At 41.2% G+C, this 144,179-nt stretch overlaps 2 protein-coding genes and 1 long non-coding RNA gene across 5 annotated transcripts; 1 reads left to right on the top strand and 2 right to left on the bottom strand.

The window, feature by feature from the left end:
- Positions 1-2,765: 2,765 nt before the first annotated feature.
- On the bottom strand, positions 2,766-9,542 carry LOC148894838 (uncharacterized). Its single transcript, XR_016115811.1, has 4 exons — positions 8,469-9,542; positions 8,227-8,349; positions 6,583-6,763; positions 2,766-3,761 (listed from the first exon to the last, which is right to left on the bottom strand). It is a non-coding gene; the product is annotated as an uncharacterized LOC148894838 (long non-coding RNA).
- Positions 9,543-14,900: 5,358 nt separating this feature from the next.
- rpe (ribulose-5-phosphate-3-epimerase) lies at positions 14,901-16,526 on the top strand. 2 transcript variants are annotated; one of them, XM_089002572.1, is made up of 6 exons: positions 14,901-15,065; positions 15,378-15,457; positions 15,541-15,680; positions 15,837-15,971; positions 16,065-16,151; positions 16,231-16,526. In XM_089002572.1, the coding sequence occupies exons 1-6, from the start codon at positions 14,944-14,946 to the stop codon at positions 16,351-16,353; spliced, it is 687 nt and encodes a 228-aa protein (XP_088858698.1). In that variant the 5' UTR covers positions 14,901-14,943; the 3' UTR covers positions 16,354-16,526. The 2 variants fall into 2 exon arrangements, with proteins under 2 accessions (XP_088858698.1, XP_088858697.1); XM_089002571.1 differs by having other exon boundaries at positions 15,007-15,139.
- A 13,496-nt stretch (positions 16,527-30,022) lies between these two features.
- On the bottom strand, positions 30,023-138,800 carry igsf3 (immunoglobulin superfamily, member 3). 2 transcript variants are annotated; one of them, XM_089002995.1, is made up of 9 exons: positions 138,290-138,800; positions 109,642-110,022; positions 79,136-79,555; positions 71,992-72,378; positions 68,780-69,187; positions 60,645-61,064; positions 39,803-40,216; positions 36,029-36,469; positions 30,023-35,353 (listed from the first exon to the last, which is right to left on the bottom strand). In XM_089002995.1, exons 1-9 carry the CDS (start codon positions 138,327-138,329, stop codon positions 35,103-35,105), a joined length of 3,162 nt encoding a protein of 1,053 aa, XP_088859121.1. In that variant the 5' UTR covers positions 138,330-138,800; the 3' UTR covers positions 30,023-35,102. The 2 variants fall into 2 exon arrangements, with proteins under 2 accessions (XP_088859121.1, XP_088859122.1); XM_089002996.1 differs by having other exon boundaries at positions 109,642-110,019.
- Positions 138,801-144,179: the final 5,379 nt, after the last annotated feature.

Raw genomic sequence — 144,179 nt, 5'->3', positions numbered from 1 at the left:
CCGGCATTGACGACAGTGAAGTCATTGTTCCTTTCCAAGAAATGGTCTGGTATGTGAATTGTGGTGTTTTTGTACAGATTAAACAGGCCAGCTATAATCTTCTAATTAATGAGCTTTTCTTGTTCCAGTTGGCAAATGGTTTCACCGTTGGACGCTGGGGCGTCATTCACACACACACACCCCAACCCCTTGTTGCAGCATTTGTGGCCAAGCTCAGCTCGCGTCAAGCAGACATATGAGAATTTTATCTGTCGTCGGTCCATCAATTTAAAACTTGGCAGACGAATGAGAGCTATAAATCAAGATTTGTATATTTTTTTTTGGCACCGTACGTGCATCGAATCTCTTTTGAGTAATGAATGAGCAAACTTAGAAAAACGACACCCTGATGAACCACCTCCAACCATACAAAGAGGGAACACCCAGCCTCGGAATCAACGCATGCGGATTGCTCAAAAAGAGATTAGTTGGGTGTCGGTGAGGATTTTCTATTGTGATCCATATTTTTCTCCTCCCATGACCATCATCCGATACAGTGAGACCTCAACTTACAAACACCTTATCTTACGAACTTTTCGTCTTACAAACGTAAAATTTATGAAAATGAAACCTTATAATAAGCACTATTTTCATAATACACACCCACCACGGCTGGCGGAGTGATCTTTGGCGGAAGCACATGACCGAACAGCACCAGAGGTTAAGTGACCAACAGTCCTTATGGAAGGTGTCTCTCCTTCCATAAGCCATCAACGACCATCAAAAAGGTAAATACAACTTTATTTTACAGCACAGTTTATTTCTTTAATTACAGTCCTCATGTAATGCGCCTCTCTTTCCAAACAGCAATTGACCTTCCACCTCCAACGTCATTCCATCAAGCCATCAATGACCATCACAAATGTAAATAAAGTGACTTTATGATACAATGCAGTGTATTTCTTTTATTACAATACAATAGCACATTTATTATATATAAAATAAGGTATGTTGTGTGTAGTTTTAAGGCTTATTTAGTTGAAAAGTATATTTTATGGAAACCCGGGAACGGATTATTCCCATTTCAATGGTTCTCTATGGGATTTTTTTTTTTAGATACACACTTCGCCTTACACACACTGTCTGAGAACCAATTAAGTTCGTAAGTTGAGGTCTCACTGTATTTTCCTTACGTAGTTTCCACAGGCTGCAGAAAGAGGCCAAGTTAGAATCTGAATTAATCCTTGAGATCTCTTATTTGCCTTTCGCAGATAACACGATGGATGATATCGTAACTTCACAGGATTCGGTTATGCATGCACTTTGACCCCAAAAAATATGCTGCAATTGCCTCTGTGGGATAACCTTTTTCCACCCCGTACCACCTCCATGCGAGAAGCTCTATGTCCATTGACGCACCCTGGGCACTTTGCCAGGATCCACTGGTGGGGCACGAAAACATCAAGTGTTAACCCCCTACCCGCCTAAAAAACATCTGTAAAGTCAATATTAGCCTTTTTCGCTGCCAGTCGAAAGAAAAGAAGGAATAAAAGAGTTGGAAAATGCCTCAAAGGGCTACTAAAGGCTAAACGAAAACACTTAAAGCCCAGTGCCCCGCCATAAAACTTGGGAGTGGTGTATGTAAGGTCCACTCGTCTCAAGAGGACTGTAAGCCATCACTCCGCTGCTCTGACTTCCGCCCATTCTCTGTGGGAGGTTAATTGCTCGGAGGGTGACCCAAGGTCATGCTCTGCGTCTTTCAAAAATGTCGTTTAAGCATTGGACATTTTTCACTGATAACAGCAAGGGGCAGGGTCGCCCCAGTGGATGGAATGAATGTTTATTAGCGTTCAGGGGCTTATGTTTCAGGTTTAATTCAAGGGTCAACTGTACGATAAATTAACAGCTTGTTAAAATAGTTTTGATGAATTGGTCACTTTTTAAAATATTTTTTAAATTCTGTGATCGGTAATGTGTTCGAAAATCTTGATGTAATGCCGAGTTTGGCCATCCCAAGATTCAGACACCACATACACAAACATAAAACCACACACACACGCACGCACGCACACACACGCACACACACACACACACGGAACCAAAAGAGAAACACAAAGCAGTAGAAGAATGCTTGTCAAGTGAGGTCATGAAAGCCAGGTAGATTTGTTTTCTTCATGTTTGTTTGTCATACAGTGATACCTCAGTTGACGAACCCCTTGGCTTACGAACTTTTCGGTTCACGAACGTTACATTTATGAAAATTTTACCTTGGCATACGAACTTTACCTTGGAATACAAACCTTTTTTCGTACACGGAGTTGCCTCAATGAATGATGTGTCGTTCGTGAACGAGCCCGTTCTTCTAACGACAAAATGGCAGCCGACTGTTTTTGTCCTTTATTCCCCGCCCCCAGTCTTTCGTTAAAGCCACGTGATTGGTCAAGAATGCAGCAGTGAGGGGGGGTGATTTAAATATTAAAGAGACAGGCAGATGGCAGTGAGAGAGATTCCACTTTGATAGTTCAAAGGCAGAGTGTAGACTGCAAGGTTAAAATATCCCATCAATCACTCCACAAACAACCCGCACAAGCCATCTGTGCACTTGATGCAAAAAGCTATCAACCCAGCTAAACAGAACACAATTGATGAGGAACTAGATAAAATTATCGCAGAGAAAGCACCTACAAGGGATCATTCCTCAAGATTTGATTGGAATGCATTTGCCTTCATTAGTCTCGCAGAAAGAAGAAGGTCATCAAGTATTGAAAGCTGATGAAACCGGCATCTCCATTCCATCAAGCCATCAACGACCATCACAAAGGTAAATAAAACGACTTTATTATACAGTGCAGTTTATTTATTTAATTATAATACCATAGCACATTTATTATACATAACATAAGGAATATTTTGTGTAGTTTTAAGGCTTAGAAAATTATAAAGTAGAAAATTATGTTTTATGGGGACCTGGGAATGGATTATTCTCATTTTAATGGTTTCCTATGGGAAATTAATTCTTGGGATAAACGCTTTTCGCCTTACACACTCTGTCTGGGAACCAATTAAGTTTGTAAGGCAAGGTATCACTGTATTCCCAATATTGAAATCTAAATCCAATCCAAATCAACTCTAGCAGTTTATCGTCTCGTTTATTTAACACAACTAAATTAAGTTTCTTAAAATACACAATAAATCTTGCAATTTCTTTCAAAATAAAGTGGATGAGTGGTACACAGTCTCACAATTCAAGCTCAGGTTCCAGCTCATAACCACTTTCTTCATACTAATGTTTAACTATCCTACCGAGCCTTCGTCGGACATGCTGTTTTTCTAATGACTCGGAACACCAAGTGGAAGCCAAGACATGATTGATTTAGATATTTCCAACAGACTGGTACACTTACACGAGCATGAATAATTTTCATCGCTGTGCATCAGCGCTCTGACAAGTTTCTCTGTTGCCAGATAACATCAGTTTTTGCATCATTCACAGTACGGCAGTACGGATTCGCGTACTCCCTTTTCTTCCTGGAGAAGCGCTCTTGTCGACTCTCATCAAGAGGGCATTTAACTTCAAGGATGTAGAGAGTTACCGTGTAGTTTTTTTCCCTCAGTTTGGATATGACATTCATGGTTTACTGCATGAGAGTCAAAATCATATTTTGGGATGTGCACTTATGCCGGAAGCAAAATCCCGTATTGCTCTTCACTCCGGACGATGAGTTGAGGGAATTTGTTGATCCTTCTCTGTACTTTAACAGGCTCCACAGTGGGTCCGACAGCTGTTGGAAACACCAGACAGGGTCAAGAGGCAACCTTGGACCACATGCTCTGATGAAATATATGATTCCCTCTTTATTTCTTTTCGTGCCTAATAGATTTTACATGAATAATGAATGCCTGAGCATGCATGATAAATGGCTCCCAAAACCTCAACATTCAGAGTTTGAAAAATTCTGTCTCCAGCTCACCTGCTTAAATGATTAAAAAAAAAACATATCTGATGGTTTCTTTGCTGTTGTCTAAAACATGTCACTCGTACATATAATAGACAAAGAATGTGATAATTATGGTACACATATCTTGGGTACACTGAAATGCAGTCATTATTGAGATTATTGGGAGGAGCACTAAAAAAGATTTGATGAAACTATATTTTTAAAAATGGTCACCTTTTTTTTTTGAGAAAAATAAGCTGCATATTTTTCAAGCATAAAGTGATTTATGCCTTGTCAGAGAAAAAAAATGCACTGTGGTGTATGTTTGACACTAAAGTTGTAATCACGTGAGAATTACCAACTTTTCCGCTGTATAAGGCGCATCTAAAAGCCTTCATTTTCTTCCAAAGATGACCCTGCGCCAAATTTTTAAAAGCACTTTTGAAGGTGTGCCTTATAGTCCAGTGCGCCTTATATATGGAAAAAGTTTGAAAATACACCATTCCTTGAACGGGAAAACACTTTTAAAAAAAACTTTCTTTGATTGATTTTTTGAATGCATATTTGTTGCCACATACGCATACAGTGATACCTCAACCATAATTCCAGAAACCGGTTCGAAAACCGATTTTCTCGAAAACCGAAACAGCACTTTCCATTATAGTCAATGTAAATATTTTTAATCTGTTCGAACTCTAGACAACTTTTTAAAAGCACTTTCCATTATAGTCAATGTAAATATTTTTAATCCGTTCTAACTAGACACATTTTTAAAAGCACTTTTGAAGGTGTGCCTTATAGTCCAGTGCGCCTTATATATGGAAAAAGTTTGAAAATACGCCATTCCTTGAATGGGAAAACCCTTTTTAAAAAACTTTCTTCCATTTGATTGATTTTTTGAATGCATATTTGTTGGCACATACGAATACAGTGATACCTCGACCATAATTCCAGAAACCGGTTTGAAAACCGATTTGTCCAAAAACCGAAACAGCACTTTCCATTATAGTCAATGTAAATATTTTTAATCCATTCTAACTCTAGACAACTTTTTAAAAGCACTTTCCATTATAGTCAATGTAAATATTTTTAATCCGTTCTAACTAGACACATTTTTAAAAGCACTTTTGAAGGTGTGCCTTATAGTCCAGTGCACCTTATATATGGAAAAAGTTTGAAAATACGCCATTCCTTGAATGGGAAAACCCTTTTTAAAAAACTTTCGTCCATTTGATTGATTTTTTTGAATGCATATTTGTTGGCACATACGAATACAGTGATACCTCGACCATAATTCCAGAAACCGGTTTGAAAACCGATTTGTCCAAAAACCGAAACAGCACTTTCTATTATAGTTAATGTAAATATTTTTAATCCGTTCTAACTCTAGACAACTTTTTACTCTAACTCTAGACAACTTTTAAAAAGCACTTTTAAACTATTTTACTACATAAACTACATAAACATGTAATAATCAATAAGGTCATTTGTAAAATATTGTAAAAACAAACGAATATGTTTATTTTTAACTCAACATTAACATTGGAACATACAAACATCTGTCTCTCTCTGTCTGCCGCGGGGCGTGTTGGCACTAGCTGTCGCTACACAAGTATAACGTCCGATTTACGGAGAGCTCAGCCAAACACGTCTGCTTCTTTGTAAAACAAAAAAACTTTACTCAACAATACCAATATGTCGGAAGGCACGACACGAGGATGATGTATGAGGAAGTGACGTATAAGGAAGTGGAATGTAGTCGAGTGGCGCATTTCGGTGCACTCAACTTGTTGGAGAACCGAATTTTGGTTGTGTACTGCGGCATAAAAAATGAAGTTGTTCGTTGAAAACCGAATTAGATGAGAACCGCAATGTTCGAAAACCGATGTTTGACTGTACATGCCACCACCTGTCCCCACATCTGACAAAACAAGCTCCACCCCCATTAAGACGAGACGTCAGAAGCACATTGACTACCCTGAACCAACCCCCGCTGCATAAAACTAATGCCTGGATGTAATGCATCATATAATCAGTGATTTTCTGTCAATCATCCTCTCAAGTTCTTTCCTCACGAGAATCACAGGGTCCACCCTGACGCCATGAACATGCAAACTACACCCAGTATGCCAAGAGCCTGGATGCAAACCAACCCCCTCTGATGAAGCAATGATTTTATTTCAATGAATATCTCTTTTGATAGTATCTTGCAATCATTTGCCACTTTCTTGTTTTATTTCCAGCTAAAATATAAACAAACATTTCTTTTTTTAGCTTTATGTAATTTATTTATAGGACGTGCAATAGTTTGGTTGGGTGTAAAATACACCAAAACAAGTAGAAGGAGAGGCCATACGAGTTTAAATACATCAATATAAAGAGACGCTAAAAATAAAGTTGATGAAAACATGTCTTAGTCTGACCTGTAATAATAATTTCATAGAGCTGCGCTTGCTGTTTTCCTAAACCGAACCCCTGCAGTCTGTAAGAATGTGCACGTTGTGAGAAAATATTAAATCCGGCCTGGTTTTTCTTTTCATCCATCAATCCCCTTTGCATCAACAAAATATTAAAGGTCTAATCTGGCGGATTGAAATTTTGATGAAGTCAAGAAAAGTAGCTTTGTTCTGGGATGAAAACACCTGAAATGCTGGGCGCTGTGTACCTCTTGACCGTCAAACGCACTCCCGCACGGCTCGTTGGAAATATCAGTGGTTCCGTGCTCCCATGGTTCAGCCATCAAAAGTGAAGTAAAGTGTCCTCCTCCTGCTGAATTATGGCTGCGATGGTCTCCCTCCGGGGGGTTTCTCCGGAAATGGTTGTTGTGCGGTGGCCTCTGAAGTGAGCTGCGGTCATTGTCACGGCAGAGGAAAAGCACAAATGTAAGAAGAAAGCAAAAGCAGAAGCAATCTTTTGTCCCAGAAAATAAATGACTACTATGTAAAGTACACCAAGCGGCCACAAAATGAGGTGCAGTATGTTTGCGCAACAAGATCCAACAGAAGTAAATAATTACTTTTGATGGACACTGTCAGTCAGAGAATGGATTTCTTGATGATGTGATTAACTCATTCACTGCCAGACGTGCAAAAATGTGTCCACTCCAGTGCCAGGGTTTTTGTCACACTTACTCGAATTCCAGGACTGACAGAATATTGAGTTTTAGGACGACATAAACATTCAATGTAGAGTAATAAACCTAAGATTCTCTTCTTTCATCCGAAAAAAATAGTTACTTCCTAAGTTATATGGGTATGGAGTTATAAGAGCTTGAAATGAGGGTGGCTGCCCCAAAATACAATGCGATACATACATATTCGTTCAATATAACGCTTTAACAGCAGTTGAAGCTGGACCAAAGCGATAACATGGACAAAAGGCAAATGCTGCCCTCTCCTGGATGGGAAAAACATAGCAAGAGGTCTGGCCAGCGCTTTATCGGCACTCCAGCAAGAGAAACCAAAACCCGAACAAATTCAAGAAAAGCGCTCTGTCATATTTTCAATTCCCTAATAAATTTGTGAAGGGCAGTGAATGAGTTCAAAACAGTGTCGCACTCTTTGCCGTTTCCAATATTTTATAATACATTTAATTTATAAGCGCCTTTCAAAACTCTCAAGGACACTTTACAGTCACATGATATTTTTTCTGCAAGTCATAATATTGTTACTGTGTCGCATGACAAGCATGCTTTGAATCAAAGCCTTGCTCAAGGGCCAAGAGTCCCAGTTTCCATATTTGTGGCGCATAGCGGTGATTCATCCGTTTGTGGTTTTTTTCAATAAAGTTTTTTTTTTTTTTTTTTTTCAATAAATTCTTTGTGCATACGGCAGCCATATGCCATTTTTTATCCAGCAAGTAAAACCGGGGATTTGCATCAGAGTCGAGAGGTCCTGAGTTGGAATCTTGACTCAGATCTTCAACACTCGCTCAACGCTGAAAAATTCCCATTCTTTTTATGGGAGTTACTGTGAAAAAATACATATTTTTCTTACTTGGCAGAATTTGCATCTCATGCTTGATGTTCCATTTCCATAGCAAACGGTTGCAGAACATTTCCCTCCAAGTCCAAAGTCAAACTAGGGTGAAGGACACTGATTATTTTCCTTTTGTAGTCGCACCTGTCATTTCATCAAATATAATTGTCTTCAACATTTGCCGTGATTAAATACATCCCAATGGAGTACTACTCCAAATACATATTTTCCATTTCGGAAGATGACAGACATTCAAGGGCCAGGAAGAGGCAAGCTGCAAGGGCATACGTTCCAAAATATTCTCCTAGTGATCATCACATGCTAAAACCTACTGTTTGGCCTGAAGCTTTCACTCGGGAGGCTCTAATCAATTGCTGGCAGGAAGCAGGTGGAAGCGCTCAGTCAAGATAATGCATCCCAAGTTGGAACTGAACCAACTTTGTAATAATCAGCTGCTGCAGGAACAAGAAAACAACAGTGTCTCTTGTACCGGATCCTGCTCTTCTACTGCAAAGGTGACAGGTCAGATAAAGCAGGCCAGAGTCCACTTCTTGAGAAACATGCACAGACATACCTTACCAAGGAATTCTTTCCTCCGTGGGATCAACAGAGCCACAATGGATCGCTTGCCTTTTTGTAGACGGAAATGAGTTTGCTAACGGTTTAGCACACGTTCGGAAAAGCTCCACATGTAAAAGAAAAATGGGGTGAGGGGGGGATTGCAAATAACAGGGAAACTATTTACAGTGAGACCTCAACTTACAAACACCTCAACTTACAAACTTTTTGTCTTACAAACGTCAAATTTATGAAAATTAAACCTTATAATAAGCACTATTTTCATAATACACACCCACCATGGCTGGCGGAGTGATCTTCGGCGGAAGCACATGACCGAACAGCACCAGAGGTTAAGTTTCCAACAGTCCTTATGGAAGGTGACTCTCCTTCCATAAGCCATCAACGACCATCAAAAAGGTAAATACAACTTTATTTTACAGCACAGTTTATTTCTTTAATTACAGTCGTCATGTAATGGGCCTCTCTTTCCAAACAGCAATTTCCTTTGACCTTCGACCTTGAACGCCAAGTGACTTTATGATACAATGCAGCGTATTTCTTTCATTACAATACAATATCACATTTATTATACATAGAATAAGGTATGTTGTGTGTAGTTTTAAGGCTTATTTAGTTGAAAAGTATATTTTATGGAAACCCGGGAACGGATTATTCCCATTTTAATGGTTTCCTATGGGAATTATTTTTTTGCGATACACACTTTTCGCCTTACACACTCTGTCTGGGAACCAATTAAGTTCGTAAGTTGAGGTCTCACTGTACTTGCTTATACAGTGATACCTCGTTTCGTAAACCCCTCGGTTTACGAACCTTTCGGTTTACGAACGTTACATTTATGAAAATTTTACCTTGGCATACAAACTTTTTTCGTACACGTAGCTGCCTCAATGAGTGATGTGTCGTTCGCAAACGAGCCCGTTCTTCTAACAACAAAAACACCCGACTGTTTTTGTCCTCTATTCCCCGCCCCCAGTCTTCGGTTAAAGCCACGTGATTGGTCAAGAACGCAGCAGTGAGGGCGGGTGGTTTAAACATTGAAGAGACAGGCAGTTGACAGTGAGAGAGTTTCAACTTTGATAGTTCAAAGGCAGAGTGTAGACTGCAGGGTTAAAATATCCCATCAATCAGGCTCCACAAACAACCCGCACAAGCCAATAACAATAATAATAATAATAATAATAATAATAAAAACAAATTCAATAATAATAATAATAATAATAATAATAATAATAATAATAATAATAATAATAATAATAGATATCTCATCTCATAACATAAAATCAATAGTGCAACTTCTAAAATAAATTATATTTACAGTTGACTGAGGAGGAGGTTTAACGACAAATCTTTCAACCATCTGTTCATTCGGTCCCTTCGGAGAATATATATTTTGCGCAAAGCGTGAAAAGGACAATTTACACCCAACATTCAAAGTCCTGTGCTCCTTAATGAAGCAAATAAATCTAGCGCGTACATTCGTAGCGGGACTGCAAACTGAACATCTCATTTCACAACATCAACCTCATAAATCACACCAAAGGTGACTTGAATTATGTGTGAGTGCATATCGTTCACTTTAAATTTTATGACACGTGTTTAAACTTTCAAACACATTCGTATGTGTGCGTATGTGTTTTCTTTGAAATGTTGAACGTGTGCGCATATTAATCTCCTCCGGAAACACCAGCTAACAATGAGCAGAACAGGCTGTCGGCATCCTGAAAGCTGCACTCCTGCCTGTCCTGCTCTAACCTCCTTCCTTGTGATGATCATAATCATAATAATAATAATAATAATGATGAGAATCATAATAGTAGAAGAGGAAAAAATAATGAGAGATTAAAGGCATTGGAAAAATTGTGAATGACATTGTAGATGTTTACCATAAAGAGTGTCAGAATCTCATGATAAAAAGTTAGCGGACAACTGGGCAGACAACTCTGAAAAGTTGCCTGCTCGGCCATAACGTTGCCTGCCCTATTTTTCACAACTTGAAACACAATAAGATGAATCGAAAAAAAATAAAAATAAAACATTGTTGCGAAGTATGAAGGATTTTTTTTAATTAAAGGACAACCGACATCACTTTTTTGTTTCCTAAATCAGAAAAACGTTTTGTAGCATCTAAAATACCCAAAACACGCAGGCTGATATTTTTAGTCAAATACAAAACACCAATAAAAATGACTTAAAGTGTGCTGAAACTGCAACAAAAAATGAAACCGGAAGTGGCCAGTTTCAGAAGGTTCCACCCCCTTGTTCGTGGTGTCACGCCAAGACTTCTTGCCTTGCTGGAGAATCAAAACAATGGCTTCAGATTCGGAGAAGATGCTTTCTTGTTACTCATTCAGTTGTGAATATGATTGAAATAGTTCTGAAGAGGAAAGCATAAATGTTTGCATTCGATTAAAGAAGTCCTTCCATGTCATTTTGAGGCGTCTGGACTGCAATATGATTCAAATAGTTCTGAAGATGAAAGCATACATGTTTGCAATCGATTAAATAATTTATTCCGTGCCATTTTAAGGTATCTGGAGGCGTGGAAACGGGCTGATTAATTCCTTACACGGAGCTTTGTCGCCATCTTCTGCCGCTTTTTGGTGTAACACGAAGTTTTCAGACCAAACAAAGTACAGCAAAATGCATTGACGTGATGGAAGGACTGCTACAATGTGTCCTTTTTTCGGTCAGGGGCGTTCCTTCAGTGACGTAACGTGAGTACTCGTCACCAACTCAAAAACAAGACTTCCGGAATATTCAGCGCGAGTCTTAAAACGTAAAATATAGCTATATGCAGTGGAATCTTTGTAAAATACGCTCAGTAGAAGTCATTTGAAGCGATTTTACAAATTATGGACACAACTTGTCCGGAGACGTCGGTTGTCCTTTAAGGAAGTACCTACCACAAATGCTCCCTTGCTTAATTTATGGTAAATATCCCTTGCTGAAGATTTTGCCGAGTATGCAAATTGCCAAATGAACGTTCATTTGGCAATCGTGCTTCGGACTATACCGTGACTGTAATGTGTACTTGAGAGTTTTGAAATGCGCTTAGAAAGAGGAGTCCACCTGGCTCGTAGCAATTTGCTTGTAGCTTTTGCTTTATTGAATAAAACAAACGTTTGATTTGAAAAAAAAAAATCTTTGTTTTTTTTCTCTTGAGGAAGTTATCGACCACCCGGACCGAGATGTTTTGAAAGTTGTACGCCCCGGGCCTCCGGGCAGACGTTATTTCAAACACTGCAATAAAAGGTGAGGAATGTGTTCAGGTAAGATAAAAGACTTGCAGTGCATCAATCACCTTCACGTGCATTCAAATCTACTTTTTTTTGGACTACTGTACTCAGTTTCATTCTCGTAAGGGTCTCACCAATTATCATCAAATCAACCAAATGTCTTATTTTCATAATGTTATGAATATGCTTTTATTGTGTATTGGATTTCATTTTCAGTGTGATCATAAAGAGGATAAACATTGTAGAAAATGAACGTATGAACAAAAGTATTGGGCCACTAGCAGACATGGGCTTCTTTTCGTAACAAAAATATATGATGTGTATTGTAACTGGCGGGTATATTGTCATTGGTCGCCATGACAACAAAAATTACATTTATTCGGTCTTGTTATTCTGTAAAAGTGTTTAACGTGTCTATGCCAACCTTTATATGTGTGTTTTTCTTAAAACCGTCTTCAATACTTTATTTATAATGTTTGTCATTATCACTTCCGCTACCGTATCATGTGTTTCGATGAACGAGAGTAACTGCCAAAGAGACAGAACGAGAGTAACTGCTAGAGAGAGAGAACGACAGTCTCATGTCTACCTAAAAGTTCATCTACTTTCGGTTAATAAGGTGCACACGGTACGTTATTAATTTGCTTATTTACTGTATGTCGTGTCAAACTTATTGTAATGTTAATTGTGGTTTTTTTTAACTTTTTGCTTTCTTTGTACTGTTCTGAAGAGGCCCTCTAGAGTTTCACTTGCAGGTTATTTATGACCAACAAATTCTTCTGTGTCGCCATCCTATTCCGATTTTGCTCTGTCTGAGTTTCAAAGATCGTCTCTCACATGCCACCATGTGTTTCCATATCTGATGGTGTAATGTGAAAGGCGGGACAAACTCATTAATGTCAGATTGTACATTCCCATGAGCATGACAAGGCACACAAAGACTTTGAAAAAAAACATGAAACAAAAAAAAAAAAAGGCTCAGCGGCCTTCTGCCGAGTCAAAACAGACATGTGTTTTGTGGATGTGTTTAAAATTATTCAAAATAGAGTGACAGTAAAGTTCTGTGTGTGTGTGCGCGCGCATGCTTGTTTGTATGACAAGTCTTGTGAGGACCGCTCACATTTTATACCATACGTAGTGAGGACAATTTTGACAAATGAGGACCTTTTGGCGGTCCTCACAAGTATTTCATTCTAAAGGCTTCTAGATGTTCTATATATGCATCTGTTAAAGTTTCAGAAAGGTCCTCACAAATTCACCCAAAATGATTGTTTTGGTGTGTATTTTCATTTCACTTGGATACACACACTTTTTACTCACTGTGTGTGTTTATGTGTGTGTATGAGAGGAAAAAAATCATACCACAAACAAATTAAAAATATTTCAACCAAGTTCACATATAGAGGTGAGGACTTTGAATGTACCCCTTCAGAAACCTCCCTTCTGCTGTTATTTCAGTTTCAAGTCCACTTTTTATTGCTTTGTTTTTAAAAAAGTTGAAGTGGGAAATGGGGTGACATTTTTGTTCAAATGTACCACTAGTTCTTCTCTAAACTTCTCAGCATCGGTGGGCCTCACTCCTTATCAGGAGTTATCCGGACCTCACAAAAACTTTGAAACAGGAATATGTGTGTTTGTATTTGTATGACTAGCCTTGTGAGGACCACTCACATTTTGTACCATACACAGTGAGGAAATTTTCGGTAAGTGAGGACCTTTTGGCCGGACCTCACAAGTTCATTCTAAAGGCTTCTAGAGGGTCTATATATGCATCTGTTAAAGATTCACAAAGGTCCTCACAAATTCACCCAAAAAGATTTTTTTGTGTGTATTTTAATTTTACTTGAATACACACACTTTTTATTCACTGTGTGTGTTTATGTGTGTGTGTGTGCATGTTGAATGAGAGGAAAAAGTTCATACCACAAAACGTAAAACAATATTTTAACCAAATTCACACAGGGGTGAGGACTTTGAATGTACCCATTCAGAAACCTCACTCCTGCTGTTATTTCAGTTTCAGTTGCTGACGAAGTTTCTTAGATAAGAAGCGATACGTCCGACACCTTCAAAGAAGTGCAGATGACGACTGAAGAAGGGTCAGGGTTTTCACAAACTATGATTGGCGAGTCACTCGGCAATTATAGTATCACTAGACGCTGGTGATAACAGCATATTGGCCAGAGCTAGCATACTGGATCTATTACGAGCTGCATTCGCAAATATATTGTTGTGTCGATTTAATAGCGGTTTTGTCAACTCACACTGGCTGAAGGAGGAGAAGAAATGGACATAATATTGAAATTGTATGAAGTTATCATGAATCCACACGGTCATAGTAAAAATTAAAACAGTTTAATGACTGAACGACTTAAGTTTCTTCAAGTCACAGGTTATTTCCTGGCCACCGACACCCTCTAGTGGACGTGCAGTAAATCACACCACACTCCCAACTGTGGATTGATACACACATAGCACAACTGAAGGTTAGCCAGCAAAGCCTCACTAGATCAACTCAGGCTTCTCTGCTCAAATCAAGTGACTCAAAGTCATCAATGGCCACGCAGTAGATACATATATTATCTATATACTTAAAAAACAGCAACCACAATAAAACAACTACAAAACCGGCCAATTCGGAGGCAGAAATAGGGTGTGGAAGTATGCTATAATTCTAGATTGTTCTTGTATCGTGTTTTTATTCATCTATATTCTGAAAACATTTTTTTTACCTTAATGTATTAAAAATAAACAAGACAAGTAGAGGGACAAGATATTGAGTGACAGCGACAATGAATGCCTTGTACGTGTATAAGCTTTCTTAGGAGTAATGCGCCACCAAGTGTCGAGCAACTGCTAGTACTGTATCTTATTTTCAAGGCGGAAGTAAAGCGGTGGGCACTTTCTTTTTTTCCTTCCATTTGTCAAGTTACACGCTGACACTAAACTGTATTCCCCGTTCAAGGATCTTGTCCCTTTAAAGTAAAATTGTTTTAATCGCTGATGTACACATTCCTTTCGTTTTCGCACAATTAAAGAAAACTATTGCACTTATAAAATACACCACGAAAAATAAATATATGGGGTCATTCCATTAAAATAATAACATTTAAAAACAAATAAATTTTGACAGTCTGTACCAGAAGTTGCTCTTGGCTGACTGCTTGTAAACATTACCTCATCGCCAACTTATCGGCTTCTGCTAGTTGTAGTCAAGACTTTAGCGTGATCATGCCGTACAGTGCTAAAATTGGCCCGTCCATCCTGAGCAGCGACCTGTCATGTCTGGGCAGCGAATGTGTGCGGATGATGGAGTGCGGAGCAGACTATTTGCACCTCGATGTCATGGACGGGTCAGCTTTCTCTTCTGCTTTTTTGCCAGGTTAGCTGGTATGCTAACGGCTAGCATCAAGTCTCGTGCACGAGGGTATGCTGAAAAGTACACTAGCCTCTTCGTTTAAACAAAATTCACGAAACCTTAGGTGTTTAAGAAAGTGTTTTCATCATTTTGTTCTTCTCGCTATTCGTTTGGGTTTTATTTGCTCGTCACCTATATAAGAAAATGAAAACCTAGGTCTAACAATGGAGAAATTCCCTGTTATTATTTCGAATCGTTTACTATCTGTCTAACTCAAACTACAAACTTCTCTTGTTTTTTGTTGTAGCCATTTTGTTCCCAATATTACGTTTGGGCACCCCATGGTGGAATGCTTGCGAAAGTCAGTAGGCAAAGATCCTTTCTTTGGTGAGAATTTCTTCAGTCTCCCTATGTTCACGATCACATTCAAAACTCACAAGTATATCATTGTAATTATGTTGATTTTGCAGACATGCACATGATGGTATCCAAGCCTGAGCAGTGGGTGAAGCCCATGGCTGCAGCCGGAGCTAACCAGTACACGTTCCACCTCGAGGCGACCAGCAATCCTGGAAACCTCATCAAGGAGATCCGTGAGAGTGGCATGAAGGTGTTATACATGACATGGATGATGATAAAATGACAGATTGTTATTTTTCATCCAAATTTTATAATTATAAACGATTTCAGCATATACTGTAGCGGAAACTTTTACGACAAATCCTATCACAGATATAACCTACTCTGTGGCGGTGCTTGTTTGCAGGTGGGAGTGGCCATAAAGCCCGTGACTACTGTTGAAATGTTGGCACCATGGGCTAACCATATTGACATGGCCCTGGTCATGACAGTTGAACCTGGCTTCGGAGGACAGAAGTTCATGGAGGACATGATGCCTAAGGTAGTGTCAGCAACACAAGATGCCTCTCAAAACCTAATAATAGTCGACTGTTGTGTTAAGCCGCAAAAATGTACGTATTGTGTGTGTGTGTAGGTGAGCGCGCTGAGGCGACAGTTCCCTTCATTGGACATCGAGGTAGATGGTGGCGTGGGCCCAGACTCCATTTACAAGTGTGCTGAGGTGAACAATGATATATACCTCCCGCCCGAGAATCCCGCTGACCGCAGCATAACTCAGTAAATTCTCCCATCATGCACAGGCCGGTGCTAACATGATCGTTTCGGGCAGCGCCGTGATTGGCAGCGACGACCCTCGCTCCGTCATCGCCCTCCTACGTACTGCCGTGGTGGACGCTATCCACAAACGTTCGCTAGACCGTTGAGATGATTTCATGGGTGTGGCAGGTGAGGGTGGACCAGACCGACCATTAAACATTCCTGAAGTTTTATTTCTACGCAGAAGGGAAATGAATCCAAAAAGCTTTTTCTATATACTATGTATATACACACTTTTCTGTGGGAGTTCATTTTGTTAATTAAAAAAAACGTCAGTCAATTTTATGTGTGAATATGTCATTGTTTGCGAGGTGTTGTTGTTAGTGGATCACAAAAAGCAGGCAGTAGGGAGCAGCAGGTTGAGAAATAGTATTAAAATAAAGTTAGCAGGAACAAAATCTAAAACACCAAAGTCATCTGCACATAAAAGTACAAAGTATCAAAGAAAACCATGAGTAAAAATCTGCCAAGATGAAACAAACCTAACAGGGTGACACAAACACATTCAATGACCCGACACGGAATGGTTGTGCCGGGAGTCCTTTTAACTACCACTGATTGGAACGACCAACACCTGTGCAGCTGCCGACGGATATTCTGTCACGATCTGGTTGGTCGCCAACCAGATCGTGACAGAATATTTTTTGTTTCTTAATTCTGGTGAAATTTGACAGCTGCGTATTGAATCTGCAGCAAAGAAGCCAAACTAATTAAAAGACATTCGCATTTGTGGACAAGAGATGGCAAATTAGCGACAAATATGCATAAAAGTCAGAGGGGTTCCACAGAAATATAACTTTTGCTGTAACATTTCCGAATTGCCTGATTATTTTGAAAAGTGATTCTCAAAGTGCGATTCCAGAGAGAAGACTCATTTAAAACAGATTATTTTCTTACAGACAGTGGATTTTAGGTGTTCAATCACCTGACATTTGTCGGCGTATGCAGTGAGACCTCAACTTACAAACTTTGTGTCGTACAAACGTCAAATTTCTGAAAATTAAACCTTATAATAAGCACTATTTTCATAATACGCACTCACCACGGCTGGCGGAGTGATCTTCGGCGGAAGCACACGACCTAACAGCACCAGAGGTTAAGTTACCAACAGTCCTTATGGAAGGTACAGTCGTCATGTAATGCGCCTCTCTTTCCAAACAGCAATTCCCTTTGACCTTCGACCTCCAACGCCATTCCATCAAGCCATCAATGACCATCACAAATGTAAATAAAGTGACTTTATGATACAATGCAGTGTATTTCTTTCATTACAATACAATAGCACATTTATTATACATAGAATATGTTGTGTGTAGTTTTAAGGCTTATTTAGTTAAAGTATATTTTATGGAAACCCGGGAACGGATTATTCCTATTTTAATGGTTTCCTATGGGAATTTTTTTTTGGAGATACACACTTTTCACCTTACACACTCTGTCTGGGAACCAATTAAGTTCGTAAGTTGAGGTCTCACTGTACTTCCGCCTTCGCCAGAGAACAGAATCTGTTTTAAATGAGATATCAAGTAGACAGGATGAACTGTCAACAACTATTACAGAGAGAAGACTATTTCTGTATTCAAAATTGGAATGAAATTGTATGTTTTAAATCTCACACACACAATTTTAGCCAACAAATGGCATGAAAATGAAAAGGAATGCAAATGTGGACAAAGAAAACGCAAGTGGGCTATGAACCAGACAGAAGAGAAAGAATCAAGGTAAAAATAAGTTGTATATGACATTTGCGTGCAGCTTTTTTTCCATATTTGAGCACATTGTTGACGTCAAAATGTCATAATATGGCGGCTTGACATCATCACAAATCTGTTTTTCAGATACAAGTCAATTTTGATGAAAAATTGGGCCTGCTGCAACCCTCTGCTTTCATTTTGCTCACTTTTGGCGGAAAAATGCAGCAATTTGCTGAAAATCAATAATTTTACTCTCAACCGATATTTATTCGGGAATTGAAAATATGACGTGGAGCGCCATTCCCGAATTTGTTCGGGTTTTGGTGTTTTTTTTTATGCTTGTGTGCCGATAAAGCGGTTACCATGGCCTCTGGCAATTTCTTTTCCACAAGGGGCAGCATTTCCTTTTCTTCCATGTTAGCGTTTTGTTTCAGCTTCAGCTCTTGTTAAAGCGATATATAAACCAATATGGATGTGTTGCATTGGATTTTGGACAGCCACCCTCATTTCAAGCTCACATAACTCCAAACCCATATAACTTAGGAATTAACTTTTTTTTCTGATGAAAAAAGAGAGTCCAAGGTTTCTTATACTTCATTAATGGTTTATGTAGTCCTAAATCTCAATATTCTGTGGGTTCTGGAATTTGAGGGACAATTACAAAAAAACCTCGCCACTGGAGTGGACACATTTTTGCACGTCTGGCAGTGAATTGGTTAATAGAAATTTGCCTCATATTGCATTTTTAAAATTCTACAGTGAAAAAGTCCTTTTATATGAAGACAGCTACAACGTGTGGTCCCGCCCGGCTCACTGACATGCGCCCAGTGCCGTGTTCCCACAGATGCCATTCCTCTACTTAAGTCAATGTGGCATGAACATGAATTCAAATTAGCTGAAGGTCAAACAACTCCAATGCTGTATGGCTGTGTTGAGCTCATCACTCACCCTCTTGCTTGTTTTCACAAGTTGATTGAAGGTCAACCGTGATCGATATGTAATCTCGTACCTGACTGGAATGTGGGCGAAAATACTCGACGGTAAGAGTCCTCCATGTCTTGCGCAGAGGACGGGTGCCCGTCGTCCATCAGAATCACTGGCGACATTCTTCAAAAAGATGCTTAATAATGCAGCAATGTATCTGTATGGAAAATCACATAGCGTTCAATGTTTGATGCCATTTTTTTTTGAATGTCACATGACATTGGCTGAACACATGCGGCGTCTTTACATATTTGTATGTCACATTTGTCAATATTTAAACCGAAATCCCCTTGCGAACGATTGCTAAAAGCACATGCGAACCGGAAAGCGGCTTGTCAGCGCCTACGCAAACCCGTTCCATCATTTACATTCATGTACATCGTACTGCATGTCGACTATTTCCGCTTCGTTTCCTCGTCTCTGCAGCCGATTGCCGGTGACGTGCATGCAAATGTCAGCAACCGGAGCAAGTCGCAGGTACATGCAACTGACTTGTACCTTAGAGTCACAGGAGAGAGAGAACGATTAAAAAAAAAACTTCCTGTTCAGCTGCCATGGCAACATCATCCAGAGTTTCTGTCATTTTGCACTTACAAACAGCTCCTTTATTTCCCCCAATAGCTCAATATTGTGCAATCAAGACATCATTATACCAGAAACAAGTCGTATCATGAGAATAAAGTCAGAATAACAAGAAGAACGCTGCCGGTTTACCGGAACAAAGTTTACATGAAAACTGATGCAACTCAAAGGGAAAAACTTCACAAAAATAAGGAGTGAAGAGAATTAATGGAGTTTGCTTCATGGGCAAAATTAAATCAGAGCGAGAAAAAAAAAACCAAACACATGTATAAAGTCGCATGGTAGAAAATAACCAAGCAATTAAAAAAATCATAATTTACGTCCGAAAATCATTATCAACATTTAATTATTTGTGTTTCAGAAGCACAAAAATAATTGTAATCTTATACAAATACTGCTGCAATTTCATAAGCAGAGTCATTACAATAAGTAGAATAAATCGGTAATATCAGAATCAAGACTCAATTTTACCGGAATGATGAATGATGCCATAATGGTATTTTATGAGGATTCAAATAATTTTAGAAGAAACAAATTCTTTGACCAGAATACACACATTGATGAGCATCAAATTATAATTTTGGGGGAATAACTTTATGAGCATACTCACACAAATACATCACCAAACTAAATTAAAACTATTGTAGCTATTATATGCGAATGAATAATTATTTTTACAAGAATTCAAATCATTTTACACAAATAAGATAAAAGAAAGTTGATGCGTCATAATATCTGAGAATCATGTCAGAAGTTTACAACAATAAAATCTTAATTTCACATCTATGACAGTGTAATTTTAAAGGACTACCGACACCCAAGTTGTGTCCATAATTTGTAAAATTGCTGGCCACTCCCGGTGTCAAATTGACGACACCGGAAGTGGCCAGTTTCAGAAGGTCCCGCCCCCATGTTCGTGATGTCACCCCAAGACGTCTTGCCTTGCTTGAGAATCAAAACAATGGCTTCAGATTCGGAGAATATGCTTTCTTGTTACTCATCTGTTATGAATATGATTCAAATAGTTCTGAAGAAGAAAGCATACATGTTTGCAATCGATTAAAGAATGTATTCCGTGTCATTTTGAGGCATCAGGGGTGGGAAATGTCGCACCCAAAAAGGGCAGAACATGGCGACAAAGTCGTGTAAGGAATTAATCAGCCCGTTTCCACAGGCTGATTAATTCCTCATATGGAGCTTTGTCGCCCTCTTCTGCCTCTTTTTTGGTGCTACACCACGTTTTCAGACCAAAATACGGCAAAATGCATTGATGTGATGGAAGGACTGCTACAATGTGTCCTTATTTTCGGTCAGGGGCGTTCCTTCAGTGACGTACGGACTCGTCACCAACTCAAAAACAAGACTTCCGGAATATTCAACGCGAATCTTAAAACGTAAAATATAGCTATACACGGTGGAATCTTTGTGAAATACGCTCAGTAGAAATCATTTGAAGACATTTTACGAATTATGGACATAACTTGTCCAGCGACGTCGGTTGTCCTTTAAGTAGGTGCCTTCTTTCGTCACATGCGGCGTGACTAATGTCGCCGGATAGTTGGATGGATGAACAGACAGACACACGGATGTACCACGTCTCAGTGCGTGTCACTTAATGGAGTCTCTGAGTGATAAGTTTCACTTCAGAGAGTTCCCCCCCTTCATAGTCCCGCACACACAAAGAACCGCAAGTTTGACAAGAGACCCACAGTCAAAGTTTGCTAATGACGCTCTCTGCTCACTCAGCGCGATTATATTATGTATGATATTAGTCAAATGACTCTTCGAGTGCCTTTTACGAGAAAGAAATATCCCTCAAGCCAGAGACGGAAGTATTGATTCTTGCTGAGTCATTCCAGCACACATTTTAAATCTTTATAATTCGCATTTTATTGTAATGAATGAACTGCGCAACCATCTGTCACAGATCATGTGGATTTTCGAAAAGTCGTAGAAAACTCCCCTAAAAATAGGGATGTGTTCAACAAGGGAGTTTTCTATCAACCAGGTGTATTCAAAACTGGAATCCGTCACTTGGCTTATTTTAAAGGACAACCGACACCTCTGGACAAGTTGCGTCCCTATTTTGTAAAATCACTTCAAATGACTTCTACTGAGCGCATTTTACAAAGATTTCACCGCATATAGCTATATTTTATGTTTTAAGACTGGCGCTGAATATTCAGGAAGTCTTGTTTTTATGTTGATGCCGATGCCCTAAGTGACGTCACGGAGGGAACGCCCCTGACTGAGAAAGCGACACACAATGCATCTTGGGTACTTTTTTTTCCGGCTGAAAACACCGTGTTGATCGCGAAATTAGAAGAAAAACTACATAAACAACCCGATGGTGAATTGTTGTGTGTCGCACCAAGGCTACCAATGTCGGTAAAACGCATAACGAAGGTGTTAAGTTGACACAAATTCCCAGCAGACAAATCAGCCCATTTCCAACGGAGCTTGGGCGCCATCTTGTGCATTTTCTGGGACGCTTGTCGGTTGTCCTTCAAGGGTGACGAGTGGACAGTGTGCTCTTTGGTTCCATGGCGTGTATCACATTAACCCATTCACTGCATTTGCCTTTTGTACAGCCGCCGGCATTTCAAGCTCAGATAACTCCAAACCCATATAACTTAGGAATTAACACTTTTGTTTTCGGATGAAAGAAGCGAATCTAAGGTTTCTTATTCTGCATAGAATTTTTATGTAGTCTTAAAAGTCAATATTATGTGGGTTCCTTTCTGCAATTTGAGTGAAAATCCCCAAAAATCATGGCAGTAGAGTGGACACAGTTTTGCACATTGTCTGGCAGTGAATGAGTTAAACACGGACCAGAGGAAGTGAATCAAAACATTTTCTCAGGACATTTGGAATAAAATGATCAACTATCACCTGAAACGTTAAGACGATCAGACCAAGCAGCTTTGTGTTCCTGGAACAAAAACACAAAAAAAACGAATGGTTGACAAACTGTAGCGATGACCATAAATGGTAATTAAAAGACAATGATGACTTCAAAAGAAATTAAAGGGGAACTTTGAGCTCAGCACTGTATTTTTTTCCCTATTGTCGCAGTTGATGTATGGAGTAGCTACCTATTCGTATCTATTAGCTTTCTTCGCTAGGTATTAGCTATCTATTCTCTAGGTATTAGCTACCTATTCACTAGGTATTAGCTATTGATTCACTCGCTATTAGTATATCTATTCGCTATCTATTAGCTATCTATTCGCTAGCTATTAGCTATCAATTCACTAGCTATTAGCTATCTATTTGCTAGCTATTAGCTCTCTATTCACTAGGTATTAGCTATCTATTCGCTAGCTATTAGCTATCAATTCGCTATCTATTTGCTAGCTATTAGCCATCTATTCACTATCTAGCTAGCTTGCTATCTATTTGAGGTACTTCCGGGTTGATGAGCGTGGTTCCTGCTGCTCCCCACAGAAAAAAAAAACTTATCCTGTGACTGTAAAGTGACTTTGAGAGTTTTGAAAGGCGCTTAGAAATGAAATGTATTATTATTATTATTATTATTATAAATCTCCTCATGTGATCCTCGCAAAAAAGCAACATCCGGTTTGAACATCCTAATATTTTTTTACCGCGGGCTATATTGTAGTTACGATTTTCTCTCAAGGGCCGATATGAATTTGATGAAGCCATTAGAATGTTTAATCCCCTCCACATTACATATACAGAGCACAAGAAATTAATTAACAACTATTTTTCGAATCTGAAGTCAAGAATAATGACTGTTATTGTGGTTTATATACAACAAATTGAAATTCTGTTCGGTTCGGACTTCAGCTATCATCATGGCACTTGACATGCTTGATTTGCTGTCGCTGGCCGAATAAAATGATGCGTGGGCCAGATTTGGCCCCCGGGCCTTGACTTTGACACCTGTGCAAAGTTAACCTGAGCCATTAAACAAGACTGTGAGTTTCCCCATATTCACACGAGGATTGTGGCAAGTATGAGAAGTAGTCAAATATGCAGCCAACTAATGAAAATAGGCTGTTTGAATTAGCGGCGCATCCCAGGAGACGAGACTTCTTGCATCTTCTTTCCTCTCTTTGCTCTCTGCCGCTTTTTGCATCTATTCCCCCTTGCATTCATTCCCTCTCGCCCTTTTTCTTTTCCATTTGAGCATTGTATGAACTATCTTTCCATGGGCCTCCTCCGCTATTCTGCAGCGCTCAAAGGAACATTAGGCGAGTTTTTGCCTTGGCTTTCTCCGTCATAATTACTTGGCCCTCCCCAGAGATGATGAGCTCGCTGCCGCTGTTGTTGCTGCCACCTTCGCTTGTGATTGCATGAGCAGATTAACCTGTCAAAATGAGACATACTTAAAGGACAACCGACGTCACTTTTTTGTTTCTTAACTGACCTCAGAAAAACGTTTGATAGCATCTAAAATACCCAAAACACGCAGTATGATATTTTTATTCAAATGTAAAACACCAATAAAAATGATTTAAAGTGTCCAAAATCTGCAAAAAAAAAATGAAACCGGAAGTGACCAGTTTCAGAAGGTGCCGCCCCCTTGTTTGTGACGTCACACCAAGACATCTCACCTTTCTGGAGAATCAAAACAATGGCTTCAGATTCGGAGAATATGCTTTCTTGTTACTCGTCCAGTTATGAATATGATTCAAATAGTTCCGAAGAGGAAAGCATACATGTTTGCAATCAATTAAATAATTTATTCCATGCCATTTTGAGGTATCTGAGGGCGGGAAATGTAGCACCAAAAAAGAGGCAGAAAATAGCGACAAAGGAATTAATCAGCCTGTGGAAACGGGCTGATTAATTCCTGACGTGGAGCTTTGCCGCCCTCTTCTGCATCTTTTTTGGTGCTACACCAAGTTTTCAGACCAAAGTATAGCAAAATGCATTGACGTGATGGAAGGACTGCTACAATGTGTCCTTTTTTTCGGTCAGGGGCGTTCCTTCAGTGACGTAGGGTCAGGACTCGTCACCAACTCAAAAACAAGACCAACGGAGCTCGGGCGCCATCTTGTGCATTTTCTGGGCGTTCCATTGCAGTCCAGACGCCTCAAAATGACATGGAAGGACTTCTTTAATCGAATGCAAACATTTATGCTTTCATCTTCAGAACTATTTCAATCATATTCACAACTGGATGAGTAACAAGAAAGCATCTTCTCCGAATCTGAAGCCATTGTTTTGATTCTCGAGCAAGGCAAGACGTCTTTGCGTGACGTCACAATCAAGGGGGCGGGACCTTCTGAAACTGAAACTTTCTGAGTTCATTTTGAAGTAGTTTTGGGACACTTTAAGTCATTTTTATTGGTGTTTTGCATTTGACTAAACATATCATCCTGCGTGTTTTGGGTATTTTAGATGCTATAAAACGTTTTTCTGATGTCAGTTAGGAAACGGTGTCGGTTGTCCTGTAAGCAGCAATCGTATGAAGAGAAAAACTCACCACACAATCTTCTTCACCCTCGCTTCACTCGTTGTTTATCAAGCGATAACGCAAAGGGTAAAGAAAGCAACGAAAAGGCCTCGTCTAAATAAATTATGTACCTCTCTCTCAAGTAATTCCACCTATTAGCTGTGATGGACCCGTGTGTGTTCTCAAACCAAAGAGAACAATGAAAGCTTGAGAGTTAATTAGCTCTACCGCTCAAGAGCCGGACTTTGGGGAACCAGAAAAGGGGATGGAGTGTGTGTGTGGGGGGGGGGGGGGGGGTAAATGCCACAACCTTCGCAGGTTAATCCCTTTCTGACGCACACACACACATACTTGCTTGCATCTTTTATGAATGGGGAGAGAGTATTTCAGTTTGTTGGTAAAGTGTTGCATATTTGTGCATGTTTGCCAATGCATAATACATGCTGCGGGACCAATGATGTTTTTGTTGTTTGATTGTCAGATACGGCTGAAACGGAGAGGGGTGGGGGGGGGGGGGGTGAGGTTGTTTGTTAAAGCGAGAAGCGAAGATGTGGAGTAGTAGCTTGACCTGGTGAAAAATGAAAGTGACACTTTTGGCGGTCAAGATAGGGAACGGTTTTTGCAATACAACAGAGAGCCTGCGATGATATTGGGTCACACTAAAAATACGTTGAAAACTAGGACAAGAATGACCCTTGTACTTGTAAATGTGACAACATTGTACATTCAAATACAGTGAGACCTCAACTTACAAACACCTTGTCTTACAAACTTTTCGTCTTACAAACTTCAAATTTCTGAAAATTAAACCTTATAATAAGCACTATTTTCATAATACACACCCACCACGGCTGGCGGAGTGATCTTCGGCGGAAGCACATGACCGAACAGCACCAGAGGTTAAGTTACCAACAGTCCTTATGGAAGGTGACTCTCCTTCCATAAGCCATCAACGACCATCAAAAAGGTAAATAAAACTTTGTTTTACAGCACAGTTTATTTCTTTAATTACAGTCCTCATGTAATGTTCCTCTCTTTCCAAACAGAAATTCCCTTTGACCTTCGAGCTCCAACGCCATTCCATTAAGCCATCAATGACCATCACAAATGTTAATAAAGTGACTTTATGATACAATGCAGTATATTTCTTTCATTACAATACAATAGCACATATATTATACATAGAATAAGGTATGTTGTGTCTAGTTTTAAGTATTATTTAGTTGAAAAGTATATTTTATGGAAACCCGGGAACATTTTAATGGTTTCCTATGAGAAACCTATGGCATTTTTTTTAGATACACACTTTTCGCCTTACACACTGTCTGCGAACCAATTAAGTTCGTAAATTGAGGTCTCAATGTACGAATAAACGAACGTCCTGTCTCGCGTGCTAAGCGTTCTGCCCGATTTCTGTCATCCAAGGCCTTTAGGGGGCGCTTCAGACCCCAACTTTAACTCATTCACAGCCATTCACAAATTTATTCGGGAATTGAAAATATGACGTAGAGCGCCGTTCCCGATTTTTTTTTTTTTGTGGGGGGTGCTGATAAAGCGCTGGTCAGGCATCTGACAATTTTTATCCCTTCCGCAAGGGGGCAGCATTTCCCTTTTTTCCCATGTTAGCGCTTTATTCCAGCTTCAGCTGTTGTTAAAGCACTATATAAACCAATATGTATGTATTCCATTGTATTTTGGACAGCCGCCCTCATTTCAAGCTCATATAACTATAGACTCATATAATTTGGAATTAACTCATTTTAGGGTCTAAGGTTTCTAACGTTGCGTTGAATGTTTATGTAGTCTTAAAACTCAATATCCTCACACACTGTCCCATGCTAGCTGCTTTTCGTTAATCCAAATCAACAGAACTTTTTCAACTTCTATTATTGCCTAAGAGCGTTTTTTTTAGACCACACAGAAACACCCTTAGCCACACGTAGCAATGGTCGACTTAGCCTACTGGTACTGGAACGCTAAGTCACACAAACGGACACCTCGTTCGTCTTTTTTCGATGATCTCCTTCTTCTGCTTGACCGTCATTTTCTTTTGTGTCCTCTTCGGCTTAACACTAGCATGTGGTGGGGTATTTTTCAGTCCCATAATTGCAAAAGTACTCCACTCGATAGCAAACCACGTCTGCACTCAAAGGAGGTGTGGAAAACTAGTCCGCCAGAAGTTTCTTTACGACCTTTTGCTAGTTTTCAAATGCTCTTCATTTTCTAAGCAGAAGGCTTTTTGAACAACTGGTGCATAGTCGCTGGAAAAAAATAACAAAGGAAATTGAAAGGCATGTTTGTCTTTTGTGCAAATCGTTACATCTGCCTTTTGTTTCCAGCGTGTTCACGTGTAAACATATTCCCAGCGATGTTGCCATTGTGATTCGATTGATCGTCTTCGGGTGGCGGTGAGCATATGTTGCGTCAATAGCGCGTTTCTCCCAGTACCACTGGAGAATGCTGAACTCGGATTGAACAGAATTTCTTCTTTGTATTGACTCAGGCTTGCATCACGACGTGACTCATCGCTCACAAAGCGCTCTGCTTTCTTATAAAAAGAAAAGTATAACAGGGCGTCAAGCCTGCAGCTTGCAGAACACATTGAAAGGGCTTTCTGTAATGCTCTTCATGTTCGTTGCATCTTCATTGCGAAGTGATGCACTGGCACAAAATCTATCGCACGGAGAACAGATGGGAAGGTGTTACTCACTTCAACGCCAAGTGCAACTCTGAGTATTTACAGTGATACCTTGGCTTACGAAATTAATTGGTTCCCATACAGATTGTGTAAGGCGAAAAGTGTGTATCCCAATACATATTTTCCCATAGGAAACCATTAAAATGAGAATAATCCATTCCTAGGTCCCCATAAAACATATTTTTCTAATTTTCTAAGCCTTAAAACTACACAAAATCGACCTTATTTTGTGTATAATAAATGTGTTATGTTATAATAATTACAGAAATTAACTGTACTGTATAATAAAGTCATTTTATTTACTTTTGTGATGGTCGTTGATGGCTTCATGGAATGGAGTGTCCGGTTTCCTCAGCATTAAACAATTGATGAGGAACGTAACCTTCTTTCACCATCTTGAAGAATGATCCTTTGTAGCTGCTTTCTCTGTGATAATTTTATCTAGTTCTTCATCAATTGTGTTATGTTTAGCTGGGTTGATAGCTTTTTGCATCAAGTATACAGATGGCTAGTGCGGGTTGTTTGTGGAGCCTGATTGATGGGATATTTTAACCCTGCAGTCTACACTGCCTTTGAACTATCAAAGTAGAAACTCTCTCACTGTCGTCAGCTCGTCTCTTTAATGTTTAACCCCCCCCCCCTCACTCCTGCTTTCTTGACCAATTCTTGGCTTTAATCGAAGACTGGGCGCGGGGAATAGAGGACAAAAACAGTCGGCTGCCATTTTGTTGTTAGAACATTGAGGCAGTTCCGTGTACGAAAAAAGTTCGTATGTTCGTATATATAAGGTAAAGTTTGTATGCCAAGGTAAAATTGTCATGAATGTAAAGTTCGTAAACTGAAAAAGCCAAGGGGTTCGTTAACCGAGGTATCACTGTATTTGAGGTGCGCCATCTATATGTCAAAGGCGATGAAATGAGCCTTGGCATTTAAAAGTGCAGCAAAAGAGAGTGTTGGTTACGAAAGTGAAGTGCTCTCCACTTGTGTCCGCTGAAGACAACAGAGAAAGAGAAAAGTGGGATAAAAACACAATGAAACAGTGCTCAAAAGGACAATTCAGTTTTGTTTGGTTTTTGCATCCAAAAGTTGAGAGCTGGCGCTGGTTCGCAATAACACATGCATTAAATGTGCCTACTTGCTCTCAATTTGCAACTTCCTCTCAGTCCAGAGAGATTTTGAGCAGGAGCTCCTTCAAACCTCCAGCAGAGTCTCAATTCTACAACGGAACAAGCACGCTATGACTTATCCGAGTATGTACGTATGATTGATGTTTTGGTGTGTGCGACTTTCCCTTCCTGCCACCGTGATGTATGAGCAGATGGAGCACGTTTGCTCTGATTCAGTTATGAAGAAAGATATAAATACATATGCACTACATATATATATATATATATATATATATATATATATATATATATATATATATATATATATATATATATATATATATATATATATATATATGTATGTATGTATACGTATGTATATATGTATACTGTATACATGTATATATGTATACATATATATACATATGTATATATGTATACATATGTGTATATGTATACATATGTGTATATACATACGTATACATATATACATATATACATATATGTATATACAGTAAAGTCTCGTTATATCGATATCGGATATATCGGATACTATTTTTATGCACGCACGGAGAAAATTACATGCTAACAGGGTCGGATATATCGATAGTCTCGGTTATATCGATATTTTTTCGGACTCCCTTGAATATCGATATAACGAGACTTTACTGTATGTATACATATGTGTATATACATACGTATACATATATATATATATATATATGTGTATATACATACGTATACATACATATATATATATATATATATATATATATATATATATATATATATATATATATATATATATATATATATATATATATATATATATATATATATATATATGTGTATATACATGCGTATACATATATATATATATATATATATATATATATATATATATATATATATATATATATATGTATACGCATGTATATACACATATACACATTAGGTTAAATTATTGTACATCCATATAGAGATTCGTTTTATATATATATATATATATATATATATATATATATATATATATATATGTGTGTGTGTGTGTTTATGAGTGCATATATATATATATATATATATATATATATATATATATATATATACATATATATATATATACATATATATATATATGTACATATATATATATGTACACATATATATATATATATATATATATATATATATATAAAACGAATCTCTATATGGATGTACAATAATTTAACCTAACAGATGTGAAAATAGTAGTTTTTTTTTTGCATTTGGGAAAAAAAAAATCAGTAGTCTGTATGTATTTTTATTGCAATAAACCGACAATAGCAAAGTGCCTTTTTTCATGGTCACAATGGCAACTATAGGACAGAGGAGCAGAAGAAAAGGAAATAAAAACAAAGGATCGTGATATAAAAGTATTGTACATTACAGAGCATCACTGGCTAAACTGAAAACATTACCACAAACTATTTGGGAGCGCTAAATGTGGAGCCAGAAAACTGTCGACACATGCAGCCCCCACAAGGACAGCTACTACACCGTCTTAAAAGGACCCTCGGAGGCAGCTCGGGATGGAACTCATCCTTGTTCTTATTAATTAGATTACAAAAAAATAAACGTCAGAACACACGTCTGTACAGTTACAGTCATGGTGGCGGTTATTCACTTCCTGGCCACGGGGACAATGTGTGGGGTGGAGAGGGGGATGCAAATATGTATGAAATGTAGGTGGTTAGGGAGCAAAAATACATAAACAAATGTCATTGAAATTTCACGAGGCGATGTTCCAAAACAACGCCTCCACTTGGCAGCTTACACGCACGCAAAAAGCAAGTTGGATAGACAGTCATTAATACAGTAGATGGATGTTGTTGTATTGTGTTGTTATATTTGTTGAATGGGGACAATGTGTGAGCGTCTGCCAAAAAAAAAAGAAAAAACAGGCTTTGGTTTAAAAAAAAAAGTAATTAAATAGGAAACTGCCATTATGGAGGCTAGCGTGATGGTTTTTGAAACACGCTACCACGATCCCAAAGTCGATTGGATGATTGTGTACAGTGTATGCTACCTTTCGATTAAAGGACAACCGACACCATTTTTGTTTTCTAACTGACATCAGAAAAACATTTTATAGCATCGAAAATACCCAAAACTGGCTATTTTTAGTCAAAGGCAAAACACCAATAAAAATGACTTAAAGTGTCCAAAAACTACGTCAAATTGAACCCGAAAGTGGTGAGTTTCAGAAGGTCCCGCCCCCTTGTTCGTGATGTCACGCCAAGACGTCTTGCCTTGCTCGAGAATCAAAACAATGGCTTCAGAGTCGGAGAATATGCTTTCTTGTGACTCATCCAGTTATGAATATGATTCAAATAGTTCTGAAGAGGAAAGCAAAGGAGTCCTCCCATATCAATTCGAGTTGTCAATGGCATCTGGACTGAAATGTAGTGTCCCAGAAAATGCAAAAGATGGCGCCAAAGCTCAGTTGGAAATGGGCTGATTTGTCTGCTGGGAATTTGTGTCAGCGAATATCAAATAGTTGTCTTGGTGCAACACACAACGATTCATCATCGCGTTATTTATGTGTTTTCCTTTTAACACTGATCAACACGAAGTTTTCAGACCAAACAAAGTAGCGCAAAATGCATTGTGTGTCGCTTTCTCGGTCAGGGGCGTTCCCTCTGTGACGTCACATTCTTGACGTGATATCACGTCAGGATTCGTCACCAACTCAAAAACAAGACTTCCTGAATATTCAGCGCGAGTCTTAAAACGTAAAATCTAGCTATATGCGGTGGGATTTTATTAAAATACGCTCAGTAGAAGTCATTTGAAACCATTTGACAAATTATGGACACAACTTGATCGGAGACGTCGGTTGTCCTTTAAGTGTGCATTTTGGCCATATTTGTCTTTTTGGTCCTGGGTTAACATCATCAATTGTTAAAAAAAAAGATATCACAATTTAGTAGGATTTGATGGGAACATAAAAGCACTGTTGTTGCTCCCACAGCGCCGCTTGTGAAATCATTGGATGAAAAATGGCTATTCTAGCACCCCCCCCCCCAATTTTTATTGAGTCGGGCCGTGTCAACTGTTGTTCGGCATACCTCAACTTCAAGGCTGTACCCCTGCTTGTTGTTGAAAGTTGGACAGTATATCATTGATAGGATTATACTTGAGAGTTTATCCAGTTCTATACAAACATTGTATTATAACACAGCAGTAAAGTTGTAATTACAATATTTAATATTGTGGTATTTAAAAAAAAAAACTTTAGACCACTGACCACATTTTTATGATCTGTTTATATACTGACGACCCTCGTTTTTAGCAAACATCAGATGGTCATTTGTATTTGGGTGTGTTGTGTGGCGGGGGAGTTCGTAACTGGATTCAGGAAGTCCACCGGGAGTTTGGAGCGGCGTTCTGTCACACAAACACAACGTTCCAAGTTTACAAAACATCTAAAATGTCTCCCGCGGTTTTGTCATGCAATATACATGTTGACACGACTGAGACGACATAGTCGGGTTTAGGGGGATGGGGGGGGGAGGGGGCAACGTCTTTTTCAATCGCCTTCCTCTTCATTTTAGGTCCAGTCTGGCAGTGAAAGGGTTCAAGTTCTTTTTTTTCAAGTTGTCTCTTGCATTTTAGGGACGGAGATGCAAATTTTTCCTTTCTGCCTCAAGTGAACAGGCATACCTTTTGTGAGGGACTGGGGGGTATACACGCAATAAAAATAAAAATAAAATCCTTCTGAAACTAAGCGTCACAAAATAAACTCGGAAATGAGCAAGAAGCTTTTTTTTCTGTATATTGTACACTTAAAGGACAACCGACATCTTCGGACAAGTTGTGTCCATAATTTATAAAATGGCTTCAAATGACTTCTACTGAGCGTATTTGACAAAGATTCCACCGCATATAGCTAGATTTTACGTTTTAAGACAAAAACAAGACTTAAGTCTTGTTTTTGAATTGGTGACGAGTCCGTACGTGACGTCACTGAAGGAACGCCCCTGACCGAAAAAAAAAGGACACATCGTAGTAGTCCTTCCATCACGTCAATGCTTGTTTGGTCTTAAAACCTCGTGTTGCACCAGAAAGAGCCAGAAGAGGGCGTCCAAGTTCCATGTAAGGAATTTATCAGCGTGTGGAAACGGGCTGATTAATTCCTTACACGGAGCTTTGTCGCCATTGTCTGCCTCTTTTTGGTGCTACATTTCCGCCCCCAGATACCTCAAAATGGCACGGAATAAATTATTTAATCGATTGCAAACATGTACGCTGTCCTCTTCAGAACTATTTGAATCATACTCATAACTGGATGAGTAACAAGAAAGCATATTCTCCAAATCTGAAGCCATTGTTTTGATTCTCTAGCAAGGCAAGACGTCTTGGGGTGACACCACGAACAAGGGGGCGAGACCTTCTGAAACTGGTCACTTCCGGGTTCATTTTTTTTGCAAATTTTGGACACTTTAAGTCATTTTTATGGCTGATTCATTCCTCACGGTCATGGGTGTTCCAGACGTGACGTCACGTCTGGAATCGTCAGCAACTCGAAAACAAGACTTCCTGACTATTCAGCGCGAGCCTTAAAACGTAAAATCTAGCAATATGCGGTGGAATCTTTGTAAAATACACTTAGTAAAAGTCATTTGAAGTCATTTTACAAATTATGGACACAACTTGTCCGGAGGCGTCGGTTATCCTTTTAAGCCATGTACGTATGTTTTAACAGTGACTCACCCACAAGTCATTTGGTACAAAAGTGAGCATCGTTCAGCACATGGTCACCATCAAACACCCTTACTGGAATCATCTTCTTGGCACAGTTGCCAGGCAACGAAAGCAGCAGAGAAATTCAAAGCCAAAAAAAAAAAAAAAACAATTAGCGATGCAAACAAGTATAAAACAATAAATAGAAAACTATTTAAAACAAACATTGTCTACAATCCTCACATCACTTCCACTCAGACGAAAGTGAGTTTTTCCTTCCTCCTCTCCCTTGTAAAAAGTCATTTTCAACAGATCTCTTGCAGACAAAAACACAGAACAAACCCTCAAGGAAATGTGCTGGATCTTAATTTTCCGTCCCAACCCCGCTGTGTAATTTTCAATTGAAAAGAGAATCAAAACGTTCACAGCAGGAGGGAAGCGGATGCGTTTAGTTCGCCGCCTTAGGTCCAATCAGCTTTCTTACACCACAGAAGTGGGAATAAGGAGCTCTTGGCAAAGCGTGGAGTAGATCCTCAGCAGGTTGTTGAGTAGAAGAATTTTGCTTGTTTATTGTCTCACGGCCTGTGTGTGTGTGTTTGTATGATCAGTCTTGTGAGGACCACTAACATTCTATACCATACGTAGTGAGGACATTTTTGACAAGTGAGGACCTTTGGGCCGGTCCTCACCAGTTTTTCATTGTAAAGGCTTTTAGAGGGTCTATGTATGCATCTGTTAAAGTTTCGGAGGTCTTCACAAATTTACCCCAAATGATTTTTTGGGTGTGTATTTTCATTACACATAGATACACACACTTTTTACTCAATGTCTGTGTTTATGTGTATATGTGTGTGGTTAATGACAGGAAAAAGTTCATACCACAAAAAGCCAAACGAAATTTTAACCAAATTCACTACAGGGGTGAGGACTTTGAATGTACCCATTCAGAAACCTCAGTCCTGCTGTTATTTCAGTTTCAATTCTGCTTTTTATTTCTTTGTTTTTAAAGAAGTTGAAGTGGGAAATGGGCTGACATTTAAGTGTTCAAATGGAACACTAAACTTAGCAGCAACGGTGGTCCTCATCCGGACCTCACAAAATGATTGAAACAGGAATGTGTGTGTGTGTGTGTGTGTGTGTGTGTGTGTGTGTGTGTGTGTGTGTGTGTGTGTGTGTGTGTGTGTGTGTGTGTGTGTGTAAAGTAGGGCTCAAGGGCTTTAATCTGTGGGTAAAATTCTTTGCAGGTCCAGGTGGACCTTTACTTTGTCTCTCCGCAAGGCTGCCAAGTCACCTGCTATGGAGTCAGTAGGCATGGAGCATCGCCATGGCAACTAACTCACGTTGGCCAGGTTGCTCTTAGATGAAGACTTTTTTTTTCCTTTTTCGAGCCAGGGGCATCCAATAAATGCAGAGAGTTCCTTCTTTTTAGAAGTGTGCTGATTTCTTTTTGTTCTCCTTTTTTTTTAGGGTAATTGAATCAAATGTGGCAGTGACACACACCAAAAAAACGAGAAGGTCACACATTCACACAGAAAAAAATACAATAAACAGGCAGCCGATCTACTGATGGATGTCAACAACAGGGAACCCCAGAAGCGGCGTCCTGATCCGCTCTCCTGAAGTGACGGCCCACGCGGTCCGGGTTTTAGTCTACGGAGCCAGGGTGCAGGCTGAGGGCGGGCGGGTCCAGACAGGTGGGCGAGTAGCTGAGGTGCGGTTCTTTGATCCACAGGAGGGGGGCGCCGTTCTTGCCTTCTTGGCTCTTGTTGTTGTTGCGGTTTCTGAAGCGGAGCAGCAGCAGAGCGATGAGGAGGATGCCGAAGATGGGGAACGGGTAGAAAAAGACAAAGTAGAAGAGCGCCTCGTTGGAGCACACCACTGACTTGACGGTGGACTCTGTGGATGGACACACGCAGGGTGGTAGTGAGAGAGGTGAGACAGCCATCTTGAACAAATGACATTTTAACTTCGGAAAATGGAGTTGTAGCAGTCACATTAACTCATTCACTGCCAGACGTGCAAAAATGTGTCCACTCCAGTGCCAGGGCTTTTGTCATTTTCACTCAATTCGCACGACACACGGAATATCGAATTTCAAGACGACATAAACATTCAATTTGAGTTACTTCCGGGTTGAGTGAACGCTGATCCTGTGACTGTAAAGTGTAAAATTGCAAACATGTATGCTTTCCTCTTCAGAACTATTTGAATCATATTCATAACTGGATGAGTCACAAAAAAGCATCTTTCTCCGAATCTGAAGCCATTGTTTTGATTCTCGAGCAAGGCAAGACGTCCTGGCGTGACGTCACGAACAAGGGGGCGGGACCTTCTGAAACTTCCGGGTTCATTTTTTTTGGCAGATTTTGGACACTTTGTCATTTTTATTGGTGTTTTGCATTTGACTAAAAATATCAGCCTGCGTGTTTTGGGTATTTTAGATGCTATAAAACGATTTTTCTGGTGTCAGTTAGGAAACAAAAAAATGGTGTGGGTTGTCCTTTAAAGGTTTCTGATCTAGTAGACAAGAACCAGTGCGTGCACGCACAGGTAAAGACAGTAAGCGCTCACCTTGTTGCAGTACATTGACAGTAATAAAGCCAGAGTTGTTGGTGGCCAGGCGATACCAAGCATTGCGAGGGTTGAGCAGCCACTCCTCCACATGGCAGTAATAGCGCCCCCTATCGGTCGGCCGGGCTCCCTGAATCGTCAGGCTGTACTGGTCCGAGGCGCTCCTCTCGAACTGCAGGCGGGAGTTAGGCCCCGCCTCTTCTCTAGGGCTGCAGTTGCCGTTCCCGAAGATGGCGTCGTGGCCAATGGAGAACACGCACTCGCGCTCTTCTTCCGTCGGCAGCGGTTCGTCGTCTTCCACCTCGGCGCGGTCCACGTACCAGGACACGGAGAAGCGCGAATCTCTGGAGGACTGCGAGGGAATGCTGCAGCCCAGGCGGATTGGGCCGGACTCTGGGACAGTCACGTTTGACTCTGTCTCCTCGACCTGTAGTCGGGCCTCTGTAGAGAAACACAAGATCAGTCGTCATATGTCAACGGATACAGATTGTTTTTCAGCATTTTCGGCCACAAAATTCATCAAGGAGGAGACTGTGCACCTTTTCGGCAGCAAAAATATGCCAGCACCGTTTTTGATTGGGAGGAATGTCAGTGCCATTTGACTGTCATCGCTGGACAGCAGTGGTTGTGCTTTTTTGTGCCTGTATTGGGTAGCATTTCCACAGCCTTGCTTTGTTTCGCGGAAGGTTGGTGCTGTTGGACAGTTTGCGTCTGGATGGATGCATGGCTTGAGATGCCCCAGATGAGAAGAAAGGAGCGTCAGTGCAGAGCACCGATACGTATGTGGAACTGTCGCAGCTTGGAATTGAAGCGGATTCACGTGGGCTACCAAATGTGAAACAATCACTTTTCATCAATGGATGCTACAGCTTTGTACTTGCTTTCAACGTTTCGCTTGTAGCGGACGTGCATATTCCACCATGACGTCCCTGAGCCACTGGTGAAAAGGACACTTTGATCCTCTCCTCTTTCATCTAGAACTGCTTCATACAACAAAGAGGCTGCAGAAAGTGCTTAAAATTGAATGACTGTGTATCTTTTGTGTTGTGTCACATTATTTATTATTTTGGTTTTGTTTTGACTTCAAGATGGCGCCGCAAAAGTGGCTGTCTTTACGGCAGCTCCTGTATTTTGTTTTTCTACTTCTTCCCTTCCTATTCCTCTTCCTTTCATAACTACTGCTGTGAAATGTAAATTTCTCCACTGTGAGACTAATGAAGGCTAATCCAATCAAATTCAATATAGAGCACACACTTGAATACTGTAACTAGTTTTCAAATTTGAAGTAAAAAATAATGACCGTTACTGTGGTTTGCATATGACAATTTGGAAAATATTTAATAATAATAATAAGAATAATAATACATTTTATTTATAAGCGCCTTTCAAAACTGTCACGGACACTACAGTCACAGGATATTTTTTTCTGCGGGTGAGCAGCGGCAGCCACACGCGCCAGCGTTCAGCGGAATGAATAAAGTACTGTATATGCTATTTATTTATATATTTCATATAATAAATCTACTCATTAGTTCGTGATAAACCCACCAAGAAAAATAATCACGAGAATAGCACCAGATCAAAGCCGCTTTGACGTATCGTTGCCATTGATGTTTATCATATGTTTTACCTCATGTTGATTTATCATCTAATATTAATGGTTTAGCATTTTGTATAGATGACCGTCTACATGCGTGCACACGCTGGGCATTTACGATTAAATGTTTACTCATAAATGAATAAGAAGAACTCTATATTGATTGACAGATGAATTTAACACCCCCATAATGAAAGCAAACACATATTCAGCAAATACGGTATGTGGTTGCATATACTATAATGTATTCCCATCGGGTTAAATATGTGTAGCTGCTAGAGCCCAATTAGTTGCAGCGGTGTTGACTTCACATAAATTGCTTTTTTGTTGTTGTTTTGTTATTTTCCGCACCAAACCCTCCATTGCTGTCTTTGACTTTTTGGGAAATAATGCTGTGTTAATGACGGAAGCGCGTGTTATAAACAGGACACTTTGAAATAAAAGTTCTTCGAGGCCAAATAAAAATCGGTGGAATATATTCTTATAGGAAAGTGGGTTATTTGTATATTTGTTTGGAAGCAACAGGGGTCATTTGGAGGTTTTTGCATGTAATAAAAAAAACTTTTTATCTTAAAAAAAAAAACAATAATTCCCTACCACCCTTGCGGATTGCCCTGAAGGACGTCATCTTCCATTGGCGTTGACAACGCATGAATACATGATGTCTTTGAGTGCTTTTGGATGCTTCTCGGGAAGAAGTGACCTAATGAAAAAGCTTCCGTGTGGTGCCTTGACAGCTGTCGTGGCTTCAAACCACTCGGAGCTAGCTGATCTCACCCGCGGATTTGACTGCTGTCGGGATATTCGGATGCTAGTTCTCAGTGCTAGTGGCTGGCGGCGATTGGCAACCAGGGAAGATCACGAAATGAGATGAGGGTCTTTATACCGGGGCATGGCAAGAAGGTCCAAATTGGTGGCGTGCAAAAGTTGGGAGAGATTGATATTGTGATAGTGTGCTTTAGTTTAGCGTACACAATACTGTGTGTGACCGCGTCTAAAATCACTTCAAATGACTTCTACTGAGCGTATTTTAAAAGATTCCACCGCATATAGCTATATTTTACGTTTTAAGACTCGTGCTGAATATTCAGGAAGTCTTGTTTTCGAGTTGATGCCGATGCCTGACGTGACGTCACGTCTGGAACACCCCTGACAATGCATTTTGGGTACTTCGTTTGGTGTGAAAACTTCATGTTGATGGCGAAATTAGAAGGAAAACATAAATAACGCGATGGTGAATCGTCCACACACCAAGACTACTATTTGATACTAGTTGACACAAATTCCCAGCAGACAAATCAGCCCATTTCCAACAGAGCTTGGGCGCCATCTTGTGCATTTTCTGGGACGCTACATTGCAGTCTTGACGGCTCGAACTGATACGGAAGGACTTCTTTCATCGATTGCAAACATTTATGCTTTCCTCTTCAGAAATATGTGAATAATATTCATAACTGGATGAGAAAGCATGTCCTCCAAATCTGAAGCCATTGTTTTGATTCTACAGCAAGGCAATACGTTGTGGGGTGACGTCACAAATAAGGGGGCGGGACCTTCTGAAACTTTCCGGGGTCATTTTGAAGTAGTCTTGGGACACTAACTCATTTTTATTGGTGTTTTGCATTTGACCGAAAAAATCAGCCTGCGTGTTTTGGGTATTTTAGATGCTATAAAACGTTTTTCTGATGTCAGTTAGGAAACCAAAAAAATTGTGTCGGTTGTCCTTTAAACGATGAAGCAACACATCATTCAAAATATTCGGGATGCCCGCTATCTGACGCTAGCTCTGTTGTTTACCTCTCAGTGCCACAGATGGCAAATATATTGATCCACAGTGTCATATTAAAAAAAACGTGCCAAGGTCTGACTGCAGCATTCAGGCTAGTGGGATTACATTTCCCATGATTTTGACACATGGAAACAGGAAATATTTCTAGTTCTGGTGTGACAAAAATGTGTAACTCGAATGTTCGTAAATTGGGGAGTGTCTGTAATGCATTCAGTCAGCATAAATAATATCTGTCCAGACTGTATGATTGAAATTGAGACATATCTCCCATAGAATGGAAAAAAAGAATAATAAGACAAACATGGGCTGTCATGTGAGGCCAGCATGACAGCTGGTTCCTCATTGCACCGGGAGGAAGAAAATCAAGCACCTTGTTGAAGACACTGACCTGGCTGTGTAACCAGAACCTCCGTGAACCCAGATGTGTCCCTCGAGAGGCGGTACCAGGCTCCATCTGGGTCACTCAGCCACTCCTCCACCAGGCAATAGTACGTCCCCGAATCGCCGCTCTCCGCCCTGTTCAGCGTCAGCGTGTAGTGGCGCGGGGAAAGCCTTTCGGCCTGCACGCGCCGCCTCAGCCTCTCCTCGGCGGCGTACGTGCCGTACTCCAGGGCCCCCGATCGTTCAATCCGAAGGAGGAGCTCGTCGGCCTCCGTGCCCGCGGCGGCGCGTCTCACGTACCAAAGCACGGCGTGGTGGGAGTCCGGTGCGGTCTGCGAGGTGATGGAGCAATTGATCCGGACTCGACTGTCCTCCAGGTTGACTAGAGATTGGTTCTTTTTTAGCAATTGAAGTTTACTCTCTGTGGGGGAAACAAAACACACAAAAGATGGAATTTATTTTATATGTTTGTTGGACGTCCAATATGTGAATTTTAATTTGAAAATTATGTTTTATGGGGACCTAGGAACGGATTATTCTCATTTTAATGGTTTCCTATGGGAAATTAATTTTTGGGATACACACTTTTCACCTTACACAATGTGTCTGCACTAACATTTTAATCTTGGCCACAAACAACATTGAAAAAGCATACCCTCCTTTTGCCAAATTTTCTCTTTGGACAAATGACACGGCGACAATACGAGGAGGAGAACACGCGAGATGCCTCAAAGTGACCACAGCTGTTGAAATCAATGACGAAAAAAAAAATGTATGACAAAAGGCACACAAGTGCAAAGGGAGTAGTGAAGGTTTTGTAACAGGAAGGCAAGCTGTCACAATTAGACAAGGGGAAAGGCCAGGCTGTCTGTCAACATGTCAGACATTGACTGGGCGAGAGGGAGACATTGTCACTATTGTGACATGATTGGTCACAGTCACCTCAGCAGTGGGGAAACAATGAGCTGCAGGTACTGTACGATGTATATTGTTCAAAAACAGAAGTAAATCAAAGGCGAGCTTTGACTCCCTCGCGTTTGATCTGATTAGAATGTGCGAATGTACTTCATATTCTACCTTGTGTATAAAATGACTATCAAGCAAAAACATGAAGTGACGTGTAGCCATCGTCAATTGGATATTCAACTTAAATATTTGTTAAAGTACACTCAAAATGATATGGCCAATATGTCGACCGATTGATCAATCAATGGTGCTTGAGAAGGTGGCTCTTAGTGTGTTCGCAGATGCCTTTTCCCCACTCGTGGGCAGAAATCATCTCTTGCAAACAACAGCCACCAATCTGCCACAGACAACTAAGCACATGGCACCTGAAGCGAAAATGGCCATAATTCTTGTTGCCTTATATTATTAAGTCATAAGTAATTAAATAATAATTGTACTTGTAATAATATGTGTTTTTTTCCGGCAAAAAAAGGACAAGACAAAACAATGCTTGCAAGACGACGTCAATCTTACAATACTGCTTCTTCGAATACATTTTTTTACCGTCAAACCATTTCAGCATTTCGTCTTCCTGTATTGTATCGAATAACCACATTTTTTTTATAATGTATTCACAAGTCTGGCATTATTATGCAAATATAATAACGCCCTGCAGTTATGTATCGTTGGCGTTAATGCGTCGAGTCAATCATCGCAGCTGAGACTAATGAGATGAACAGGTCTAATTCGCAGCGCTTAATATTAAGATGTGCCTTAATATACCTGATTTTGCTTTGCACAGCTCAATATGATGCAGTGCGGGACCAAAATACAAATGAATAACACGAAGAAGAAAACAGAGTGAAAACATCAACGTTTTTCTGAGAATCGCCCAATTGAAGATGATTATCTTTATAAGGGATACAATTCTGGACCAAAAAAAAGCAACATTTTTTTTAAATCATTGGATCTCATATAAAATTGGACCCAATATTGAAGGGAGAAATAAGCCTCAAACTCTGTTAAAAAAATATTGTAAATTAAAGGACAACCGACGAACAAGTTGTGCCCATAAATTGCTTCAAATGACTTCTACTGAGCATATTTTACAAAGATACCTCAGCTTCCGAACTTTATTGGTTCCCAGAAGGTGTGTGTAAGGCGAAAAGTGTGTCTTCCAAACATTAATTTTGACCGTTGCTTCGACAACACACACCGTTAGTCACACGTAGCAATGGTCGACTTAGCACACTGGGACGCTAAGTCACACAAACGCACACCGTGTTTGTGGTTTGCGATGATCTCCTTCTTCTTCTCGACTGTAATTTTCTTTTGTGTCCTCTTTGGCTTAACACTAGCCTGTAGTGGGGTCTTTTTCGGTCCTAAATAAGCAAAAGTATCCACTCCATAACAAACCACGTCTCAACTGAGTGCACTCGCCAAAAACCAAACCGCCAGCTATTGTGGCGCTCCGTGTGTTTCCCAAAAACTAGTTTGAATGCCGAGATTATATTCTCGTGAATTTAATGTTCGGAAGGTGAAAAGTTTATTAGCTAAAGCGTTTGTAATCCGAGGTATCACTGTATTTGTCATTTGGCTTTCACTTGACCACTCTAACCGTCCATGACAGTGTATTAATATAACACATTACATAAAGTTAAAGGACAACCGACGTCTCCGGACAAGTTGTGTCCATAATTTGTAAAATGGCTCCAAATTACTTCTACTGAGCGGATTTTAATAAGATTCCACCGCATATAGCTATATTTTACGTTTTAAGACTCGCTCTGAATATTCAGGAAGTCTTGTTTTTGAGTTGTTGACGAGTCCGCACGTGACGTCACGAAAGGACCGCCCCCTGACCGAAAAAAAGACACATTGTAGCGGTCCTTCCATCACGTCAATGTATTTTGCTGTGCATGTTTGGTCTGAAAACCTCATGTTGCACCCAAAAGCCGCCAGAAGAGGGCGTCCAAGCTTCATATAAGGAATTTCTCAGCCTGTGGAAACGGAGGTGGCCACAGGAGGTCGCCATTTTGTGCCTCTTTTCTGGGACGCTACATTGCAGTCAAGATGCCTCAAAATAACACCGAATACATTCTTTAATTCTTTAACAAACAAAAAAGTGACGTCGGTTGTCCTTTAATTAAGGACAAGGAAGAGCTTTTGTCATCTTTGCCATGGAATCCACATGCCAGATAAGAAGCCTAATATTCACAGAAATCATTCTTTTTCAAGGAGAATTACCTTCAGACCTTCAAAAGGAGAGCCATGCAAAATTGGCCAAGGCTTTGCAAAGCAGGTGGATTTTTTGTCCCTTCTCATTTGAAGTTTTAAGCCGTTTCCAGAATGTTTACAGACATGCCTTTTTAAAGATAAAACATGCAAATTATTCAAGCTCTATGAAGAATATATGGCCAGCTATTACAAGTTGTTATAATGAAGCATTCGCTAACGCGGTGGCGGGACAAAGCAGCCACAAACAAGCCAGGAGAGCGAGAGGCGCTACGAAGCAAAAATACGGCCCTCTTATATTGAAAAACAACCTTCGCGTCTCCCTTCAGAATAGTCTGGCAGTGAGATGCGACGTTAAGTGAGCAGCGACTTCACAGAGCAGCCGCTCGTCACGTCTTCACACGTGTCCATTCGCACAGAGAGAAACACGCTTCATTCTGCTTTCCCTTTGGCTTCGTTCCAAACGTTACACGAGAGAAAACAGTAAAGCAAACCATATGATCCACGTTCAGTAAGTAGTAGTGAACGCGCCATTGATTAGGAACGCAAGGTAGCGAGGATCGAGAGTAGGAAGTCAGTTCAATCACAAAGTAACACGGCAGGCTCGACGTCGACATGCCTTTCCCTCGGCATAGAGTGAGGTTCGCATCGGCGGCTTTCTCTTAATGAGCCTCGGGGGGATGTCATCAAAATGGAATTGTCAACATTTCCTCTGTTCTGCTCAAAGTCGCCATTCAAACTTCAAGCGCCGGTTCTTGCGTTCACCTGTTTTATTACCAAAGCCAAGGGGCTTGTGCTCTCATCAAGGTGGGTTTGTTGTTTAACGGGATTACACCCCCTCTCCACTGCACACACACACACACATATATATGTTTATATACAATATTTGCTACTTTTTTACACTACACTGTACTCAACACAATTGAGGCAGGTGACTTTTTGAAATCAAAATAAAACATCAACTAAGCAAGAAATGAAAACAACGACAATAGAGGAGAATGACGATCTCCAGTTTTGACTCTTAGGTAACACAAAAAGGCACAACAGCCACAAAATAGACTGTTGCAGATAAATGGAAAGAAATGTGTGTGACAGAGAGAGAGAGAGAGAGAGAGAGAGAGAGAGAGAGAGAGAGAGAGAGAGAGAGAGAGAGAGAGAGAGAGAGAGAGAGAGCGCTATGGCACAACAAAAGTGCAAAGCAACATTCAAGCATTTTCTCCTGCATTTGGTTTGTCTGTAGAACGATAATAAGAACGCTTGAACTGGTCACATTCAAATCGACGCGGCAATGCAGTTCCATGAACAATTTTGGAATAAAATAAATAAATAAACACAGTGATACCTTGGCTTACGAACTTAATTGGTTCCCAGACAGAGTGTGTAAGGCGTAAAGTGTGTATCCCAAAAAAATATGTTCCCATAGGAAACCATTAAAATGAGAATAATCCGTTCCCAGGTCCCCATAAAACATAATTTTCTACTTTCTTATTTTCGAAGCCTGAAAACTACACTACTACTCTTTCATGTTTAAACCACCCCCCTAACTGCTGCATTCTTGACCAATCACGTGGATTTAACTGAAGACTGGGGGCGGGGAATCTCAATCGCAAAATAAAGAGTGTGGGTATGGGCTGGGGGGTTGGTCGGGGTGACACACAAATTAGATAATTTTTCCAAAGTCATTCAATCCTACTCACAGGTTAATTCGAGCATATCTCGGCTCAACACGGGCAAGAGAATCACAATTAAAACCTCGTCCTGTGCAAAATGTGTCCACTCCAATGCCAGGGTTTTTGTCATTTTCACTCAAATTACAGGACCCACAGAATATTGAGTTTTAGGACTACATAAACATTCACTACAGCGTAAGAAACCTTAGACTGTCTTCTTTCATCAGAAAAAAAGAGTTAATTCCAAGTTATATGGGTCTGGAGTTATTTGAGCTTGAAATGGGGGCGGCTGCACAAAATACAATACAATACAAAGCATACATATTGATTTATATTGCGCTTTAACAACAGCTGAAGCTGTAATAAAGCACTAACATGGACAAAAGACAAATGCTTGTGGAAGGGAAAAACCTTGCCAGAGGTCTGATCCGCGCTTTATCGGTACCCCCCGGCAAGAAAAACAAAAAAACCCGAACAAATTAGGGAATGGCGCTCAACGTCCCACTTTATAATTCCCGGAAAAAATTACGAATGGCAGCGAATGAGTTAAAAAGCCCCTTTCTTGTTACACGGAAGGTAACTGCTAGCACGAAATCTCCAGATAAGACAGCTACTATTTCTGGTTTGTGGTCCGTTCCAAGCGTGTCAGGCAGATAACATCTGGTGGCGTGACCCTCTGCATGTTATACCTGTGTCGTTGTAACAGTCAAGGTCCCGAATGACAAACATAAAAACAAGCAATGGTTAGCTGTGTGTGTTTTTTTTCACACCATTACTATGAGACAGATTTATTTAAAGGACAACCGACGTGTCCATAATTTGTAAAATCCAGTTAGGAAACAAAAAATGGTGTCGGTTGTCCTTTAAAGGAACTTATCTTAGCGAAGAATCAATGTTAACCCACATCGCCTTATCTTCTTTTGCTCGCGCCGCCCACTGGAACGCCGAGCAGCTCAGCGGTCATTAAGTACATATTAAGCAAGTATATCTAAATAAGAGCCCAAACGTTCACGGGAGACCGACCAGCACCTCGGTAAGAGTACTTAAGTTGCCATCCATATTCATGAGTACAGGTGAGACTTCTGGAATATTCATGACGGCGCTGTCAGATAATTAGACACAACTTGATCAGGAGACACATAAATCATAGTATCAGCCGGGAGAAGGAAGGTGATGGTTGGTCAAAAGTGTTTTTGATGAAGGGGGAAAAGAGAAGCTAAGCCTATCGCGTATTAAAAGAATGCATATGGAGCGGAGACAGAGATTGGAAAAGAGTTCTGGTGCGTCCTCTTTTCAAGCGTCAGGTTGAGGTTGCATCCTCTACTTATGAATACTTGCTCCTTTCAATTTTGGCGCAAATTTTTCATGAGCGATAGTTATCCTCATCCACTCTCCATCGACTGCCGCTGCTGTTGTGCAACCTCGAAAACAAATGTGTTGCATTTGGGAGTGCTCAATTTGCTATCCTGCTTAAGCCTTTGTGCCCCCCAAAAAATACACATGAGGGGTGTGGGGGAGGAGAATATTTTAGCTGCCATTAAAGGAGACAAATTGGGCACACAGGGGACAGGGTTGAAATGAGGGTTGAATGCGCCAATTAGACGCTGCAATGTGTGGGTTTGCTTGTGCGTGCATGGTTACGGTGTAATGACAGTTCGAGTCGAGGACAAACGCTGACGTAGTGGAGCCGTTGTATCGCAGCAGGCACAATTGGGATAAGGACAACGGCGGGGTGTGCATGTCATTCCCAGGCCTTCAGTAGTGCTACGTCTGAATCAATCAGCTGCGAGTGTGGTGTGATATTACTACATGTCCACTAGAGGGTGCCATTGGCCAGGAAATAACTTGTGATGTGAATAAACGTAGGAAATACTGTCATTAAATTGTTCGAATTCTTACTATGAACCTGTGGATTCAAGATAATCTCATAAAATAGCAATACTATTTACTGTTTTTAGCAGATGGAGTCTGCTCGCTCTGGCCAGTATGCTCTAATCACTAGCGGCTAATGATACAGTGATACATTGGCTTATGAACTTAATTGGTTCCCAGAAAGTGTGTGTAAGGCGAAAAGTGTGTATTGCAAACATTCATTTCCCAAAGGAAACCATTAAAATGAGAATAATCTGTTCCCAGGTCCCCATAAAACACAATTTTCAACTAAATAAACCTTAAAACTTCACATAATATACCTTATTTTATGTATAATAAATGTGCTATGGTATTGTAATTAAAGAAATAAACTGTACTGTATAATAAAGTCGTTTTATTTACCTTTGTGATGGTCATTGATGGCTTGATGGAATGGATAGCTTTTTGCATAACGTGTCTCAAGGAGCTCTGGGTAGTACATCTTAGAAGTTGTGATATTGTAACAGCAACACATACATGAGCACTGATGGGATATTTTAACCTTGCAGTCTACACTCTGCCTTTGAACTATCAATAAAGTTTAAACGAGTACAAATTTCACTGTTTTTTTATCCATTTTCTCACCATTTCACTTTTGTTTTTTTGGTTTCAAGTCTGTCGTCTCCCTTTCGTGTGTGTGTGTGTGTGTGTGTGTGTTTCTGTAACCCCCCCCCCCCCCCTCACTGTTGCGTGTGTCCCCTCCCTCCTCTACCACAGATCTTGACCAATCACTTGCGGCTTTAACCGAAGACTGGGGGCGGGGAATAGAGAGAAAAAAGCCGGCTGCCATTTCTAGCACCTTGTTAGGAGCTACAAGAACCGGCTCGTTTGCGAACGATACATCACTCATTGTGGAGCTCCGTGTGTTTCCCGAAAAATAGTCCGTATAACAAGATTATATTCTTGCGAATTTAACGTTCGTAAGGCGAAACGTTCGTTAGCTAAAATGTTAGTAAGCCGAGGTATCACCGTACTATGATTGGCTAGTGAGTAGCTAATCGTGTGACAAGCCAATCATAGTTTGCGAAAACTCTGATGTTTCGAGTGCCTTCAGCAGGCCTTGGGTTACCAACTCGAACTTTTATTGGTTAAAGCAACAGTTTCGACATTGATTCCTATACTCCAGGTAGGTTTCTGACCCTGGTAACAAATGATGGTTGAAATGTGATTGACCCACGTCTGGAAGCAGCACAACAAGGCAAAAGTCATGAAAGGAAGCTGAACGACAATTTGGAATAATTGAAGAAGAATTAATGGACAAATTATAATTCACATTAGTCTGTGATTCAGAATTTATAGGCTTTGCAGGCCCTGACGGCCCACCGCTGGTTACAGACCATATCATTAGATCTCCATTTTGGCCCGATGACACATTTTAATACAATTCGCAGAGCAACAATCACACTTTTAATTAAATTTTGTTAAATCGTTGCTGTGCTTTCTCAGTGGAAGGTCCAATCCCTACGGTCCTATTTAAGTTATCTTGGCCATGCCGTGATGTTCACCCAGGTTGCCCTGGAAACCGCAGCAGCCTATGAAATGTATGGCAGCTTGTCCAAGTAAAAGTTCATGGCAAACTTTAAATCAGTTGTGAGTTTCTCGCGCTGTTATAGTCAAGGAAGGAAGTTGAAGGAACCCACCGCGCAGTCACTTATTCATACTTTGCTTGCACTCCTGTTCAACAAAATGAATACACAAACCTTTGCAAAGATGACTGGCACTCTGTATATAGAAATGCGAAGCACTTGTACCAGGAGATGCTCGGGGGGGGGGGGGGGGGGGGGATAGCATGTTGTCAAGGGATGGAGGGGTCTACCGATAAACAGAGATAACATTTTTAATGTCCATTGTGCTTGTGCGAAACCGCCGCTGGCTGATTTGATCGTATCGCAGGTGAAGCTGGTGTGTGTATATGAGTTGTTGTGCTGAGATGACACCACAGAACTCACAATGAAAAACATTCAAAGTCAAGCCGCACTAATGCTAACAGTGCTGAAAAAACTGAACTCAAATGCAGGTCGTGGAAGCCTGATGGAATCGAATGTTTATTTTTTCACGTGGATATATCAATGTGTATTCAAGCCCTATTTTTGGTCCATTTTACACGTGTCAACAGCCTTTGGGTTTAGCGATTCTGTTGACTTCAAATGGTTCAGCTAAACTATGTCGATTGTGTTACTCACCTTCATTCACACGGTGAAGTGGCTTTCGCATTCGGAAGATGGAGAAGATGAGAAAGATGTAAAAGAGAAAAGACGATAACATGCCCCAGAAGGCTGAGGGGGGGTTGCGTCAGGAGGGATAGAGGAAGGGGATTTTGGAACGCGGCAGACGGCCTCCATAGCTCCGCTCCAGAAGACTTACGGAGTCTTAAAAGCATCCTGCTCAACCTTTACCATTTCGCATCAGCACGGGATGGGGTTAATCCGTGGCCGGGACCCCCACTGAGCATGTCAGGACTGAAGCCTTCCGACATGACTTGATCCCCTGCGCAACATCTTATTTTGGCTGGTTGCCCCCCTTGCCAAAGCCGCGTCATCCTCAAATTGCACTAAACTTGCCACGCCAGGCCACACCAACAGAAAAAATGAAGGATGTCGAAAAGTCTCACTCAAACTCCCTGATGAATTCGGTGACTAATGACCACACTAATGACAATAATACATCGATGATCCCATTGTGTCAGGGGGATATAACTTCTCATCCGCCAACATCTCAAAGACAAGCTAATTATGGGGATCTCCACATGTACACCAAAACAAAGCTCTTACTTTCTCCTAACAGTCATCCGCGGCTTATTTCAAGTCATTCTTTATTTCTATCACGCAAGATAGCTGTCATTTAATTCCCTGTGTTGTGTAAATAAACGAATCTTGTAAAATTGACACAGCACAAAAGTGCTGCCAAATTTGAGTGATTAAACGAGGCTTCAAAATAAAATACAAAAAAGCCCTTTCTCTCCACTCTGGAACGATACGGGCATGTCTAAAAATATATTCATTTAAAACCTCCAGTAGCTGAAACCATGACATGCATGCACTCACAGCCAATAATGAGGCGCTCCAAAACAGCTACGCCCTCTAAAATCTTAGCAATACAGCTCTAGAAAACTCAAATACCGTAATGAGGCAGCGTTACATAATCATAAATCTGCTTTTTATAAACAAATCAATGTTGGTAAACAATTGGGATAGTAAAGAGATAATACGAGTGGGCGTCAATCGGCAGTACATATGCACCTAAAAGCTAGCAAACACTCATTTGACGACAATGAGGTTAAAATCTTAGCGAAAGAAAATAGACGGTTTGAAAGGGGAGTAAAAGAAGCTGTTTTCATTAAACAGCATAATCCTTCACTAAACCGACATGGTGGTGTGAGGTTCAATTTGGATCGTTCGTACAACAGACTGCTTAGGCAACATAGGATTAGTAATACTGATGAGGTGATACCGGTCGAAATGGGGCAATCAGGCCAGTCGTTAGTCAGAACGACAGGAACTATCAGTGGAGCAGCTGCAGTGGGTAGTCCTCTGCTCCCCCCAACCTGAGAGCAGGGACCTATCATAGCAGAGTCCGGCACCGCCATGTCTGGACTGTAGGGATATATATATAGGGCCTAAACTACCAGGAAGACTTTAGTTTGCTGACGAAGTTTCTTCGATGAGAAGCGAAACGTCCGACACCTTCAAAAAAGTACAGATGACAGCTGAAGGAACCTTTTCATCTATCGAGTGGAATACTTTTGCAATTATGGGACCGAAAACACAGGCTAGTGTTCAGCCGAAGAGGACACAAAAGAAAATTATGGTTGAGCAGAAGAAAACACGAACGAGGTGTGCGTTTGTGTGACTTAGCGTCTCAGTACCAGTATGCTAAGTCGACCATTGCTACGTGTGTCTAAGGGTGTTTCTGTGTTGTCTAAGCAACGATCTCAGGCAATAGAAGTGGTAAAAAAACTTCTGTTGATTTGGATTAACTAAAAGCAGCGAGCAGGGGACCGTGTGAATGAAAGTATTATCGCCAAGAAAGCACGGCAACTGCACTCGGATATCATCAAAAGGCAACTACATCAACGACCATCACAAAGGTCAATAAAACGACTTTATTATACAGTACAGTTTATTTATTTAATTACAATACAATAGCACATTTATTATACATAAAATAAAGTATATTGGGTGTACTTCTAAGGCTTATTAGAACATTATGTTTTATGGGGACTTGGGAACAGATTATTCTCATTTTTAACAGTTTCTTATAAATGTTTGGGATACACACTTTTCACCTTTACACTGTGTCTGGGAACAAATGAAGTTTGTAAGCTGAAGTATCACTGTACATAGTGTTGAACGAGTAAGCTGTAAGAACATACAATAGTCATGAAGGATCCCCAAATTTGATTAGAGCCTCTCATCTATCGTTTTGCTTAGGAATAAAAAAATACTATTATAGTCACTTAAAAAAAACTACAATTGCCTTTTGCAATAAAACTTGCATATCCTGCGTCCACTTCAGTTCGTGGTCTCAGATATTCCCCAATACCCGAGCGACTATTGGAGTGTGATTTAGCCTGATGGTAAGCCGATGCACAAGAGATAAATGGGCCTCAAGATGCAGAGAGCAATAAAAAAAAAATCAAACGAAACCGCAAGCGTTTTTGCATAGGAAAGGGTTCTTCCTATAAGCATAAAACCTGCGCTCATTAAGAGTCATCCGAGCCGCCTGAGCCTCGACCCGCCCTGCTGCTTAGCTACTGCCGTACATCACTGTAGCTAGCAATGACTTACGACTTCAATTACAACGACAGTAGCAAGGAACCAAAAAAAAGTGCTTCAGAGAGATGGAAAGACAACACAGAACAGAAAACCTCGATCGAAAGGCATTTGTGCACGTCTCAGTCAGTACACAGGTTTGCTTTTGTGACGACGTCAACATGGAGCTTGACGTAGGCAAATTACGGCCCGCGGGCCACATATGGCCCATTAGGCTTTTTAATCCGACCCACCGAACTTGGCCAAATTATAGTAAAAACAGTGTCTGATACTCATGACAAAAAAATAGCGGACATCAGGGCTGACAAACCAGGGCAGACAACTCTGAAAAGTTGCCTGCCCCATTTTTCACAAGTTGAAACACAATAAGACGACTAATTGCAAAAAAAAAAACATTGTTGCAAAATATAAAGGTTTTTTTTAATCAAGCATGTAACTACCACGGATGCCTCCTTGTTTAATTTACGGTAAATATCCCTTGCTGCACAATGCAATCGTAGCGTTTTGTTGTCTGTCAAATGCCACTAAGCGCCTTTCAAAACTCTCAAGTATACTTTACAGTCACGGTGTAATGTATGTTTACTTTTTGTAGCACACACACTGCTGGGGTCTTGACCAATCACGTGGCTTTAACGGAAGACGCCATTTTGTTTTTTGGAGAACGGCCTCACTCTCTCTCTGTCTGTAACCCGATACCCCAGGGGCGGGAAATAGAGTACCAAAAAAAAATCCGCTTCCATTTCCTTGTTTGGAGAACAGGCTAATTCACGAACGACACATCACTCATTGCGGAAGCTCCGTGTGTATCCCGAAAAATTATTCGCATGCCAAGGTAAAATTATCATAAATGTAACGTTCGTAAACTGAAAAGTTTGTAAGCCAAGGGGTTCGTAAACCGAGGTCCCATTGTATATCCGGCCCAAACACTCCCTCCAAATGCTCTCGGCCCGTCCCCTCTGTCAAATTTTAGAACACACTGTGGCCCGCGAGTCAAAAAGTTTTTTCCACCCCTGACCTAGAGCGTCTTGAAATGAGTGTGACGAATTAAAAAGGCTTTCATAAAATTATGTTCTGTTCCAGTGCACGCCCGGAAGACTCGGGGCTCACCACCCGTTATGACCCCACGCGTCTGCGGCTTGCGTGCTCGTAAACAGGCGCGGGAGGAAACACTGAAAGAGTGGCATGCAGGCAGCCAGTGCGCAGAGTGCCGCCTCAGGTGAGCTCGCGGGCAAAGCGCAGTATAGCAGCGGAAAAACAAAGAACGAGATTTACCACCATGTCGTTGGCAATAGCCCCGCCATAACGGCAACCACAACACCGTATTCCTTATTATTCATGAAACACCGGTGAGAAAGCTGCTTGTAGAAAAATGTAAACATAATGGAGAGAATTACGAGGGGGGGGAGGGAATCGGGGAATTATAAAATATTGAAAAATCACAAGCGTGTGAAAGAAGCCGAGGGGGTGGCGGAGTGGTGCGCACAGAGGAAAAAACATGCTGCTAAGTGAGAGCAAGGGGAAGACATTAAAAGAGACTTATGAGCGGAGCGAGAAGAAAAACGTAGGAAGACAGAGATGGAGCGGCTGAAGAGAGGGCGGGCCATAATGAAGACGGACAGCTTCTATTCATGGCCTGATAGGCGAGAACCTCCGATCGCTGCAGTCACTATCAATACTAGCTTGGCGGCAAGTGTTTCACCACAATAAAAAGAATTGCGCACATGTGGCATCTGCTAGTGCCAACCCATATTAAAAAAAAGGCGAGAGGGGCGAGGATAACCCCGGAGAACTATTAAGAACGGGAACAAGGCGTGATAAAGTTGCGGGAAGTCAACGTCATAAATCCTCCAAAAACTCTTGTCGCGCGGTGACAAGATAACAGTGTGGGAGCCGGATAAGAAATAATGAGAAGAATGAAAGGTAGTCAATCGAGCGGAAAGATGTGACGAGTCGGGAAGGGCCGACTAACACACTTGTAATGTAGTAATTGAGTGTCGACAAGTTTGACATGTTTGTGAAAAATTGATTCGCTGAAAAACATGGAGTCAACAGACTCTCAAAATAAACCAATCAGAGGTCAAAAAGTGGATTGCACCCACGCGAGTCAAATACTGTGCATTATTCATTTCGCCCAAAAAGTTATGTCAAACTACCAACGCAAAAAAAAAAAAATGTTTTTGTGATTTTTTATGTGTTGTAGATTTGATCCTAATTTTAGGGTTAAGTGTATCACCTAAAAAAACAATACAATACAATACATATTGATGTATATGCCGCTTTAACAACAGCTGAAGCTGTAACAAAGCGCTTAACATGGACAGCTATCATATACAGGAAATAAAGCAGTCACAAAGATAGTAGAAAGCACCAGGCAGTGAAACCAAGATCAAGTCGGAATCATGCGGAGTCGAATGCCAAAGACTACAAGTGAGTTTTGAGATGGGTTTTAAAGACGGGCTTGTGAGGGGGGGAGTGCCAAATGTTCAGTGGAAGGTCAGTTCAGAGAAGTGCGACCAGCAACAGAAGGCTTGATCCCCTATGAGCCTTCGTTTAGTTTCTGGCAAATCTTAGAATGTCTGGTCAGCAGACCTGAGGTATCGGGAAGGTGTGTAGGGGTGGATGAGCTCAGAGAGGCCAGCAGAAGCAAGGCCATTTATAGGCCAACCGACACCATTTTTTTGTTTCCTAACTGACATCAGAAAAACGTTTTATAGCATCTAAAATACCCAAAACACACAGGCTGATATTTTTAGTCAAATACAAAACACCAATAAAAATGACTTAAAGTGTCCCAAAACCACTTCAAAATGATCTAGGAAATGGCGAGTTTCAGAAGGTCCCGCCCCCCTGTTCGTGAGGTCACGCCAGGACGTCTCTAGAATCAAAACAATGGCGTCACATTCGGAGAAGATGCTTTCTTGTTACTCATCCAGTTATGAATGTGATTGAAATAGTTCTGAAGAGGAAAGCATCAATGTTTGCAATCGATTAAAGAAGTCCTTGAACTCCAATGTAGCTCCCAGAAAATGCACAAGATGGCGCACAAGCTTTATTTAATAAAGCAAACGCCCCTGGCGTCCAGGCAGGCGCTATTTCAGACACTGATCGACACCATATGGCGACTACCACAGTGTCCTGAAAATGAGAATGAACCAATTAACTGATTGTCATTTTTCCTCGCGGTCGACCAAGAAAATGTAGTCAAAAGTTCATCCGTGGTGCAGGCTAAAGTGGGACAGACCCTTTCTGCAAGCCCCCCCCCCCCCCACTTCTCCCTCTATCCTTCCCCCAGGCGACATCCCCATCATCCTTCTGGCCCGGCCAATAACCTCTTAATGTCCTACTCCACATGCTAGACACGCACCAGCTAAAATGATGAAAAAAATTTATGGAACTCCCCAAACTGTCATTAAACTAAACTCCACTTCCATTAGGGAAAATTTTGCATAATTATTTGTGTGTGTTGGTGTGTGCGCAGTTTGTGTTGTGACGATATTAGATTGTGTCATGGAGATGAAGGCTTCCCCCGGTGAGCTGCCGTGCTGAACACGTGTTTGCCGTTATTGTGCTGCGGCGAGACACAATAGCGAAAACCCAATCAGGTAAAAAGTAATAAATGCAGCCAGTGTACGCGGGAAGTGGATCACATTTTCTAATGTCTTTTTCGGGGATTACATTAGGGAAGATCCTAGAAGAAAATTAAACATTGGCCGTGGGTGGTTAGCGCCACGCCTCCTCGTCGTGTTTGTATGTTGCGTGCACATATTAGATTGATGGTGCTAAGCAATAGACCACCCACTGCTTGTAGCCTTGTGTTGGATAATTCAAGCTAAATAGAAATGAAGTGTATGAGTGCAAGATGCTGTTTGAATGGCACTCTTTTTATACCCTTATCCCCCATGCGATTTGCAATTTTGGACCAGGAAGTAGACCAAAGGCTACTGGCACATAATCATTTGGAGCAATCGCATGACGCACACGAAGACAAATTATTGGGACTCCTGTATTTATACCTATAGGAAATAAAAATCCAATTTTCGAGGTTTCTATTTATTGAAGATGACTTTCTCCATGAGCATTTTTTTTTAAACTTTCTCCCTGGAAAACTGTTCAGTAATGAAAAGTAATTTTATTAAAACAGGGAGTAGCCTTTTCTCATCTTTAGGGGTGACTTTGCACCCCAACCCATTTACTTCTGAGCCAATGGCAAGTCAAGCTTGAAAATATGCCCTGTTTGTGTATTAATTCATTCACTGCCAGATGATGTGCAAAAATGTGTGCACTCCAGGGCCAGGGTTTTTGTCATTGTCACTCGAATTGCTGGAACCAAAAATATTTAGGTTTAACAGTACATAAATTCAATGCAGCCGTAAGAAACCTTAGACTGTCTTCTTTCATCAGAAAAAAATTTTCATTTCTAGCTTATTTGGTTCTGGAGTAATATGAGGTGCAAGTAGGGGTGCCTGTACAAAAGGCAAAAAAAAAAAAAACATTGCCAGAGGTCGAACCAGCGCTTTATCGAAACCCCGCGCAAGAAAAAACAAAACCCGAACAAATTAATAATAAAAAAAGAGTTAATTCCTAAGTTATATGGGTATGTAGTTATATGAGCTTATAATGGGGGCGGCTGTACAAAATACAATACAATACAATACATATCGATTTATATAGCGCTTTAACAACAGCTGAAGCTGTATCAAAGCACTAAAATGGACAAAAGGCAAATTCTGCCCCCTCGTGGAAGGGAAAACGGGCTCGTTCACGAACGACACATCACTCGTTGTGGCAGCTCCGTGTGTATCCCGAAAAATAGTTCGTATGCCAAGGTACAATTTTCATAAATTTAACGTTCGTAAACGGATAAGTTTGTAAGCCAAGGGGTTTGTCAACCAAGGTATCACTGTACAAATCTGCTTCTTCAAAATATTACAAGTAATAAAATTAAACTGTGACAAAACAGGACAAGACATCAGGAAGCTAGCAAAGAGAATTCCACCCCCGCATCGCTGGGAATCGGCGGTGAGGCGGGTTTGCTGTGAATATGCAAAGCAAGCACAGGAAAAGCTCTCAGAGGCACAAGGCGATGAAAACTCGTGAGCCGGGCCGTTCATGCGAGAGCGCGGATGTATATATGCACGTGTCGACGCGCTCACCACGCGGGCCAGGCAGCTCATGCATATTGAGCGGGTACCAGGGGGAAGCGCGATTTCGCGATGCTCAATTATATATCTGGACACTCCCTGTGTTTGCTTACACCTCATTTCACACGCAGCCTTTGTGGGAGTCAGAAGACTCGGGCCTGATTGGCTTACACTCAATGAAAATTGAGAGGTTAGTGGAAACAAATTACAGTAAAGTATCGTTATATCGATATCGGTTATATTGATAATACTGCTTATTACGATGCTATTTTCAGTTCCTGGCAAATTTCTTCTTTTTATGTATCATTAGTTCCGTTTAGTATGATACATGGTTATTATGATAATCCGGTTACTACGATGCTCTTTTTCATCTCCCGCCAGCCATTTTGCTATGTTTATATCGATACAAAAGCAGTTTAAGGTGAATCGATATTTGCTTAGGGGTTTCTATGCAGTACCACCATTAGCGAAATCTGTATCAGTCGCACCGTTGGTCACGTGACCAGCTTCCGTGTCTTGCGCAGTGTAGAAGACGCCATTTTCTACCATAATAAAGACGGCATATGAAGCGTTGGACTACGGACCTGGATCAAAGAGGATGAAAATGTAAAAATACTGTAGTCTTTTTACGTCTGTGTAAGCTCTCAGTCGTACAGGAGTGGTCCATCGATGAGAAGGTTTCTTCAGCCGTCATCTGTACAAATGTGAAGGTTTCGGACGTTTCGCCTCCTATCCAAGAGGCTTCGTCAGCTAACTAAAGTCTGACTGGTCGTATCGGCCCTATTTATATATCCCTAATGTCCAGACATGGTGGCGCCGGACACAGCTATGATAGGTCCCTACTCTCAGGTTGGGGGGGCAGAGGACCCCTCCCTGTGGCCCCACTGATTGTTCCTACATTCCTGACTAACGACTGGCCTATTACTCCCACTCCCACCGGTATCACCTCATCAGCATAACGACCCTCGTCAGCATTACGAAAGTTGCCTAACCTGTTTTGCCTAAGCAGGCTATTGTATGAATTCAATAGTGGGGCCACAGGGAGGGGTCCTCTGCCCCCCCAACCTGAGAGTAGGGACCTATCATAGCTGTGTCCGGCGCCACCATGTCTGGACATTAGGGATATATAAATAGGGCCGATACGACCAGTCAGACTAGTTCGCTGACGAAGCCTCTTGGATAGGAGGCGAAACGTCCGAAACCTTCACTTTTGTACAGATGACGGCTGAAGAAACCTTCTCATCGATGTAGTCTTTTTATACAGTATACAGTTGTTTGACACCAATTTCAACCATGTGGAAACGATTTGTGATATCCGAACAACGTACAAGGCAATCATGGCTGTGGAGGACAATCCAACAAGCAACTCCATCACGAAATAGTTCAACGTGCCGCAGAATACTTCATCAACGTTTTCCATACATGTATTTAATTGTGTTTCTGTAAGCTCTCAGTCGTACAGGAGTGGTCCATCGATGAGAAGGTTTCTTCAGCCGTCATCTGTACTCAAAAAGTACAGATGACGGCTGTGGCAATCGATTTAATTGTGTTGTATTCAGATATCTTTATCAATTGCAATAATCACTGTTTTTCATATGTTTGTACATGCTGGCGTTCGAGGTTTTCTCTCGTGTGTACAATGTCAACAATGTCGAGTGATACGCTTCATGTAGTACGGCACAGGATCGGACCTATCGATAGTACGGTTATATCGCCATTTTTTCTGACTCCCAAGAGTATCAATATAACGAGACTTTACTGTATCTGTATGAATGAAGGTCCCCGGATGTGAAGGACAAAGCATGGCGGGGACTTGGGCGACGCCTCATTTCTCATACTACGTAGGAATTTGCGGCACCGACAATACAATGATTGCTTTGTCACACTTGCTGACTGACTGCCACTCGACAGCTTATGGAATGATCGTTTTCACGGATGGAATATTAGGGTGGTTGACCACTTTAGCACAAAAAAAAGTCAGAGGAGGACCTTGAATGCATCCCCTTGTAGACAGTCTGGGTTAAAGCAAAAGCAAAGTGGCCACCGGGGAGAGTAAATGAGCTTTCAGGATGATGAGGCGATTCCCAAATAACTTGTGAAGGGCCGGTCGACGCGCCGTCTTCTGTGTGGACGGCTAAGGTCACAACACGGACACCAAACTAGCCGGCAATGTCGCGCTCTGGCATGTGTACGGAGGAGTCACCTTTTTTTTCTGCGCGCGCGTTTGTTAATGGGGATCAATATTGCGCAATGAGAACCGGTCTAGTCTGCTCATGTGACTACATTCCTCTGTCTCGCTGTGAAAGACTTATTGATTAGCCAAGTCTGTGTTTGTTAGCACAAATGTTACCCGTGGGCACGCTAAAGGACACAAGCAAACGTCACATATCCATGCACGCTCACAGGCTTAAGTTCATGAGCATAATTATAATTATAACACTTCATTAATAATTAATTAATTATAATTAATTATCCATAAAGATGGAATGGATAACTGAGAATGCCCAGTACAAAAACTTTCATTTATTGAATTAATAAGAAAACATTAAACTTCTAATGTATCTTATGAAGCTCCATATACTTAAAGGACAACCGACAACATTTTTTGTTTCCTAACTGACATCAGAAAAATGTTTTATAGCATCTAAAATACCCAAAACACGCAGTATGATATTTTTAGTCAAATGCAAAACACCAATAAAAATGACATAAAGTGTGCTAAAACTGCAACAAAATGAACAAAAAGTCCCGCCCCGAGTCCATGACGTCACGCCAGGTCCCAGAAAATGCACATGATGGCGCCCAAGCTTTGTTGGAAATGGGCTGATTTGTCTGCTGGGAATGTGTGTCAACTAGAATCAAATAGAAATCTCGGTGCAACACACAACGATTCACCATCGCATTATTTATGTATTTTCCTTCTAATTTCGCCATCAACACGGAGCAACACAAAGTTTTCAGACCAAACAAAGTACCGCGAAATGCATTGTGTGTCCTTCCTCGGTTAGGGGCGTTCCAGACGTGACGTCAGGACTTGTCACCAACTCAAAAACAAGACTTCCTGAAGATTCAGCGCAAGTCTTAAAACGTAAAATATAGCAATATGCGGTAGAGTCTTAAAATACGCTCAGTAGAAGTCATTTGAAGTGATTTTACAAATTATGGACAGACAGACAGACAGACAGACAGACAGACAGACAGACAGACAGACAGACAGACAGACAGACAGACAGACAGACAGATAGATAGATAGATAGATAGATAGATAGATAGATAGATAGATAGATAGATAGATAGATAGATAGATAGATAGATAGATAAACCACTCAAGAAACTAACGAAATAAATATAAAAATAAATAAACAAACAAAGAGGATGGAGGAATGGATTAATATTGCCTAAATTGCTTTGACACGGTGGTAAAATGTAGCCATTTATGCAAGACATAAGTATTACCTTTGTTGTGATAGGACACGGCGGATAATCATCAACAAAATAAAGGCTGCCTGCCTTTCAGTGCAATTTCATTCAAATTTCTGGCAACAACAACATTGCATCATGCGACATCAATTTGACCTTTCAGATGACCATAAAACATCATGCTGACCCCATGTGACTTGTTCATTCTCATTCCAAATTGCTTCTGCGGGTACCACACAGGGCCTTCACCATACCTGCATTATGAATTATGTATCATGCTGTTGAGCCATACAAGACGATGCTAAATTGGGCCGCCGTGTATCTGTGTGCCGATTTGTTGTTTGAGTTTAGCCACTAATTGGGAGTTTGCCCGTCCGTGTATGTGTCGCAGAGGTCCAGTGAAGGTAGCATGGACAGTTTAATGCCTCTGCTGAGAAAAACATAAGTTCAAGGAGAAAAAGATCACTCTCTTTATCACACTTTCCCACTTTGACCCGACCGTCTCTGTGCCTCGCTTCCCCCGTCTTCCTGCCTTCTTTTCCAACTTTGTTCTTCCTTCCGCTGGGATCTTTAGCGATCTATTGGCCGAGCTCCAACCGGAAACCCCACCCTGACGCAAACTCCAATTAGTTGCTAAACTACAGACCAAGAACAATGATAGAATGCGGACATCCTCTCAGCTCAGCAGCTCACTCTCTGTATGTGTGTGTTGAGTTCCTCCAATGAAGGCCACGTGAACGCAAGCGGTGCCTTACCTGGTTGGAAGACGCTGATTCCCAGCAGGTTGGAAGTACGGTTGGCAACTCTGCTCCAGCTGTTGTCGTAGTTTTTCCTCCACAGAACGGCGGTGCACTGGTACTTGCCCGCCTCGCGGCGACCCGCCCGCGTCACCGACAGCCGGAAATTGGTGTTGGAGTGCGAGCGGTCCACGGTGGTGCGGGTACCCAGACCGAGCAGCTGCTCCCCCCACTGCAACGTACCCTCCCGGGTGAAAGTCACCAACTCCTTGAACTCGCCCTCGCCGGAGGCCTCTGTACCAGCCGGCATGAAGCGCCAAGTGACCGAGGTGGGGACGCGGGGGTTGTGGCGGGGCTTGACCAAGCACAGGAGGTCAAAAGAGTCTCCGTAGGTTATCGATGGTGTCCGTGATGAGGCAGAGACTACGAAGGAGGACTCTGAGGGTGAGAGAACAGAGGTGAGGTTTAATTTGGATCGTGCTTACAACACACTTCTGAGATCATTATCACATAGGCTTAGTTATGTTCAGGTGATACCAGTGCAAATGGGGCAATCAGGCCAGTCGTAGACCATAATCAGTCAGGACAATAGAAGTAATCACTGTAGCCTCCCCTACCTTAGAGTAGGGACCTATCATAGCAGATGTCTGGCACCGCCATCTCTGGACAGTAGGGATATATACAGTACATAGGGCCAGATCTACCAGCAACATTTTAGTTCTCTGACGAAGCCTTTCGGATGAGAAGCGAAACATCCAACACCTTCAAAGAAGTACAGATGACAGCTGAAGAAACCTTTTCATGTCGAAGGACCACTCCTGTACGACTGAGAGCTTACACAGAAATATCTGAAACTGTAACAAAGCGCTTCAATGTCTGTTTTTTTTTTTAAATCATGATTGAACAATACTAACACGCCTGCTGGATGGAACGCTACACAAAGATAATACGTCTGTCACAATGAGACGCGACACAATGAAGCGACGTATAAGGAAGCGGACGGCAGTCCGGTGGTGCATTCAGTTGGTCGAGAACTGATATTCGTTTGTAAACTGAGGCCTAAAAATGAATTTTTTTGCCCGAAAACCCAATTGGTCGAGGGCCGATACGTTTGACTGTATGTTGATGATGATGAAAGGCAACATAACCTTGAGTAGATTTTGAATCTGACTAATATATACCAGTTTCCCAAAATGTTTCACCTTAAGCCACCTCAAATCTCAGTCAAACTGGACAAAATCAATAATCAAGCCATTGGCTAATTGAATCTGACATGAGGTGCTTGGCACACATACTGTATACTAAATAATACTCAATGGGGAAAAAAAACTGCAATCCCTTGCGGCCCAAAGGAAACATTTTATTTATTGAACCATAAAGAACATGATGTGCTTGTCAAAAAAGTGGATTGCCATAATGTTGTAGCTAAATTATAATATAAAAAGAGATGAAAGGGATGAGGAAAAAAAAACCCCAATGTCGATATTTGAGAGGGTGCTGGTGATGATTGCCCGCGTCATTAAGCACTCAATCATTCGTGAAACAGAGATTCTCAACACTTCACTTTCTAGCTACAGGTCCATGGAAATTAAAACTATAGTTAAAGGACAACCGACACAATTTTTTTGTTTTTTAACTGACATCAGAAAAACGTTTTATAGCATCTAAAATACTCAAAAAATGCAGGCTGATATTTTTAGTCAAATGCAAAACACCAATAAAAATGACTTAGTGTGTTAAAATTGTAACAAAATGAGCTGCGAATTGGGGATTTTCAGAAAGTCCCGCCCCCAGTTCGTGATGTCACGCCAGGACGTCTAGCCTTGCTCGAGAATCAAAACAATGGCTTCAGAGAATTCAGATTCAGAGGAGATTCTTTCTTGCTAGTCATCCAGTTATGAATATGATTCAAATAGTTCTGAAGAGGAAAGCATAAATGTTTGCTATCGATTAAAGAAGTTCTTCCGTATCAATTCGAGCCGTATGGTCTCCAATGTAGCGGCCAGAAAATGCACAAGATGGTGCTCAAGGTCTATTGCAAATTGGCTGATTTGTCTGCTGGGAATTTGTGTCAACTTCTGTATGGTGTTACCGCAATTGGTAGTCTTAGTGCAACGCACAACGATTCACCATCTCGTTATTTATGTGTTTTCCTTCTAATTTCGCCATCAACACGGATCAACACAATGATTTCAGACCAAACAAAGTACCCAAAATGCATTGTGTGTCGCTTTCTCGGTCAGGGGCGTTCCCTCCGTGACGTCATGTCAGGCATCGTCATCAACTTGAAAACAAGAATTTCTGAATATTCAGAGTGAGTCTTAAAACGTAAAATATAGCTATATGCCGTGGAATATTTGTAAAATACACTATGTCGAAGTCATTTTACAAATTATGGACACAACTTGTCCGAAGGTGTCGGTTGTCCTTTAAGTATCATTGTAAAACAATGTGTATATATAAATGTGGCACCCCTTTTATACAGAACGGCGATAATGAATATTAATTAGTTTTTTTGATGCATTTATTTAGCTTGCTAGCTAGCTTTCTATCTATTTGTATTACTATTCTATCCGAGTTACTTACGGATTGGGTTAACGCTGGCACGTTTGGCTGCCACTGCTCACCCACAGAAAAACTTATTCTGTGACTGTAAAGTGACCCTGAGAGTTTTGAAAGGCGCTTATAAATGAAATGTATTATTATTATTATGTATATAAAAAGACTGAAATGCTCAACTTATAGTGCACGAAAACTTCAGAAAATTGGATCGAGGTTGACTAAATGTGGCAACGACCAAGAGTGACTGAAACCGAACGAAAATTGAGACTAAATTTAGAAATGGCTGTTAAAAATAACACAAGTCGGGACATAATCCACATTCGCAGGTCTGTTTTTTGGGAGCTGTTTGTTTTTTTTCCCTCATTTTCCCCTGCGTGTCAGCTTTTGTGTGTGCGCTTCATTCACGGTGAAGCGCACGCCTCAAAATGAACAACAATGCAAAGGACACAAGGGAAAGACTTCTTTTAAGCACCAACGTACGATCTCCGCCCACCTCGCCGCCGAGTGGAAACTGTCCTCATTAGGCCAAAACGTTCCATCATCATCATCATCACACTTGATGATCAACATACGCCTACGAGCAGCGTGGGATCTCAGTCCGAAAATGATCTACTGCCATGTTTGTCATACTTTGTGTTAAATATGAAGCACGAAGCAAACAACGAAATAAAAATTGGATGAATAAAAAATGGAAATATGACTTTTGACAAAGATTTCTCCCTCGTCTTGATTTTGTCCTGCCCCTCATCCCTCTCTCTCTGACAGCCCTCCTCCCCATTGTGCTTTAGGGTACTGTAATCAATGGCTTTTTTTTCCTCAGTCCGGCCCATTTAGTACACCGCGGCGGAGGCTGCCTGGGGTTTTTCATTTTCGCACTGACAAAAAAATAAACCTGGGCAGCCATTTCCATTGAAACGGAAAGACTCCACAGAATAAAAGGCGACCGGGTCGTCTATGCGTTTTGGTTTTGTTGAAAAATACTCCACTCGAGTCTGTCAAGCTAAGCTACTGCACCATGCTGCCTTGTCTTGACTGTGGCACACAAATGAAAAGAATACGTTTCCCGGTGGATTTTTTCATGAGGATGCCCTTCAGGGTTTTGTTCGAAGGCAGCAGGAGTCCATTAGGAGGTTATGAATTCAATTAGGTTAAAATGACCATATATAATATCTGGACCATTAGGCCAATCGATTCAGAGGTCGCACCCTGTGCCCGGTGAGCCACCAGTGGATGTATATTTTTCCTTTTTACGTGGACAAAACCAGCAACCATTAAATCTACAAATAAAAAACAGTCTGACACAAAATGGATGTAGACCCAATAATAGTTTTTTGAAAACTGAAAAACCCACAAACCTTTATATTAGCTATCTATTAGCTAGCTTTCTATCTATTTGAGATACTTCCGGGTTGAATGAACGCTAGCAAGGTGTGACTGCCGCTGCTCAACCACAGCAAAACTTATTCTGTGACTGTAAAGTAACCTTGAGAGTTTTGAAAGGCGCTTATAAATGAAATGGATTATTATTAAAACAAAATAAATACAAGATGTCCTTCAGCACAAAATGTCCGCCGCATCAGGGGACACTAGTGATGTGTCGTTCGCGAACGAGTCGGTTTTTAGAGCCAGATCTCTGAAGTGAACAAAGAGAGCCAGCTCTTAACAAGGAGCCGGAAATGGAAGCCAGCTTTTTTTCCCCTTTATTTTCCGACCCCAGACTTCGGTTAAAGCCGCACATGATTGGTCAAGGTCCGTAGTAGACGAGGGAGGGGAGAATTACAGAAACGCGCAGCAGTGAGGAGAAGGGGTAGGGGTTAGAGAAACTGAAGCACACTGTGAGTAGCATATGAAACAGGACAGGGAGACGACAGAGCTTGATAGCACTACAAATAAAAAACAAAAGTGGGTAAAATTATTGCAAATGATTTCCAGCCATTTTGAATTGTAGATGACAAATGATTCAGAAAATATACTCATGCTCTCAACCCAATCTATGCAATTCCAACCAGGAAATTTCCCCATTGTTGGGATATGAAAGCCTTTCTGATTCATTCATATACGACAAAGAACGTGCTGTAGTCCAAGAATGGGTCAAAAAAAGTAACCACAGGAAAAGTGAAAGGTAGTGCATGTTCTCTGTGTCACGATCTGGTTGGCGACCAACGGGCGGCGCTGTCGGCCCCGCCTGCACCTGCACAGGTGCTGGTCGTCCCAATCAGTGGCAGACTGCCACGTTCTGATTGGCGACCAACGGGTAGCGCTGTCGGCCCCGCTTGCAGCTGCGCAGGTGCTGGTCGTTCCAATCAGTGGCAGTCAAAAGGACTCCCGGCACGACCATTCAGTGTCGGGTCATTGTATGCAATTGTATGCATTGTACATTGTGTATGCACTGTATGCTGTGCATGTGTTTGTTTCATCTTGGCAGATTTTTATTCTTGTTTTTTTTGTTGATACTTTTTTTTTTTTCCGTTCAGATGGTTTTAATGTTTTTGATTTTTGTTCCTGTTGACTTTATTTTAATACAATTTCTCAAATACAACCTGCTGCTGCATCCTGCCTGCTTTTTGGGATCCACGACTGCCATCACCACCTTGCAAACCGTGACACTCTGCACATATAAATAAAGCCTTATAAATTAACAGTTGATATAGTCTATTTTTTACATGAGTAATTTGTTTTACATGATTTTTTGTAGTTAATTAATTAAAGCAAAAAAAAACTGAGGAGCCATTTGGGAGCCAAAAGAGCCGGATCTTTTCAGTGAGCCGAGCCAAAAGAACAGGCTCTCTGTAAGGAGCCGGAATTGCCATCACTACGGCACAACACCATTCATTCAAACACGGACAAAAAGAGGAAGCCGAGACAAGAACGTCTTGATGTGTTTGTGCTAAACTACCGTATTTTCACGACCATACGGCGCACCATCTAAATAATTGCAGTCTCAGTTATGGATAAAAACAAAAAAACCACATTGCATTGTTGGACGCAGGCATGTTAAATCATACGCTATCTTAAATGAATACGTTAGCATCCATGTATGCTAGGATAAGTTTTTAACTCAGTCACTGCCATTCTCAAATTTATTCAGGAATTGAAAAGTATGACGATGCGCGCCATCCTCGAATTTGTTCAGGTTTTTTTTTCTTGCAGGGGTGGGCGTTTGAAGTTTCGGCATTTACCTTTTGTACAGCTCCACTTTCAATGCAGATAACTCTACAATCAAATCTCGAAATGAACTTTTTTCTACTGAAAGAAGAGAGTCTAAGGTTTCTTTGAATGCTCCATTGAATGTTTATGTAGTCCTAAAACTCAATATTATGTGGGTCTTGCAATTTCATTGAAAATGACAAAAACCTTGGCACTGGAGTGGACACATATTTGCACATCGACTTGCAGTGAATGAGTTAAAAAGGCAGCGGGAGTAAAACAACGAGTTTGTTGTATTTTATTGAACTCTTAATATCTGTATGCTATCCTCAGTTATGTTCACTTTCAATCGATATAAACAGCTTGTCGGCAAAACATCAGTTAGTCAAGCAGACCCATCGAAGTCACACACCATCTCACAAATTGTGGAAGACGGTACATGCGCAGCATCCATTTTGGAGAAAATGTCAGTCTTTTCAGGGTAATCAAAATACGCTACGTAACAGGCCTTGTTCAACAAACGAATATCTGCCTGGAGCTAACCAATAGCCACTTAAAAATGGACCTCTTTGAGGCAAGTTAATCTGTGTGTGTGGTTTTTGTGTGCGTGTGTGTGAGTGAGTGGGCGTGCTTATTGAGACCCTCTGCTTTTGACCTGGCCAGCTCTTCACTGCTCCGCTCCAGTGGTTTTCTCAGCCTGTACTCAGAATGTTCTTCTTAACTCTGCACTGATGGAGGGCAGACCCATACACTGTGGAACACATCGGTGCTGAATTTCCATTTGGATAAATCCAACTAACTCGTGTGTGTGTGTGTGTGTGTGTGTGTGTGTGTGTGTGTGTGTGTGTGTGTGTGTGTGTGTGTGTGTGTGTGTGTGTGTGTGTGTGTGTGTGTATAATGATTGCCACCGTAGCATGCAACACTTGACGTGTGGCAGGTGGTGTGAGAATGTGTCCTAATAGTTCTTTACCCCCAGGCAGAAAATGAATAAACCATACGGTGTTCTAAGACTCGCTATGGACAAAAGTAATGGGACACGTGGCCATTACACCTACAGCAGTGGGTCTTAATCTTGTTGGAGGCATCGAAACCCACCAGTTTCATATGCTCATTCACCGAACCCTTCTTCCAATGACTGTGCCTATTAACTGCAGACTAGAATGAGGGGTGGACCTCTGTGGCGGACGATCCACCGAACCCCTGAGACCGACTCACCGAACCCCTAAGGTTCGATCGAACCCAGGTTAAGAACCACTGACATACAGTGAATGAAAAATGAAAAGGGGGCTTCTGGAACAGCTTGCACTCTTCTGGGAAGACTCTGTGAGACGTGTGTCCTTAAATCTTGAAAATCTGGAGCTCACATGCTCTTTTCTTGTTCTTTCAGTGATGAGATTGAGTTTTTCACATTCGACCGGCCGGCCCAAATTCATCCAAGCATCACTTTATGAACCTTGCTTTGCACCGCTACGAGCTTCGCCTGGCCACTGATTCAGTTACTCATCAAGAGACGTTGTCTAGTTAATATGCATCGGAGGTTCACAATGTTTTGGAGTCAAATCTGTGTATTGCACGACATGGCAGGGAGGAGCTTTTTAAAGAAAAGATTGAATTGCAAGTTTTCGTCAAAAGAAATCGTGGGTTGGAGCCAATCCAAGATTTTAGTCAAATAATAGTTTCAAAGATCATATTTACTACATGCAGTTATATTTACAATCACATTATCATAACAAATCATTACAAGCTATGATTTCAATAACGGATCAACATCAGAGAGGCAGCGCAGATGTTTTTAGTGTTTCAACAAAGAGTCTAGAAAGATCTTTGTTTGGTTATTCTTTCCGGCACAACAGCAAATATTTATCCGTCTCCAATTCAATGGGCTGAGTGCTGTCCGTCAGCCAGTGTGTCACTTTTCGGCACCAAAACAATTATGTTCGACACCCTAAAATAGACAATAAGTGCAGCAAAAATTATGGTACAGTACAAGACATATCGCTCACCATTTAGCAGGCGGAATTGGACATATTCAGTAGACCACATAATTGATTTAAGTAGGTCTCCATAAGTGTGTCATTGATAGTGCTTGTTTGATCAGTTCTAGCTATTAGCTTTATGACTTACAAGACTGCATTTGATACATAAAAGTTTATGACTGGCACGTCTCTATGGACAGAGCACTGCAATGTGTCACGCTTCATCCAGTGGATACCGCAACAGTACACATCAAAAGAACGTTGCAATGTAGTGAAATGGAACCTTTTTTTTTTATCAACTTTTACGACTTAGAATAAACGAAAATATTAACTTAACTACTTGGTGGAAGGCCTTTCCTACCTTAACCATTCATTGTGTAGAAAAAGCATGAGCACATTATGTTCCTATTTTATGTGAATGGTTCTTGAAAGCAGTTCAGAGTTTAAAAAAAAAAAAAAAAAACTTACCGACAGTCTTGACGGTGACCACCCTCGTGTCTGACTTTTCTCCAATCTGCTCCCAGCTGAGTTCCGGTTCAGTGCCGCTTTGAAGCCACTCGGTCGCGGTGCAGCTGTATTGCCCTTCATCCCCAGGCAAAACGTTGTAGATGGATAGTAAGAAGGTGTCAGCCCCCGACCTCTCAACTCGTATCTCGCCATAGCTGGAGCGCTCCCTGTAGGCATCGCTGTGGCGAACTGTGCCATCTCGGTCCAAAGAGGCCAACCGCTGGGCCGGTTCACTGCCCTGTTTGTCCGTCCATTGCCAAACAACAGACAGCGGGCCCACGGTGGACTGCACCAAGCAGGTCAACTGCATCACGTTGCCCTCAAGTACCTCGGAGGAGTTGCTCGACAACAAGACGGTGATGTTGCTCTCTGTAAGGACAACAGACAATTCTATAAAAGTCAGCAAGTAGGGAGATGGAAGTCCTTCATTTTTCCAAAAATCCTTTCCCTACAATTAATCCGAAAGACAACAGCAAAGGACACATTCAGTATTAAACAATTGCAGAGAACATGAGCCCAAGGGGCAATGAAACAAATTACAAAGTCTGTTCCCTGGAGTGTAAGACCAACCTATGCGAAGCGTCAAGCACCACTCTTTTTGCCTGTGTTCGTGAGAGGTTGCAATTGCGGATTCGTTTCTGGCCCGAGACTCATCCGAGTGACGGATAGTGAGCAGGCCCTGGCGGGTTTGGGTTTGTATAGGGGATGAGGTTGTTAGTCTTTCAGAACCCGCAGTAGTTTATTAGCGGAGCTAAGAAGGATTGTATTACAGGAGGCAGATGAAGAGGAGGGGAAGCAGTTCTTCCAGGCTCTCTTCTCGCTTTTCCCGCTTTACGACAACCTCATCACTTCAAAAACATCGCAAAGCTGCAGTTAACCCAAAAACTAAAGTACCAGCAGGCCAAACTTTGTTCTTCCTCCCTAATAGACATGAGCCATGTATGAATACATTATATTACATTCGCCACAAAGTGAAACCTAAATATCCTTTTTTTCCATCCCATTTCACATACATTCCATCACTTTCATACCCGAGATAACTGTACAAATAAATACACATGGATTATGGAGGCGCAACACATCAATGAACATGGGGTTTTCACATGTTTTCTTGAGCTTTGAATAGACCGAACAAATTTGTTACTTCCCATTCAAGTAAATCACCTGCTGTGAAAAGACAAATTGACCTTGAAATGTATCTGGAGCGTAATTTCCAGGTATGGTTTAATGAAGTGCGTTGTGCATTTTACATGCCCCTTTGTCAACGTTCCCAAAATATCTGACCCCTTTACAAGTACACCCTAGTTATTTTTTTAAAGTACAAATTCAATACTATGTAAGAGCTGAGAGAATATCCATTTACACACCCTTCAGTCTATTCCTGACACAAAACGTGGCAAATTGTACCTAGTAGGAAACATAGCATTAGCGTTGACATGTACGTAGTGACTTTCTCCCACCTTCCTGTTTAAGAGTCACGCTGCAAAAATTTAAATGAGCGTGTGAACATGAGACAGACATTTGAGCGACAAAAAAAAAATCACCATCTTCGTCAACTCAGCAACTGTTTGCTTTATGCCATTCCTGGTTTTACTTAACATATGCAACCTACATAAATATCCGTTATAAGGCATTAAAGGTCTTTATCGGAAAAACTATTTCAATCGTATTTTCTCGGTTTTACGTGGGCTAATTTAGTAGAGGCGCATATAAGGGTTAGCATGGTATTAGCCACTTAAATGAAGACAACCTTTTGGGCTAGGAAGGTTGTTGTTTTTAGCAAAGGTAGTGGCTGACGACACACATTGTTGCAGAAGGCAAATTAATTCATTCACCGCCAGACGATGTGCAAAAATGTGTCCACTCCAGTGCCAGGGTTTTTGTCATTTTCACTCAAATTGCAGGACCCACAGAATATTGAGTCTTAGGACCACATAAGAAACCTTAGACTCTCTTCTTTCATCAGAAAAAAATAGTTAATTCCAAAGTTATATGGGTCTGGAGTTATCTGAGCTTGACATGGGAGTGGCTGTAGAAAAAAAAACAATACAAAACATATAATTTAATTTAAAGCAGATTATTTACTTACAGACAGTCTGTAAGTAAAGAATCTGCTTTAAATTAGATATCAAGTAGACAGGATGAATTTAGTACGACAAATACAAAACATACATATTGATTTATATAGTGTTGGGGTAATTCGCTATCACAACATCTTTAAACATCTCTTTAGCATTGTTTGTTTACGTTTTGGACTTCCTGATATGTCATATCCAGGCAGGCACCTTTACATGATGTCACATCCTATTACGTCACATCCTTTCGCGCACCTTCCTCCTTCCTCTCTCTTCTTTTCATTCTGCCCTTCCTCAGCCGACACCCCACGATGCCCCTGCTGTCTACAAGATCAAACTAACTTATTCTGTTCAACACCTGGCTTCCTGCTGATTTAACCATCCTCTGCCATCAACACCCTGAAAAGCAATAGACCAGGGATGAACGATCACTATCAACCCATTATATAGCGCTTTAACAACAGCTGTAGCTGTAACAAAGCGCTAACATGGACGAAAGGCAAATGCTGCCTTTTCGTGGCCAGAAGTCCGACCAGCGCACGCCCCGCGAGAAAAACCAAAACGGAACAAATTCAGGAACACATTTCATGGCAGTGAATGAGTTAACAACAAACAGGTGTAAGTCTGACTGACCCCGACAATATATCCAAAAAGAACCTCATCATTCGACATGGGGAAGCTCTTCACGGACAGTAAAGTGAAAAATCTGCTTTTCTTTCGTTCTTTTATTTCTTTGTCGTCATATTTCATGGCTGTTAGTTCAACCACTAAGTTTAGACTCTACAGCTCTCCATTCTCCTGGCGTATCCCCCTCCACCATCACCCCCGACCCGCTTTATGGGAAGGACCATAATTCTACATTACAATTTCTTAGCAATCCACTCAAAGGGAAAATACATTAGGAATAAGTGCAGCATTATCTGATCTCTACTTACTCACAGCTAACAATATGTGCTATCCGTCATGGCAAAAGGGGAGAGGTGAGGACATTCAATACCACTCAAACTGCTCTTATGAATAGCTCATGATTCTTCGTGTAATTGACAAGAAAGGACAGAACAACTAAGCCAGTGGCCTTGTGACCGGATTATTACTCACTGAGCGGCTGCACTGTGATCTGAACGTTGCGGGACCGCTTGCTGCGGTCGATGAAGTCTCCCGTGGGTGTCTTTTCTCGTTCTGTCACGCGGCAGATATATTTGCCGGCATCGTCTGGACGTAGCTGTTGCAGTTTGAGGAGGTGCACATTGGGGCTCTCCTTGCGGACCGTCATGTGGCCAGCAGCTTCGCGAGCTACGTAGTCGGTTCCCAGGACTGGCACGGCACTGGGGCCCACCACGGCCACCGGTGAGCTGCTGAAGACCCACGACACCATGAAGAATCGCTCAAGGACGTTCTGCGCCTCAATGGTGCAGCGGAGCTCCAGCGGTTCACCGGCCGTGAAGGACCGTCGCTCCGTGCTCACCTGGATGCTGAAGTCACGATCTGAAGGGGAAACAGAATGTGAACGTGAGAAAGACGGAGCAAGCGGACACAAACCTCTGTGTAAATCACAGCCAGTGATGAGCTGCGAATTGGGGATTTTCAGAAAGTCCCGCCCCAAGTTCGTGACGTCACCCAAGACGTCTTGCCTTGCTCGAGAATCAAAACAATGGCTTCAGATTCGGAGAAGATGCTTTCTTGTTACTCATACAGTTATGAATATGATTCAAATACTTCTGAAGAGGAAAGCATAAATGTTTGCAATCGATTAAAGGAGTCCTCTCATATCAATTCGAGCCGTCAATGACAGCAATGTAGCACCCAGAAAATGCAGAAGATGGCGCCCAACCTCCGTTGGAAATGGGATGCTCAGATTTCTGTCCGCGAATATCAAATAGTTGTCTTGGTGTAACACACGATTCACCATCGCGTTATTCATGTGTTTTCCTTCTAATTTCGCCATCAACACGGATCAACACGAAGTTTTAAGACCAAAGTACCCAAAATGCATTGTGTGTCGCTTTCTCGGTCAGGGGCGTTACAGACGTGACGTCACGTCAGGCATCGTCATCAACTTGAAAACAAGAATTCCTGAATATTCAGAGTGAGTCTTAAAATGTAAAATATAGCTATATGCCGTCGAATCTTTGTAAAATACACTATGTCGAAGTCATTTGTGTGACGTTACGTGGTGATCGTCATCAACTCAAAAACAAACTTCCTGAATATTCAGCGTGAGTCTTAAAACGTAAAATATAGCTATATGTGGTGGAATCTTTGTAAAATACGCTCAGTAGAAGTCATTTGAAGCGATTCTACAAATTATGGACACAACTTGTCCGCAGGCGTCGGTTGTCCTTTAAAGCTTGATTTTTTTTTTTTGTCATGTTGACTGATAAATTAAACGTGAACTGCGATACTGTGGTGTACAAATTGGAAATCAAGTGTTACGATAAAAGGACTTAATCGTGCAACTTTTGGCTACTAAGCCAAACGTACTCTCTCATATACAGTTTTATTTTCATTTTTACAGATTATATAATATTCACGGCACATTCGTTTTGGCCATTTTATCAAGGCACCTTTACACGAATTGCAACACTATGCATTAAAACATTATCCATAATGTTTTCCGGCTCACTGGTTTTACACCCAACACATCCAATCACCTTTAAAAAAAAACATGGACCTTGCTTTCTGCTCTTCCCCATTCAAAATGTCTTGGCAGGGCCAAGTATGGCAATTAGTCATAATCAATGATTGATTCATTGATTACGAGCCATTTCCCAATACTTTGATCCATACAGTGCATTATGCACAGTAAATAAAGACTGGCTTTGTGTTACTGTCAACACCCCTTCCACGCTAGTCCGGCCTTTCGTCTGTGCGCTCCTCTGCATCACAACAGAGAACTGATGGGAAGGCCTCGAACGTTTTCACACTTGTCAGGAAGTGCGTTTGTCGCCGTAATTAAAGCTCGAAGCTACCACCACCACTGAGAGGCAAAGCAGCCGTTTCCGACGTTTAGCCTACCGTGCTCATCATCTGCAAATTAATACAGCAAATAAACCCAGGACCCGCCTCTACCCACCACACACACACACACACGCGCGCACACGCACACGCACACACACACACACACACACACGCACACACACACAGAAAGTGATCGTAATTTGGATAAGTGGAAGCGAGTGAGCACCACCAACTTTGCTGTTTGTGAGCAAGAGGAAGAAGACAGCACTTGACTCCCTGTCACACTGCAAGTGAGAATTCTAATTAGGTACATTTATTTATTTATTTATTTTTCATTGCCGAGGTGAAAGCGAACAGGGGGAGGGGGTGGCATACGCTGACAAATCAGGTTTTTTTTTTTAATCCCCCGCACCGCATAACCTGACCTCAACCTTTCCTCTTTTCTATTCTCTCGGCGTCTTCTCTGTGGTTGCAACTGACACAATTTTAGTGTCATCTTGTGGTATTTAGTATTCAGCCTCTGCACTCCAAAAGTGTGGAGGGCACAGTATTGCATCGAGGTAATGTACAGTTGTTTGGAATATGGACAGAGCACTCATAGGTGAACTTTTGAGTCCTTCTTGATTAATTTGCTTCGCTGCATTGGCATACTGGGGGGGATGACTACCTTTCTAAATAGACTGGGAAAGAGAACACATCATTTATTACAATGGTTGGTCGGTTCAGGATGATAGAGGGGAGCAGTTTAAGATTACAAATGACAACTAGTTTACATAGCAAAATGTATTTAAAGGACAACCGACGTCTCCGGACAAGTTGTGTCCATAATTTGTAAAATGGCTTCAAATGACTTCTACTGAGCGTATTTTACAAAGATTGCACCGCATATAGCGATATTTTACGTTTTAAGACTCACGCTGAATATTCCGGTAGTCTTGTTTTTGAGTTGGTGACGAGTCCTCACGTTACGTCACTGAAGGAACGCCCCTGACCGAAAAAAAGGACACATTGTAGCAGTCCTTCCATCACGTCAATGCATTTTGCCGTACTTTGTTTGGTCTGAAAACTTCGTGTAGCACCAAAAAGAAGCAGAAGAGGGCGACAAAGCTCAGTGTAAGGAATTAATCAGTCTGTGGAAACGGGCTGATTAATTCCTTACACGGAGCTTTGTCGCCATTGTCTGCCTCTTTTTGGTGCTACATTTCCGCCCCCAGATACCTCAAAATGGCACGGAATAAATTCTTTAATCGATTACAAACATGTACGCTGTCCTCTTCAGAACTATTTGAATCATACTCATAACTGGATGAGAAAGCATATTCTCCAAATCTGAAGCCATTGTTTTGATTCTCTAGCAAGGCAAGTCGTCTTGGGGTGACACCACGAACAAGGGGGCGAGACCTTCTGAAACTGGCCACTTCCGGGTTCATTTTTTTTTTGCAGATTTTGGACACTTTAAGTCATTTTTATTGGTGTTTTGTATTTGACTAAAAATATCATACTGCGTGTTTTGGGTATTTTAGATGCTATAAAACGTTTTTCTGATTTCAGTTAGGAAACAAAAAAGTGATGTCGGTAGTCCATTAATTATGTGATTGTTTGCTTATGATCAGAACTGTTTTTCATAATTTCTACAAATGTTTTGTGTCTAGCAGCATAATATAGGCAGGGTAAAGTGTGTGTGGCCATTTTCCACAGCACATGTATAGACAAACAATTTTGTTCTTGTATTGTTGAGAAAATACACAATCAATATACAACCAATTCGGGAATAAATACCATTAATCGTTTGCATATATAACAATGTCAAAACCGAAATCTTTTTGCGTAGACCCTATTCAAGAGGGTTGATTGATACTGATTCGACAACTAAGGAATGATGGCAGCTCACTATTCATCTCGGTCTCCCTTCCTGATGAGGACAATCAAGTTTAAATTCAGGTCGTTAATAATGTCGAATAGAAGTGACATTTCCAAATCCCACAATTGTTTGGTCCAACTCTTCAATGATGAAAAATGATGATTCAATGCTCTTTTTTTCCTGTAGTTACTGCTTTTGAAAATCCTGTCCCCCCCCAAAAAAATAGTGAGAAAATTGTCAAATTCATAACCAGGCGGAACAAGCAAAGGATGTTTGTTCTACTAGTATCAAATGGTAGTCTTGGTGCAACACATAATGATTCACCATCGCATTATTTATGTGTTTTCATTCTAATTTCTCCATCAACACGAAGTTTTCAGACCAAATAAAGGACCCAAAATGCATTGTGTGTCGCCTTCTCGGTCAGGGGCGTTCCCTCCGTGACGTCACGTCAGGCATCGTCATCAACTCAAAAACAAGACTTCCTGAATATTCAGCCCGAGTCTTAAAACGTAAAATATAGCTATATGCCGTGGAATCTTTGTAAAATATGCTCAGTAAAAGTCATTTGAAGTGATTTTTACAAATTATGGACACAACTTGTCCGAAGGCGTCAGTTGTCCTTTAAGCCGAGAACCTCTAAACTCTGAGGAAGATGAGCTCGTTAACAATTGAAGAAGCAAAAAGAAGAAAAAAAAATTCACAAAACGATTCAAATCTAAAGTGGAAGTATGAGGAAGTTGGCTTTAAAAAAATAATAAAGCGGTAAAAAGAAGTTCGGTAAAACAGAAAGTTAAAAAAAACATTCTATCCAAGAATTACCTATTTGATGATGGCTGTGGATGATTAGTTGCTGATGGAGCTGTCTTCCACTCCATCTTTTATGATGGGATCTTAATGTAGGTGCTGTGCTCTGCTCCTATAAAATCTTTCCCGTTTGCCCTCAAAAAGTTAAACAAGGTTCACCCCCGCCTGGCGGTAAGTAAAAACAAAGTAATCCAAAAATCACACACATCAAGTGTGCGAAGACAGGCAAACGTCTGCCGTGTTCTCCCGTCATGCAACAACACCTCCATCAATTATGGATTACAGGAAAGAAGGAGAGTGACAATGGGTTCAGAGAGGGGAACTCTTTGTGCCTTTTGTTTCCTCCCTGAAGTAGCACGGAGTCATCTGACAAGCGTGCATTACATCTCTGTTGGCGCTCCCCCGCAGTCTCCGCCAGCCAACACTGTCTGGGGTGACATCAACTTGTACGACTCCAGAACGGAAATGATATTTCATTGGAAAAGGCCAAAAGTGATCCTAATTTGAAGAGATTCCATTGTACAGACACCCAAGTCTCTGTTGTGCCCGGATAATGACGCTAATGTCATCGTTGTTTACCAGCCAGACGTAAGGGCCTTTCCAGTCGGCGCACAAAGAATAAATGACTTCTTCCGAGTGGGTGACGGCACAGCTCGAGTGACGGGGTCGACTTGGGTGGGAGATGCGGTGACGAGCCATAAAGCTGTCTTTGTGTCTGTTCCAGCAAGACCGGGGGTTGACTACTTATGAGATAATTATCACGTGGCATAGTAAGCCGACAGCGTCGCCATCATGTTACTTGACCCGATGTCCTACCTCCTTTCACTCTCTTACTCCTCCAATGCCTGCCGCACTTTGTCATCTCCATTAGACGATTGACCGACCGGACAATCAGAGTTGCCGACGGCCGGTACCGTGCCTCACGCTAATGCACTCAAGAAGAACAATGGCGAAAGTAGCGATAGAGTGTAACCAGGCCTTGTCGCATTTTTCGCAATTCACGAATGTTAAAATTTATGTAGAATCTATACTAACATATTTTCCGGTGTATAAGGCGCACACAAAAGCCTTACACAGGTGCGCCTTATATGTGAAGTAATATCGAGCCAAAACAGGTCTCGAAACTACTCAATTTCCCCCTGTACAAGTAGTTTCGGAGATTTGTGAAATAAATACATCGTGTATCTCTTGAGACATTAAATGCAAAAACAAGCAAAAAATGTGAAATATTCCACTTTTAATCATTGTGCCAAAAATGGAAAATTATGGCAAATTTGAGAAAAAAAATCCACCCTGCAAAGTAATTTTAAGAGTCCATCCCAACATGGACTGTTCACGACTTCTTCTACAGGGGGAAATTGAGTCAGTGGCTGCTTACAGTAGTTTCGAGACCTGTTGTGGCTCAGTGTTACTTCACATACAAGACGCAACGGTGTATTAGGTGCAGGGTCATCTTTTGAAGAAAATTAAGGCTTTTGGGTGCACCTTATACACTGGAAAATACAGTATTTGTCAAAGACGGGATACATTTAGCGAAGCTAACCGTGCCGCATGTTTATGGTTTTGCTCTTATGAATGGCTAGTGACTCCGTCACTGCAGGACGTTTTCCCAGGATTGCCCACAAAATAATGAATAACGTTGCTTGTGATCTGTCAAGACTCACATAATATTTCCTGCACTGACCCTACAAAAAAAGAGGAGGCATTCTTAATAATGAATAAACTGTTTCTTAATTCCTCCCTTCTTCAGTAAATGGCAGTAGAACATCATAATATGGAACGCGTGTGAGGCAAAGCGTCCTGCCATAATTCGCCTCTTCCGTCACACCGAATGAAGCAAATATTGCAGGCTGTCTTCGCAGATGAGATGATCGTTTGTCTGGTTCAAACTGATGACAAAAACTCAGTTTGGGTTCAATCTTTTCTTTTTAAACAAAATGCCTGGAACGTTTCCGATATGAATTAGCTCCTATTGGGCGGCCCGATAGTCGAGTGGTTAGCACACAGGCTTCACAGTGCAGAAAGAAGTTCGCGTCCCGGTCCGGCCTCCCTGTGTGGAGTTTGCGTGTTCTCCCCGGACCCGTGTGGGTTTTCTCCGGGTCCTCCGGTTTCCTCCCACACTCCAAAAACATGCATGGCAGGCAGATTGACCACTCCAAATTGTCAATTGGTGTGAGTGTGAAAGTGACTGTTGTACGTCTTTGTGTGCCCTGTGATTGGCTGGCAACCAATTCAGGGTGTCGCCCGCCTCGTGCCCGAAGACAGCTGAGATAGGCCCCCGCGACCCTAATGAGGAATAAGCGGTACGAAAAATGGATGGATGGATGGAGCTCCTATTGTACTGCTCCTTGGAACAATGGGCACACTATCAACATCTGTTGCGCACAGTAAAAGGCAATTGACACCATTGTTGCCTATACTTTTAATGTTGCTCGGCAAAGCAACACAAATGCATCAGTGGGAGGTCTGTGGAGGTTGAATAAGCCCTTTTTAGTGAGTTAATGAGCCTTGTGTGAGAGGCTGATCAGCAATCAGAGGAAGCCAGCCCCCACATGCGCATTGTACATCTGCTTCTTAAGTCTTTGAAATCAAATCTGCCTGCCTCACTTCACTCACCTGTGGGCTGAATGCGTAGCGGGGTCTTGTCACTCTGTTTGCGGGTCATCGCAAACCAGCTGCCGTCGGCGTCCTGGATCCACTCCGCAGCCTGGCAGTAGAGTAGGCCTTGGTCCACCGGTTGGAGCTTGTGGATGGTAAGTCGGTAGGATGTGGCGCTAGTTTTATCTAGCCTGAGATCCCCCGCTGCCATCCTCTGGCGGTACGGACCCCCGGACCGCAAAACAAAGTCCTTCGATAGTGTGAGCAGCTCCTGAGGCGGGGCGGATGTGTCATCTGGCGCTTTCAGGTACCAGCCCACTGACAAATGCGTGTGTTGCGTTGTGGTTCGGGAAACCTCGCAGGTTAGCTGTAGTGTGTCGCCTTCCACTTTGGAAAGGGTCTGGGCTGGGGCTGATACTGTGAGTGAGTCAGCAATAACTGCAGAGAGAAAATGGGAACCTCAGTCAGTGGCGGGGCAAATGTCATGTACCGGTAGATAAGCTGACACAACTTGGAATTTGGCTCAATGATGGAGTAGGGAGTCAAAGACTATATAATATAGACTTTACCACTGCTAGCAGGAAATGTATTTTACTGTCGCTGCAAAAGGTCAAGGGTAAGCACATTTTCAATCGCTGTTTGGAACAGACATTCTTGAAAGAAAGAAGCAGCACATACATTGAATTTTTTAAGTAATTAAAAACGGATTGTTTTCTTACAGACAGTGTGTTATAGGTGTTCAAATACCTGACATGTTTCGGCGAAGGAAGGAGACAGAAGAAGGAGACAGCAACAATACAAACAAGAGCAATAAAAGAACAAGCATAACAGGAACACCATAAATCAGCCATCACAGACCACTGCAAAAGAGAAAATCACATCATGGACTGGGAGAAGGCCAGAGTCATCTGCACCGAAGAAAACAAACATCAGCGCTGGATCAGGGAGGCCATTGAAATCCGGAAGCGAGAACCAAGGACCGGAAGTGGCCAGTTTCAGAAGGTCCCGCCCCCTTGTTCGTAGTGTCACGAGAATCAAAACAATGACTTCAGATTCGGAGAAGATGCTTTCTTTTTACTCATCCAGTTATGAATATGATTCAAATAGTTCTGAAGAGGAAAGTATACATGTTTGCAATCGATTAAATAATTTATTCACTGTCATTTTGAGGTATCTGGGGGGGGATGTTGCACCCAAGAGAGGCAGAATATGGCGACAAAGTCTGTGGACACGGGCTGATTATTTCCTTAGATTTTTTGTCAGCGAATATCAAATAGATGCTTGGTGCAACACACAAGAATTGACCATGGCGTTATTTATGTCTTTTCCTTCTAATTTCACCATCAAAATGGATCAACACGAAGTTTTCAGAACTAACTAAGTACCGCAAAATGCATTGACGTGAATGAAAGAACTACTAGAATGAGTCCTTTCTCAATCAGGGGCGTTCCTTCCGTGACGTGAGGACTCGTCACCAACTCAATAACAAGACTTCCGGAATATTCAGCGTGAGTCTTAAAACGTAAAATATAGCTATATGTGGTGGAATCTTTGTAAAATACGTTCAGTCGAAGTCATTTGAAGCGATTTTACATATTATGGACACAACTTGTCCGGGGGCGTCGGTTGTCCTTTAAGTAGACAACAATAAAACTTGCTCATCACATACACATATGATTTAATGGACAATATATGTTGCCAAATGTTCATCTAATTACTTGGTGAACATCAGAATCAGAATCAGAATCATCTTTATTGCCAAGTATGTAGAACACACAAGGAATTTGTTTCCGGTAGAACACGCTGCACTAGTATCGTCGTCAGAAAAACTGCTAAGTGGCACTATACAGTTCCATTTTGGCTACTGTTGAAGAGTTCAAAGAGTTAATGGCTTGGGGGAAGAAGCTGTTTAAATGTCTGCTGGATTTGGTGCGCATGGATCGGTAGCGCCCGCCTGAGGGGAGTAGCTGGAAAAGGTGGTGGGCAGGGTGCGGAGGGTCCAGTAGGATTTTCCGCGCCCTTGTTTGGATTCTTGCAGTGTGCAAGTCCTCGAGAGTGGGTAGGGCGGTGAACTATTCTAAAAAAGATTCAATTGCTGCAACCTTTTGAAAAATAATTTGGCGCCATTGTAATTTCCACCAAAAAAAAAGATTCTAACCAGTGTTCTCATCTTTTGTTTAACTGAGGGAACTCACATTGTTCTACTTCTTCATTGTGAGGCACATGGCGTCCCATTTGACTACCAAATATAGTCCCTGGCGCAACAAGCGGAACAGCATATACAACGTGCATGCAAATCTATGTAGGGAATGCACTGGTAGAAAGTGCTTAGCATCAAAATGAATGAGCGCCGAGGACATTTTGGGTTAGAATGACCCATTATTTTAAGTGTTGCATCCCAGTCCATAAAGAAACAGCAGGTTGCTGTTTAATGCGCAGGATTGGCTTGACTACAGCAGACAATTTGGGGTTTATGTCTGCTCATAGTGAAACTAAATAGATAGAAACGAAAAGTCCCTCAATAGCTTTTTTGCTACCAAGTGGAAAAAAATATTTTTCCCAACCTCTAACATGAGCGCCGCTCATACCTTCCTGTTTCATGTTCAACTTTAACATGCTGTAATATACTGACACCTCACTGCAGCACATGGCTCTGGAGAATTACATGAATGTATGAATAAGCATGCAGTAGAAGGTCGTTTCAAAGAAAAAAAAACCTTAAAGGACAACCGACGTCATTTGTTTGTTTCCTAACTACCATCAGAAAAACGTTTTATAGCATCTAAAATACCCAATGATATTTTTAGTCAAACGCAAAACACCAATAAAAATGAGTGTCTAAAAAGTACTTCAATTTGAAACCGGAAGTGGCCATTTTCAGAAGGTCCCGCCCCCATGTTCGTGGTGTCACGGCAAGACGTCTTGCCTTGCTTGAGAATCAAAACAATGGCTTCAGATTCGGAGAATATGCTTTCTTGTTACTCATCCAATTATGAATATGATTCAAATACTTCTGAAGAAGAAAGCATACATGTTTGCAATCGATTAAAGAGTTTATTTCGTGTCATTTTGAGGCATCAGGAGTGGGAAATGTCGCACCCAAAAAAGGCAGAACATGGCGACAAAGCCGTGTAAGGAATTAATCAACCCGTTTCCACAGGCTGATTAATTCCTTACATGGAGCTTTGTCGCCCTCTTCTGCCTCTTTGTGGTCCTACATGACGTTTTCAGACCAGCAAAATGCATTGACGTGATGGACGGACTGCTACAATGTCTCATTTTTTCGGTCAGGGGCGTTCCTTCAGTGACGTCACGTACGGACTCGTCACCAACTCAAAAACAAGACTTCCGGAATAAAATACGCTCAGTAGAAGTCATTTGAAGACATTTTACAAATTTTGGACAGAACTTGTCCGGAGACGTTGGCTGTCCTTTAAAGCTCTAGAAAAGAACTGTGGATTTTAATCGATGAAGCGGATGCATCTTAATAGTGAGGTGAAATGTATGACCGTGATATGCGCATATTGTATGCAGGCATGGTGCCTTTGGTATGTGCTCAACGCACAGAAGTTAAAACAGCGTGACATCAAGTTAATTGAGCAAATGATGCAAATGGAAGCATAATTGTGTGCGGTGAATCTTACCCGAGCTAAAGCAACAGTGTACTGTAATTTGTGCTTCAAATAACAGCGTCTACGTCATCGCCATGGTTCATTGGCTCGTAATAAAGATGAAAGTGTGTGTTTTTTTTAAATATATATCGCTGTGGCAAGTGCAGTGGACCAACCAGGTACTCAAAGACATTACAACCGATGGGGTTTGCTTTGAAAGCTGTAAACGGGGTAAAAAAAACCAATTCTTCAGGTAGCGCTGTCAAGGTTGGTTATTTCATCAACTGCTCAGAATATGCCTGATCAGCAAATGTCAAATAATTACTTTTACACAACTCAAAGCTGTGAGCGACATTCTGGTGGCTTTTTGTAATCGCTTTGTCTCGTCAGAGGCCAGTAATTTACTGTAAATTAAATTACTGTACTTTGAGAGTTGTTTAGCAACCGACAACTCTGGACAAGTTGCGTCCATAATTTGTAAAATTATGGACGCAGAGCAGCTATGAAAACATGTAACTGAACGTGTTGCTGTTGATTGTGTGTAAAAACAGGCGCTACAGCGAGCGGTGGCCATCCAGAACGAGCAGCAGAAACAAACTGGGCTAAAGACAGACAGATCACAGACAATAAGATCGACAATAGAACGGGGAGAAGAAAATACCGTGCTTAGTGCGGCTCAAGTGAGAAATGGTGTTAAAATAGACATAGCAGGAAAACAAATAAGAGAGGGTCAAAGTCAGCAGGCCTCTAATGAGGTGCTACTTTCTGCTGCTGCTGGTTCAGCCGTGCAAGAAGGAGCAATTTGATGCACTTCTTTGACTGAATACTATCTTCGCAGCTACTTCTCGCTCACCTCAAGTGAATTATTATGGTAATATTAGTCTTGCGCGCAATAAACCTTTTCTGCTGATATACACCTTTGTTGCTTGCATGATACAATTACTAATATGGGACCTTAAGTAGGCCGGTGGCAGTGTTTATAGTGAGAGACTCTGTTTATAATGGTTTCTGGCTGGGCAACCACACTCTCTTAATGGGTCTTACCGCTGGGCAAACGGATTTCAGTGGTACCATATTGCTATGATATAATCCTGTTGTTGTTCCACAAATTAGTGTCTTCCAAATTGGGAACACTGAGCGATAAAGGGTAACACAGTTTCAAACGGGAGGGAACAAGATCAGAAAAGGTTTGTAATATCTTTATTTATTTATTTTTAATGGGAAATTCATGTTTGGAATACACACTTTTCAACTTACAAACACATTCTGGGAAGCGATTAAGTTCGTAAGCCAAGGTATCACTGTATTAGACTTTGGGACAAACCAAAAATGTGTGGAACAACGTATATTTATATAATTTGATGATCATAATGATTTCATAGGCCTTTGTAATTTCTAGGGTGTTATAAAAAATTTATTACTGCCTCATTACCGCAGATAGTACTTAAATTGTCAATTATTGTTCAACTCATCAAAAGAATGCCCAGCAATCAGAGCCAAAGAGGCAGCCAGCCGCACGAGACTGTTACCACAACAACACACCTACGCTACAACCTACTATCGCCATAGCAACCCTCCCACATGATTCTCCCGGCCTTTTACAAGAGCGTCACTGGGACAAACTTGCGCCCCTGCATACCTCAGGTATCGATTGTGAAACCATCTGTAAGTCCCAGTGGACTGAAAGAATTCAGCAAATTGATGCGTCACGGCCCATGGCCTCACTTCTTTAAGGAGACAGTTAACATTGGCCCCCTGAACCAATCAGATTGAGAGAAAGCTCAGTCTGAGATAGCAGACCAATCAGAGATCTCGGTATTTTTGAGTGAGGTTGTGGAGATCTTGCAATGGCCCCCTGACCTAAATCTGGGAGCGGATTAGGAAGAGAATGAGAAGGCATTCGTGGGCACAAACACACACTTGAGACGTCGGGGCAGTGATTTTAACTACCTCAACTATTGCCACTCATACACGTCAACCTTGAAGACTGTTTGGGTAAACGTGGCTATTTCACACTGAATCAGAATCAGAATCAGAATCAGAATACCTTTATTCGTCCCGCAATGGGGAAATTTGCAGTCCACAGCAGCAATTGAAGAGGGATGGGGTTGGGGTGGGAGTGAAAGGATAGAAAATAAGATATTCTAAGCATAACAAAATAAAAATGTCAACTGTATACTGTGCAAATGTAGATGTGCAAAAACCGTTCTATAAACAAGACTGTACATAGTGCAGAATCAAGAGATGCATTTAGATATATTGCAACAACCCATATTTACAAGTGTCCAGTTTTTTTTTTTTTTTTTTTTTTCACATGTGATCATTGGGAATTGTGAAGCCTGACAGCAGTCGGTAGGAACGAGCGGCGGTACCTCTCCTTCTTGCAGCGCGGGTGTAATAGTCTCTGGCTAAAGGAGCTACCCAGAGCTGTCAGGATGGGCAGGAGGGGGTGGGAGGGGCTGTCCGTCATAGCTTTTAGTTTAGCTAGCGTCCGTCTGTTGCCAACCTCCTCAAGAGAGTCCAGCGAGCAGCCCACGACAGAACTGGCCCGCTTGACAAAGCGCTCCAGTCTTTTTCTGTCCCGGGTGGTGATGCTGCCTGACCAGCAGACAATGCTCATTAAGACTATTAGAACGTTATAGGGCACCCTCAAATTCATTTTTGAATCCAGAATGTAAAACTTTCCAAACTTTGCCATTATAATTCCCTTTGGTCTTAATTAAATCAATGAAATTGTGCTACAGCACTCAAAAATGCAAGACGGCCCTTTTCACTTAAAATCAAGTAAAATGTGGTTTTCTTGTCCTATAAATGACTCCTTGAGATATCTCTTCCGAAAAATGTGCTTTTTTTTATTGGTTTCAGCTATGCATTCATTTATGACGGTCACAGCTTATTTTACACGGCAATCTGGATTCATTTTTTTCTCTGAAGAATGAATCCATTAAATGGATATGAATCAACACATTGATGATGCCATAAAAAAGATAAAAAAAACTCCGGAATCATTTCTCTTAGTTATGCCACAGTTAACAGCTGCACTTTTTTCACTCTGTGATCTTTGCTTGTCCTCCTTGGGTTGATGGAGCCTATTCCAACTGACTGGGGTTAAGGCGGCATTTACCCAAGACTCGTCACCACTCAATTGTAGACAAACAGTATATTTACGTTTTGTATTTGGTCTTGTAAATGATTTAGAGCCTGACATGAAGCTAACAAGAAAAGTTTAGATTGGAAGACTGGAACTGAAATATGAACTCTGCTCCTCAAAAACGTGAGGCAGACTTACTGGCACAATGATGGGTGGCCCACTAAAATATTTGAACATGAACTCATTCACTGCCATTCACAAATTTATTTGAGAATTGAAAATATGACGTAGAGCGCCATTCCCGACTTTGTTCGGGTTTAGTTTGTTCTTGTTTGGGTGCCAATGAAGCGCTGGCCATGGCCTCTTGCAATGTGTTTTTCCCTTCCACAAGCGCTTTGTATTGCATTGTATAGTATTTTGTAAATTTATGATTATTACTGTGGCGGGCACTAGGACCATGCCTCTCACCCAACAAGGATACGGCAGGGGGCGTGTTTATAGGACAACCGACACCTCCGGACAAGTTGTGTCCATAATTTGTAAAATCGCTTCAAATGACTTCTGAGCGTATTTTACAAAGATTCCACCACATATAGCGATATTTTACGTTTTAAGACTCGCGCTGAATATTCATGAAGTCTTGTTTTTGAGTTGGTGACAAGTCCTGACGTCACGTCACGGAAGGAACGCCCCTCACCGAGAAAGGACACACAATGAATTTTGCGGTAATTTGTTTGGTCTGAAAACTTCGTGTTGATGGCGAGATTAGAAGGAAAACACATAAATAACGCGATGGTGAATCGTTGTGTGTTGCACCAAGACAACTATTTGAGATTCGCTGACACAAATTCCCAGGAGAAAAATAAGCCCATTTCCAATGGACTCTGGAGCCATCTTCTGCATTTTCTGGGACGAAGAAATTCTTTAATCGATTGCAAACATGTATGCTTTCCTCTTCAGAACTATTTGAATCATATTCATAACTGGATGAGTAACAAGAAAGCATCTTCTCCGAATCTGAAGCCATTGTTTTGATTCTCGAGCAAGGCAAGACGTCTTGGCGTGACGTCATGAACTGGGGACGGGACTTTCTGAAAATGCCCAATTTACAACTCCATTTTTGGCAGATTTAGCACACTTATTTTTATTGGTGTTTTGCATTTGACTAAAAATATCAGCTTGCGTGTTTTGGGTATTTTTAGATGCTATAAAACGTTTTTCTGATGTCAGTTAGGAAACGAAAAAATGGTGTTGGTTGGCCTTTAAGTGAAGGTTGTTTTTACAGCACTTTACTATGCCTGTTTTTTAAACATGTGGGATACAGCCACAATATTATTATTATTAATACTATTATTATTATTATTATTATTATTATTATTATTATTATTATTATTATTATTATTTTGGACAGCTGCCCTCATTTCAAGCTCATATAAACCGATACAATTTAGGAATTCAGGATGTTTTTTTTTTCCTGATGAAAGAAGAGACTCTAAGGTTTTTTACGCTACATTGTAGGTTTATGTAGTCCTAAAACGGAATATTCTGTGGGTCCTGGAATTTGAGTGACAATGACAAAACCTCTGGCACTGGAGTGGCCACATTTTTGCACGTCTGGCAGTGAATGAGTTAAAAATGTGATGATGATGATGATGATGATGATGATGATGATGATGACGACGATGATGATATAAATCGATTTTTGACTGGCTTGGGGAAATCATACAACTCTTCAACTACCTTATCCTGAGATTTGTGGAGTCCATTTTTAACAAATGTTGATACTTGCCTGAGGGGTCTAACCACGAAACCTCATTTAACAAGTTCAGGAGCTTCGAACACATATTTATCTCAGAGGATTAAATTTTTAATATTGAATTTGAATCCGACTGATCATGCTTCATATTTTGGTTTGTTGTGCTAGAGCGTGAAGGGGAAAAAAATAAACGTTCTGTTTATTATTTGGTCTTTTTGACGGGCACGGCGGCTGTCAGTCCACCATAAATCTTGCCTCCTGGTCTACCTCATCTCCATTTTTTTTCCTTCTTGCTTTAATCTTCCCTACCAGCCGATCTTCTCCTTCCGTCAAACCTCTGAAGTGAGAGACGCTCGGCGTTGCTCAGGCTGCCCTTTTAAGTTTGCGCATGAGGGTGGGCAAGTCGGGAAGGAGGGGAGGAAGACACAAAAACAGTAGAGAAGACGACTTTTGCAAAGATGAGAGATAGTGAAAATAGATGATTTATCCACAGTGACCTGCATATTGCACGCATCCAAACTTTTTGTTCAAGTGCATTTTTTAAGTTGCAGAAGGAAGAAAAAAAACAACAAAGGACTTGTGCTAGCTGTCAAGCTAAAGATAAGATACGATCAGAGACCCTTTATTTGTTTAGCGAAGAAACACCTGTATGTGTATTATGCTTCTGTTTGAAATGGAAAAGTTTATTTCTTCGCGGCTCAACTGGTGCAAATAAAACTGGAGCATAAATAGGAAATGGAGGCTGCAACACATGACCGATGGGCTAAACTGCACGACCAGTCCACCATTATGTAGCTGTCGTTTTGTTCTCCATTACATTCTGTAATGCAACAGCAAACATTGTTAGCTTTTACAGTGGATTTCCAAAATGTTAAGTCTTGGTACAACACACGATTCACCATCGCGGTATTCATGTGTTTTCCTTCTAATTTCGCCATCAACACGGATCAACATGAAGTTTTCAGACCAAAGTACCCAAAATGCATTGTGTGCCGCTTTCTCGGTCAGGAGCGTTCCAGACGTGACGTCATCAACTCTAAAACAACACTTCCTGAATATTCAGCGCCAGTCTTAAAATGTAAAATGTAGCTATATGCCGTGGAATCTTTGTAAAATACGCTCAGTAGAAGTCATTTGAAGTGATTTTACAAATTATGGACACAACATGTCCGTAGGCTTCGGTTGTCCTTTAATGTTCCATTCAATTTACATTTCTTCTAAATGCTGACAAAGTTGACCAGCACCCCGCAACGGATTGTATTCTCACAGTAAGTGGCCTTAAACGGGGAATGTTAAGCAAGTTGAGATGTTTAAATGTTTTATCTCATTGAAGATATCCATGAAACTGACAAACGGGTGCATTTTGGCAATAGAAGCATTCACAGGGGGCGAGTGCAGCAGATGTTCAGACACAGCTGAAGTGGGTCCCGATTTACGGAGCGCGGCAGCGTGTTAAGTGTCGGCGTGTTGGTGCAACTCAAACGGCCATTTGGCGAAGCCAGCAGGGCAATTAATGTTAATTACGTGGTGAAACGGATAAAAGTGCTGAGAGGACGACGCAGCACGGACGTGTCTCAGCTGAAATTCGAAAGCCTCTTCGCCCGGGCAGGACAAACGCAACTCAAGTGGGCGTACCGGAGGTTCGGGACCCAACACAATTACGGATAAATACGGCACTGGCCTCACACTTACACCCGTCAACGACTTTAAACACCTCCACCTCCTCAGATTGCTGTCGAGTCACTCCATTGGCTGATTAGCATGTACAATACATCCTATACATTCTATATATGCTGAAGCCTATCCCCGCTATCTTTGGGCAAAAGGCGGGGGGCACCCAGAACCGGTTGCCAGCCAATCGCAGGGCACACAGAGACAAACAACCATCCGCACTAACACTCACACTATTCGACAATTTGCAAGGGTGTCAAACTCATTTTTTGCTGCGGGCCACATTGTGGTGACGGTTTTCTCTCAAGGGCCGTTATGAGTTTGGGGAAGCCAATAAAATGTTTAATCCCCTCCACATATTACACATAGAGCGCACAACAAATTAACTCATTCACTGCCAGACGTGCAAAAAATGTGTCCAGGGTTTTTGTCATTGTCACTCGAATTCCAGGACACACAGATTATTGAGTTTTACAAGTACATAAACATTCAATGCAGCGTAAGAAACCTTAGACTCTCTTCTTTCATCAGGAAAAAAAGCTATTTATGAAATTATATGGGTCCTGAGTTATATGAGCTTGAAATGAGGGTGGCTGTACAAAATACAATATAATAGACACATATTGATTTATTTGGCGCTTTAACTACAGCTGAAGGTGTAACAAAGCGCTAATATGCTCAAAAGGCAAATGCTGCCCCCTTATGGAAGGTACAAACATTGCCAGAGGTCTGGCCAGCGCTTTATCTGCATCCAAGCAAGAAAAAAAACAAAAACGAACTAACTCGGGAATGGCACTCTCCGTCATAGTTTCAATTCATGAATAAATTCGTGAATGGCAGTGAATGAGTTAATGAATAATTAGTTTTCAAATTTGAAATCAAGAAAAATGACTGTTATTGTGGTCTACATGGGCCAATTTGAAATTTTGGTTTAGACTTTAGTAAGCATTATGGAATTTCACAAGTTTCATTTGCTTTTGCGGTCAGAGTAAAATGATATGGTGGGCCAGATTTGGCCCCCTGGCCTTGACTTTGACACCTGTGATTTAGAGTGTTCAATCAGTATGACATGCATATTTAGGGATTATGGGAGGAAATTGGAGTGCCTGTACAAAACCCACTCAGGCACAAGCAGGACATAGAAATTTTACACAGGAAGGTCAGAGCCAGGATCGAACCAACAACCTCTGTAGTGTGAGGTTCACACTTGGTATATCACAGATTTCACAGATAATGAGGTTCGTCCGGAATGCAACCCCGGCAATGGATTGGGGATTTGGGCGAGGGGTGTGACTGAATTCTCTTTGTAGTTTTATGCCCAGACAAGATGGGAAATAAAAGAGGTCGTCAAACTTAACACTGGAACACTAACTCTGACATGTCTAACTATCTTCAAGAGTTGTAAACCTAATAAGAAGCCGTGCCAAACGAGACGTGATCAGCAGCGGGGAAAGGGGGAGGGGGCAGTGAGGGAGCAATGAGTTGGGTCAGGGGGTTTGGTGTCAAAAAGTTGAATGCTGCCGTGTGCGATCTAGGCCCTCAGCAGGGGGGTTACATCCATAATACAACAGAGGAACACGATCAGAGGAGCCCGGGCAACTTAGTGGAACCTAGATGAAGCGAATCGCTTCAGCGCTTTTGCTGCTTTTAAAGGTTCTTGCCAAGTCTTATGTCACACAATTATCATACACGGACGTCAGAAGGTTCTAATGATTTAAAGGACAACCGACATCTCCGGACAAGTTGTGTCCATAATTTGTAAAATGGCTTCAAATGACTTCTGAGCGTATTTTACAAAGATTCCAGCACATATAACTATATTTTACGTTTTAAGACTCGTGCTGAATATTAAAGAAGTCTTGTTTTTGAGTTGGTGACAAGTCCGTACGTGACGTCACTGAAGGAACGCCCCTGACCGAAAAAAGGACACATTGTAGCAGTCCTTCCATGACCTCAATGCATTTTGCTGTACTTGTTTGGTCTGAAAACTTCATGTTGCACCAAAAAGAGGCAGACAACGGCGACAAAGCTCCGTGTAAGGAATTAATCAGCCTGTGGAAACGGGCTGATTAATTATGTTGGGTATTTTAGATGCTATAAAATGTTTTTCTGAAGTCAGTTAGGAAACAAAACAGGGATGTCGGTTGTCCTTTAAATGAAATCTACTGCAGCCATATTATGTTGCGCGTATGATTGGTGGGATCAACTGCCAAAACGCTGCATGCGAGATTCTCTTGTGAATTTATGATGCTCTCTTTCGCAGTCTTTCTGGCAAAATGCCAGCCTTCATCAAAGCTACTGGTCCAGAAAGAAGAAGTTTCACTATTCTACTGTAAATCAACACTGGTTTCACTGAGTGGGCCTATTAATATTTGTTGAGATTTTCCACACTCAGAGTTTATTTTTAAAGGCATACTTAGCGTGCTGCTCCAATGCGAATCTATGTCGGCTGTTCTTTACCCAAAATGGTTTAGGCGTTCCAAAACAAACAAGTTAATTGCTTTCTAATGTTCCTAATTCATATTAGTGTTTTTAGCGAAAAAGAAAAACTGTAGGAAGAGGGGAAAAAAACTAATGAGCCCCATTAATAACCCTTGTATATAATTAGGTCAACAGTGAATTCTTGGAGAACCATAACGGGGGATTTATGAGTTTGCCCACGGATCTGCACAAACACTGCACGTGTCAAATATTCAATGTTGACATCTGCAATTTCTTTTGTGGCAGTAAAAAGCTTTATATTGCTGAAATCATTTGAGCGGAGTAAATGTTACATTAGCATCAGAGCTGGGGGAAAATGTCAATATTGCAACCCGTTATCACTCGCTTCAACTGCGTCTGATATTGCTATAGTCATTATCTGAAGCTGGTATGAGCACATGGCGAGTTTTATGTTATTATTTTTGTTTATATGCGGCTAACGAAGTATTAATGTTACGATGGAGTGTGATATGTCACATTGCGCCATCAACCCAACTGCGTCAGGTATGGATAACGTCATGATCCAGTGCTTCAGTAACAATAAAAAAAAAAACTAAGACTACCTTTATTCATCTCACAATGGAGAAAATCCTACGTTTAAATAGAAAAGGAGTTGCTTTAAAGGACAACCGACGCCTGCGGACACATTGTGTCCATAATTTGTAAAATCACTTTAAATATCTTCTACTGAGTGTATTTTACAGATTCCACCGCATATAGCTACATTATACATTTTTGAAGTAGTTTTGGGACACTAACTCATTTTTATTGGTGTTTTGCATTTGACTAAAAATATCAGCCTACTTGTTTTGGGTATTTTAGATGCTATAAAACGTTTTTTTTTTCTGTCAGTTAGGAAACAAAAAAATGGTGTTCTTTAAAGGCAGCCACTAACTCACCACAATATTGAAGTCATAATAATGTAACGAAATAGTACAACAGAGCACATACGACACAGACAGACACAGACAGTGTAAGTGCAATAGTTAACGTTTTGAGATTATGTCAATTTGGTTGGAAAGAAAATATATCCGCATTGCCAATCAAAACCCTTTTTTATACTCATGCCAAACTGTTTTTGTCAATATTCAGAGAGGAAAAGATATTGTTTGCATATATTTAAATATTCCTGCAACCCATTCAACTTCAATAAGTGAGCTTCATAAATCAGGTGAGAACTAAGCGACATCATAAATCGTTGTGACTTCTCAGCTCAGGAGATGGAAATTAAAGTATTCTTTCTCTTCTACAATATTGCAATAACGATGCATTAACGGCTTGCCTGTAAGGATAACTGAATGAGGGGAAAAAAATGCCATAATGCAAACTTAGCCGATGCGGAAGTTTTATGAGGCATACGGCCCAAATGAAAACAAATGGATTCAAGCACTACGCTTAACAAATGAGGCGCTGTGAGCTAAAAGTCTCGTATGCATGAAATTAATCTGATTAATGAGGTCTCAGAACAGAGCCAATATTTGGGAAATGTGAAGCCAGATGAAATAAAAAAAGTGGTCGGATATGAGTGATCATACGGAGCCTCTTATGAGACGTTCGGTTAGGGGGTGGGAGGTCCTTTGCTAATGGAACAGCACTATCTAAGAGTGTGTGTGAGTGTGTGTGTTGGGTAGGTTGATGGTGTCCACGCACAAGAGCTCAGAGGTCGATGACGGAAAGGAGGAGGGTTTTTCAATTTAATAAAAAGGGGTCTCGATAGATTTCTTTCTGGTGTCACCAAACAGTCATCCCTCTTTAGGCTCTGTACCATTTTCTCCTCACTGAAGCTTTTTCCATCTGTCTACCGCAGCACTCTCCTCACCCCAACCGCCTCATCCCTGCTTCCCTTCTTCGTCCACTAGCTCGTCTGCACCCAATTATCACACATTTCTTTGTCTACTTCCTCCATCAGCATGTCCTCCGAAAAGACTTTCTTAGAACACAGTATGAACATTTTTTTATGGAATTTTGAGACGCTCACTAACCAATCGTTTAATGGCTCCTTGATTCTTTTTTATTTTGGTTCAGTCTTAAGTCTCATTAAAAATGTATTAAAACCCTGTAGAACCTAACAAGGATACATAAAGCTTGACCTCCTCTGGTTATCACAGCTCATTATACCTACAAGTATACAGCGAAGTGCGTCACGACCGGCTAGCGTGTCACCGTCCTAGCAGGGGACCCTCTAAAAACACAATGTTTTCAGGTCCAGGAATACAGCAACCTACCGAGTGGTATAAATGACTGACGCGGTGCTCTTTGACTCAGCAAACAGATGCTTCAAAGACACGTGCGACTCGTTTCCTTTTTCGAAAGAGCGCATCCAAGGGTCAACCAATCAACAAGGAGCATGCAAGGTTTTTCGAGTGCATTGACTCTAATCCAATAAAATTTACAACAAAGGGATTTGAAAATGTCGTTTAGGTGCAAAGTCAAATGAATGTAGCAACAAACCAGCAGATGGACACGGAATGCTCAGATGTTTCAATAAAGATGTGTTAACTTTGTAAAACACCACCTTGATACCCAAATGGATTAGTTGTATTTTCTCTATGATGAGAAAACTGTTTTAAAACTGCACTGTTCAGAATGGATTGGTACCTTTCAAACGGCAATGATGTGAACCAAGATGTGACTTTTAACACTCAAAATTTACAGTCAACCCGCTGGTTGTCAGTGATATTACGCATCTAATTATCTGTCTGCACATAGCTACAGCCGCTGTGTGAGCATATTCCATCACAGCAAGGGCATCATATTATTTTCTCGCAAATACAGTAAAGTCTCGTTATATCGATATCGGATATATCGATAGTCCCGGTTATATCGATACTATTTCTATGCACGCACGGAGAAAATTACATGCAAACAAGGTCGGATATATCGATAGTCCTGGTTATATCGATATTTTTTCGGACTCCCTTGAATATCGATATAACGAGACTTTACTGTATGTTATAGTTTCCACCAATCCTAACATGATCGGACTAATTTTGGGTTAAACAGGGTACAGTGATACCTCGGTTTATCAACACTAACAAGCTTTTCGCTTTACAAACATTAAATTCAAAACACACGGAGCTCCATGGCTGGCGGACTAGTTTTCGGCGGAAGAACACCAAACCATATGGTCGAACTTGCCACTGTGACCGCCGGACTACTTTTCCACACCCCCTTTTTCTGAGTGCATACGTATGTGGTTTGCTATCAAGTAGATACTTTTGCTTTTTTGGGACCGAAAAAGACCGAAAAATTACGGTCGAGCAGAAGAAGTTGATCATCGAGAAACATGAACGAGGTGTGCGTTTATGTCACTTAACGTCCCAGTACCAGTATGCTAAGTCGACCATTGCCACATGTGGCTAAGGGTGTTTCTGTGCTGTCTAAGCAACGGTCTCAGACAATAGAAGAGGTTGAAAAACTTCTGTTGATTTGGATTCGCGAAAAGCAGCTCACAGGGAACCGCGTTATTGAGGATATTATCACCGAGAAAGCACAGCAACATCACTCGGATATCATCAAGAGGCAACTACATCAACGACCATCACAAAGGTAAATAAAACAACTTTATTATAAAGTACACTTTATTTCTTTAATTTCAATACAGTAGTACATTTATTATACATAAAATAAGGTATATTTTGTGTAGTTTTAAGGCTTATTTAGTAGAAAATTATGTTTCATGAGGACCTGGAAAATGATTATTCTCATTTTTAATGGCTTCCTATGGGAAATTAATGTTTGGAAGACACACTTTTCGACTTAAAAACCCTTTCTGGGAACCAATTAATTTCGTAAACTGAGGTATCGCTGTATTAGCTTAATCTCTTGATAGCTTCTTCCATCTGACCTCACCAAGTCATTTTTCATTTAAATGAAAAATATATTTGATCTCTTGTTGAGCTTTTTTGCAATTTGTCAATTATTTATGTATATTTATTTATATTTACATAGATTTTTATATTTATATTTATCCATTTGTTTATTTTAAATGACTATCTTAATGCCAGTCACCCCTTCAAGTTCAGTCCAGTTTCCAAAAGCTGTGAAGTGTGCGAAAATAACTAATCCCGACTGCAGTTGTTAAAAAAGTGCCATATTAGGGCTCTGTACCTAAAATGAGCCAAATAATCCTCAGCCCTCTGACTTGTTGAAAGAATCGTCACTCTATGCCGCAATCGGACTAATTTGAACTGACATAAAGTGACTCTTCTAAAATATGGATTGTCTTCCTCTTCAAATGAACAGTGAAACTGCAACAATTAGAAGACAAAACGACGGATGTGCACCAACATTATCCATTGTTTGCGGTGTCACATTGCCTTTTTGTCAAATTCATCTGCGTGTTACTTTGCATGGGCCTGTGATGTCATACCATTTGTCTTGTGGATGCTGCTATCAATATCCCGCCTACTCGTGCGAGGAAAAAGATCAGGATTATTCGCTCTGATTTGTATTGTGTTAAGATGAACTGAAATTTAACATAAAATCTATTTTAGAAGATATGTTGGTCGATCCTCGATAACAAGCCTCCTGTTCGAGGCTTCATTTCACCTTGACTATTTTTAACTTCATTTATATGCTTTAAACCACATCAAGTAGGAGTCGATGAGCGGTCTTTTACACAGAGAAGAAAAAAACAATTGCGCAATTATGTTGCAAGGCTTGTTGACACGGTACTTAGCAAGGCCAACGTAATACCCGCAAGAACTATTCTACATACATACAGTTTATCTAGAACAGACTGCATGATAGTCGCGTGGATATACGAGGGTCTTACGTTTTACCTCATTAATGTAATGCGGACTGATTCCAAAGGTGGCCTGGTGGGAAGCCCACTAAACGCTTTGATGAAGACTTCAATTGCCATATTGGCTTTGTATTACGTTCAGTAATCCCATGGAGATATAATACCTGATGGTGGTTTTAACTGTTTTCACCCAGTGAGGATCGCAGTTGGGGTGTGCAAAAGTATTGGTTCTTTGTTCACAAATTGCAAAAGGTTTATGGGTTGGAATTAGTTAAGGGGTCTGCTCAAAGGACAAAATTTTAATCCTTACAGTTTTCACCAGTTTCATGTTTAGAACATTGCTTATGTCCACTTTTGACCGGCAAGATTTGTTGGTATAACAAAAGCAAAAAGTGGGAGACCGGTAAAGTGCACACCAGGCAAAGTATGAAGCGGTTTTGTGGGGACCTCTGCTTTTTTTGTGTGTTCTTGTCGAGAGTAGAATGGTAACGTGGATGCATAAGGCTGAGTGCTGCGATAAGACGGGGATTCGCAGGGAGAAGACTCAAATATAAGATGCTGTTTATACAAAGGCACAAGAGGAGGATTTAACATGATGCGTGTGAATGTACGTGCACGTACAGTCGCGCGATTGCGCACACACACAGGTATATAAACAATTATGACATTACCTTTCACTAAAGCCCAGCCAGGAAATGAGGCTGAGGGAGTGTGTTGCAGAGATGGAGAGTAAGTGGGAGATTAAATGGCAAGGCGTAAGGAGGGGTAGTCTGAAGAGAGGTGGGAGTATGAAAGACAAATCTTCCTAAGAGTGTTTGAGGGGAGCTGTGCGCAAAGCTATCGTTGACTAAAATCCTTCATAACATCAAAGATAATACATACATAATACATCTTGCCCAAAACATGCACGAAATACCCTTCCAGTCAGCATCTCTTTCCGTTTTTTTTTTCCTCCCTGCCATCTTTACCAGCAGCAACTTTCTCCATCCGACAGCCAGTACTGACTGTTTGTCTTGCGTGTTCCTGCAGTCCCTCGGGTTGCGGGGACGCGTGGGATTTGGCGAAGACTGCCAGGCTCCACACAAAACCTTAACCCAACTGGCACACACACACAAAACCCAGACAAATCCCACGACAGCAATTACCTAATCTACCCAAAGGCTTGCTCAGATGCACAGGGGTGCTCCAAGTGCAGCAGAATGCCGTGACACTATAAACAGCATTGATCAAGCTTATCGTGATTCCCCACTGCAGACGGGGTGCCGGAATTGGAATCCTAATAGGTTTCATTCCTGTGCTGCTCTGCCTTTCCTTTCCCCCATTTTGTTTTCCGTGATCCCGCATCTCTACATTGCCCACTCGTCGTACGTCACACAGACCCCAGATGGTAAAGCGCTGTGACCAATTAAAGACTTCCCGGAGGACAGAACCAGTTATAGACGCCGCCATCTGACCATCTTTTTGTGTGCAAATGCACGTGTGCGCACGCGTCTATGTCAGTTAATAAACCTTATAAATCATACCGTTGCGTTTTAATCAGTGTACAGAGCCTTGTCATGCTGCCAGGTCTGCAAATCTACCCTCTAAAGAAAGGCAAAGGTTGCATACGAGCTAGACTGGCACACCTGCCTCATCTACTGTCCACCAACACGTCAAGGGCAGAATATGCTGATTCCGTAAATTGTCGTGCAGCTATCTGATTGGCCGATCTGTCAATAGCCAAAAATAATGGAAATGAAATCAGACCAAAACATATCCACGTAAACCCTAATGACCAGCAACCATCACAGCATTGGCTGGTGACCGATGCAGGAGGAGTCTGCCCACAGTTGGCTGACCTCAAAGCCACAACCCTCACCTACAACAAGCACTACAGAATTTGGATGGTCAGAGCAATGGATGGCGGCACCCCTTAATTATTGTTCTTCCTAAAATGGGAAAGGGAGTTGTATTTGAGAAGAAGCATTTATAAATGCAAGTAGTTCCCCGGTGTATCTAGGTATACCAAAGAGATCTCTTAAGATTGAAGAGGGTGCGGGGGGAAGATTGATAGAGGAGAAAAGCAACTCAGTTGAAGGGAAAAGTTCACTGCTCAGCCTGTTACCCGGCTGACATCCAGCAAAGCAGCAGGTGAGGCAATTGAGCCATTGCCAGTCTGAGCTGCCAGTCGTTTTGGGAGGGATAAATAGATTTTCACTCCACCTTTCACTTGTAAAACCCAGCAATCATTCCCCGACTCGCACACGAGTTCCCTGTCACTTTGTGTGTACACTGTTTTCAGATTCTAAGAAATAATATTTAACGTCATCCATCCATTGTCTGAAACGCTGATCCTCAATGCTGGAAGCAGTACACAAATAAGCATGTGCGCTAAAAGAAATTATGTATGCATGTATGAACCCTTTTTTTCGCTGGAGATGCGGTACTGTAGTAATATTACTCTTTTGTGTTTTGTGGCAAACTATACCGTCTATAATATTGCAACATTCAACTTCCCGGCAGCAACATAATGATGGTGCTTTTAACTTACAAGGCTGTGAATCCACTTCATTCTTCTTGCCCAGTTTATACTAATGACTTCATACCGTAGAGTAATGTATACTCTTTTGGAGCTTGAATAACCACAGGTTGAGTGTTATTCTGGCTAAAGGTTACTCTTGAACGAATTCAGTCCTCACACTGCTCACGCTTGGTTGAACATCCCTGAATATATTTGTTTCGCAGAATTTGCAGTGTCAAGTGTGTCAATAAGTCGACGTTGCATCCCGACATTTATTCTCTCAAGTGTATGCGTTTTGCTGGTACATTGTCGAACACAAACAGAGAAAATCCTTGCTGACCCCGCCATGCTCAGATAAGGCTTCAAAGCATCACAGAATACGCGAGCAGACCATCTCAACTAGACTCCCGACCGTATGTTTCCTGGAGGCAATTATCCGGCAAGTTCCACACTTTACCGGTGCACGTTTTGGAGGCTTGAACACAAATCGTCGTTAGAGCATCCATATTCATGTTGTATTCATATTCAAAATGTGTCTGTGCTCTGGTAATCTCATAGAGAAGAGGCAGCAGGCCCTGGAGGGTTTGTGCTTAGTTTAACTAATCTAATCAACTGGAGGAACAGTGCTGCATCTTTAGCCTATTATAAAAACATTAATAAACCTATAGACTATGGAGAACACACACCAACATATACGGCAACATGAAATCTCGCTCATCCTCTCAAAACCCTTACTCAGTCGGGTGGGCGTCGGCCAAACCTAAATAGGATTAGGCCATCATCGAAAAATAATTTGAGAGTTTGAATACGCTTGACACTGGTATTACACTTTGATTGCTTCACTGCTGCAATATTGGGAGCAGGAAGTAAGGTAATGCAGCAGAGGTCCCCACATAGCATGTCATCCATTCCATTATATAATCAGCCCAGCTGGGAAATTCCTCCATTTTAGAACTTCTTCTAGTCCAGTTAATACACATGCCTAATTATCCGTCGATTTAGTCTTTAAGAACCTACCCGTACAGTATCTCGAAATACTGTACAGCGCTTAAAGTACAACCAACGCCTCCAGACAGGTTGTGTCTATAATGCATAAAATCGCTTCAAATGACTTCTACTGAGCGTATTTTAGAAAGATTCCATCGCATATAGCTATATTTTACGTTTTAAGACTCACGCTGAATATTCAGGAAGTCTTGTTTTCGAGTTGGTGACGTTTTCTGACGTCACAGAAGGAATGCCCCTGACCGAGAAAGGACACAATGCATTTTGCAGAAGTTTGTTTGGTCTGAAAACTTTGTGTTGATGGCGAAATTAGAAGGAAAACACCTATATAACGCGATGGTGAATCGTTGTGTGTTGCACCAAGACAACTATTTGATATTCGCTGACAAAAATTCCCAGCAGACAAATCAGCCCATTTCCAACAGAGCTTGGGCGCCATCTTCTGCATGTTCTGGGTGCTACACATCACTCCTGATGCCTCAAAATGACCAGGAAAGACTTCTTTAATCGATTGCAAACATTTATGCTTTCCTCTTCAGAACTATTTGAATCATATTCATAACTGGATGAGTAATAAGAAAGCATCTTCTCCGAATCTGCAGTCATTGTTTTGATTCTCGAGCAAGGCAAGACATCTTGGCGTGACAGCACTAACAAGGGGGCGGGACCTTCTGATACTGGCCACTTGCGGGTTCAACTTGAAGTAGTTTTTGGACACTAAGTCATTTTTATTGGTGTTTTGCATTTGACTAAAAATATCAGCCTGCGTGTTTTGGGTATTTTCGATGCTATAAAGCGTTTTTCTGATGTCAGTTAGGAAACAAAAAAGTGGTATCGGTTGTCCTATAAGAAATGTATTTCACCACCACCCAGTCTAAGATCTGTCGCCTCACCTGAACCAGATGTGAATTAACATTTTCGAATGAGTTTCATTCATATAGAGTGTGTCATTCTCTGCAAAATATTATTTTATACCACCTTACAAAAAAAAGCTTACTTGGTCGTGTCGGGACCAAAAAAAGTGTCTGCAATTACGCTACGTTCCAAACATATTAATTCGGTGAGCTGAGATTCACTAGATTCTTACAGCCACCTTCAGTAGAAAGGAGAGCAGAGGTCCAAAGGGAGAACTAGCGTTCAGACTCAAACTGTCCGCTGAGTGACAGCTCGCCACAGCGCTACAATGAGAGATGTGTGTGTTTGTGCGTGCCTGCGTGCCATGTATGACAGAACACAGTGACAGCAATGCTGCAGCGCCTTGGCACAAAAGTTGACGGGATGAGGGGAGAAAACTCGATGCAGGCACAACGATAAGAATCTCTTTCCATCTGGACTCCTGCCTGCTGCGCAGCTTAGAGTCTCTACAAGAGGCCGTGTGGGGAAATGAAACCGAGAGGTGAGGGTGAGGCCAGAGAGAGAAGCCGGCAGTGTCCCTGCAAGGGGAGACGAAAGATAAAATGCTACGCTGTCACAACGGCCTCGAGTCTCAATCAATAGCAACAGACTCAGATATACAACTTCCCTTGTCTGTTCATCTCGACTTTCTATCCTCAATCTACCCTTCACCAATCCAGCTATTTCTCCACTTGTCAACATAAGGTTTACCAAGTGCCTCTCCAAAGATGCAAGATGCGTATCGGCATTTTCCAAAACCATCTTCCACTAATGTGTCCATTCAATCACCAGTTGCCGACATCATCCCGTCCTATAAGTGCTTCAATCAGCTGTATTGACTAACCTGCATGCCGACCTGACCGGCGCCGGCTTAAAGGCTGAGGCATGGGCTGAGCTAAATTGACTCTGAAGATTTGGATTGTTGTAGAGAATGGCAGCCAGATGCATTGGGCACATGTGGGAAATTGGGAGATAGGCTCCAATTGTTAACGACTAGTTTAAGTGGAAGTAATTTATCTAGAAAATAGTTTGCAACTGTACGGTGCGGAAAACTACGGAAGTTATGGCAAATTGATTTTATTTCTCAGTTTAATACACACAGTTGGGTTTTCAGAGGGTAGACCCAGCGATCAGGCACTAATTTAAAGAAACATGTAAATCCCATGCTGTCTTTTTTATGAAACCGTGTCTGTCTTCAAGACATTCTTGCACATACACCGCACTTGTTGCAAAACGCAAATTCACATGACCACACCAAATGTTTTATCTCATTAAATGATAAGCTAGTCTGCAAGATGGCGCAAAGCAAAAGAGACACTGACTAAGCAGTGTCCAAAGCACTATTGTGTCAAGCAAAGGTAAGCAGAGATGCAATGTTACGAACAATGAAAATTACCCAACAGTGATAGCAGTCTTGGGTTTGGATAATATTGTAAACATATTTCGCCAAAGTTGTTTACGCAGGAATGTGAGTAAAACCGCTACATTCATTAAGAGGTAGAACTCTGTTTTGATGGTGAAGTGCAGCACCCAACACTGCTAATGCAATTGAATCTCTGAGTTAACAGTATTAATTACTTGTATATGACACTTCATTTATCGTGCCTTTAGATGTTCTAATTGTATTTTATTTTATTGTTACAGCTCACAACCTTCAAAGATTTAATATCAGCAAATCCGAGTTGGGTCACCATTGAAACTACGGATTAACATTTGACTACATTCATTGACTCCATTCTTTCACTTGACTACATTAAAGGCTCAATTTAAAAAACTGCAAGGATGTCTCAAGGGATCAATCTTTGGAAGTTCTCAGCCCCCCCTTTGAAAGGCGGTGATGTAAAGATCAAAACATTGCTTCCTCAAGAAGTGCCATATCAGAGGTCTTCGTATGAAGTGGGTCTATTCAACTGACGTTGCATTTTTAAAGCAAATCGGTTGAGACGCAATCCGCAGTGCCTCTGCTGATTGCAGGCAAGTAGCACACTCCATTTTGTAAAATGCATCATGCTATTATCCAGTCTCCTTTCTCATCCAATTAATTGACAAATTGATTATGTGATTATTACGCCCATCCTCATTTACACCCCGAGGTGCGTTGCAGGATAGCGATAGCTTGTATAGGCAGACGCCGCGTGATTAAAAGAAAGAAACACGACCCAGGCCTGTGATGCATGTAAGCAAGTCAACCTACCGGCACCAATTCTACTCACTGTCGTAATCAATTATGTTTTTTAAATTGAGCTTTTAAGAGGAGGGTTTTTTTTGTAATAAAATGACAACAATCAACAAGCAAGATTGCACTGAAATATTGCTAGTGGCACCGAATAGTTGAATGTTACAGGTCAGATATTTACAATGCAATGAAACATTTACTGTAAGGATGTTCAAACAACTCGAAGGAGCAGGAGGGAAATTGACACATTAATCTTGGGAATGGGAATTTCTTTGCTTATAACAGGGTCACATTTCTGTATGTCAATGGATTCATTCGCTCCAGTAAGAATGTTTTGGTTGACGCAGGCCATAAATTGGAAGAAAATCAATTGCCCGACTCTGGAAATGTTGCTTTTTTGCAGGAAGCCCGGCAGCTAGCTGTGTTGAAAAAAAAAAACAGCCTGGCAGTTTTGGTGCGCCCCCATTGAAATACCCAGCCTTCCCGTCGACTTTAAGTGTTTCTCTCAATTTGTGCGAACTAATGTCAATCGCAAAGTGTACGGGTAGGGAAGTTACCACATCAGCAATCACATTAGGCAGGGACTATTTAAAATGCATCCATACGGTGCTGCTGCTATGGTGGATAATGCCTGGGGAAAGCGTACACCAATCACACTGCACTTGAGTTGAAGTGATCCTCATTTATTGGCCCACTAGCCACTAGCGCTATTTCTGTCTCACCATTTCCTTCTTCTCCAATTCAGTATGTATTCTATGTGTCACTTCCTTTATTTGTCCAAATAATCACATGTTCAAATAGATGGACACGCTTTTTCGGACCAATAATGATGACGTGGAAATGGTTATTTATTTATTTATGAAAAGGTTTCTTCAGCCACCATCTGTACTTCTTTGAAGGTGTCGGACATTTCGTTTCTTATCCAAGAAGCTTCGTCAGCAAACTTAAGTCTTACTGGTAGTTTCGGCCCTATATATATATCCCTATATATATATATATATATATATATATAATACTTATATATATATATATTCTTATATATATAGCAATATGTATATGTATAGTACAGATGACGGCTGAAGGAACCTTTTCATCGATGGACCATTCCTGTACGACTGAGAGCTTACACAGACTTATTTATTTATTTATTTATTTTCCCCAACGCTGGTATGAAAGGACTATTTGCAGAAATATGGAAGCTTCATTTTGTTGGGGACCCACCATTGATGCGTTTTACGACGGTGAAGATGAGATTAGGTTTCAGAGAGCAAGACCAAGGCACGAGTCGTCCGTTACGCTGCTTGCTGGACTTGCTCACACACAGGCTGGTGCGTAGGATAAGGACAACCATGACGACGACCATGTCAGCCTGTTGTCCTTTTTTTCCCACCAATCTGACATGTAGGAGGTAGTCCAACAAGATTTAAGCACAAATGGAATGGAACAGATGGCGCTTAGTCAATCTTGGTGGGGGAATTATGATGACAAGATGTGAAATATGGAGGTGTGTACAGGGAAGTACAAGTGACCTCTCGCCTTGCAGACTGAGTTTGAATGCTCGCATTTCACCACCAACATAGAGGACATAAAACGAATTAAACACACTCGCACGCATGCGTACTCACACACGCATACATGCACACACAGATTGAGCTTTCACACATAAAATTAGGATGTGTTTCTATAAAGTCGAACTGATCTTGAAGGCACCTGGGCTGGTGAAATTAATTATAAAAAACTCTCTTTCATAACGTTTTTTTTTCTAAAACCTGACACATGCATGATTTTTGAAGATGACAAACATCTTACAAGTTGTTGTATATTGGGGTAAAGGTTGCGTGTTCTGTTTTAATGTGAGAATAGGGTCATGATGGCAACAATTTGTTGATACTCGTCATCAAAGTTAAAGGACAACCGACGTCTCCGGACAAGTTGTGTCCATAATTTGTAAAATGGCTTCAAATGACTTCTACTGAGCGTATTTTAAAAAGATTCCACCGCATATAGCTATATTTTACGTTTTAAGACTCGAGCAGACAGAAAAAAAGACACATTGTAGCAGTCCTTCCATCACATCAATGTATTTTGCTGTATTGTTTGGTCTGAAAACCTTGTGTTGCACCCACAAGACGCCAGAAGAGGGTGTCCAAGCTCCATATAAGGAATTTATCAGCCTGTGGAAACAGAGGTGGCCACAGGAGGTCGCCACTTTGTGCCTCTTTTAGGTGATCGTTTCTCCCCAATGTTGCCTCAAAATGGCATGGAATAAATTCTTTAATCGATTGCAAACATGTATGCTTTCCTCTTCAGAACTATTTGAATCATATTCCTACCTGGAGGTGTAACAAGAAAGCATATTCTCCGAATCTGAAGCCATTGTTTTGATTCTCAAGCAATGCAAGACATCTTGACGTCCAGCCTCTAATGTGCCTTATAATCTGGTGTGCCTTATATTTGTAAGCTTTCATATATTTATATATTATATTTGGAAAACATTTTTCATTCATTCATTGAAGCTGCGCCTTATATATGGAAAAAGTTGGCAAATACACCATTCCTTGTGGGTGCGCCTTATACACCGGGAAATACAGTACTTTGTTGTTTTAACGTGTGAAAATAATCATTTTTTCAAACTCATCAATTTAAACTAAATGGAATTCATCGCAAAAAATCTCACCAAAACATAACCAATGTCACCGAACACATTGTGTTTAATAAATAAAATCATATTTTGGTATCCAAATAATTTTTTCAAGCCAACAGCGATGGTCGTTCGACCAAATAGACAAAAATGTATATTTTTTATTTTATTAAGCCCAAAATGCCATATGAGTCATTCAAAATACATTTTGCGACAATTTCACTGCATATTTTAAAAATATGGACTCGGGGGGGAAATAAAGAAAGCTAAACTAATATCAGTGTCGAACTACATCCCTTGCATTATGTATTTCAATACTTTTTTTTATCATTTCAAAAGACCAATACTTATATAAATTATATTAATGGTCTTCCAATCGTGCAAAAAGTACACCACTAGAATGGGGAATGTAATTTACAGCAAAAGTGTGTTGCATCAAGGCATCATTAGACATTGATGACGGGAGACCTGCAGAAAAAAAACTTAAACATAATGCCGCTTTGACTTTTATTGCCTATTCTCACAAAGCGTGATCGATAAACAAATGTGACAGGCTAACGACACGCAGACGCTAACAAAATCTGCAAAACCTAAACAGCACTACATGACGCTGACGGGTGTTTTGTGATATTTTGCTCACTCAAGCGTAATAAGTTACACACAACCATAATAAAAATTGTATTGGCTCTCATTAGCTGGTGTAGGCATCCATAATGTTGAGGCTTGGGAGTCACCACCCTGGCGCATGCCTCCAAACTCATCAATCTGTCTTTTTTTTAAGTAAATCAATAGATGGACGCATTTAGAAAGTCACCGGTTAATACACATATTGAACGAGAACATAAAGGCACCATTTTGAGGGGAAAAACTAAATAAAAAGTGAAATGTAACCTTTTCCACCATTATGGAAAGGCAATGTTCGCGTGTTGGTGGAAATAATCGTGCATTTGTGCCGTGATAGGCAATTACAGCATTCTCATGCATATTATTACTGCACCGCCCAAGGCGGCATGCACGAGGCCTCAGCGGAGTTCCATTTTTATTTGATTGATCTAAGTATAGACACACGGAACGCTACCTGTACCGCAATGTACGTTTGCAAATAAGAGCGTGGTGCAAACTAGACGTGCCTTAACATTCGATTTTGAAGATTGCCTGCATCGTCCCGGAAGACCGAAACCTTAAAAATGTCAGAGATAACCTGATTTGGGATACACGTCACCCTACAAATTGTCTGCCGATTTTTAAACTGATTGTCCGGAAGCCAGTTTCCCCCTGTCACCTCAAATCAGCTGAGATAATGAGGACACATGCTACAGAAAATAGATGAATGGTTTGATTTTTTTTAAATGCAAAGCGATTACAAATCTTTCGCAGGATTAAACAGGCATGTTCATTTCTTACTTATTTAGACTAAATGGGTCGAAATATATGTTGTTAACAATAAAACAAGTGTGGTCACACATCAATCTGTCGGTTTCTTACTTTCTTAATCGTCACACAAGCAGAAAGAAAATTGAACCAAGACTGAGCTGAAGAAGAAAAAAAAGACTATCTGTTACTAGCTACAAAGACAGAAATTTGCTGGGTTCACTTCACATTATGTCAATGTTTAGACAATTACGTGCGGGTAAATGGGCTTTTGGGCATCTTTCTTCTTCCCGTGTTATTCTTTGCTTAACACTTCATGTTAAGGTTGCTGGTTAACTCATTCACTGCCAGACCATGTGCAAAAATGTCTGCTTCAGTGCCAGGGTTTTTGTCATTTTCATTCAAATTGCAGGACCCACAGAATATTGAGTTTTAGGACAACATAAACATTCAATGCAGCGTAAGAAACGTTAGACTATATTCCTTCAAGAGGAAAAAGTGTTAATTCTTAAGTTATCAGAATCAGAATCATCTTTATTGCCAAGTACGTAGAACACACAAGCAATTTGTTTCCGGTAAAACACGCTGCACTAATATCATCGTCGAAAAATTGCAAAGAGGCACTATACAGTTCTATTTGGGTTACTGTTTAAAGAGTTAATGGCTTGAGGGAAGAAGCTGTTTAAATGTCTGCTGGATTTGGTGCGCATGGATCGGTAGCGCCTGCCTGAGGGGAGTAGCTGGAAAAGTTGGTGGGCAGGGTGTGGAGGGTCCAGTAGGATTTTCCGCGCCCTTGTTTGGATTCTTGCAGTGTGCAAATCCTCGAGAGTGGGTAGGGCTGTGCCAATGATTTTTTCCGCCGTCGTAACTGTCCGTTGAAGTCAGATTTGGTCCATTTTTGTGGCGGCCCCGAACCAAACAGTGATGGAAGACCACAGGATGGATTCAATGACGGCCGTGTAGAAATGTTGTAGCACCTCCTGTGGCAGGTATCTGAGTTATCTGAGCTTGTAATGGGGGTGGCTGTACAAAAGTTGTAAAAATCGTGCCCTCTCGTGGGAGGGAAAACATTTCTAGACGTCTGACCGTAGCTTGATACCACCTTCCCCGCAAGAAAAACCAAAACCGAAACAAATTCGAGAATGGCGCTCCACGTCATGATTTTACATTCCCGAATACATTTGGAAATGGCAGTGAATGAGTTAAGAGAAAAGATGACACAAAAAGGCCCGAAAAAGTTGCCTCCCTCAAGAATGACACGCATCGCATTGGTTCGAATACCGATGCTTTGTATTTTTTGTTGAAATTCAAATGTTATGACTTCAAGGACGTACGGCTGCCGCTGTCCTTGCTTCACAGTACACGGTGGTCTCTAATATATTCGCCTCATAAAAGGGTTGCCATATCAAAAGAACTGAAGCACATTAGAGGAAGAGTCAAGGACTGATGTCTGCAGCCGGAACAGTAGGGAGCAGAGCAATAATGGGTCTGGGTGGGTGGATGAGGGGGGGGGGGGGTGTCAAGGTCTCATTTGTCCACAAAGCTCGAAGACGGCATGCAGCTGTTCTTGGAGCACAAAGGAACATCACAGCCCGGTGACAAAGAATCATGATACCCCCGTGGAACCAGACTTCCAAAAACAGGTTAAGAGGTTACGGATACGGATAAAAGCGAGATAAAACCCCACGGCAGCTCCTCTGGGTTGCTCTCACGTGCATCCAAAAATACTACACACTCAACCCACATTCACAAAACACGCTGGGAAGATAAACAACCGGAAAGAAAATTTGACAGTCATTTGTGAACTATATCAAGAGTACCACAAGGTGACACTATTTCTATCAATCTCGGCAAGAGTTTACATTATCTCGGAAATCACAATGCTCCGTCATTGGTCCTTGTGGAGCGCCTTGTTGGCTGCTTCGCACTCCACTTTGCGGCAACGCTCCGTTTACCTTACTGCCCTCTCAAGTCAAATTTGTCAAGAAGCAACTAATATTTGAGCCTTGGTCGTTCGTCTCTCTGGTCGCCAGCTTGCGTTGTCTGATACTGACAGGTGTGTTCAATGTGGCCTGGATTTCACAGATTGTCTTGAAAGACTGAGGCCATTTTGGTTGCTTCTTTCCCCCTTTGACCCTGAGACGAAAGTCATCCAAGGTCTGCGTTAATTACAACAGCATGAATGCGTGGGGGTTCAAATGATGACAGCTGCCCTGACTTGTGTGGGCCTGTTGGACAAATGCGCAGGATGCGTGGGTGCGGGTATGCGTGTGTGTTGTAGGCAAAGACTGGTGAACAGGTGACAGTGCAGTGCAACATGTCCAGTCACAAACGTTCATGCAAGTCCAAAGTTATTACAGTCAATGAAATTTTTATCCTACTAACGCACTGCGCATTTCGCATTTGTTTCAAGTGTCAGCCGGACTTGGACATGTGTGGCTGCACAATGGCAGTCCTCAAAAGGGGACCAATCATCCGCCAACTGCTTAAGCCAAGACTCGGCGGTGACATATTCAAACACTGCACACCGTTTGGAACCTTGAAATGTGTGAGCATGTATAGTAATTGCTGAAGACTCACCAGTGAGGTTGGTGCGGGCACTGTAGGAACCAAGGTAGCGGCCATCCGTGTTGGGCGTGTAACACTCAAATAGGCCCTGGTCCTTGGCCTGCACTTTGGTGATGTGCAGCATGGCCGAATCGCGGCTCAGCCTCTCCACGTAGATGTCCTTGCCGTTCACTCTTTGGGCGTAGACGGCGTAGGCGTAGTTTGGTTGGGCCGTGCTCACGATGCGGATTTCACGGTCCGGTACGGATGGCAGGTACATGGACCACTCAAAGTCCTGCTCCAGGCCTTCCTTGTAGCCCGTCACGTTGCACCAGATAGTCACGTGGGAACCTTCCGTCCGAATCAGGGGCCCGCTTTGCACCGTCACCACTCTCTGGGCCACAGCGGCACCTGCTAGGAAAGGGAAAGGGAGGGATAGGGAGGAAGAAAAGAATGTGGTTTACAAAACGGCGATTTGAAATATTTAGCAATGGCCGTGTTTGCCCACCACACCTCTCAGGAAATAAAGAAACATCTGCAGGTACACATTCTCAGGCGTGAGCTTGAGGTGTGCACGTACACCCTGTTTTTCAATGCTTGAATTATTCACCTCGTCTTTTTAGCATCTGCAATACAATCCTGCTTGCCGTTTTTGGTTTGCAGCTAAACGGACGCGAGCGGGTGTGAAGCGTGAGCGGCACATAATGAATATGCATCTTGACGGTAAACGTCTCTTTTTTTTTAAAGACACATTTATGCTCAAGCATGAATAAATCATGTTCTCATTTTATCATAAATGATTACAACACGCACCAATTATTACAGCAAACCGAATGCTGATTGCTGCATAAATGAAAGCTGCTTATGACTTTTCAATACATTGTCGGACGGTTTGCTGGCAGACGGTGTGTGAATGTTGCCTCATCCGCACACGGACCCTACTTGCACTCCGTACACACAACATTCTCCATTCAGCCAAGAGCTACAAACACCCCCTCCTCTTTTGGGGTCCGGACACAACAGAGCAGTTACACATGCCCAAAATCCAGACAGAGCGACAAGTATGTCGTTTCCTGTCTGCACAAACAACTGGGATTTGCAGCTGTGTGTGCGTGTGCGTGGACATAACGTTTGGAACATTAATAATTCACCAGACAGCTTTTTATCTTCTAAAGTTCCTCTCATCAGCTCATAGTAACTTTGCCTGACACAGCGCTGTTTTTTATTCCGTGTCATTAGTGCAAGAGAAAGTGTGTGTGTGTGTGGTACTTCATAAATGTCATGTTTTGCTGAAAAAGAAACACATCTTTGCACTTACAGTGAGCACAATTGAAGGATGTGGGAGTGTTTTTGCTCGTACATGTGTGTGTGAGGTGTGTGTGTCATGCAAATTTGCCGCGTGACCTCATTCATCATTTCCTTTTGTGTGTGCAAAAGGGGTCAGTTCGTCTGTCAACTACAATTGAGGCCCATTGCACTCAAGTGCATCTTAAATCCACTCAAATCTTGGATTTCCTTTAAGAGTCCTTGAATGGGATTTAAATTGAGGTGCCGCCATGGTTACTAAAAAAACAAACAATGGCCACAGTAATCATAAAGTACCGTTATTTTTCTTTCCTCAAAAAGCCACCCACCTGTTTGATATTCAGGATAATCCTCACATATTGTATGATCTTTAAAAAGGGAATATTAAAAAAATAATTAGGTCGAAGGAGACAATCATCTGCACATCAGCTCCATTGAAGCATTCATGCTGGATATTGCTTTCAAGAATGGAAGGGGGCTAAAACTCCCACTCACCGAGGTACATTTACAGATAAAACCCTAGGGAATACAAGAGGGATATTATTAAATGCTTTAGATAATAAGACACTAAGTGCTAGGTAATTATATATTGCTCATTATTAGCATTGCTCAGTTGTACTTTGCAGCCCATATGGAAACTGAACCTCTCCACTATAATGAGCATCAATTCGTGACAATGTACAATATGTGGATGATCGAAACAGTGAAACTCTGCCCGCACATTTACACAAATATAATATGTGCCCATTTTTGCAAAACACACAAACTAAAAATCACGTGGCACACTACCCAACAAAAATATCATAAAATGTAATAATCATCTCTCCTCACATGACTTCGGGCACGGCGGCCTGGTTGTTGTGGTTAGTACACCGGCTTCGCAGTGCTGAGGTTGTGAGTTCAAGACCCGGTCCGGCCTCCTTGTGTGGAGTTTTCCCGTTCTCCCCGGGCCCCTGCGGGTTTTCTCCGGGTCCGCCGGTTTCCTCCCACATTACAAAAACATGCATGAAGGGCGGATTTAATACTCCAAATTGTCCCTAGGTGTGAGAGAGTGAGAGTGACTGGTTGTTTGTCTTTGTGTGCCCTGCGATTGGCTGGCAACAAATTCAGGGTGTCGCCCGCCTAGTGCCCAAAGAAGGCTGGGATAGGCTCCAGCACCCACCGCGACCCTAATGAGGAATAAGCGGTACGGAAAATGAATGGATGGATGGACTTCAGGCAGTTGGTGTGGTGCACCCTGAACTGCCAATTACAGGGCACGCACAGACGGACAACTGTTGTTGGTCATGCTCACAACTGCGGACAATTTCCAGTGTTCCATTGCGTTTTTGGGTTACAGGCAGAAACCAGAGCCCCCATTGGCAGAACAGAGTGTGGTTCTATGATGCATTTGGTAAAAAAAGACCCCTCGTCTTTTTCTTATTATTTCAGCACAGATGCAACTCAAACATGATATCTGAGCACTCTTGGTGCCGCACCATTTCGACTCACTGTTCCACCGCAACTGCATCGCTGCTTCTCATGTTGCAAAGACTGATCTCCAACACGCCGAAAAACGGATAACATTACCCCTGCATGCAAAATACCGAACGGCATCTGCTGAGGAAAATTTGCTGTCTCACTTGTGATTATATTTTAACCCCCTTACTCCGTGTTGCAACCGCCTTCAATCCCTTCTTCTACATCTCAGCCCTTCAAGCCTCCTCTTACGTCTCCTCTCTTTGCCTTGCGCTCGGAGGTCTTTTCAGGCAGGATTTAAACAGATTTCTACCAGACTTCAAAGTGCCTGTCGCTCTGTGGGCTGTTTAGAGGCTGACAATGACATACCAAACCCTACAGACCTTCAACTGATCACACCATTCCGCTACCTCCCAACCGCAATAATCCAACCCCCTCCACTTCACCACAGTAGCGGATCTTCTCCACATCGGAGTCAATCCCGGAGCACCCATATTTGCTCGATAAGACCTGCGATTTGTCTATTATTAACACGCATCTCTATCACTCTTCTCCTGACTTCGTTGCCTGCTGTGTGTCATAAGCGCCATCCCACACTGCGCATCAAGCGTGGATTTCGTGCAGAATGCCGCTCCATCTCCACAGACGGACCCCGCACGAGGCCTGACTATACACGGGTTGCCGGGAGAGAGAGGCAGATGACTCTAAAATACACACTGACACACACACACACACAGACAGACATACATCCACACTCATTCAGGATTCTACAAAAGAGGATTATTCTAAGTGGAGGGGTGGAGGGGGATGCACTAATCCAATCATTTGTGGCCACTGTCTTATTCTCAGTGGGTTTCAAGGCTACTAGCGCTCAAGCCTACTCACATCAGCCCTCCACGAAATGTGATAATTGCACACCTATGTAGGTGTATAATAAAAGCACTACAGGTTGAAAGTGATCTGGAGGTGGTGGGGGGGGGGGCTCCCAGAGCACAAGACCAGATGCACTAATACACAATTTTAGAGCTCCTTCGGGAAACTGCGCAAATGAGCTTTTGCATGCTAACTCTGAGGTGAACGACATCACAAGGAAAAAATTGACAAATTGGAGTTTGGATTAGAGGGACATTCTCATCCACGTCACTTTTATTTTAGAGGCGAGGAACCGTTTCCACTAAACAAGGGTGCACTGTCACGGTCTGACGCTGCTGCTGCTGCTGCTGTTGCTGCCTCGTTATTTCAGAGTCGACACGCGCGCGCAGTGTGATGCAGATGATGCGTGTGTTTGAGTAATTGCAAAGACATTCTTGATTTGCAATGCACACACAGAACCGGTTGACAAAGACTAAGTGCAAGTTGAAGTTTGGACTTCCAAAAAAATACATTATCCTCATCACTTCAAATGTTCAAAATCAATTTGATCGGATTCACAACAAGGCCCTCTCATCTGATTTGATTCACGATTTACTTTAATTGGTTTTCAATTCAAGTGTTTCACGCAGGTCATTTCTTATGAAAGACATTCTCTAAAGAAGCATTGCTGAGAGTCATCGAAACCTCTTGCTCATACTTGGTGCTTTGTAAAAATTTAGTATTTTCATGAACATTTTAAGTTCCATTAATCGTGTTATGGTTTAACATGATCTGATCAAAATAAAGTGCTATTGAAATAAATTACAACCACAGCGAAGGTTGTTTAAATAAAGTACCAAAAAAGCACTGTCGATTGATGACATTCATCTTCCTGTGATTGTTTCACAAATACAGTAAAGTCTAAAGTTATATCGATATCGGTTATATCGATAGTACCGCTTATTACGATACTATTTCTATGAACGCAAGGAGAAAATTACATGCGCGCAGGGTCGGATATATCGATAGTCCCGGTTATATCGATATTTTTTCGGACTCCCGAGAATATCGATATAACGAGACTTTACTGTATTTAATTCAATCCTGTATTTGTTTTTTTTTTTTTTTCAAAAACAACAACAACAACATCACAGACATCTGTCTGCTTTCAAGCTTGCAGGAGCTGATTTCTGTCCTTCATGTTTTGATAAGAAACTATCAAATCTCATGTGAAGATGTTGGGGAAATTGTGAATTAAAAATACACATTTATTCTTTTATGAATCAATATTAGGAATCTATGAAAGGCCAATACGTTTTTTTAATAAATATTTGGCACGAAACAATTTGCCTTTTTGATTTGGCATCATAGAAATTGGACATTGACGTATTTGAACAGTAATCATCTACGGATTACATTTTGTTTTTCTTTATTCCAAATCGTTTCATACTGAAATGAACTGGAGTACACAGTGGTCTCTGCTTGCCCAGTCTTCGATTTTCACTGTTTAAAGACTAAATACATTTATCAGAATTTGGTATTTAATCAATGTAATTTCCAGGACAGGTTGGTTACGGGTGATTAAACGGGATATTTCTTCATTTGGATATTCAGCTAGCACACGTATAGTTGTCCATACTGAAGTATTTATCTTTCGGATCGAAACTTACCAGTAATAAACTTCAAGTGTTATATTGTCATCCATTAAGTATGAATGAAAAAAAGGCATCTGGCAAGTCTCAAATCTGACTCTCTGAACGCTTTTGTTACAAAAATAACACTGTCAAAGAAAGCCAAATTAGAACGATGGGCTTATTATTATGTTTCTGAATCGAATAACGACGGTTGAGCTTGCCTACTATTGTGTGAATGAACAGATGTCCCCCACAGTCCCCTCTCCACACCCATTAACTTTTACAATAAAAAACTTTTCGTGGTAAATTGTCCGTGACATAGAGCAGAAAACACTTTGACCAGTGATGTCCGGATTAATTTTTAACTTGCTGACTGTGGATACATTCCAGCTGCGGCCTCCCTGTGTGGAGTTTGCATGTCCTCCCCATGCCCACGAGGGTTTTCACGAGGTATTCGGGTATCCTCCCGCATTCCAAAAATAAGCATGACAGGCTGATTGAACATTTTAAATTAGCGGTCACCAACTTTTTTTGCCCCATGGACTGTTTTAATGTGAGACAGTCCTTTCACTATAATATGATGTGACCTGCATTTTCATAACATGATAAGAAACACGAATCATAACACATGTATAGTCCGATTTGGCCGCTGCGCTTTCTGGTCGCCATCGCAGCGGTTAAGAGTGCCTTCAAAATAAGACACACAGGAAATAAAAATATTGCAGGAAAAAAATATGACTGATCATTCACCAAAGTAAAACTCTTTCAGATTCAAATATGAATAAAATAAGCAATGTCAAGGATTTTGTCCTTCTGTGAAGCCAGGCACCAAATGACCCGTGTCGCGCCTCGGAGGTTGGGGACCGCCGCTCTAAATTGTCCCTCGGAGTGTGAACGCGGATGATTGTTCGTCTCTGTGTGCTTTTCGATTGGTTCACAACCAATTCAGGGTTTCCTCGGCCTATTGATCAGCTGGGATATGCTACAGCACACCTCGCAACCCTCTTGAGGATAACACGGATCAGAAAATGGATGGGAGGATGGATGAACATAGACGCAGTCCATGTCCCATCCTTCCGAGAGATGTTCTGATTCATCGCCAAGCTCTAAAACCCCCTGAAGCTTCTCAGACAGCGAGGTAGCAATGGCGAGAGAAAAAGAAGTTATGGCGTCAGGAGAAAAGGAAAGTAAGGAAAGGGTGAAAGCCAGCGAGATAACGGCAGCCGCCTCTAGGGTGCTGAAGACTACAGAAATACACAGAACGAAGAGAATCTTGAAGCGTACAATTGCCTCATGTGCACTTACATGTGCGAGACACAAAGGGAAAGATCAGGAACATGACCATTTTCAGAAGTGGTTCTTCTCCCTGTAGGGCTCAGAAAGCATTAGGACTGTTTGTGTTATTGCCACGGCACAAAAAAGAGCAAGACCAATTTCTAAAAATACGGAGAGAGAAAACGGTTTCATACAATGTTATGGTCAACGATAAGAGGCAAAATTCAGATCAGAGAGTTTGATAAACGCAAGCATCCAAAATGTCCTCACGAATGTATAAAAGACAGGCAAGCTATCCAGGCCTGACAAAATTAGTCTGCTGGTGCCTATATATAGCAGGATCAATCCCAATGCGACTGTGAGATACTCCCACCGCCTCTCTGCGCCTCTGTTTAAGTGGAATGTGGAAAATTACTGACTGTCACCTTTATGTTTTGTCATTCCGGAGCAGTTTAGGAATTTTGAAGGTGGCTCTTCTTCCTCACAACCCCTTTTGAGTGGTTATGAATCAGGTGTATGACCTATAAAGTAAGGGTTTGATTTCCCCAAATGGCACTGAGTCATGGGTGGGCGATTATGAAATTTAGACCGCGTTTTAAAATTTATCAAATTATTTGGAACATAGCATTTAAGAATGAAATTTTAGATCTAGTTTAATATTCAGGAACAGGCAGGCTTAGACGAGGAGAAGCTAGCTCATGTCAAGGAGCAACAAAAGACCGTGCCCATTTGCTCTTCCCCGCATTCTGAGATTCCTCAACCTGTGATTGATGAGCTCCCTGCAGCATCTCATATTGCAATTCAAGCTGTGTCCCTCCAAGTTATGACGGTGGGTCCTTCGTGCAGTGATTATGACGTAAAAATGCATAAATCAGCATTGCAGAGCTGTCTTAACCAAGTACTGGGAACGTCTTCAGAGTTAAAATATTCGACAAATCTTCATATTAGTGACTATTTTATTATCATGCTTTTTTTCTCCCCATGGATAAACATCAAGATTGAGTTCCCATCTTTGAATGAGAACATGGAAGCCTGCGGATGCCTGCGGATGCCTGCCAGCCGCGAGACAGGTGCTCATGACATGGAGAAACAAATTGAAGATGAGAGTCCAAGCCTACAAGCTTCCATTAGACGGGCCAGTCAACAGCTGACAAACACTTAGAGCAACTGGCCATTACGGCCTCAACCGGGGCAGAGAGGATGACATTGCCTACAACGAGAACATGAAGTGGATTCCATTATGGGTCAGCATTTCCTGGTTGCGTGAAATTTCAAGTCAAACGAAGTAGCCAGGTGGCATGCGTGGTGTGGGGATTACAAGATTTACATTCAAAGTAAATCAGCTATTGAGGGTTTATATTGTGTGTCAGTGTGATGAAGCAATACCTGTTCGGGCAAAATCAACTTTCCTAAAACAACCAAAAGATTGAAAGAAGTGGTGTTTGTTTGCATCCATGTAGAGACATGGTGCTGTCGACAGAAAAGATCCTGGTCAATGTGATGCTATCAATTATTCATTTCCACAGCAATCACATTAAATAACGACATAAACCCTATTGTAGATTCAGCAAGAGCTGGATTTGAAGGTTTCAATGTTACTGATGTTGGACCATTATTCAAGCTAGTCAGGAAAATACTGTTTTGTAAAAATATCGCCGGACCAAAAGGATTGTGTGTGCGTTGACGGAGGAGTGTAACTGAAAGGAGACTGCACTACATGTTCTCGAATATCCCTGAAAGAAATCCTTTGCTCTTTCAGCCCAGTCGTGCCATCACATTTCCTCCCAGCATTTTGTGGTTTCACTTCTTCTTGAGATCAATATTGTTGGTACATTAACATCCTCTGTTGTGGTCTTTAAAGGACAACCACCTTCACTTTTTTGTTTGCTAACTGACATCAGAAAAACGTTTTATAGCATCTGAAATACTCAAAACACACAGTATGATATTTTTAGTCAAATGCAAAACACCAATAAAAATGACTTAAAGTGTCTAAAGAGTACTTCAATTTGAAACCGGAAGTGGCCAGTTTCAGAAGGTCCCGCACCCTTGTTCGTGGTGTCACGCCAAGACATCTTGCCTTGCTTGAGAATCAAAACAATGGCTTCAGATTCAGAGAACATGCTTTCTTGTTACTCATCCAGTTATGAATATGATTCAAATAGTTCTGAAGAGGAAAGCATACATGTTTGCAATCAATTCATTTTGAGGTATCTGGGGGGGGGGAGAAATGTAGCACCCAAAAGATGCAGAAGATGGCGACAAAGTCCGTGGAAACGGGCTGATTAATTCCTTACAATTTTTGTCAGCGAATATCAAATATATGCTCGGTGTGTTTTCCTTCTAAATTCGCCATCAACACGGATTTTTCAGACCAAACAAAGTACCGCAAAATGCATTGACGTGAATGAAAGGACTACTACAATGTGCCCTTTCTTGGTCAGGGGCGTTCCCTCCGTGACGTGACGTAAGGACTCGTCACCAACTCAAAAACAAGACTTCCGGAATATTCAGCGTGAGTCTTAAAACGTAAAATATAGCTATATGCGGTGTAATCTTTGTAAAATGCGCTCAGTAGAAATCATTTGAAATGATTTTACAAATTATGGACACAACTTGTCCGGAGGAGTCGGTTGTCCTTTAAGTGACTTGAGAATACACAATTCTTAATTTCAAATATTATTATTGAGACCAAGGGTGTCAAACTATTTGTTTTGCTGCAGGCCACATTGTAATCACAGTTTCCTCTCGGGGGGCCGTTATGAATTTGGGGAAGCCATTAGAATGTTTAAACCCCTTCACGTATTACATATAAAGCACACAACAAATTAATAAATAACTAGTTCTCAAATTTGAAGCAAAAATAATGACTGTCATTGTGGTTTAATTGGAAATTTTGGTTCGGACCTGAGCAAGCATCATGGAATTTCACAAGTTTGATTTGCTTTCGCGGGCCGAATAAAAAGATGTGGTGGGCCAGATTTGGCCCATGGGCCTTGACTTTGACACTGGTGATTCAAACGCTTCTACGGCAAAATACGTACAAAGTATAGGTGAACTAGTTTCTCGGATCAGTCGATCCAATATGAGGCAGACCTCGGTTCTAGACTGTAATGAAAATAGATGTTTCGAGTGGCTGCGGAATATAAATTTGAGGAACTAGGAAATTGGGTATATTGGACTCCTTTCTTGATTAATACACCTGCCTTCCAGTCCTCAGGCTTGGAATTGAAATCTAGACTTTCGTTCACCTGGTTCATGTGTGGTTGTTTTTTTTTTTTTTTGGTCTAAAAGCTCAGCCCGATTGGTTCATTGAATACTAAATAGTCCGTGAATATTTCTATATGCGTCCTACAATTGGTTGACGAACAGTCCAAGGATGGCAAGCGCAATAGAAAACAGATGAATGGATGATCTGAATGTGCAATATTTGGATAAAAATCACTTGAATGACAGCCAGCCAATTCAGACAAGGGAGAAATTAAATTATCCAATTTAGGAATCACCCCCCCCCCCACTTCTCGGGATCCAAATGAACAGGCAGCAAGACAGTCACATATCCTGTGGAATGATGTGAAGGCACAGCGGTACCTTTCTGTAGCTTCTTTAGCAATAGTTATGAATGGTTGATACTTTGTTTGCAGCATCAATGAACACAACAGCCATTACTATTGCTTGCTTTTGAGTGATTTATTCACCGCTGTTATGCGTAGGATTCATTAGACATCAGCAAAGCGAGAACGTGAAAGAATAATATGGCCGGAGATCTGGTCCCGCTCAGTCGGATGCCTCTGACTCCGAGTGCCAAAGTTAACGTTAAGACACTTTTTTTGCTTTGTAAAAATAATTGAACGGGCTGCTTCATGAACCATGCTCCATTTACATGCCGAGATTTCTGCAGAGGCAGTAAAATGCCAGTTCTTACGAGCTGATATACTGCATGTATTGGCCCTATTACCTTGTCTGAAAAATATAATACATGGTTTCTGAAAATGCCAACTATAAAAACAAACCATGTTTGGGCCTCAGTAAATGCGTTTTGACCTGCGAGTTGGTTTTTGTTACATGCCCTTTACGTCATACATCCTCCACCTGCGCTAAGCTAACTATTGTTAAATCATGGCTCCCCTGGGCGACGGCCGGCATGACCCCACCTGTGTGGCTGCGTATATTAGCTGGTGGGTTCCACAAGGTTGCAGCCGAGGTGGAGGGGTATTTTCACGCCTAATTCCAACGTTGATGTGTGCCCCGGAACACTGAGCGAAAGGGTACACACTGGGGCTGTGTAAACTGAGTGCACATGTGGCCACGCCACCATTCTCATTTGTTTCGGAGAGCTATCAGGTCGGACCACCCTCTTGGGCCACAAGTTTTATGTTCCTCAAGTAATCAGGAGGAAAAACAAGCAACTTACTTAAAGGACAACCGACGCCTCCGAACAAGTTGTGTCCATAATTTGTAAAATCACTTCAAATGACTTCTACTGAGCGTATTTTACAAAGATTCCACCGCATATAGCTATATTTTACGTTTTAAGACTCGTGCTGAATATTCTTGTTTTTGCGTTGGTGACGAGTCCTGACGTCACGTCACAGAAGGAACGCCCCTGACCGATAAAGCGACACACAATGCTTTTTGGATACTTTGTTTGGTCTGAAAACTTCGTGTTGATCCGTGTTGATGGCGAAATTAGAATGGAAACACATAAATAACGCAATGGTGAATCGTTGTGTGTTGCACCAAGACTACTATTTGATATTCACTGATACAAATTGCCAGCAGACAAATCAGCCCATTTCCAACGGAGCTTGGGCGCCATCTTGTGCATTTTCCGGGACGCTACATTGGAGTCCAGATGCCTCAAAATGATCCGTAAGGACTTCTTTATTTGATTGCCAACATGTATGCTTTCCTCTTCAGAACTATTTGAATCATATTCATAACTGGATGAATAACAAGAAAGCATCTTCTCCGAATCTGAAGCCATTGTTTTGATTCTCCAACAAGGCAAGCGTAACGTCACGAACAAGGGTTAGGACCTTCTGAAAATGAAACTTCCCCAGATCTTTTTGAAGTAGTTTTGGGAGACTTTAAGTCATTTTTATTGGTGTTTTTCATTTGACTAAAAATATCAGCCTGCGTGTTTTGGGTATTTTAGATGCTATAAAACGTTTTTTTTTTCTGATGTTAGTTAGGAAACATAAAAATGGTGTCGGTTGTCCTTTAAATAAAAGAAATTGAAGCTTAATTATTGGAGTACAGCGGTACCTCTACTTCATCCAAAAAGTTCATGGTATGAAACTTGTTAACAGGAAAAGATGACCCCTAGTTACAAAAGAAATTTGAAGATACAAAAAAGAAAAATACAGTATGGGCTGTTCGTTGCAGCTCTGAGTTTTCTGAACAGAAAATACTTATAGCTACTCTGGCATTGGCTGCTAACACACATCATCTTGGCATCCCATTAGCTAAGAGGGACCTCTTTTTGGGGTGGGGGCTTGGAACTGATTAGGGCATTTACATGGAAAGCGCGACTATGACATTTTTTTCTAATGAGGAAAAGTATTCCAGAACCAATTAATTTCATATGTAGAGGTGTAGAATATTTTAGAATAAGGGAGAGTTGTTTTGAGATTCAGGATGCTAATTTGTTGGCTTCCTGTGTCAAGTTTGCATGATATCCGCACGTTCACGGCATACGCTGGTTTCTTCCCACATTCAAAAAACAAGCATGTTAGTTTCATAAGGAAAACACTCAATTGTTTCGTGGATAAAAAGATTTTAAAATTGCAGTCTAATGTGTTACAAATTGGATCCAAATGTGGGAATTTCGGGGCGAGAAAAATACCTTTTTATTCCGGCTCAATCAGCTGCATAGCGTTTATTTTCTTTTTTGAAGTTACTTTTTAGATTTTGGATGCGTGTTGCGTCAACGTTGAATGTTTGTTTAATTTGAACTGACGCTTGTTTCACGCGGCACTCTTGGCAAAGCTGTTTTTCAACTCAAAGAGTTTATATGCAGGGAAAAAAATGATGCCTGAATAATCAGAATGTGTCAAATTACTGAAATTTATACGGCCCGTTGGAACAGAATAATACAGCAAATATCATTATTGCATGTTATATAAAAGCACATTTATCATGCACATCTTGGCTTGTGTGGGCTCTCTGTGGGTCCTAGGAGGTCCTCTTATACCCCCAAAACAAGTATGTTCAGTTCACTGATGTGTCCGCAGTGGTGAATCGATGGTTTGTCTCAATATATCCTGTGATTGGCTGACAACCAATTCACAGTTTATAAGACAAGCGTGTTGGACAATGAATGAATGTAAGGTAACCTGAGTCAGGTCATAACGCTTCTGTTTTCAACTGCAAACAAATTCCAAAACATCCATTTCAGCGATACATTTCGCATGAGATCATCGTGACTTTTAAGCGAATGCTAAAAGACGAACATGTCAATGCTCCCTGCTTGAAAAGACTCCTTTGTTCCACCCACTCCGACGGCTGATTTGCCTCTCAATTTAACCGCAATGTGGAAGTGATGCTTTTTTTGATAAGTGTTTGAAATGGATAATGAGTCTTTGGAACTCTTAAAAGATATTTTCAATGATTTCCGGTTTAATATCTCATCAATGACTCCCAATTAGATTTTGTGTCTGCTCACGCAGGAAAGCTGCTGCGACGGAAATCATATTATTTCTGTCTGGATCTTCCCCTACTTATATTAAAGTCCTCCTAGCTAGCTAGGTTGACTCAAGGTCAGGGTAAGACTTGAAAAGGGCTGGACATTAAAGTGAAAGCACTTGATAAACGATCAATGCTTTGGTAAAGTGCGATCTTTTCTTCTTTTTCCTTTCGGCTTTTCCCTTCAAGGGGTCGCCACAGCGAATCTACAGAACCTAATTTTCAAATCCGGTGTCTATGCAGTTTTAAACAATTTACAAGTTAAACCGTACACACATGTTCAGTAACAACCTATATTTGCATGTTAGCTACTTCATACTCGTATCTGTATTTCTCCAAGTGAGTTGAACTACCATGTTAGCCTTTTTTATTTGTGACAAAAATAGCCTTAATTGTCTATTTTTTTTAGTTTCTTAATGTGTCAACATGAAGCTTAATTGATGTTTGAGCAGCTAGAGGGAGCTAAGATTGAAAAACTTAACTGTCAAGCTAATATCTCACTGTGTCAAAGTAAGATAAGATATAAAACCTGGTATTTGTCTCACAATGGAGAAATAGTGGTGTGTTTTATATTTCAGTGGCGACGTTTCTCTTAGGGATATTCGATAATGACCCTAACAGTTTCCATGTTGCTTTTCTTTTCTTTTTAAAGCATAATTCTTGAATCCAAAACTTCGAAGCTTCCTCTGATGCATGCTTCAAAACCTGCCCTATGTAGTCCACATCACAGGATAGTTAGTGTTGGGTTGCCAGGTTTGGGCATGTTACACTAAATAGAACTTTTCTTTCTTTCAAAAAAGAAAAGAAAGAAAGATGCCATCTTGATAGTAGAGATTTTTTAGATTAGAGATCAAGTCTTTTGGAAGTCTTAATCAATCAAGTGGCTCAAGTCTGACTTGAGTCTCTCACCTCTTACAATTAAAGGTTGTGAAGAGTCAGGAGTAGAAAAAAATGGAGCTCATCGGGAAGCCCACGGCATAAATGTAGCACAACTTTCCATGTTGTTTGTCATATACAGTAATTTCCTATTATACCCCACAATCTACAGAATTTGCAACAACCGATTAATCCGTTTTTCTGCTCATAAAACAGAGCTCAAGTGCCATCGATTCAACCCTCCCGAGGCCAACCCTTGTATACCTTTTATTGCGGTGTCACGCATCATGAAACAAATGCACTCTAGATGCTACATTAATTTCAAACTGTAGATATGCAGGCTCCACCATCGCAGTTGAGGGGCCGTGCCAAAACGGATAAAGACCATTCAGTGTCACATATGGCATAGCGGCGTCGACATTCCGAAGCGCAAGTAAAATGGGGTTTGTTTGAAGATTGCTCTCTACTAACTTTATTCCGAATAAATTATTCAAAATGCAGATGGGTGACACGAGTGCTTCTCTTGTCTCTGATCACAAAGTTACAACAAATTTGTGCTTGCGATCAAGTTAACGATTGACATACACATCACACACACATACACACACAAACCACAAATAAACACAATGACATTGAGTGCAATTGCAAAACGGGGATCGGCTTTAAAAAAAAACAGCTCGCCTTTGATTGAAATGCTTAAAGGACAACCGACACACTTCTGTTTCTTAACTGACATCAGAAAAACGTTTTATAGCATCTAAAATACTCAAAACACACAGTATGATATTTTTAATCAAATGCAAAACACCAATAAAAATGACTTAAAGTGTCTAAAAAGTACTAAAAAGTACCAGTTTCAGAAGGTCCCGCCCCCTTGTTCGTGATGTCACCCCAAGACGTATTGCCTTGCTGGAGAATCAAAACAATGGCTTCAGATTCGGAGAATATGCTTTCTTGTTACTCATACAGTTATGAATATGACTCAAATAGTTCTGAAGAAGAAAGCATTCATGTTTGCAATCGATTAAAGAATTTAATCTGTGTCTTTTTGAGGCATCTGGACTGCAATGTAGCGTCCCAGAAAAGGCAGAAAATGGCGACAAAGCCGTGTAAGGAATTAATCAGCCCGTTTCCACAGGCTGATTAATTCCTTACATGGAGCTTTGTCACCCTCTTCTGCCTCTTTTTGGTCCTACATGAAATTTTCAGACCAAAGTAGAGCAAAATGCATTGACGTGATGGAAGGACTGCTACAATGTGTCCATTTCGGTCAGGGGCGTTCCTTCAGTGACGTAACGTGAGTACTCGTCACCAACTCAAAAACAAGACTTCCGGAATATTCAGCGCGAGTCTTAAAACGCAAAATATGGCTATATGCGGTGGAATCTTGAAGTCATTTGAAGACATTTTAAAAAGTATGGGCACAACTTGTCCGGAGACGTCGGTTGTCCTTTAAGGCCTTTTTCAAAAACCATTTCGTACAGCGCAGTGCGCCATCGACAAAGCCATTCAGTTATTGGGCATGTGCCGCAAGGGGACAACGCAGAGACTTGAAAAATGTTACAAGCTCTAGTGTAGTAGATCCATGGCGTCAGATGGCACATCGAATAGGAAATTGGCTGTAGGCGTTATTTCAAGAGGGGTAACAGCAATATAGTAAACCAGCCAGCGGGAAAAGGATTCAATGTGACTTCCTGGATGGCTGGAAAGCAATTGATTCCAAATAAGGGCAAGCTTGCAAACAAAAATCAGGCGCAAACTCAAAGGACATTCACAAAAGTTTTCATTTCACAAAATTATTGTGTAGGAATGCATGGATAAAAATCACAAGTAGAAAGGCTCTGAAGTAGAATTGAGAACGAAAACTGGAGAAAAAAACACACAGAAACATGTTTTTTAAAATCGATATTTTGAAAAATACAAAAAAAAAACATTTTGCTTTTTCTTTGGCGTCAGTGAACAAATCATGATTTGAGGGAAGTATCCATCCATCCATTTTCCGTCGCGCTTCATTCTCATTAGGGTCGCGGGGGGCGCTGGAGCCTGTCCCAGCTGTCTTTGGGCACTAGGCGGGGGACACCCTGACTTGCTTGCCAGCAATTGCAGGGCATACAGAAACAAATAACTATTCAATCTCACACTCACACCAGGGAACAATTTGGAATGTCCAATCAGCCTGTCGTGCATGTTTTTTGAATGTGGGAGGAAACCGGAGGACCCGGAGAAAACCCACACAAGGCCGGGGAGAACATGCAAACTCCACACAGGGAGGCTGGAACTCACGACCTCTGCACTGTGAAGCCGGCGTGCTAATCCCTCGATTATCAGGCCGCCATTTGAGGGAAATATGAGCCACCAAAATCAGAGGAAATATTAACTGAAAACATTTTGACTTTCCTTTTTTTTCTTTTGCCAGGAAGTTAAATGAGGTAATCAAATTCCCATTCAAAGTCCCACCTTATATGCGTTACTAGTTAATATTTAGGTGGAGTTTTATTGTTCTTATAATTGACAGTTCGTCACTTTTTTCCTACTTATAATTTGAATGAAAATTAAGCGATGTGAGATGGCTCATTATTGTTTTAGAACTAATGTATCAACTTTAATACGACACTTTGACCATTTTAAACTTGGCTGTCCACTTATAATCGTTTTTTATGGTGATGATGTTTGAACTCCGATTGGAAAACCCAACGGAATCGAATGTCAAACTATTTCCCAAAATACACGAATCGAGAGGTTCCAACATTTGTCATCTTAGTTGGAGACCTACAAGCGGCAAATTTTATTCATTCATAGTTTTCAGTGGGTCACATGACATAGCATCAGTTAGCTGTTTAAACAAGGCGGTCATGCTCAGATGTGGTTGTCTTCTACCCGTGGGGGCAAAGCGTTCTCAAATGGTGTTTAAGGTAACTCGACAAACTGGTTTGCACCAGCCCCCAACGCTCGCTTACACACACTCGCACACACACACCTCCTACAAAAACCATTAACTCCATATAGACACCTGCTCCTCCACACATCCCATCATCCCAACCCCCAACCCATGCCTCATTGATCCAACAGACAATGACTACTCTCTTGTATAAATCATATATCAAATAATACGCAGACAAAAAAAAGTGCTAATATTGTCATGTTCAAGCGCAATCACGTTGGAGTGTTGGTGTTGATTAGCAAAAACGGATACCCCCCCCCCCCCCCCCCTCAAAAAAGCACCGTCAGCCGTAATGATCCATCTTGTTCTCTTGCACGATCGTGACATGACAGCTGCGTCCACTTCATGTACGTTGGCGAGATTTTGTGTGACTGGCAGCTCGCTATCAATTCGCAAGTTTGTGGATTAAGCAGCAGATTGTGTGCGTTTCGGGAGGGGCGAATTAACTATTAATTAGCGCGCTTCAAACAGACTTTTTCCGCCATTGTCAGTCATTTTGCCTTTGAGGCAGCCAAAGACACATGCTGGTGAATTCATGCATTTATATGCATCAGTAAGTAGAAACACAAACACACACACACATACGCATCCCCTTAAAAATAGGGAGAAAGCACATCAACCGAGCGTAACGGCAGTCTGAGCAGAATGCTCTTTACAGAGACTAAAGTGTACTTTTAAAATAAAAAAAAATAAACACATACAATTAGTCGCACACATCGCGAGTATGAGCTACTGAATATGGATCCTCTCTTTGCAGGTGGGGAGTGGTCGTCATAGTTACAAGACCTGGTGAGAATCCCACCAGTGTGGCATCCACGAAGGTGGGGGGCAAGGCTACAATGAATGATAGCAGCATCTTGTGATGCGAGATCCGGGATGTGTGTGTGTGTGTGCGTGTGTGAGAAGTAAAACGGAAGCCTCTGGCTTGGCCCTTCATTATCACTTTCAAAGCCTGACAGCATGAAGGGCGGAGAAGACAAAAATCCCAAAGGGGGGATGGGTCTTAGTTGGACTGCTTAGCCAAGCCCTCCAAGGTGGATTCAGCCGGTAAAAAGACAAAGATTCGTCCCCCTCAAACAGCAACATGACAGCGTTTCCCGTTCATTAATCATCATCGCTATATTGTACTTGCTAATAGTGAAACATGGTAATATCCACACACACAAAAAATTGCCTTTGCCTTGTTATATATTGCAGGCTTGCAATTGAGCAAGTGGCACAATTACATTTGTTTATCTAATTTTAATTATTACAATTATTATTATTATACATTTGTTTATATTCTGGCGGCACAAAGAAAAACAAAGCCCAAGGAGTAGGAAAAAAATATACGGAATTGCGCAACTACGATTGGATTGAAGTTTTGAAATGTGGAAAGAAAATAAATCTTGGGTATACTTCCTTGTCGACATAAAAAATGGATTGTTCCATGGGTAAGTAACAACTATATCAACCAGGTGATGCGGAATTTGAAGTGAATGAGGAAATGAGATATAAAAAAAGAATCTATATTTAACTCATTCACTGCCATTCACGAATTTCTTTGGGAATTGAAAATATGACGTAGAGCGTCATTCCCGAATTAGTTCGGGTTTTGTTTTGTTCTTGCTTGGGTGCCAATAAAGCGCTATCCAGACCTCTGGCAATGTTCTCTTCCCTTTCACAAGGGTGCAGTATTTCCCTTTTTTCCATGTTAGCGCTTTGTTCCAGCTTCAGCTTAGTTAAAGCGCTATATAAACCAATAAGTATGTATTGCATTGTATTTTGGACAGTCACCCTCATTTCAAGCGCGTATAACTCCAGACCCATATAATTTAGGAATTAACTCTTTTTTCTTATGAAAGAAGAGAGTCTAAGGTTTCTTACATTGCATTGAATGTTTATGGAGTACTAAAACTCAATATTCTGTGGGTCCTGGAATTCGAATGAAAATGACCAAAAAAACCCTGCCACTAAAGTGCACACATTTTTGCACGTCTAGCAGTGAATGAGTTAAAATTTCAACAATGAGCACCAAATTGAAAGTGGGCCCAAAAATCTAGCTTCATCTAAAAGGATATCCAACTTGACGGTTTTTAAATGTTTCAGGTTCTACGATGTCAAAGTTGCCCAAAACAAGGTAGTCTGTTTTTAATCAAAATGGTGTCCAAAATAAAGGCATGCGTCTTTACCTTCAGGGCAATAAACGCAGAACGACTATCAAAACAAAGAAGTGACAGCTCAGAATTTTTTTTTCCTGCCCAGTCGGGATGCCGTTACTAAAATTGTGTACAATTTAAATGGTGTTTCTTATTTGCATCTATTTTTTGCCTTTTTTTTTTATTGGATTGCACAACTCGCTATTGTTGAACATTTACTGGTTCCTAAAAACAATAAAATATTTAAAAAATACATAAAAAATAAAACGTACGCACATGCAAATTTCCCCATTGTGAGACCAATAAAGGTTTTCTGATTTCTGATCTAATTCCGTATTTTCTGGGGTATACGGCACACCGAAAAGCCTTGATTTTCGTCAAAAGATGACCCTGCATCTTATACACCGATGCGCCTTTTATGTGAAGTAATATTGAGCCAACACAGGCCTCGCAACGACTGTCAGCTGCCACGACTCTATTTCCCCCTGTAGAAGAAGTAGTGCGTAACCCCAGCCTCTACTGTAGCGCCTTATAATGTGGTGTGCCTTATATTTGGAAACCTTTTATATATTTATACATTATATTTGGAAACCTTTTTTCAATCATTGAAGGTGCGTCTTATAGTCCGGTGCGGCTTATATACGGGAAATAATTGAAAAGACATCATTCATTGGGGGTGCGCCGTACACCCTGGTGCGCCTTATACACCGGAAAATATGGTACATTACTGCTTGAATTTGGTAGTCTGCACCCTTATGAGCAGCAACGGAGCTTACACATTTTCAGATTCAGCACGTTCCTATCCAGTACTACATTTCCAGACGTAAACAAGCCAACGTGGACAAGTACCAACAGGGATAATGAATTACCGGCGTCGCTAACCTTGTTGTTCATGATGACAGCTTTGGCTTAGTTACACTGTTCCTTTTATTACCCTTTTCCCGCCTACACGTACAGGAGGACGCAATTGTACAGTGGCGTTATATGGCACTAAATGAAGTTAACGGACTCGTCGCAATTGTTCTTGTGACGTGTGGTTAAAAAAAAACAATAAATTGGGAATAGAGATTTTTTTTAAAGTGTGATAACAAACCCCCTCAAGGGAGGAGAATGTTTTGTTGTAAAATATCATTTTGAGGTTTAAAAAAAAGAATGGCCTTAAGGGAGTTGGAAATCTCTTTTGAATCGCCCTTCAGGTGGGGGCATTTTCTAAATGGATTTGTTTGAAGAAGAGTCGTGCTCGGCAGAGCACTGTTTAGACTTGGAGTGGGGGAGGAGGTCAGGGGCTACTCACTGGAGGAGTATGAGGAGGAGGAAGAGGCAGCTGGAGGGCCACTCATTCAGCTGAGAAGAACACGGTGAAGTGGTCCAACAAAATCACCAAGGTGGTGTTTTGTAGGTCACTTTGCCAAAATTAACGAGAAAGGATTTTGGGAGAAAAACGCCATGTCAAAGAAAAAAAAACTGGCAAGAAGTTGGGATGCGGAGGAGTCCCGTCAGTGAGCTTGCTCTTGTGTTTTGTTTCGGCCATTCTCTGCTGAATCACAGCCGCTGACAGGAAGGCTCCCTCAAGAACGTGATTCATCGTCATATTCTCCCTTATCTTTGGATATGAACTGGGGGGGAAGTATCGCATCAGAGTATCAGATTCGAGAAAGTGTCTCTTTAAAACACCGCATGTAAATGATAAGCAGGAGAGTCACTCGAAACCAGGGGTGTCACTCATTTTTTTTTTTTTGCCGCGGGGCACATTGTAGTTACAATTTCCTATCGAGGGTCGTTATTAATTTGGGAGAACCATTGGAATGTTTCACCTCCTCCACATGACGTATACAGAACGCACAACAAATTAATTAATAGCTACTTTTCAAACCTGAAGTAAATACAAGTAATGACTTATTTTGTGGTTTACATGGGACAAATTTACATGTTGGTTCGGACTTTAGCAAGCATCATGGCACTTGACATGCTTGATTTGCTATCACGGGACGAATAATATGATGTGGCGGGCCAGATTGGGCCCCCCGGGCCTTGACTTTGACACCTGTGCTCTAAACTAACAGTTGAGTTTACAGTATTCGGTTCACCCAATTCGTAACATACAAGAGGGAAACTGCAATACAGATGAATGTGTCACTTGGACAAAAATAATAAGCAACCCTAATTTTCAATTAAAAATCAGTATAAAATGTAGTTTCACTTTTTCTCGGCTCAGACCAAGCATTGTGATAAAAATCATTTATTGACAATGTAAACACTGAATGACGATGTAAACACTGAATCAAAACTCTGGATACTGGTAATTGTGCTAAACAGCAATGCTTAACTCACGTTTCAGTGTGGGTGAGGCGAAGAATGGAAATGAAGCGTAGCTAAAGAAATGGTAATCAACAATAAAAAAAAGGAATGCTCGTGATCCGGGTTTTTCCAGAAACAAAACTGAAGGGTGCGATCAACCATGGAAATGGTGCCCCCTCCTGGAAGGGATAAAGCATTAAATATATGTGAGATTTTTTTCCCGAGGCCTCGTTTATAACGCGCACCCAAACTGTTGAGTTCTTTTTTTAGGTAGTAAATTTTGCGCGTTATATTCGAATAAATACGGTAAATAAATAAATACACAAATTAATTAATTTAAAAATTACATTAATCTTCTTCATGAGAGACGCCAATTACTAAACATATTCAGTTGGTAGTCAGAAATAGCTTGCTCTAAACTTCCCATCAAACGATGGGAAAATACTGACATCGCCGTGGCACAGCGAGCTGGCCCTGTGAAATCCGATTCGCTAAAGAAATTGTTCAATCGCTAAAATAGGTTAATTGCATCAGCCAGAACCGATTCTAAATAGCTTGTGGAAGATCTTATTGGCTTGGCATCACCGAGGTTGACGTCACATTTGACGGGAAGACCAAAAAAATTAATTCGCATTCGTTTTGTGGATATGAAAAGAATATACTGCTGGGAATAAATATATTATCTTCGAACCGTGATACAAAATTCGGATGGAAAATATAGGTCAGCCGCACTGATCGTAAAGAAAGCGGTGGAGTCTTCCGAGTATCAAGAGCAGAACGTTAGCATGCTCGGCCCTTATCTAGCGTAAGCTCCAATGTTCTAATGAGCGACAGAAACGTGCGTGGCCGCCCACGTGACATCTGCCCGCTTACAACCGCGACTGATGAAGTGCGACGCACACGAGCTTGTCGTCGGCAATTTTCCCGACAGAAATGTGTCAATAGTGAGTCTTGTCTCGTTGACAAAGACATTCGTGCCCGACAGGCCGATGGCAGTACAACATGGCAGTTTGCTTCCATCGGTGGCTGTGAAGTCTGTATGACAGGCCTGTCGATTGCCATGTCGGTAGAAAACACCATTAACCGACGGATGTACCACTTTAGCTTATCTGGTGCAAGAGTCAACACAGGGGACAACGCTCTTTTGCAAGCACAATTGATCGTTGACGTCTCAGTCCGCAGCGAACGGACACGTTTTCGATACACACGTGGAGCTTTCATCGTGACTTAACAGGAAACCATGGCAGAGGTGCTGGGTGACTGACAAGCTGATTGTCTTCCACATCCTTTTGCAGGTTGTTCCCCTCCCACACTCCCTCACGACTTTATGATGCGACGCAAGCCATGGAACAAAAGGACGGCTGTCATGGGTGCACACAAAAACAAGCTTAGGACGCAATGGGAGATCGCGCACGACTACGGAATATAACAAGCGTGGAAGAATAACAAGTGGAGGGTGCGGTTGGGGGGGCAAAAGGAAGATGAAACGCAGGCTGGCAAATGACTCAACATGTCCCTGCATTAAAACAGATTTCCTGATCGGGGGGTGAAGGGGCAGCGATGCCAGGGTTGTACATTTGTGGGGGCGTTGGGGGGGGGGGCTACACAAAACGGTGAGTTACGAATTTTTTTCCCGATAATCCCAACAGTGCCGCCTTTGTGTCATTTGACACATGGAAAACATTCAAGCGCACTAACAGCTGACTCTTGATACCCACAAAGCTGACACAGACACACACACACACACAGTAAAATCCTCGCTATGCATCGTTCAAGGCATCACCTGTTGGGTCCCATTAGGAACAAGGTTGGGTATCAGGGAGTGGCAAAACTGAAATCCTCCGTGCGAAATTTAAATTGTTGAAACGACGTCTCCTCTTCGGAGGTGTCAAATTGCACACCCACGGTGCCACAAAGCTCTTTGAAACACTAAAATGTTCATATGAATTATTGAATATAGAGCATTGAGTTTTGGCATCGCACAGAAATGTGAATACACGCATAATGGCTGTAAACATAATGTATGAAAATATCGGTTACATAAGTGCTTTTATGCTGTGTGATCGACCCTAATTTTCGAGAATGGCTTTATACTCAAGAGAATGTTTACAGTGCGTGAAGAACTTTAAACGTTTCTTTTTTAAACGACATTTTAATGTGATTATTGTCATCGCTTCCTGGGTAGAAGAATTTACCTTTGTAATGGTCATGTATGTAGTGGCCTCTTGATGATATCCGAGTGAAGTTGCCGTGCTTTCTCTGCGATTATACCCTCATTCACTGTCCACTGCTAGCTGCTTTTCGGTAATCCAAATCAACAGAAGTTTTTCAACACACACTCAGCCCCACGTAGCAATGGTCGACTTAGAATACCGGTACTGGGACACTCAGTCACACGAACGCACACCTAATTCGAGTTTTTCGATAATCTACTTCTTCTGCTCGACCGTAATTTTCTTTAATGTTTTCCTAGGCTGAACACTAGCCTGTGGTGGGGTCTTTTTCGGTCTCATAATAGCAAAAAGTACTCCACACAATCACAAACCACGTCTGCACACAGAGAGGGTGTGTGGAAAACTAGTCCGCCAGCCACCGTGGCGCTGTGTGGTTTGGTTCGTCCGCCGAAAACTAGTTTGTATGCCAAAATTAGATTCTCGCAAACTTAATGTTCGTAAGGCGAAAAGTTCGTTAGCTAAAGCCTTTGTAAGCGAAGGTATCACTGTATTCTACATTTTTGTTTTGAAATCTCTATTTCCCTCCAAACACATCAGGCTTTCATATTAAAAGAACAATAATATCCTAATATACAATGTAAGAAAAAAAAGGATGTGTGCTTTGAAACACGCAATGCAAATGAAGATGCTGAACACCTAATGATCTAGCTCTCTCAAATACATACCATACTTTGTACATGATATTCCTAGTTGTGGAGCTACCCCCCCCCCCCCCCCCCCACACACACACACACACACCTCCAAATGCATTACGTAGGTAGACACACATATTTCAAGTTAAAATAAACACACACACAAACATGCAAGCACGCACATAACTACTGCATGTTTGAAAAGCTAACAAGCATGCAAGCCTCGGGGCGCCGCTCTTTGTTGGGTTTACATCACACAAATAATCTCGCACATAAACACACATCAAGTTGCGAACTCAGCAAAAACAAAAAGTCCTGATGCAAGGTGAAGTAAGTATGAATGGCTTCTGTGGCAAAAACGGTTTATTCCATTTATTTATTGATTTAGGGGTTGGGGGGGGGGGGGAATCGGGGGTCGGCTACCTGGTTGGACTTTTACTGGGAGCACAACTTGGCAGTACAGTGAGACCTCAATTTACGAACTTAATTGGTTCCCAGACAGAGTGTGTAAGGCGAAAAGTGTGTATCTCGAAAAAAAATTCCCATAGGAAACCATTAAAATGGGAATAATCCGTTCCCGGGTTTCTATGAAATATACTTTTCAACTAAATGAGCCTTAAAACTACACACAACATACCTTATTCTATGTATAATAAATGTGCTATTGTATTGTAATGAAAGAAATACACTGAATTGTATCATAAAGTCACTTTATTTACATTTGTGATAGTCATTTATGGCTTGATGGAATGGCGTTGGAGGTCGAAGGTTTAAAGGAAATTGCTGTTTGGAAAGAGAGGCGCATTACATGAAGACTGTAATTAAAGAAATAAATTGTGCTGTAAAATAAAGTTTTATTTACCTTTTTGATGGTCGTTGATGGTTTATGGAAGGAGAGTCACCTTCCATAAGGACTGTTGGTAACTTAACCTCTGGTGCTGTTCGCTCGTGTGTTTCCACCGAAGATCACTCCGCCAGCCGTGGTGGGTGTGTATTATGAAAATAGTGCTTATTATAAGGTTTAATTTTCATAAATTTGACGTTTGTAAAATGAAAAGTTTGTAAGTTAAGGTGTTTGTAAGTTGAGGTCTCACTGTATTGTGTTTTTTTTTGGGCTCATCCAGCTGGGAGAGAAGAAAGACGGACAGCTCCAAATTACAGAAAGGTCGGACACAATCCTGTAGAGATGTTGGTTGACCTCCAATTTGAAGTCAGTTTCCCCCCACTGGAAATAATGGAACAAAAAAAATAGTACTTTCCATGGTCAAGCTGTCATCTTCCTGAAATTAACTGTCCAGACATTATAAAATTCATAACTGTCATGCTAGTGTATCAAGTTGGCAGCCGTCGGCAAATGCTCTCACAAGCCCTGCATTTTTTATGTTGTTTTTGTGTTTTCTTTTGTCATTTTATGTTGTTGTGGGTCGTGTGGCCCGGATGCGGATTGTTTATCAGCATTTTTGAACATGACATTCATCAAGGAGGAGACTGCTGAGCGGTTGCGCCTTTTCGCCAGCACGAATATGTCAGCACTGTTTTTGATTTGGGAGGAATGTCAGTGCCATTTAACAGTCATCGCTGGACAGCTCTGGGGTGATTATGCTTTTTTGTGCCTGTAATGGGCATCAGTTTTACAACCACGCTTTCCTCAGCAGAAACATTGGAGCTTTTGGACAGTTTGCGTCTGGACGAATGCATGGCTTGAGGAGCCCGCCATGAGAAGAAAGGAGTGTCAGCGCAAAGCGCCGATGCATATGTGGAACTGTTGCGGCTTGGAATTGAAGCGGATTTACGTGGCACAGGAGATTTGAGACAGCCTCTCTCCGTCCTTCGAGTTTGCTTTAAACATTTAGCTTGTAGCATACGTGCACCTGTGCCGATGTGTATGTGGAACTGTCGCGGCTTGGAATTGAAGCGGATTTACGTGGCACAGGAGATTTGAGACAGTCTCCTTCGTGTTTCCTTTTAACATTTAGCTTGTAGCATATGTGCACATTTTACCATGACGTCGCTGATCCACTGGTGAAAACAATGCTTTGATCTTCTCCTCTTTCATCTTGAACTGCTTCGTACAACAGTGATTGTGCAGACAGTGCTTAAGATTGAATGTCTGTGTCTTTTCTGTTGTGTGACATTATTTGTTATTTTGTTGTTTTTTTGTTGTTGTTTTGACTTCAAGATGGTGCCGCTAGAGTGGCTGCCTTTACAGCTGGTCCTGTATTTTGTTTTTCTACTTCTTCCTTTGCTTTCCTCTTACTTTTATCACTTTGTTGCTGTGAAATGTACATTTCGGAGAGTGACTGGTGGTGTGTACACGATGTAACTGTAAAGTGTCCTTGAGAGTTTTGAAAGGCGCTTATAAAATGAATGTATTATTATTATTATTATTATTATTATTATTATTATTTCGCCACTGCGAGACTAATAAAGGCTAATCCAATCCAAAAAGAGACATTTGACTTTTTATAGGATGTGATGTACTATATATAGATTATAGTAACTACTACAACACTAAAGCGATGCATTTACCATTATTACGTTGTTTCTCCGCTACTGATCAGTAAACAAGCCAAAGACTTCGGCATCATGTCAATTATGACAGAATCGATATCCACCATAATCCGAGCAACATGTCACCTTGTGAGAAGATCATGAAGCCCCATGAACCATGATGCATATGCACACCGACACACACCGACACACACCGACACACACCTACACCTCCCACCCGCACAAACCGCTTCCAATTTCACCGCGTGATTCATTTTATTATGCAATCGCAGAACCAGCAGTTCCCCGGCTTTCACCGTAGATCAAATCTGTTGCGTTTATCAATTGGAAAACCACTCGTGCCCGAGTGAAAGTGCCTGAAATGGGACGGCAAGACGCAGTCAGCCGCAAACGGTAATCCTCTTGGCCGGGTTGGGGCCAGTAGCCCCTCCTCTTCCCCCGGCCAGCATTCAACCCCTTTAGTTGATGACAGGCTTCCCATATTCAAGAAGGCGCAAAAGCCATCTGGTGTTTGTTTGGGGGCGTGCGTTGGTGCCAGCAAGCTTGTGTCTATGAATGTTTGCTTCTATCAATCACACTGTGTCATAGCTTGTGTGAGACGCCCAATACAGTGGAACTTGGGTGACAAATGAATGTTAACCACAAACTTGCATAAGGGTGTCTGAGTGCATGACAAAACTTAGTGATGTCACATCTTGATGTGATGCATCATCCAGGTGCGCGTCAGTGTTATGTGTGTGGCAACTCTAAACAATAGTAGGCAATCCACACCAGACTATGAGCATCTATAGGGTTAATCTGTGACTAAAGTCTAAATATGACATTAACCTAGTTCAACACACTCACATGCACAGCTGCTCACGTTATTGCAGTGACTCTACTTTGAGTAACGTCTTTATCACTGGAGTATCATTGCACCTTTGGTCTGTCATTGAAGTGATTCCCCTTTGATGTCATTGATGTTTACATTTCAGGGAGAAGCATAACGTCTTTGTTACATGAAGCAGTTTGTGCCTACAAAGACGGTACAGAAAGTGCTTTAGAAGGAATGACTTGTGTCTTTGTGTTGTCATATTGTCTTTGTGTTGTCATATTATTTGTTATTTAGTTTTTTTTTTTTGTTATTTTGACTTCAAAACGGCGCATGAGAGTGGATGCCTTTCCAGCAGCTCATGTATTTTGTTTTTCTACTTGTATTCTTTTCATTTGCTGCTATGAAATGTAAATTTCTCCACTGCGAGACTAATAAAGGCAAATCCAATCCAACAATAGCCTGGAAGTGCCATAATTAGTCGCATCGGCTTCATCTGTGCCCAGTCTACTTTGAAGGACAGAAACGGACAAACTGCTACAGCATCTTAAATTCATAAAGAAAAAAAAGTCACTGCCACCTTCTAAAGTGGCTTGTCAATGCATGCGCATTTTTATTTGGGGGGGTACACTTGACACTTCAACAGAGGTGTGCACGTGCAAATGCGTGAAAAGGTTTCAGTTGCCTTGGTGACCAGTAATTAGCCCCTTGTTTTCAGATATTTTAAATGAATTTAAATGATTTTAACGTGAATAGTTGTATTTTCATAATCAGTATATTTAAGTCATTGGTTTTTATTATCATATTGTGTTACATGATTTGCAGTATTAACTATGTCCCTTGAACTCCATAATGGGTAAGTAGTACAAACTGTATATGATGCACAATCTCCACCTGACTCTAAACTGACAGATTCATAAAGTAAAACGTCTACATTCGATTAATACTGACCCACGGTGGACACAAGAACGAAGTGCAACAAAAACTGCTGTACAATGAGACTTCTTAAATTTGTCTTGATTGACTTACCAAGCACCGCGAAGGCGACGAGAAGCACACCGGTTGCCATCGTGCCTTGGCCGGCCCAGCGACCCACTCGATGCCTTCTGGATGAACAAACGAGTCGCGGCTCCACCGGACCAGGAAAAAGATCGTAAGGTGAATCCTCCTCTTTGACGAAACAAATCCACGCAAGGTACTCCAACGGCCCCCCACGCGGCGACCAGTCCAAAAAAAAACAGGGAGTCCTTTCTTCCGTTCACCTTATCGCCGAGGACCTGCGCCAGGCACCCGGGCGACCCAACCCACTCCCCGGCGTACAACCGCCACACATCCAAAGACTGCGGCGGAGCTCCGGTTTACTCACTTCCAAGTCCTGCACGACTCTTTCTTTGAAACAGCGCACGACACGGGACGTGGACCAGCCCAAATATTTAAAAAAATTATAAAAACACAACGCTGAATTAAGTCCTTGCTTGTTTTTTTGCAAGTTATATATTTTTGTTCCGTTGAATAGAGAGCGAATCTGAGTCTGTGTGTTCCTTCCGCAGAAAATCCCAGAGACGTAATCAATCGCCTACTATCAACCCGAATGGGCGGGCACTGTGGAGGAAGCAGGCACGGCTTTGTGCTGTGGCACAATGTATCTCATTAATAAATGAATATATACATATACACTTTAGACAACTCTTACGTCACCCAAAAATGATTACATTATAATATTAATACAAAAAAGTCATAATATTATTTGAATCAATCTGTTTCTTCATCTAAAAAATCTGGCTAATTTCCCCGGTTTAACAGACAACACTTTCTTTTAAAAAACGGTAATCTGCATGTTGTACCCTTCCCCCCTGTCTCAACCGCGTGGGACACCACCAGATACGCACCCACTCTGGGAGAGGTCAGGATTTGCATGTTTGAGAAGTAAATACAGGCCAGGAGCTCACTAATAGGCCATACAAGTCAATCCATAATCATGAAAAAAAAAAACAGGTGATATAATAGAAGATGCAGTGTTATGAAAAAAGAACCCGGTCAGATAACACCATCAGTTAGCCCAAATGTATCCGAAAGTGCTTTGATGTGACAAGTTACATAAAATGAAATCCTCAAAGCATACTCTGTGTTAGGACTGATTCAGTGGCCTTCTGTGGCGCTTTGCAAATGCATCGAGCATTAAAGTGAACTTTCAAAAAACACATTTGTGTACGTCAATAGTGAAATACTACAGTTTGGTGTTTTTATCAATACATTTTGTTTTTCGTGTTTGGCGTAGGGGAGAATGTGCATTTTAATTGTGCATAACAAAATGTACATTTCGGTATACAGTCCACGCCAAAAGTACGTACTGTAATGGCAAATTCATTTCCTTTGTTTTTGTTGTACGCGGAAAAACATTTCTTATTCATCTAGAGATGAGATGAATAAGAGATAGAATTACCACTTTTACTTCCTCGTAATTGTTGTATTCAGTTCATCCTGTCCACTTGATGTCTAATTTTCAACAGATTATTTTCTTACAGTCAGTGTTTTTTAGCTGTTCAATTACCTGACATGTTTCGGCATATGTCTAATTTTGCCATGAACACGATGTTTTCAGACCAAACAAAGTACCCAAAATGCATTGTGTGACGCTTTCTCGATCAGGGGGCGTTCCAAATGTGACGTCACGTAGATGATCGTCATCAACTCGAAAACAAGACTTCCTGAATATTCAGCGTGAGTCTTAAAACGTAAAATATAGCTATATGCGGTGGAATCTTTGTAAAATACGCTCAGTAAAAGTCATTTGAACTGATTTTACAAATTATAGACATACCTTGTGGGGAGGTGTCGGTTGTCCTTTAAGAAGTCAGTGGGTTCAAGCAAAATATGCTCTGTGCTGGTTTGTTCAACACATCATGATATAAATACCGTACCATCACATAAAAGTTGGAATTGTGAACGTTTGTCTCATTTCCATCTTTTAATCTGACACCCAAATGTCTTCAGTATACAACACAAACAAAGGAATCGAGCGTTCCAATAGTTTTGGGGGTGATTGTAAAAATGCAATTTCAGTTCAGCAGCTGCCACTTGATAGCTTTTGGAAGCAAAACAACAGTAGCATCCAGCCATTTTTCAAGCCCATCCTAGACTGGTTGCCAGTCATTCACAGAGCACACACACGCGCGCACACACGCGCGCGCGCGCACACACACACACGTATCACATGTATCACTCAAAATTCAAATTAAAGGACAATTTTAAAGTCTTCCTTGCAAACATGTTTTTGGAATGTGGGAAGAAGACAGAAACCATGTAATTCTACACAGGAAGTCCGGAGTCCAGACTTGAACCCTCACCTTCCAAACTGTGAAGCAGATGTCCAAAACAGCCACCCTTGTTAATTACCATATTTTTAATTTTCTATGCAGTTTGCCTTCAATCAAGTCTGGTGAGCTAAAGATTATTGCAGATGATTTTGGCAAGAGTCAAAATATAACACAAACTGGTAGTCTGGTTCGTTGCCAGTCACATGGGACAATACCGTTCCCACTCACATTCACTATCCTGGACAATTTAGAGCATTTGAAGACTCTAACGCACATTTTTTTTGGAATATAGGAGGACGTCTGACTATAGAAGAACTTTCAAGCTCCACACATGAAGTCCGGGACCGAGATTGAAACTCAGAACCTGTCAACCGTGTAATACAATACCATATCATGTCATGTCATATAATTAATATAATAAATTAATATAATATAATATAATATAATATAATATAATATAATATAATATAATATAGTCTAATCTAATGTATTATAATATAATATAATATAATATAATATAATATAATATAAGATAAGATAAGATAAGATAAAATAAAATAAAATATAATCTCTTATCATATATATCATATCATATCACATATAATATAATATAATATCACATATAATATAATATAATATAATATAATATAATATAATATAATATAATATAATATAATATAATATAATATAATGGATTCTCGATGGATATCGTTTGCAAAATGTAAAGCTAATATGCTAATAATACATCTCAAAGTATTAATAATCATGGAAATTATTAATGAATAATTCATTAAAAAAGTTAAAATAGTTTCATGTGAAAATAAATTAAAACATAAGATAACAAAATGATGTCGTTTGTCAGAAAAAAAAGAAAAATAGTTTAATGTGAATATGTCGCGGCTTGGAATTGAAGCGGATTTACGTGGGACAGAAGATGTGAGATCATCTCTTTTGTCAATGGATGCTTTAACTTGAAGCAGACGTGCACATTTCACCATGACGTACCTGATCCACTGGCGAAAAGGACGCTTTGATCCTCTCCTCTTTCATCTAGAACTGCTTCATACGACAAAGAGGGTACCGAAAGTTTTTAGGATTGAATGACTTTGAATGTCTTTGTGTTGTTATATTATTTGTTATTTTTTTATTTATTCTTCTTTTGACTTCAAGATGGCGCTGTGAGAGTGGCTGCCTTGACAGCAGCTCCTGTATTTTGTTTTTTCTACTTCTTCTTTTCCTTTCCTCTTCCGTTCATAACTTTGCCGCTGTGCAATGCAAATTTCTCCACTGTGAGCCTAATAAAGGCTAATCTAATGTAATCACATCTAATACACTGCACTTGCCACTTTTATTTTGGTTATTTGTCTTCTTTGAAAGCAACTTCCTGGTGTACATGAAACGTGACAAAAGATGAATGGTGTCATTATGATACTTTGGAGGAGGTGAACATTTACGACATTTCATCAATTATGATGTCATATTAATCCAGATTATCACAACAGTTAGTTTGTTGTTATGAGTGATGGGAATGATCTTGGTCATTTTATTTTAACCCTATTTTTCTCTCGATATGACAGCTGGTGTGTGGAGGGGTATTTAATTTTTACTTTCTTTTTGTATCCATCCGTTTAAAGGCAATTAAAAAAAAATAAACTCACTGTGGATTTATGCAGAGTGCAGCGCAATAAACAAGAACTCACAAAAGGAACACAAATTAACACGCGGTCAACACGACTCAGAGTTCCATGAGTGTTTGTTCCTGAATCACAGAGAATTCAAATCGTCTAAAACCGACACCGTATGAATCTTTAATGCGTTTGAATTTAGGCCATAACCGTGTTTCTAAATTGGGTATTGGACTGAAAAAGTTTCGAGAAGCCTGATCAGAATTATAATCACACATGCTTATTGATTTACAAAAAAAAATCAGCAGCATACAGAGGGATGACCTCAAATTAAAACGGAATCACTGAAAGTATGCTGGGAAAGTGAAAATGGATCCAGAGTTGGCGAGAGCACAAAAAAATATAGAATCCGAGAAGTAGAACGTGAAGGCCAACTCAATGCTCCCCTGCTGTGTTATGTAAATAAATGCGAAAGCCTCAATGGATCCGACTGCTACTCGATCATTCGGCAGAGAATTGCGAGTTTTAAATGGTGCTTGAGGGCGACATGAATATTTTTATGTTGTTTTATAATGTTTTTTTTTCATGATATAGATCCAAATGGCTTTTTGCTTTGCTTTGTGTACTTATATTCAACCTTTCTGAACAACCAGTATATTGTTCAGAGAGACAAATACAGTGATTTAATGAGCTGTCCTTTCGAACACAATTGGGTTGATTCATTTCTCCGATATGAAATATGGAGGTGGGGGGATTTATTTATTCCATGGTCAACTGTTCCCAACATAGAAAAACGTTTTATTAAGTGCACAGGCAATGTTTTGTGTAGCTTTCAAGCATTTTTGTATTAGAAATGAACTACTTTTCAAATAAAGTCATTTGAATTCGAGGCATTTGTATTCCAAGGCATCACTGTTATTTCTATACACTTGGTAATTGATTTTTAAAATAATTTTCCTAAATGTGCCCTTTAACTCATTCACTGCCAGACATGTGCAAAAAAAAAATATCCACTCCAGTGCCAGAGTTTTTGTAGGTGTCACTGGAATTCCAGGACCCACAGAATATTGAGTTTTTTAATGATAAGGGTCTGGAGTTATATGAGCTTGAAATGAAGGCGGCTATCCAAAATACAATGCAATACATACATATTGGTTTATATAGTGCAGGGGTCAGGAACCTTCTTGATTTAGAGAGCCATAAAAAGTAAAATATTTAGAAATGTTTTTAAGTGAGAACTACACTCATGCACACACACACACACACGCACACACACACACACACACACTTGTGGATGGCTGGGGGGGTGCCACTGATATTCAACTGTTTCATTCATGGTATTGTTCCATTGCAAATTTGAATCACGACAGAACTTTTTCTCGCCACAAAATTCATTCAACCTGAAGTGTACGATACTACAATACTTTTGTTTTACTCGTCAGGCTTATTTAAAAGGGGGGTGTTGACCTGTTTCGACATCGACGGCCATAGGTCAGTATCATCCAATCAAAATTGCGCTTTCTGCCAACTGCCGCCCAAACAGGAAATGAACAGCGAAAAAAGCGATAATATGTATTTAGTTTTATCGGCGAGCCAGATGCAATCATCAAAAGAGCCATATATGGCTCGCGAGCCATAGGTTCCCGACACCTGATATAGCGCTTTAACAATAGCTGAAGCTGGAACAAAGCGCTAACATGGAAAAAAGGGGGAGGAAAGAGAAAACATTGCCAGAGGCCATGGCCTTTATCGGCACGGAAACAAGAAAAAAACTAAACAAATTCGGGAATGTCTCATATTTTCAATACCCAAATAAATTTGTAATGAGTTAAAATAATGTAGCCACAAGGGGACACAAGCCAGTGTCTTATTGTGCAGCTTAGATAAATATAGAGGGTTGTGTCCGCCGTCAAATTTTTGCCAAAACAAATATGCGAATCACACTTCTGAATCTCAATCCGAATCAGATTAACGACT

The sequence above is a fragment of the Hippocampus bargibanti genome, linkage group LG08 (genome assembly GCF_051943395.1).
Source record: "Hippocampus bargibanti isolate YZ-2025 linkage group LG08, ASM5194339v1, whole genome shotgun sequence".
In the NCBI taxonomy this organism is placed as follows: domain Eukaryota; kingdom Metazoa; phylum Chordata; class Actinopteri; order Syngnathiformes; family Syngnathidae; genus Hippocampus; species Hippocampus bargibanti.
The sequence above is the reverse complement of the archived record's forward strand: the minus strand, read 5'-3'. Positions and strand labels throughout refer to the sequence as shown.

Excerpts from the sequence above, each read along its gene's own strand:
- igsf3 (XM_089002995.1), bottom strand. The coding sequence starts at position 138,329 with ATGGCAACCGGTGTGCTTCTCGTCGCCTTCGCGGTGCTTG. Across the intron at positions 72,379-79,135 it reads GCTACGCATTCAGCCCACAG|ATCGTGACTTCAGCATCCAG; the intron begins GTGAGTGAAGTG and ends TTTCCCCTTCAG. Across the intron at positions 61,065-68,779 it reads GGTCACCGTCAAGACTGTCG|AGTCCTCCTTCGTAGTCTCT; the intron begins GTAAGTTTTTTT and ends TCTCACCCTCAG.
- rpe (XM_089002571.1), top strand. The coding sequence starts at position 15,009 with ATGTGTGCGGATGATGGAGTGCGGAGCAGACTATTTGCACCTCGATGT. Across the intron at positions 15,681-15,836 it reads TCCGTGAGAGTGGCATGAAG|GTGGGAGTGGCCATAAAGCC; the intron begins GTGTTATACATG and ends GCTTGTTTGCAG. Across the intron at positions 15,972-16,064 it reads TGGAGGACATGATGCCTAAG|GTGAGCGCGCTGAGGCGACA; the intron begins GTAGTGTCAGCA and ends GTGTGTGTGTAG.